Here is a 110,005-nt window from a genome sequence, read left to right on the forward strand (position 1 = left end):
CAGTCACGTTTTTATCCTTTCATTTCCACTAAGTTTAGGTTGCTAAAAAATAATATGCTTGTTGGTTATTGTGTAAGTACCATCTCAGACCATTGCCATGGCAACCAAATTCCAACTTATTTGGTAAAAAATAACCTGTTGAAAAAGGTAATGGTGGATGTACAGTAAAAACGAACTAATCTACATGCGAAAGGCTTGACCCATTAATTTAATTCTTAAAGCAAAATTCAAAGTATTCTGCATTAATTAATTAGAATGATAAAATGGATATTTCCTTGGCAACGCTTGATTTTGTTAATAAATATCAATGATGCAAATGGCCTATTATCATGGTAACAGCTCCATTTACACCAGAAAATAACAAATTTTAATAAAAATATGTCCGATTATTCTTTCATTTCCGCCAAAGTATACATGTAGGTTGCTAGACATTGATTTGCTTGTTGCTGTTGCTTTGATAGTGGTTAATCAAGAATGTGATAAATATCAATGTTGCAAATTGCCTGATGTCGTGGTAAACATCACTCCTCGCAAAGTTCCCCTCCTGCAGACTTTTCAACCTGAAGAAAGTAAACTGTGAGCAGTTTTCCATAGATCTGGATACATATCCTCAGAACCTCCCTGCACTCCCTACTCATTACGACACATTTTAGAGCTGTTGAAGAAATCATCAAGGAAGAATATTCCACAGAGATGCCATACAAGCTATACTCAGGGCCAGCAAAAACACCAGATTCGGATCCTTGGGAATGACTCTACAAAGTCCCAATCTACATGTAGGTCCCAAGTTACTGCCGGCCAAGTGGCCAGCCAGCTTCTAGTGAACAGCCAAGGTAACCCGCGAAGTTCCAACCTCAAAGTTTGGGAATAGCCTGCCAAGAGTCATCTGAATTCACAAGAACTTTCAGCATGAACGACTTGTGCAATGCTATCAAAGCAATGAAGATCAGCAAGGCAGCTGGATTGGATGATGTCCTCGATCTGTGAACAGATGAAACATCTTGGACTCGTTGCACGCCAACTGCGGCTTGACATGCTAAACTACTGTCTTGAGTGAAAGCACAATGCCAAACTTATGGAGGAAATCAAGGGTAGTTGCCTTACTCAAGCCAGGCAAAACACCAGCCAGCCCAAAGAGCTACAGGCCAATATCTCTGCTTTGTCATACAAGATCTTTGAAAGGCTCCTACTCCACCACATAGCTCCCTTGGTGGATGAGCTCCTCCTTCCAGAACAAGCAGGATTTAGGCCTGGAAAGTCTTGTACTAGTTAACTGATGAATCTGACACAGTACATTGAAGATTGCTTCGAGGAAGGGTTGATAAAAAGAGCAGCCTTTGTTGACCTCAATCATTGAATACTCACAAGGAAAGTCTTTGAGATGACAAAGGACCTTAGCCTGACACAGACGATTCAGAACATGCTCTCAAATCAACGGTTTTGTGAATCTCAGTGGTTCCAGTAGCAGATGGCTGACACACAAAAGGTCTCCCAAAAGGAAGCATCATCGTCCTACTCTTTATCATCTACACAAATGACCAACCAATCCACCAAATAATGAGAGCTACCTGTCCGCTGCTGACATTTGCATTGCTTCACACAAACAGTCCTTTGAAGAGATGAAAAAGCACTCAGCGATGCTCTGGTAGGCCTGACTCCTTTACTACGCTGCAAATCATCTCTGGGCAAATCCAGAGAAATCCCAACTCAGTGCTTTCCACCTAAAAAACAGAGATGCAGACCAGTAACTAAGGGTCAGATGGTATATAAAAAAAATGGTTGGAACACACCAGTAAGCCAATCTACCTTGACGTCACTGTAGACAGTTCCCTTACCTACAAAGAACATGTTGCCAAGACAAAGGCTAAAGTTGGAGCAAGGAACAGCATCCTGAAGAAGCTTTCCAACACAAAATGGGAACAGGTGCAAAACCATCCGTGCGACAGCTCCTGCTCTTTGCTACTTGACTGCTGAGTATGCAGTCCTCATCCGTTTTAGGTCATCACATGCTGCCACGATTGATACAGCCCTGAATGCTGCTTGCAGAGCATTTACTGGCTGCGACAAAAACAAGAGCAGATGATCTCTAGCTACAGTGTGGTATTGCCCATCCACACATCAGAAGAGAGGTATCAGCACAGGTGGAAAAAACAAGCAAGAAGATAACCATCTTCATCCACTCTTTAAAGTATGAACCTGCCAAAAACAGACTCAAATGAAGATGTAGCTTCCTTCACCTGACTGAATCCCTTGATGGCTCTGCTCATAATCAAGGGTCACCCTATTGTCCAACCACCTACAGTCTGTGGCCAACGCTCAATCTCTCCAATGGACCTAGCGAATCGCTTCCCAGGTTCAAGTGAGGAATGTGTAGTGTTAAGATTTTTTTCTGACCATTTGTGCTCTAATAAATTTTATAACGAAAAAAATAGCCAGTATGCCAATTTTTCTAAAGGTTTGTGAAATTTGGGAGAATTCAGCTAGAGACAATTTTGAGAAAATTTTGGGCAATTTGGCCTAGAAATCTGACAGAAATAATGATTTAGGGGTAAAGTTTTTAAGAACTTGACATGCGAGATCTATTTGCTGAATTGAATTACCCCCAACTTCTAACTCCAAGGTTGCTGCCAATTTAAGGGTCACAAATTATTTCATTTTGATAGAGAGTTTCAAAATATTTATTTGGGGTTTTAGAGTCAAGAAATCAAAATTGGGGCCCTGTTGTACAAAGAGTTGCGATTGATCCGATCAATCGCAACTATGGAAAGCCAGCAAAATCAGCATATGAAATGCATGTTTGTTTAAAAAGATTTCTAGATATGAATGTATATCTGTAAAGTCATTAATTTCTTAACAATTTTGTGTGATTTCCTTTGTTTACAAAGGACATTGTGCAAAATTTTCATAGAAGAAATTATGACACTGATGAATTTCCATAGAGTTACGATTGATCGTATCAATCGTAACTCTTTGTACAACAGGGCCCATTTACATATGACACACTGACCTTGCCTTTAAACAAATGGCGGTCGGTAGTAATTAAAAATGGGTGATGGTTTGAATATGGCGTTCCTCAGGTTTTTGTACTGGGACCTATACTTTTTTCTCTGTATTTATTACCCCTTGGGACACTTTGAGGCAGAATAATGCTAAATTTGATTTCTTTAGTTCCCAAATCTCCAACTAGTTTTCACAATGCTATTGTATTCCGAAATTAATGTATCAATGATAAGAAATAAAGTTAAGCCTACTCTTGAATGAACAAAAAGTCCTAGACATAGACACTATTTACCTGTCCATGTTCATTTGTTAATTGGTAATTCTGAACCTGCTGAATCTGTTAGAATTCTAGGTGTTGAACTTAATTCGTCATTAACGAGTAAGCAAGTAAATTCGCTTTGTAAAACCCAAAACTCCCATTTATGCAAACATGGAGCTACCATGATAAAATATAATGGTCGGAAAGATATTGACGGATGATGCTTGCCATCATGCTGTTCAATCACTGGTGTTCAGGCGCCTAGATATAGTCAAAACAGCACATTCAGAATTGAGCAGTCGGTACCATTACAACAGCCAGAAAGTATCATGTTTCCTTTGTTCAAAGAGCTTCACTTGCTACTGGTCAAAAACAGAATCATAGAAAAATTGCTTTGTTTACTTGTAGATTAATAACTTGACACCACAATATATTTCATGCTGGGTTTTTTCCATACCCTTTTCTATCCCAAACTTGGGTAAACAGTGCACAAGTTTCACTGGTCCCAGTATTCAAAATCAGTTTATGTCCTTCTGTACAATTATTTTTTGAATTTTATATTTAACACCCACTTTATATATTGTAAGCACTCGAAGAGTCGAATTATTCATTTTATAATAATAAATGAAATAATATAGCCTAGCATTTGTATCGTGCTCCTATATTACCCTGGCTAAGCTAGTCTACCGCATCCGGTGCTCACAACTTCCTTCAAGTATCCATTTACCTCACCTGGGTTGCAGTACAATATGGATAATTTTCTTGCTTTTAAAAGGAAAACACACACCCCGGCTGGCAATCGAACCCATGTCCCTCAGATTGAAAGAAAGAGGTCTAACCACTAGACCACGACGCCCCCACAATGTTAAGCTATATTGGAAAGTGCTTTGAGCATGTTTACATGAAGAACTTGCTATAAATGTTAAAATGTATGTATTTAATTTAAAGGACAAATCCACCCCAACACAGAATTTAGTTTAATAAAAAGAGAAAATCCAACAAACATAACACTGAAAATTTTATCAAAATCGGATGTAAAACATGAAACTTATATTTTATATTTTCGCTTAATTTCACAAAAAACAGATACTGGCATTTTAAGGTTGGTGTGCAAATGAGAAGACTGATGATGTCATCCACTCACTATGTCTTTTGCATTTTATTATGTGAAATATAAATTTTCCTACTTTCTCCTCATTTTCATGTCTAATACAAAGTTTTATTCCTACATGAACACATGTAATTAGCATTGTTTAATACTATATGGTTCAGTCAGGTTGGCCCTTATTGTCAAATCAGTATAAAATGAAATATTGTATAATTAAAACAATAAAAAACAAAAGAAATAGTGAGGGACATCATCGACTGTCTCATTTGCATATTACTGAGTTGTGCATATCACTGTTATGTGAAAAATAAGCAAAATTTAAAATGCCACAACTTTCTTCTTTTACATGAAATTTTCAGCGTTATGCTAGTATGATTTTTCTTTATTTATTCAAATCAACATTTATCGGGGTTGGACTTGACCTTTAATAGAAAGCTGTGAAAGATAATAATTATAACTCTAAAGTTTATTTGGCAAATTGACATAATCCTGGCCTTCTATTAGATACAACTGACCTTTTGAGAAATACAAGGTAAAATTTTTCCATGTTTTAATGTAGACTCAATGTGGGACTTTCATGAAAAACCCATTCATTTAATAATAGAATCTTGAGGGGTTTTTTTTAACCTCAAAAGACCCTTAACCTTCACCTTGTGACATGATATATAATTAACTTGAAAATTACTAAACCCAAGTAAGATTTCTGATGTTGATACCACAGTACAGTCAAATTTCATTGACCAGAACTTTAACCTGAAACTCCTGCACAATGATCAGTGATAGTTGAATACCTATATGCACTCTCAAAGTTTTGCCTTATCAGAAACTTGATGAGATTCAATGATGATAATACAACATGGCCAAATATTGGCGATCGTAAAAGACCTAAGACCTTGATCATATGACCTGAAACTTGAACTTTATGATTAATGATAATGATTATGTCGATTGGACTTTATTGTAAATTGAAAATGGCCCGAAGGAGTATTTTTACATTAACAAGCATATGGATGTTGAGCACCCTATCATTAAGGGAAATGAAAGGAAAATCAGTTTTTATCAACTTCGTAATTTTTTGAGAAAAATCAGCTGTTACCATGGCAATGGGGGGGGGGGGGGGGGTTGCAGCATTCATATTTATATTTATATTAAATGCAAGTTTTAACAAGGCAACAGTAATTATTTTCTTTCAAATGAACTCATGCAGACAACTTACCGTAAGTTTTGTTCAGTATTAAACGAATGGTTCAAAATTTACGCAGGTAGATTGTGATTTTTATGGTATTTTCCATTATTATCTCCCCCATGTTATTCGGTTGCCATGGCAATGGCTTAAGATGGTATTTATACATTTAGCAACAAGCATATATAGATATAGCATCTTGTAATTAGAGGAAATGAAAGAAAATTCAGATTCTGTAATATTTTCTATCAAATGGATACTTTTCTTAGAAAAATAAGCTGTTACCATGGCAACGGCCAATTTGCAATATTCCTATTTATCTTTAAATTCAAACATTGTCAAGGCAACATCAATTCCTATCATTCCAATAAACTCCTGCAGAATACTTACTGTAGTTTTTGTTCTAAATGATTGGGAAAAAACCCCAACGCATGTAGATTAGGTCGCTTTTATTGTATTTCTCGCCATTATCTTTTTTACCGTGTTATTCCTTTTTTTACCAAATAAGGTATTATTTGGTTGCCATGGCAATGTAATGAGAGTGTATTTATACATTTAGCAAAAATAACTCCTATGTTTAACACCGTAAACGCATGGAAAATGAAAAAAAAAACAGATTCTACAACTATAAATCAAATTTTTTTACTTTTCTGGAGGAAAAATGAGCCGTTACCATGGCAACAGGCAGTTGGAACTATTTTGATGATCCTAAATATTTCTGAATTTCATTTGTATTTAATTGGAACCTTGATTTCAATCTATTTGCTAATGTTTATCATGTTTATCTACCATTTACAGGGGTTTACATGCTATTTTTGGGAAATTAATTCGTTGCCATGGCAACGGTCAAAGACGGCATTTATAAATTTGGCAACAAGCAGATTCATGTTCAGCACCCTCAAAATAGGGGAAATAGCACAAAAAATCAGATTCTACAGAAAATTTTTGGTAACCTTTAATATTATGACGAGGAGCTGTGTACTAAATGTCATACAAAGCATGAAATATTTTTCTTCAACAATACTTTCTAAACGATTACGAATCAACATTTTGAATAAACAAAGTTATACCAAACTCGTGAAAACTGCAACTCCTTTGATCAACCACTTGTTGATCAAAGTTTCAACCAGGGCCTGTGTCTGAGGCGACTTTTCTCTGCCCTTCACCCCTCTGTCTGTCTTTCCATTGCATTCTTGTTTACGATTACACTGTTATGTTTTTTAGTATTAGGTGAATCATATTAAAGGGGAAGGTCACCCTGAAGAAAACTTTGTTGTAAAAATAGCAGAAAAAATAGTAAAAAATATTGGTGAATGTTTGAGGAAAATCCGTTAAAGAGTAGGAAAGTTATTAAATAGTTCAAAGTTTTGGATTTGTGACGTCATAAACTGTTCTGTTCATGATCGGGTGTGAAATGATTTGTCTATTGATATACAAAAGGTACAGTGAAAACGATTTTCAATTTACTGAGAAAATGACATTTTATTGATTTTTTACCATTCGCTATTATAGGAATGCTGCTCGCATATGACGTCACAAATCAAATAATTGAATTTCTAATAACTTTTTAATTAATATTTGACAATATGACAATATGACAATATGACAATATTTTGCTGAGTCGACAATTGGTCCGCTTGAGTACAGGGGTAGGTATATAGTTTGGAAGTGTATACCGGTGTAGTGGTTCTGACTCTCGCCTTGTAATCAGAGTGTCATGTGTTCGAATCCCACCATGGAGAGGTCATTTGGCAAGGTGTCTACCCACACTTCCCCCAATCTCCACCTTTTGTGTTAAATTGATTGTGCCTGTGGACTTCTTTTTCTCTGCCCTCCGCTCTCTCTCTCTCTCTCTCTCCCTCTCTCTCTCTCCGTCTTCCCTTGCATTCTATACGATTGTAAATTCAACACTGTTATAATGTTTTTGGTTTTTAGGTGAATCATATTAAATAACATCATGTTTATTATTATAAATTGCAAGTATGAAATGTGATTGTGATAACTTGGTGTCACACTCCAGTTCACACCTAAGGCCTCTATAGGTTTCACATCGTCAATACCCCCAATTGATCATTGTCTTGTTATTGTCCGTGTTAACACACCCTATCGTATTGTGAAGAGCATGAACTTGCGATGACGTTTTCAGCATTTGGACTATGAACTGTTCGCTCGTTAAGAGATACGGTATAAAATACGATTTTTCATTTCATATCTGTTTACAGACTCACAGCTGGACGTCGTCAGAGTGCTAATCCGAGTCCATTCAGCTAATCAAGTTGCATGTGAGTATATATATCTACTGGTATCTTAATTATTTTCCTATCGACTGTGGGAATTCATATTCACAAATATCATTTCACCATCGTGGAATATAGCGCTATTCCTGCAAAGGCATTTTCAAAATATGGACAGTCCATGACTTTGGGGTCGACACGATGTTTTTGCTTCCAATACCTGGTGCTGAGAATTATTTGCTTTATCAAAGTGAGTATACAGCATCTATTCTTTTTCATTTTCTTCTTTTGCTTCTCTTAATATCTTGATTTAACCACTCACCCCCCCCCCCCCCGATCTTCTTACTTGTAATCAATCGCAAAGGTTCCATGAAAAGATTTTGCTGAGGCGACAATTGCTCCCCCGCTTTAGGTTCCAAGGTAGGTAGATAGTGTGGAAGTGTAGCGATGTAGTGGTTCTGACTCTCGCCTTGTAATCAGAGTGTCATGTGTCGAATCCCATCGTGGCCCGGAGAGGTCATTTGGCAAGGTGTCTATCCACACTTCCCCAACCTCCACCCTTTGGTGTTAAATTGGTACCTGGTAGGATGCGAAAACATTATGGTGTATGCCTGCATTTGGGTTTTTAAAAAAAATCATAATGGAATACTCCCCAGGGAGTGGATAAATACATTATTGACGTGGGCAATCAAGGATTCAGTGACTAGGGCATGTAGGGTGTTAATGTATGGACCTGTAAATGCTCAGAAATGTTTTAAGTACTTTATAAAAGCATAATCTCTCATATATTGGGCTCATATCTCCTCCCCTCCCATTTTATGCCTGCGGCGGCTCCCCATTTCCACACCATACAGCATAAAAAGCTTATTCACTAAAGAACGTGTAAGTTCATTGTCCTCGAGTTGCTTTTGTTTTTTTTAAATGAATGTTTGTTAGAAACGATGATGAGATAAGACTTTGTTTCCCAGAAGGCCTGCATCATGAGATTTCGAGTAATGTCACTAGTTCACAACATGATAGGTAGTTGTCTTGCGAAGGGAATGTGTGCATAGCATGTGCGCGCGTAACGATTTTCCTCTTCCCGGGAAAGATCGAAGTTTATTCCCGAGTTTATTTATCCAGGGAGACTTTAAACCTGGAGGTCTAAACATTTCCTAGGTCCATGGTCGAAGGATTTACTCCCACATTTTGTGGAAACAGTGAAATGTTTTTATGGTTCGCCGCTGCAGAATCAAGATGATTGATACAGTCCTGATATACATGTAGGCCTATACAACACACTCTTTTCGTGATTTTACAAGCTGTAAATCATGAATTTGTATGGTTTCTTATATTTCAATGTCTATATTTCGACAAATTTTCTTTTTAATTGTAACCATGGTAACCGTTTCCTTCTCTTGCTCTCTCCTTTTCTTATTAATCTTATTTTTATCTATTTCTCTTTCGTCTTACTTTTTTCCCAATTTCATTGTTATGTGATTGTAATGATGATAGTTCTGATAGTGATGATTAAAGATTGACAAAATCACAAAAAGTATAGGGAGTAATGGTGGCAAATAATAGGCAATGGCATGTTGAAAATCATAATTGTTTCATTATCATGATAATTATCGTCAGTAATCAGAGGGCGCATGGAAAAACGTTTCCGTAAAAAGTTTAAACCTTCAAATCTGAACTTAAAGGGGAAGTTTAGCCTGACAAAAAGTTTATTGTAAATAAAGTAGAAAAAATAATTAAAAAATATTGCCGAAGGTTTGAGAAAAATTCATCAAATAATCAAAAAGTTATTAGAATTTCAATTATTTGATTTAAGACGTCATATGCGAGCAGTATTCCTACATAGCGAATGGTAAAAAAATAATGAAATTTCATTATCTCAGAAAATTGAAGATGGTTTTCACTGTACCTTTTGTATATCAATAGACAAATCATTTCACATCCGATCATACATAGAAAACAAAATTAAGTGATCAGGAACCATACAAAATTTGAAATTCATGCATTTTATATTACATAACACATTGGGCAGCAGCATCGTTTTATGACGTCACAAATCCAAAACTTTGAACTCTAATTAATTTCTTACTCTTTGACGGATTTTCCTCAAACCTTCACCAATATTTTTTTTACTATTTTTTCTGCTATTTTTATAATAAAGTTTTCTTCAGGGTGAACTTCCCTTTAAGACCCATCTTTTCTAGAAACTTTGTGAACAATGTGTGACATTCTTGGGAAACCGGCGACTTGGAATGTTTTACAGATAAATTGCGCTACAAATGCTGCTTATCGTCACCGTCATCCGTATTGTACGTAGACATGGTAGAGAAGGGAAGAACTGAAAAGAGTAAAATAGGTTAAGAAGAAATTGAGTCTCCTTTTCTTTCCCTTCATTTCTTGTCTTTATTCTATTTTCATATCCTTCTCCACTTCTCATTATCCCTGCCCACCATTTTCTCCCTTCTTCGTATTCTACAACTCAACCTCCCCCATCCCCATGCATCCTTCACAACAACCTATCATTGTATAAAGGTCAGTGGCCGGTAGCTGCCTTCGTAAATAATCGATTGTGGAAGCCGTTCATGTCAGGTTCTTCAATACTTCTTTGAAACGAGGGATGAATATCATAATTCATAGGCGAGGCTCGAGTGATTATCACATTATTTTGTTCGTCATGTTTTGTTATAGGGCTTGTTATTCATATTCTGTCCATGTTCTCTGTCTACCCCCGCCAAATTCAGAAGTACGAGCAACCTCTTTTCTTGATAAAGATAAAAGAGGGGATGTTGTTTAATGTCTGACATAAAATCGAATGCATGGGGCAGCATTTTAAACATAATAAACCTAATAATCAGTAGACTGGTGATCGATCACTGCAAAAACTCTGGTGCTGAGTTAACACCAGCCCGGAATCTGTGTCCACACCAGAGAAATATTGAAATAACACCAGTTTGGAATCAAACCGATGCTGTTTTAGTACTAATTGGTGTTGTATAAACACATTTATGGTGTTAGACCAAAACGGAACTGGTGTTGTTTAACACTTCTCTGGTGTGGAAGTAATACATTCCGGGCTGGTGTTAAATCAACCCCGGAGTTTGTGCAGTGTTTCTTCAGCATTATGGTCTTCCTTTTTAGTTTACACTAATTTAATGGGTTCATTATCTTGGTAGGTGTCGAAAACACTAGTGAGTTCTGCGGTTTATTATTGTTTTAAAGCTTCATGTTTTGAAAATGTAAAGACCGTACTCTGTTTTCTGTTCAGACTTTATAATGTTTGTTATACCAGGAAAGTGGGTATACTCTGTACTTAGGAAGAAAACATGGTTTCATTAAAGATACAATGTATAGGTTTATAACGTTTGGAAGTTTTAGAATCGACCCCTTTACAGGGGTCGCGGAACGGTTTTCAAAGTGGGGAGGGGGCTGAAGCCAATGGTATGGTCATTTTTACGTTACAGTACATGGTTTTGGAAAGTGGAAGGGGGCTGAAGCCCCTCGAGCCCACCCCACCCCCTGCTTCCGCGGGCCCTGCTTTATCTTCTTTGCAGGCCGTTGGTGTTGTCCTATCACGCATGCATTGCACATAAATGAACTTTATTTTCATTACTATCATAATCTTCCGTTTTGATTACGTCATAGACACCCCGTTCTGAATCATAAGACACCCACCATCGGAATCATTAATCGATATATCGATGTATACTTGCGCCAACGATTTTGTAGCCCTTTGAAAGAGATAACGATCTATCCAATACGATACGGTAGATTAATTCATATCATGCGTATATTGAAATACAAATACTCTGGTTTGTTGAATCGTGAATGAGCACAAATGGGTGACCCCATCCATTATCCCTCCCATTGTCTGCAATACTATAATAGGTCACGATGGTCTATCGTCACAGTGTCAGGTGACTGTCACAACAATAACGTTGTGTTACAGTATGACTCATATTACGTGCGCCATTTTGTGATCCAAATTGTTGAATAAACATGATAAAGGGGAAGGTGAAAATGAATACATTGTTTACAAATAACAATAAGTGGGCTATCTGCCTTCACGTAGGTCTCTGTCAATCGTAATCTTACAAACCACCTATTGTTGATGACCCAAATTATGGCAGTTGACCTAATTTGGTTTTATGGATGAGAAGGATGTCGTCTTCGTGGGGGTTTGTTTATATGTTGCTAAGACGCGCTATCTCCCGATATTTTGTCAAAATGTTACCCCTTCAATTCAAGCCTGCCTGAATGACCCGAAATCATTCAAAAAAGGAATAGTATTCGATTCAGTGCACCTCCCCCGGCTTTCTGATCCCCCTCCCGCGGGAGTGTCTTGTGTGTAAGGTGTATATGTACAAGATGTATACATCTGCTGTGTGTAGCACATGTCTCCCCCCCCCCCCCCCCGATGTGGTAACATTGTAATAATATCCTTTGGGTCACGAAACATCACATGATATCTATGGAAAACCAAGTGCTCTCGAAAACAGAGCACTTAATGCTTCAAACATTTACAATAATTGATACAAAATCGTAATTGAAATATCGAATATGATCGCATGGTCATGACGATGTTTTGATAGAAAAATCTAGTTTCACAGACTTAATTGCGCACTTATCGTCAATCAATATTAATGTTTTGGAAACGACGCGTTCTCCTCGGATTGCTGTCGGCCTAATTGGCATAATACCAACTTTCAAGTACCCTCATGGGAGTATTTATGTTAAAGATCCATTCTTATCCCATCATACATGATGCATTTGAATGGTGTGTGTGCTGGTAATATACATGTATATATTCAATTAATCGTTTATCACTAAAGAAGCTATTCCATTGTACACCGCGTCCCAGAATAAACGAAACCGAGATTGATCAATAATTTATCATAACTTATTCTTCATCAAATTTTATGATAAATTTATGACAATTTATGATAAATCATCGATCAATCTCAGTTTCGTATTTTCTGGGACGCACTGTATATAGTTCTCATAATATTTTGTAGAATGACACTGAACAAAAATATATCAATATATAATTTTGAACAGAGTTGAAAACATTATGCATAATTATTTTCAGTTTTGTCATGTAATATCATAATATACTAAACAATAACACAAAATAAATTAATCAAACTATAATGTATTTATCAATAATTATGATAATAGTACTGTGGAATATAATTTTGAACAGAGTTGAAAACATTATGCATAATTATTTTCAGTTTTGTCATGTAATATCATAATATACTAAACAATAACACAAAATAAATTAATCAAACTATAATGTATTTATCAATATTAATAATGATTATGATAATAATACAGTGGAATGAAAGATGTTTATATGAATGGAAATATGAATAGATTTTAGTTTGTTTACAATCGCGAAGCCTTTCTTTCTCCTATCAGGATGTTAAATTTTGGAATTGTCTATTAAAATAATTATTTTATTTTTTATTTATTTGTTGACATATTTTTTGTTGGATTTTACAAGAACACGGCGAGTGGATACGGGTTCTAATTCCTCATAATATCCTTACCACAGGGAAGTGTATTTGGTCCCCGTTCGTTTCGATTCACTCATTGGTTAATCACGGTTGCACAAAAATTCCATGGAATTCCCACTACCTAACCCAAAACTAGAAAGGTCTCTCTTCAAAATGCTTCGTGTTTCGTGTAAGACCGTGGACATGTCCATAGTAACACACGGTTAGATTCTTAAAAAGAAAAATTTTAGTTTACGACTGACATATGCACACTCCCTTGTTTTTCTTGTAATAATTTTACGTCGACAGTGCTAAAAAGGTTAGCTTATATATTAAGCTCTATCATTGATATCTAGGTTGATTTATTAGTTTGTTTTTATGTATTTTTCTCAACAGTCATTTTGGGTTGTTAACCTCGTGTTTAATTTATGACTAAGCCCGGTCCAATGGCCAAATCAGAATTTTCGTCCACTTTGATAAAATCTTGAAAACACTTAAATTCATATTCATTCCTTGATACTTTTGCTCATTTGACCTATAGCACAGTGGTAGAATAAATCGCCTTTTAAAACGTGTCTACGTTTTCCTAACACTGTTTGCTCGCTCTCATTTTTTGAATAAATAGTAATCTACCAATTCATGACCTTGCCATTCTCGTTTCTTCTCCCCCCTCCCCCCGCCTCCCCTCCCTATCTCTCGTGCGTTTGATGGCGTTCTTTCTAATGAAACACGTCACTGCAAGAAAAGAAAAATGAAGCCAGCTGATGTCTGAATTTGCATATTCACGCTTTCCTACACAGCTGTTAGTTTTTATGCGGCTTTAAAGATAAATGTCAGTAGTTGCAGTTAACACTGATTTCATGAGAAAGTCTGTAAAACCAGGCTTAATTGTCAGAATATCTTCGAGGATCTAGACCTGGTACAGTTACATAAACTGAACTTTGTGAAATCGGGAAATCTACGCTGGAAAACGTTCACACTGAAGATCACCAACACAGATAGGCACACGTGGGACAGTGTACTATTATTGCTGGAATAAAGACCCGACGGAAGTGACCGAATCCTCGATTATTTTGCTTATTTCTCAGCAATTACACAATTTCTTCCAGAATCCTTTGCCACATATTTTTTAGTCATACAAACAGACACTTGGGTGGTGATTATATTAGATTCTGTAAAGAGTCATTTTGAGATCGTTACCAAAACTGTAATTTATCTTTAAGTTCATGTACACTTACAATATTTTACCACTTCATTTCAATACAGGATTTTAAAGTTATAGTTCGTTAGGTACCAGTACTGAGCATATCTACGGTAATAACCTTGTTGTTTCTTTGGAAATTATATGCAGCTGTTTCATGTTACAGTTGCGGGACTCATTTATCTCGGTACGCTACTGAGGAAGAAAGCATATTTATTATTTGACTTGTCGGTCTATTTAGCCATCTGTGCAAACACAAAATATTTGATATTCATCAAGAGCCCATTAATTGTGCCAGCATTTTTTTTCATAGAAATCGAAAACATTAAAAAAGATGGTATGTATGCATTGATTTTCTTCTTAGCGTCATGTAGGCTATCTTCAAAAGTGGTGATGTTTACTGTATTTTTTTTTTTTAATTATGTGTTTTATTGGTATTCAAAATCCAATAATCACAATATTTACAGGTAATTGGAATGATTCAAAACAGTTCAAAAGCAGTAAAATCACAAAACAAAGATGAAATAAAAATAAATGGAAAAAAAAAAAAAAAAAATAAAAAGGGTGACATAAATCAAAATAAAACATTGGACGATACAGGTTACTCTAAAGGAAATACACATCGAGATAATTTACCTGTATTTGTTGTTTACTATGTTTATTGTGTCAATGTGGATCTTCCATCATCCCGTTCGTGGTTATAACCACTTGGTCTTTGGCGTTGGGTCTCCGTGCATTGGTCTTTGCCTTCCGTTTGAGTGGGGAAGTTGACGTCAACACTGCACTCTTCAGATTCAGAGTGTTCAAAACGTGTACCCTTGAATCGTTTTCCGTAGTTTTTCCCCGTAAATCCACTTTGAAACTGTTTTAATATATACATTAAAATGGGGATTGGGTTCTTTTATCAGCAAGTGCAGATATCAAGGTCAAGAAATATGCATGTATGAAATTGTCAAAAGCTGGCGGACTGCGTCCAAACAGTCACGTGGTGAGCTCGAAAGCTCACGTGGGACATTTGAAAATCAGCATTGGTTAAAATGACGTCATTCGTGTTGTTCCGTTTCCGTTTTGGCATTTTCCAAAGGATGATGTCGATAGTTTATTTCTTAAAAGGGCAGAACAAACTTATAGAAAGTGCTCCTGTGAAAGTTTTATTGTACTTGAAGTCGAAGATTTCGTTTACTGCCGCCGCCGTTACGGGTCTATTGATGTGACGTCATTCATCCCAGTGGCGTTGTATTGATCTGTTTGTTTAAATTTAGAAAATGCAAAATGCTCAAGGAGCTCCTCCGCACTGCAGGGTCTTACGTTTTCCTTCTTTCTATTTTGATATATAACGTGTGAACGTGGGTGTTTATTGAACTTGCTACGGTGACATAAAAACACCTATAATATACCATGTAAACAGTGCGTCTAGAAATTAAATAAATAAATAAACGAAAGCCTTTAGCATGTTTATACTTATGAGATGTCTATGAAATGAATAAATATCTATATTCTGTGCGACAATGTTTAAATATTCAGTGGACTTAACATTCATATGACTCACATGAACACACCACTGACGTCTATACAAGTGATAATCACAATGCTTCACCAATGTAAATACACTGTACATTAAAGATTAATTCCACTTTTGGTAACGATTTCAAAATGACTTGACAGAATTTAATATAATGACCACCCAAGTGTCTGTTTGTATGAATAAAAAGGATTCTGGAAGAAATTGTGTAATTGCTGAGAAATAAGCAAAATCAGCGCGGATTCGGTCACTTCCGTCGGGTCTTTATTCCAGCAATATTAATACACTGTCCCACGTGTGCCTATCTGTGTTGGTGATCTTCAGTGTGAACATTTTTCAGCGTAGATTTCAAGATTTCACAAAGTTCAGTTTATGTAACTGTACCAGATCTAGATCCTCGATGATATTCTGAAAATTAAGCCTTAACTTGTTATGTATGAACAAAATGTAAAACCCTTAGGCGCGGACCTCGGGATGGGGGGTGGCGGAATGTCCCCCCCCCCCTGAAAATTTCAAAATATAGGCCTATTTATTTCATTTGCCTGTTTTATTTATTTATTCATCAATATTTTTCGACAGGGTCATTTCATATGAAAATGGGTCTAACAGCCCCCCCCCCTGGCCTCCCCGAATTATCTTCGTCATTTTAATTTTTAATTTGCAACCATTAAAACAATTAGTTGGGTTTTATTTATACACGGAATAAAGATAACACGGCATCCGATATTACATAGAAAGGAATATACTTTGCGGATCTTTGAAATACTTTGTTTTTTGCTTCCATCTTGATGAGAAATTCTGCCCACACGCCATACTTCGACGTCAACCAATTTCCTGGGCTCATCTGTTCTCATACTGAAATTAATTGACATTATGGTGAAAATTATGGAATGCTGAGAATAAAAATAGCCCCGACCTTATCTCATGTTGAGGATGATATAGTTAAGCACTACTTATTCGCAAGGATTACTATATGGGAAATGCGGATGTAAATTGTGTTTCTCTGTCAAGACATGATTTCTTTCCCATATTTAGAGTTATAGACATCATCACTACCACGGGATTTATTTAATGCCTATTTATTCATTCCTTCTCGATGTGTCATATTTTTGTATGTAGTTAGTAATTATGTTGAGGCTCATGTTGGATCTACTATCCTGACTCTGCGGGGATGGTATGTAATCATCCCCCCCCCCACCCTCTCTCTCTCTCTCTCTCTCTCTTCTAGTCTTTCTGTTCTATTTGTTCATCGGTTTATTTATTGAAAAATGTAATTTACTATACATTTTCCATAATTTATCCAATAAATTTATATATGATAAGAAAGCCCAGGAAACACTTTGCTACACAACATTGTCTTTCAAAATGATCTGATAAAAAGTTATGGCACTCTAAGAGGGGATCACTGCTAAAATAATGCAACACACAGGGGGTTTATACAGGTGAACGCATGAAGAGTTAAACAAAAAGTTTGTGCTGCAACACCGCCACATTGCAAACTCCTGTTTATGAGTGAAACAAATATTAGAAACGGATATTCACGTTGTTCACATACATTTATCACCAATGTTCAGTGCCCTTCATCATAATAAAATTACCAGCTTATACATACATCGGGTTATAACGAAAAGGGGGTGCTACTGTAAACTCGCATTCATTGTATTTTTTTTCACGAAAATCAAAAATCTGGCCGCTTCCTTGGGCATGCGTGGCGTCATATCAGCATATTCTATTTGTACCGTTCTAATTTTGTTGTCCTTTTTTTCTTTTGTATGTGTTTGAATGTAGCTGGGCCTCTCTGGGAGAACAGTGTACGCCACTGATGAGGCTACCCTGAATAAATATGACCTTTTAATGACAATAATAATAATAATGTACCGAAAAAATTTTATCAATAAAACAATAAGTCATAGCACAACAGGTCACCCTTTCCCCCCTCTCTCTCTCTCTCTCCATCTCTACATGTTTGCTTGGTATAAACACCGCACTCTCTACCCCTTGATGTACTTAGAAGATTCATTTTCACTCCTCATTTCACCCTTGTCCATTTCGTACCATCCTCAATCCATCTCTTTGCAACTTCTCTTCTCCCTGACCAGCCAACCAACTCCATCGCCCCGATGATAACGGGACATGACGTTGGTCGTCCTTCTTTAAGTATCGGCAAATACTCATTTCCTGGACATTTTTCAAGTAGCATTGTGTGTCCCGGCGCCGCCAAATTTGTTCCCTGTCATCAATTCTATCACACTTTAACCATACATATCAGCTGGGTGGGCAAACGCCCCTGGAAGAGTGATTTCCCAAGGAGGGTGTCAAGATGGTCAGTGGAATAAGAAGATGGGTCAAGTGTCCTGGTAGCCATGATCATGATGATAGCAATGTAAATATTACAGGATGGAGAAGACATTAAATTACTTGGATTCGATTGGCAATGAATGGGCAAACAGTAGAATGTTGTTAAAAAGATACGCTCGTTTGTTGGTAAAATGTCATAATTATAATAAAAAGGATGTTTCGTGGGTGATGACTGTCATCACATGGCGCGAAATATTCCCTCTTTATCTGTTATATACCATGTAGTGGTTATCCCTGGCTTAACCAAGTATATCAATTTAATCATCTTTTTTTTTTTACAAACTTGCGACCCAATTTATACCCCTCCCCTCCCCCGCCTCTCCAAAGATAGTTTCTTCCATAAGGATTTCTCCTTTTTTGCATTTCACGACGCCATTCGGTCCACAAATGTCAACGGTTTCAGGATATGCTCATGACCGCTTTTTGAAGGAGATATTGGCTAACAAATTGAGTTGGTCAAGTTCAGAGCAAATATGAGCGAAGAGGAGAAGTGAATTGAAATGAATGGTGCTAAGTGGACAGTGCTAAGAAATAACAGAATCACTCCATATACCTTGCTCTCGATCATCGGGGGGGGGGGGTGCAAAACTATTGCTCTGAAAGCCATTTGCCACAAAACCATCGTCATGATCGGGGGCGATTTTTAATGTCAAATCACCAAAATTCTGATACATCTGTTAAATGAAAGTCTAATTAGCGCATTATCCAAACCTAAGACCTGTTTTGGTATGCTTGTATCAATGAACTTAGAATAAATCAAATATAATAGAAAAGGTAGTTATTTTAGGATATCAGTGCAAGCATGGACCTCCATACCCTTATGGAACAAACACAGTGTTACCACAGTGTGTACCACAGTGTGTAACACAGGGTGTACCACAGTGTGTACCACAGGGTGTAACACAGTGTGTACCACAGTGTGTAACACAGTGTGTACCACAGTGTGTTCACAGCGTGTACCACATGTGTTTAATATATTATTTTGGGACGTGTGGTAACACTGTGTTTACAACACTGTGTAACACAGTGTTGCCACACAGTCGCCACATAGTCCGAAACACATATTAAACACACTGTGTACCACACGTTTATAACCACATAGTCCTTTACACTGTGGCATTCACCACATAGTCCACCACACTATGACATACACCACATAGTCCACCACACTATGACATCAACCACATAGTCCACCACACTATGACATATACCACAGAGTCCACCACACTATGACATATACCACAGAGTCCACCACACTATGACATGCACCACATAGTCCACCACACTATGACATACACCACATAGTCCACCACACTATGACATATACCACATAGTCCACCACACTATGACATATACCACATAGTCCACCACACTATGACATATACCACAGAGTCCACCACACTATGACACATACCACAGAGTCCACCCCACTATGACATATACCACAGAGTCCACCACACTATGACATACACCACATACTCCCCCACACTATGACATACACCACATAGTCCCCCACACTATGGTGCTCATCTTACTGTGATGTCTACCACACAGTCCACCACACGGACATTGACTACACAATCCACCAAACTGTGGTATGCATGTGCCACTAGCTCATTTACCACATGCAGTCCACTACATACCCATGCAGCACATACCATGTAGACCACTGCAACACAGGCCAACTGGAACGAAGCACAGTGTCCCGCAATCTTGACCACAAAAGTATACCATCATTGCCAATTAGTGCTGATCTCAATAGGAGTGGAAGCTAATAATAGTGTCACCAATTCAAATCAAATTTTAGAATATATCTTTCATCATTTTGCATACCCAGTTGTAAAAAAAGAAAAAAAAAATCAACACTAAAAATTTCCATTCTCCCTGATCACAACATAATTGATTTGAGAATTTGTCTGTTGTCACTGGCTGTAGGTACTTGGGTGGTTGTATCATGGTAGACATTGTGCTTTGGTCCCAATCTGAAGAGTAGGGAGAGCAATCCACAAGACACGAGAAAATATAATTAGAAATAAAAAAATGAAAAAATTCATTTCGTTCAGTTTAATAAACAGTATAAAATAAAAGCAACATGAAAATAACTGGGTCATAAATACCAGCACAGTGAATACAAACATGAATTTTTCTCCTCGATTTTCACAAGTAAACATACGTTGTGGAATGAAATTGTTTGGGAAAACAAGCCTGGTATGAAATATTTCTTAAATGTAAACATATTAACGGGTACTCCAGGCTGACATAATACAATTTTAACAAATAAAGTAAAATGAGACAAACAAAATACTAAAAATTTCATAAAAATCTGACAAGGATGACAAAGTCATTACATTTTTAACTTTTGCATTACTAGGGCAAAACAGTGCTATGCATGTCTTCATGAATATGCAATGAGCAAGCTGATGATATCCCCACGTAATCTTTTGTATTTTATTTCAAAAAATTTATATTTAGTCAAATTTTGTCACCAAATATAATTACAAAAATTGGATTGACAACTGATTTAGTTTGTAAGAAAATCATTGTGCCAACTTATTTTGTTACAAGGGTGACATGTCATGTACACATGTAGGAAAATATGAAATGATCATGATTTTATTAAATAAAATAAGAAAAAGGAAGGTGGGGACATGACATCATTAGTCAACCTATTGCACATTCATGATGACTTGCATATGACTATTTTCACAAAATATTGCTAAGCTTGAAATTCTATAACTTCACTATTTGCTGTCAGATTTTTCAGCGTTTTTGCTCGGTGGATTTTACTATATTTATTTTGATATGTACCCCTTTAAGGTATCTAACATTTATGAGTCTATATTCTGACAAATTTATCTTTGAGGTTGTTCTTTCATTCAAATGCAAGTATCTTCATTCGAAACAAGATTTGCAAGGTTACAAGTGATGAAAACACCGAACTAAAATAACCTGTTTAACCTTAAAAGAAAAGGTTACTTGAAAAAAAAAAACAAGTGGAACGCCTCTGACAGTCTCGCCTGCGTCACGCAATTCAATATAGCAACAATGCTGACTTTGAATAAAAACAGTGATACTTGATAACCCTAATATTCAAGTTTACTTTCAAAGTTATGAAGACATTTCTAAAATTACTCCCAACATAGTCAAAGTTAAATGACATTTGACCTTAATCATTTGACTAAAAACTAGTGCAAGACTATCAATGATACTTGATTACCCTTATATCCAAGTTTCATGAACCAGATCCATAATCTTTCAAAGTTATGACATTTAAAAAAAATATCTCGAGCATGGTCACAGTTCATTGACCCTAAGTGACCTTTGACCTTAATCATGTGACCTAAAACTCATGCAAGATGATAAGTGAAACTTAAAGCTTGTGTATAGTTTTGGTAAATCCACCAAAATGCACCTATCACTATTCCAATTCATTGCTAGCTAATATGAATGGATATGCCCTATAACAGTTATGATGTGGAGGATATGAAATGAAAATGTGTTTTAACAGGATAAATTTTGCAATTTTACATGGAAATTTAACTAAATCGGGTCACCCGATCAAATTAAAATATCTGTGCGTTTATGTATTTCAATTAAATCCTATTCCAAATCATGGAATGGGCTTAAACTTTCAAGATATGTTCTTTGTCTGTAACTTTTGGATATCTCATCACTAAATTTATAAAATAAGCGCTTGAATGCCCATTTTTTAAATTTAAAACAAGCATCGCCGAGAGAGGGCGCTATATATCCAAGATTTGAATATTTGAAATTTCTCAGAGAAGTGCAGTTGGAAAAATATCTAACGGTCTCTACGCTTCAGTAAGACTGTCATATTAGATGATATTCGATTATCAATCACATTATTGACCCTTTACCAAAGCTATACACAGGCTTTAAATACTCATGTCCAATTTTCCTAAACTAGGTCTATAAAATTCCAAAGTTAAGATGACATCTCAAAAACTTTGGTTAAAGATTTCAATTTGATAACCAAACATGGTCAAATTTTATTGACCATAAATGATCATTGGCCTTGACAATGTGACCTGAAACTCATTGTCAGTGGTACTTGATTACCCTTATGTTCAAGTTCATGAAATAGGATCATGATGATGACAGTTAAAAAAATTAACAGTTCAGGTTTCAGTGCTGTGACCTTTGACTTTGATCATGTGACCTGACAGGCTGACACTAATGTAAGATTATCAGCAATTTAACTTTGTACAAGTTTCATAAAATAGGTCCTTATATTTTTAAAGTTATGACATAAAAAAAACTTAGACCCTAAATGAACTTGATCATTCAACCTGGACACTCATGCAAGATGATCAGTGATACTTCGTTACACTTATGTCCAAGTTTCATGAACTAGGTCCATATACTTCCTAACTCCTAAGTTATGACATTTCAAAAACTTAACCTTGGTTAAGATTTCAATGTTGACGACGACGCCGCCGTAGTCGGAAAAGCAACGCCTATACATGTAGTAAAGCAAATCCCTACCATCACAGAGAGTTGTGAAATTTCGAAACAGGAACAAGTAACCAACATTTATTTTTCAAAAATAAGAACACTTTGCATATATTTTGCCTTTTCACACCTATATACAAATATCAGAAAAATATGAACAAGAGCCAAAAAATGTCCACAAATCTCTTGCATGAAGTGCATATACTAGCGTCCATATAGCTGCATATAAGTATTCCTTTGTATTAGTTGGAACTTGGAAACAGTATCAAACGGAAGGCACATGGCAAGAAAATGATTTGTCATAGTATAAATATAAAAAATATATCAATCTGAGTTTGATGAATATCACAAGGTGATAAAGCAGGAGTTGGCATGTCATGATAAATTTTGAAAGCACACACTATATAAACCTGAGTTGGCTGTATTAGCAGACATGTCATAATACATGAAAGACATTTTCGTGTAATATATACCCATGATCAGAATAAAATGGGTTTTTTAATGACTCGTATGAGGCAATATTAAGGCTTATTTCCAAACAAAAAAAAGGTATCACACTTAAACCTGCTTTTCTGCACGTCTTCGAGATGCACGGACATCTTTCAGCTTCTGGCCCATGCGTGCACGTACTTGGTCCGTGGAAGTGCAGGGAAATTGTTGTCATGCTTGTTGTGTGTGCTGAATATAAGAAAATGAAAGGACACAAAAACTGGCTCAAAGTCTCAAACTTTTATCAAAGACTCTACATCATATATAAATATTAATTTAAGCCAAGTCAAGTTCCGTCTGTTTGTGACTGTTGGTTACTCAGCTGCAGTGGAGTATCTAAGAGTCACAAACACAACAAAAAAACCATGCATACCCATGAAACAGGATTATAATATTAGGGGCGGATAAGTTAAAGCAAGAAAATCAAGATTTCAGGCTCGGTAATCTTATTTCTATAGTCCTACTTGATTGAAAATATCTTATGAAATGACAAGGAAGTGACTAAAAGGAAATTAAGTTCTTAAACTGGTTGATTGTCTAAGCCTTTGACTCTGTGAATTTCTAATTTTTTTGGTCCGCCGCTCTGGAAGAAATTGTACCGGTGACAGGCAGCATCATTGTAAAATGTAAAATGACAAGACATTTGTGAAGATCAATCACTTACTTAAAACATTAAAATGTTTTCTATGGTTACGTAGATTCAAATCAAAGTCGGTGTCCTTTTCCTCCGTTTTCTGTTAGTTTGTTTTTGTTTCCACATCAAAAACTTATTTTCACCGTAGATTACCATTTGGAGAGACACTGTGCTATTCTAGTACATGTAGTTTCTCTTTCAGGGAGATTTACCCTAACCCTCCGCCTTGAAATTATTGACAAGCTTGGTAATATGAGAAATTACAGAGCATCTTCCTATTTACAGTAATTGTGATATTCTGAATTCATTTGTAGATTCACGCAGAGACAATCATTCTTGGCAAAATACACAAGAAAATGTAAAAGCTATCAAAGGGAAGTTCACCCTGATGAATAATTGTTGTAATAAGAAACAAAAAAAATTGAGAAATATATCAGTGAAGGTTTGATAAATATCATTAAAGAACAGAGATTTTTTAGAATATGATTTTATGACATCACAGACGATATGAATTGGCCAAAATGCAATTTTTTCAAAAATTAAAGTGATTTTTTTATTTTTGCGGTGGATATATCCTCAGACACATCATTTCATAGCCCCTTCTACTAGAATTTACCATAACGCAAATCTGTGTGTGAGACACAGTGTTATTTGTGAATGTTGATATGCCAGGGCTAGCAATGGAAATTCATCCATTTAGAGTGCCAATATCCTACAATGATATATCAAGAGAGTCAGAAAAAAACTTTAACATTTAAAAAAATCACCAATTTAATGAAAAAGCATGTCCGGAAAACATAACTCTCATCTCATATAGATGTATGTCCTGAAAGAGCATCTACTCCATCATAATTTCAGATACAATTTTTATGTGGTATATGTTTAACTTCGATAATTAAGAGGTATTCTTTGTTGTGATGTAAAATTCTATTTGCACCAAAAGCATGAATGCAATGCTCTGGAGAAGATACTCTTTCTGGACATATGAGAATTTTGTTTTCTGGTCATGATTTTTCATTTAATTGGCCACAGAATCTTGCCGTAAATAATAAACTTTTAAACTGACCTTTATGGTTCCGCTGGTCTTCAGTCTTTTTCTTCTTTAGAAGCTCTGCCATAGCAGATCTGTCAGCTTTCCCAACCTGCAACCAAAAATGGAAATAAAATATGAACAGATATGGAATATGTTTAGAATTTTTAAAATTAAAATTTAATGTAGCCCCCCCTCCCCCGCTCAACATTTTTCAAGACCATCCAGCTACGATTTTTTAAGTCTCGCATATCTTCTGAGTTCAAATTTGCGACACCTGGGTACGCGGTCATGTGCAAATCCAATGCAATTCTGTATCTAGACTAGGAATCCAGACAAAATTCATAAGTGTATCATTATTTTTAGTTTTTCTAATGAATTTTCTTTTATTGAAGTAGTACCACCAATACTTTCCAATTCCATCAATTTTTTTTCAAGTAGAAATTTAAGAGCAATTTTTTGAATCACCACTGGCAGCGATATCAAGTTATGTATAAGTCTTTTTTTTTTTTGCAAATCACAGAATAAAGTCTGGCCTGCTTCAGGTAAACACTTATCACTTTGGACTAAATTTCCTGGCTAGTATGCTTCAAAATTTCCTGATCCATGCACGTCTTAAAAATTTAAGTTGAATGTAAAGTTTCAACGTACCCTCTTTCTCACATCTTTTTTTGAGGTTGAAGCCTCATCCTCCATGTCCTCATCTGTGGCATCAGACTCATCCATAGCCTCATCTACTCTGGTTGCGGTGTTTAGGAACTCCTTCTCTTTCTTTAGTACATCAGCTTTTTTTTCTGTAAGGGACAGGCACATTAAGGACAGACATAAATAATCAGAGTAATTTCAAAGAGCCATTTATGAAATGCATTGTAAAAATGGGGTTTTAGCATTATTAGAATTATTACTACAGAGTATAGACAAGTTATCAAATCAGAATTCAGACACCAGTTTTTTTAGCTATAGACGTAAATAATTTATATCTGAATTCTGTACACACAAACTATTTTGAGTTGTAGACATATTTTTCAGTAGATCTAAATAAGATAATTATTATTTAAAAACTAGTAAGAATCTTTCACATCATTAAATTTGTCCCCAAATTTGTTAATTAGCCGATGTAATGCTAATCCAGTCTAGCCAGGCTTCTAGAGAGTAAAAATCATTTACTAACGTAACTTACTCTCATACGAAGCCAGGGCTTCTACACGTATTGTATACATGTGCATGTAGGCAGCCAAAACCTGAAACTTTTGCCCCCGAGATTTCTACTTTCTCTCTAAAAGATCTAGCCCTAAATCATGTACCTGGGATACAACTTCATTTCCGACATTCTATGCTATGGATTTTATTTTTAGACAAGAATTCATTAAAAAAATGAAAAATTGTCATGAAAAAAAAGAGACTTGCCCGATGTTTACACCACCATCTTGTTTTCTATTGTTCTTCACCCACGATACGGACGCTTGAGTCGCGTAACGTGGGTGAGAGTAGCCAGGCGGCTTCTAGAGAGTAAAAATCATTTACTAACGTAAGGTTACTCTCATACGAAGCCAGGTCTTCCTTCTCATAGACGCGTGCGTCGGGTAACGTTGGCGAAGAACAATAGGAAGTAAGATGGCGGCGTAAACATCGGGCAAGTCTCTTCCGTCTTTTCACAATATTTCTCTCATTTTTTTTGATGAATTCTTGTTCAAAAATAACGAGAGCGTAGAAATGTCGGAAATGAAGTTTTTTCAATGTACATGATTTAGGCCTAGATCTTTTCTATTAAGGAAAGCAGAAATCTTGGGGTGAAAGTTTCAGGTTTTGGCTTCCGTCGTGTGGGTCAATGAGAAGGAAGACCTGGCTTCGGATGAGAGTAACCTTACGTTAGTAACTGATTTCTACTCTCTAGAACTAGAAGCCTCCTGGCTAGGTGAGAGTAAGGCCGTGTTTATGCTTCCACTTTTCAGGCCAGAATCAGCGTTTCCAAACGTGATTAGTCCAAAACACGGTTGCGTCCATGCTTACTTTCATTTAAACGCCGTTTCAAAACGCCGATCGTAAACTCACAAAAAGGTGCGTTTGTAAACGTCGTTTGACCAGAATCAGGCTTTCTGGGGAAGTATAAACAGAACCACGATCATAGACGTGTTTAAATGACGTCATTTGGTACATGCTTCCGGTGAGATGAAAATCCGCGGGCAAATACAGTCGTATTGCTCCTTGTTATCTCTACGTAAAAACAACAATCGGAAAAAAAAACTTTTGAAAAAAGGCGCGCCCAATTTGACCTCGCTTTACGATGCGAAGCCAGCTGGAGATCATGATATGCTCTGAAAAGTTAAGCATAAACAGCACACCCAGAACCACGTTTACGATCGGCGTTTTGAATCGACGTTTGAAATCGCTGATTCTGTCCTCGCAATGGAAGCATAAACACACCATAAGATACGTTAGTATTAGTCTTGAGGACGCAATGATGATGATTTTTTTTTAGATATGTCATATACTTCTTCATCATTGACGTCTTGACACTCTCTCCATAGTGTCTTAAGCGAAGGACCAAAACAAAGATGGATTTCCCTAGAAAATCCATCTTTTTAAACCAAAATCACAAGAATTCTATTCATTCTTACATCTTCCTACGCCTAATGCGTAGGAAGGTTTTAAATATTATTATAAAAAATATAAAAAAATGAAGATTTCTTACCTAACTGATGCCGCGTAGACCCCCGTTCCACATGTAAACAATGGAATACAATAGCGTCGACCCTTGAAACGCTTATGTATGACGTACTTCCGGAAAGCAATCCCGTCTTAACAATTTAGAGATGAAAATTCTTATTTAACAAATCATTAACTAACCCAAAAAATTTATATTTTCATTATAAATAATTCATATTAATATATATAAATTATTTATGATCACGAAATAAATTTTAAGATTTGTTGAATAAGAATTTTCATCTCGAATTTCTATCTCTAAATTTTATATTTTTATATAATAATTAACACCTCCCTACACATTAGCGTAAGAAGGTGTAAGAATGAATAGAATTAATAGAATTCTTGTGATTTTGGTTTAAAAAGATGGATTTTCTAGGGAAATCCATCTTTGTTTTGGTCCTTCGCTTAAGACACTATTGAGAGAGTGTCAAGACGTCAATGATGAAGAAGTATATGACATATCTAAAAAAAATCATCATCATTGCTTCCTCAAGACTACGTTAGTATAGTATTAGTAAATGATTTTTTACTCTTTAGAAGCCTCCTGGCTAGTAGAAAAGATGGAAAGAGCTTACGGCCGTGTTTATGTCGCCATCTTGATTTCGTTGTCTTTCGCTTGGCGACAGCACGCAAATCGCGCGATTCGTTTTTTTATGAATTCTTCTTTAAAAATGAAATCAATATCGCAGAAATGTTACACCCGTAATCTACTTCACTTGGAAAATAAGTTGAACCCCATGCCAGGTAGGCCTACATGTTTTAGGGCTAGATTTAGAGGGAAAGTAGAAATCTCGGGGCGAAAGTTTCAGGTTTTGTACCAGTACGTGGGTGAATATAGCTCATGATCCCAGGCGTCAGTGGGAGTAACCCTACGACTACGTAGAGATTAATATGTAGGCCTAGAGCTAAATTCATAGTAACCCAGGCCAGGAAACTCCCGCCCGCGTAGCGGGCGGGAGTTCCCTGGCATGCCTGGGTTAAATTAAATCATGACTTTCAGTTTCAGACGCCTCCAGGCTAGTCGAGCACCACATAGCCTATACATTTGTAGATCTATAATTCTATATACATACGGTCTTCGGCAATTACCCCTGGACAAAGGGAGAGCATAAATAATTACATATTAGGTACAAATCAGGATATAATAATGTATATTTACCACTGGCCACTAACACCTTGGCCTTCCACATCCCAGCCAATGTTTCGGCCGTTTCTCTGCGGGGTTCCGGACTCCACCAGGCCCTCAAACTTCGGGTCCACCGAGTTGACCGACATCTTTTTGTTTCTTACAAAATCGCTAGAAGTAACAGTTCCTTGTTTCCACCCAGTGTACTAAGACGCACATGGTTGATATCCTTATCAATTCAAGAAGATTAAGACAAAGTGCAGTAAGATCAGATTCTAACGGGCGTAAATATTGGATGAAGCGATAAACTGTAACGGGCGTCGGTGAGCTTTAGCGAGTGAATTTGAAACGCACATGGGCCTGTTGCATGAAATGGTCTTTCGTAGAACCGTTCTACGTAAGAACGAGATATCGCTCAACTGTTTCACAAAGCCGATTTGGGCGATACGAAGAATGGTCCTTGGAAAGACACCTCCAGACATGTCCTACGTAGGCATTATCTTCTTTGCACACCGCCCGCCACCGTCGGCAATGAGAGAAAATGCGGTTACGGCAAGCCACACTGACATATCACCTTTAAACATATTTTTTAGGGGGTTGATGCGTTTTATCTGGGATGGCGCCAAGTTATTTTGTTACATGGGGGCTAGTTGTCATCACTTTTCAGGTCGACAAGACGACCAAAACGGAAGTCATTTTAACTTCTCTGAGGGTAATGTAAGCCCAAATATTTTCAAAATATGTTTTCTTTTATTCTCCCTATACGTCCATCCCCACCCCTTTTCGATTAAAAAAATAAATAAACTTGAACTATGAAATGGGCTGCACTCCCTCTCTGACTCCTTATGCTTTCTCAATATAGATTAATAAACAACATGAAAACAAATTTCTTAAAACGTAATTATGTAAGTAAAACTAAGATGTTAAACATGCTAAATCATTTGTTTTTATTCATTTTCATTATAATTATTATTTTTGATGAGCTTGATAAATCAATTCTTGAATGGATTTGGGATAACTTGAGATGTAACAAAACAAAGATTTGCAGAAATAGCTAATTGAATTTAAGATACAGATTATGCCCATAGCTTACGAATCCATCACAATCATATAAATGAAGATAAGTTCACAAAGAAAAGATTATGAAAAGTCCATACGAAGAGGCGCATTTCAAATCGCAGGGTAGGCCCCAAAAGAATCACGTTATATATATTTTGTATATTCTTAAACCTTATATTCTTATATAAATTTCCATTGATTCAGTGATCAACTTTAAATATGACCAACGTTTATGATCGTTGTAATTTTTAGCATTATTTCCGGTTAACGGTATTTTTTTCCATTGCGGATTACACAGCTTTTTCTAGGTTTTAATTATTATTGCATAGCACTGCTTTATTTACTTGGCCATGTTTGAAGCAATGTTCATATTTTCCTTGTCTTCGGATACTCATCATGCAACTGAGGTATGTTTATACCATACTCTAAACACTCACATTTGTATTTCTTGCGTTATATCTAACAAATAAAATAAATAAATTACATATTTCACACGCAGCCTCTCATATTTTCCTTTTTAGTCTCATACAATCAGACACTGTTGATTTTGTTTACACCATTCAAACCCTATTTTTACCTCAACAAATAACATATTAACGCATAATTTGCAAAATTGTCATCATATATAAGTATTCTATAAAATATAGAATACTGAACTACTAAAATCTAAATTACTAAGTTAAATCAATTTTTATATCGGGCAAGGGTCTCTTTCGTTGAAATATCAATGAAAGGTGTCTTTAAAAGGACACCGTGTTCTAAATAAGGGAAATAATGAAAATTTCGATTTTATTCAGTTATGTTGTGAATCTTTAATTTTTTTTCTCTTTTTACCTCATAAAGTAAGCTCCATACATCAATTCTACAATCAGTAATAAATAAAACATCATTTGATCTCTTTTTATTGAAATAAATGATTTTAAGAAAACTCGTCATTCCTAAATAAAAGGTTCAGGTGACGATGAAGACTAAATATTTTTCCGATACTATCGATATAAAACGATGTCGCGAACTTGGAAGACAAAATTGCCTTCGTGAAACGGAAAGCGCTGATTTGTCGCCAATCTTCCTATCTCGGAAGAATGGTCCTAGGACGTTCCTACGTATCGCTCATCTCGTCATGCAACAGGCCCCAGTATTACACTAGCGCGCTAGCATGCCTCGCCGAAAATAGATTTCCGAGGCCGAGATTTACCGAAGAGTTCCGGATATTTAGTATAGATCTATAACTCTATTAACGTTATAGCCTTTACTGATAGTTTATCCATTGCGATGATGATCTTAAAAGAAAATAAAAAAATCATCAAATATCAAAATTACCGGCAAAATTTCAGTGTAAATTAAAAACTAAATGGAGATTGTATTGGGAATAGTGCATCAAACAATTTTTCAAGTTTAGTACTCCTCCCTGCCCCCCCCCCGCCCTGCGCGAGCTTGAAGACCCTTGTTCTTGCTTGTTAAATTTTTCTCGGGTATGATTGAAGAACTTACTGTGGTAACACTGTGTTTGTTACCCAACTATGTGGGCAATTATGTGATTAACAATGTGATCTGAAGTCTAACACTGTGACCACATAGTTTAGTCAACTATGTGAACACACTGTGGTAACACTGTGTTTGTTACCCAACTATGTGAGCAAAATTTGTGATTAACTATGTGATCTGAGTCTCACACTGTGACCACATAGTTTACACATAGTCAACTATGTGAACACACTGTGGTAACATTGTGTTTGTTACCCAACTATGTGGGCAATTATGTGATTAACTATGTGATCTGAGTCTCACACTGTGACCACATAGTTTACACATAGTCAACTATGTGAACACACTGTGGCAACACTCACAGTGTTGCCCAACTATGTGGACAATTATGATTAACTATGTGATCTGAAGTCTAACACTGTGTCCACATAGTTTACACATAGTCAACTATGTGAACACACTGTGGTAACACTGTGTTTGTTACCCAACTATGTGGGCAATTATGTGATTAACTATGTGATCTGAAGTCTAGCACTGTGTCCACATAGTTTACACATAGTCAACTATGTGAACACACTGTGGTAACACTGTGTTTGTTACCCAACTATGTGGGCAATTATGTGATTAACTATGTGATCTGAAGTCTCACACTGTGACCACATAGTTTACACATAGTCAACTATGTGAACACACTGTGGTAACACTGTGTTTGTTACCCAACTATGTGGGCAATTATGTGATTAACTATGTGATCTGAAGTATCACACTGTGACAACACTGTGACAACACTGTGACCACATAGTTAACACATAGTTTACACATAGTCAACTATGTGAACACACTGTGGTAACACTGTGTTTGTTACCCAACTATGTGGGCAATTATGTGATTAACTATGTGATCTGAAGTCTCACACTGTGACAACACTGTGACCACATAGTTAACACATAGTTTACACATAGTCAACTATGTGAACACACTGTGGTAACACTGTGTTTGTTCCATAAGGGTGGTGCAAGTAATACGCTGCAAAAACTCCTGTGTTGATTTAACACCAACCCGAAAACATATATGTTTACACCAGAGAAGTATTGAAACAACACCAGTTTGGAATCAAACCGATGCTGTTTTAATACTAATTGGTGTTGTATAAACGCCTTTCTGGTGTTAGACCAAAGCCAAACTAGTGTTGTTTAACACTTCCCTTGTGTGGAAATATATAGATCCGGGCTGGTGTTAAATCATCACCGGAGTTTTTAGGATGAATAATAATGTTCATCATATCTGTGTGACTACTAGTCACTAAAAGTCGACTGTCCAAACCTAAACCTTGAAAGAAAAGCGCCCCTGCAACCATATCCCCAAAATAATGAAAACAACGGACGGACATTCCAATAAATAAATTAACTAAGCAAGTGAACGAATACATGGAGAAGTAAGTAAATTGATCAATGTTGATGTCGCTCATCGCAATATGGCGAATGAATGAATACATGTAAGTAAATGGATGAACATACGATTGAATAAATAAATTGTTAAATTGATAAGTAAATAAGTAAATCATGAATAAATGGAAATTGCAGTATGGTTTTTAGACGTATGCTTTCCGTGAATTTGACAATTTGGTTCAATCGTGCTTCGTATTTTTGTCATGTACATAGTATTTTCTCAAAATGAGACCATAAATTAATTCGACGATCGTATATTCCAATTTTCAGTAGCCATTTCATCCATGCGACCCATAACATAAAATTTGCGAGGCTTGCCGATTTTCGTCGATGTTTTTTTTTGGTATCCAGTGTCTCATGAGGAATATTCCTTTTTGTGAAAATTGCCAATAAAGCGATGGGAGTCCTGTCAGCTTGTCAGAGCCCTGCCGCCATTTCGACTATCAGGGCAAACATCATTATGATAAAGAGTGGGGTTTTTTTTTGTTTTTCTTTCTTGACAATTACTTTCAAGTTACCATGGTTACACGAACATGGTGAAAGGATCAGGCCAAGGTTAAACAGATATACACATTTACATGCCCTAAGTAAGGCGTGTTCCTATAACAGTGTCATTACCGGTGAACCGTTATTACTATCGTTAAGCCACAAATCCTATAAAACGCCATTAATTTGCAACCTTTCGTATTTCCCTCGAGTATCGGCCCGAGACTGCAGGTTGAATCAGACGTTGAGATGTCGTAAAGAGAGAATTAATTCACTCGCCTATTTCAGTCGGTAGGTCATACGAGTTTAGGAAGGAGTTTTAAGTCATTGAAAGTCAAAGGGAGTGGGCATAGCAATGCAGTGACGCGATTAATCATATCAGTACAGCAAATGCAATGCCATTGATTAAAGTAAAGTTAGGATAACAATCAGGAGTATACAACTACAAGTTTTACCTTTTTACATGTACATTGCAACACTGTGGTGAGACGAGTGCCGCATTGAGATTGTGAAAGAGTGCGAATATTGGGATAATTGTAGGTTTATGATATATTTTTTTTTAATTTATTTGTTTTCGATGCTGATATAGACTGATGCATGCCGGGAAAGAAAAAATAATGCCCTAGGGCAGCAGAATCACACAGCAAAAACTGTGGTGTTAACCGGTCTACATAGCGGACCACACCAGTTATTTTACACCGGTGTTAAATTGGTGGTGTTAGGTTTACACCTATAGGTGTTATTACAATACCTTTTGTTGTTATATTTACACTCTTTAGTGTTATGTTTAATCTCTAGGGTGTGATTTTAACACCTCAGGGTGTGGTCCTCTATTAACACCAACTGGTGTCAGTTTTAAAACTGCAGTTTTTACAGTGCAGTTTCTTCGCGTTAGTAATATGGTTGGATTACTTTTCGGTTGGATATAGCATGGACCTATTACTCTGAATTCGATTCAATCACGTGACCGGGACGACACGTCGTGAAGATGTCGGGTCGCCCCCATCTCGAGGATCATCACTTAATGATTTCCGACGGGAAAACAATTCTGGATATATCTCGGTGTGGTGAACATGATGAAAGTTGAAGCGTTAATGATCGATAGTAGTGTCGGCTAACGACCTTTATCGATATTTTTTTTAATCTCAAATAGCTTAAGATCAAGTACTTCAAATGGGATGGAAAGGAAAGTTTCATTCTATCTTGTCGTACGTAATTCGTCATTAATTATTATCCAAACAAATATATGTTTATTTAATTTGCCAGTCAGACAATTTTGGCCGGCGTCACGTGGGGGACGTAATATGTAATTGTTTCAAGAAGTGAAAGAAATGAGTAAAGGGAGAAGGAAAGAAGAAATAAGAGAATAAGAAGATACTTGTTGACGTTCAGGACGACGGGTATTACCATTAGTATTAAATTGTGGGGGGGAGATGTAATATCCAGGTGGGTGTTTCATAAAGATCTTCGTAAGTAAAGAACTACTGGTGATTCTTTCTTGTGGTAAATGGTATTCATCATTAATTGTTTAGGGCGTATAAAGGTTCAAAATTCATTCTTAAAGTCGCTCTTAACTTACGAACAGCTTTATGAAACACACCCACCATGTTGTATTCTACCCCCCCCCCACCCACACACACACACACCTGCATGCAACGAAATAAGGCTACCATTGTAAAAAGCCTCCGCAAATATCATGATAAAACTTTTGTTTTCACGGACATATAACCATAGCTCACAGTTAAAATAAGATTTTACAGTCAGTCCAGAGTATATTTGTTGCTTGTATTTTTACATCTATATTCCATGATGCCATTGCCATTTTGAAGGCAGTGGTCATATGCAAGATCCAAATGGGCTTTTTGTAGTTGGCGTTATACTTATTCTGATTTCCCTTTTCTATTATTCATTTCGTTATTATTGTCGATAGGAGTTGAGTGTGCATTCGTGTTTTGAGCTGGTCCAATTTAATACTCGAGTACCAGCATTTATTGCCTCTTCAGTACGTCATTCACAAGAGTAACTGTCAACGATTAAATTGTCCAGTAATGTCATACACTCTAAAAACACTGAGTAAAACTTTACCCAATATTTGTTAACATGCATGTTAACATGCATGTTTGCTGGGTATTTCTTCCCCCATATTGCGCTATTTCAACGCAACATTGCGTTAAATTGTTAAATTGACACCATATAGGCTATCTTTTTACCAAACCAAGAGGCATGTTCCCATGTTACCCAATATTTGGTAAACCTTTTTTTAGAGTGTAGCAACCCCCTCCCTCATTCCTCTTTTTTTAATTTCCCGCGCTTCTTTTTTTCGTATTCCTCATTATAATCTCTCTCTCCATTTCTGTCTATCATTATGTCAATCTTACTGTCTACACTGATTTAAATAACTGTAAAAATAGGAGAGACAAAACAAACCTTGTTATTTATTTTGTCTTGCATGGGTTGCCTTATTTAACTTCGTCTTTTAATTAATACTTCTGATACATACGCAGGACAAACATTTTCATTGTCTATCTATCTGTGACTCTCACCTTCATTCCCTCGTACTCACAAACATAGCTACTTTAACACCGTCACATGCTTATTCCAGTTTTGTTGACGGTTCATTAATTCCATATCATCACACCGCATGTGTGGGGAATGATAACATACGTCTGTATGATCTACATTTTACAAAATCAATATATTGTAAAACTTCATAAAAAATGTCACATCCATGGGAACCAAAAATTCCCATCCTTGTCTAATGATGGGCCTAAATCTCTTTCATGCTAATGGATTATTCATTGATTATTAATTTACTCTAGCTTCAAATAGAATTATTTTCTCTCCATTTCATTCACTCACCCCCCCCCCTCTCTCTTCTCTCTCTCTCTCTCTCTCTCTCCCTCTCTCTCCCACTGTCACCTTCTATATGCCTCTTATTCTTAATTTATCTTTTCGTCCATCCTTTTCTCTATAGACTTCCTTAGTGTTATTGCGACAAAATTGCACACTGTTCGCTCATTTTTTCTACCAATTTAATTTCCTGTATTCTTTACTTGATTTCTTGATCTCGCAAGATGGAAGGTTGATTTCAATTCCGATTTCCTCAGGGATTATTTACATTCTGCTTTATAATTTCAACAATTCCAACGTTTTCAAAGAATCCTGGTTGCCCGTTTCCTCCAATCTTATCCGATAGTCGGTGAACCACACCACCGAAGTGGATCGCATTCACCTTTAATCACACCAAGATCGTTAAACAGAATCGATACCAGTGAATTACCGAACCGTTACACAGGCGGGTCGATGTCGTAGTATCATGTTCTGTGCTATCGATCGCATGAATGATAGGATGTGACGAATATTCGATGCGGTCGATAGCTGATTTGATTAGTTGTACCACCCCCAGAGATATGATCATCTCCAGTAGATATGAAAACACTTGAATGTTCCTTCTTGGGTTGGCCACGACATCCTTTTCAGGAGTTTTTAATCGGAAAGTTTGCTATTATTCAATACTGTGTAGCGTTGTGGCCCAGTGGATAAGTCTTCTGACTTTGAAACAGAGGGTCGTGGGTTCGAATCCCAGCCGTGGCGTAATTTCCTTCGGCAAGTAATTCATCTCATTCTGCTGCACTCGACCCAGTTAAGGTGAATGGGTACCCAGGATGTTTAATTTCTTGAATGCAATCGCTGAAAGGCAGCTCGAGCTAAAGCCGGGGTAATGATAATAACAACGCGCCTCGGAATAGAATATTTCTAGATATATGTTGCTATCTAAATGCCTATTATTATTATTCTTGTTATTATTATTACTTCCAAATTTTATTTGGTTTTTCTCCTTTCCTTGATTTTCAACAACTGGCACCCCTGTGCTCAAATCACCGAAATTAAACTACTTTGACGGAGTTCTGCCATGCATAGGCTACTGTCGTGTATACATCCACAATTCTGTCAATACACATACTCGCTGCACACAGAAATGAATATGTAGGACTTACACTGGAAAGTTGGATGTGGCGTTTCAGCTCTATATTCCTTTTGAATATTTGAATATGAAGTCATACAAAAACAAATCCTTTATCGTTCGGTGGATAATTTTTTTCTAGGATATCCTTCCTGAACATGAAATAAATGAAAACTCAGGACGTTTCTTTCATCTTTTTCTCTGTAACTTGAATATCTGTTTTAAAGATAAATTACAGTTGTGGTATTGATTTCAAAATGAGTTCGTACCGAATCCAATGAAATGACCACCAAAGTGGCTGTATAAATAAAAAAAAATTGTGCCAAAGGATTCTGGGAGAAATTGTGTAATTGCTGAGAAATTATCAAATAAGCACGGGATTCGGGTCAAGCGTCGGGATGACATTCAAATCAATAATAATACACTGTCCTACGTGCGCTTATCTGTGTTGGTGATCTTCAGTGTGAACATTTTTCAGCGTAGATTTCAAGATTTCACAAAGTTCAGTTTGTGTAATTGTACCAGATCTAGATCCTCGATGATTTAGTGGCAATTAAGCCTGGTTTTACATGCTTTCTCGTAAAATCAGTGTGTACTGCAACTACTTTAATTTATCTTTAACTACAAAAAACACCCTTGATAGAAACTGTATCCTAATGTTCCCCTGGAGGTCGTGCAACGTGTATGTTCCCCATGGTGCACTGCATTAAACCCACCGAAGAGCAGGCGGTTTTATATTTGTTATTTTGTATCCATCTTTACCCTAGGTGAATTTTTGCCATCGATGATGCCTTTGTTCATGTTCTTACGTCAGATACAACCCCAGAGGTGCACCTTGTCTCGAATGACAACCCTCTAAGTATTTCTCAGCTTTGAAACTTCAGGTAATAATCTTGTCTTTTTTGTACTCGTGACGATAACGGGTTATTTCAAGAAATGGTTGATCAACTCTATTCTTTAAATTTACAACATGTTTTTCTTTTCATAATATAAATTTGCATATATACATATATATATTATATTGCTTTCGAACGTACGCATTTCGAATATGGTTGATGAAGAACTCTTTGAAGTAAGCAAGTTGCCTATTTGCATGGAGTAATGTTGTTGAATTATCCCTCGTGTTGCCAATTTAAGTGATCATTTGCCTGTAAAGACTAGTTATACTAGTCGGCATGTATTAATGGATCTGTTCTCCCCGCGGATGTGTATTTCAGGGATTGTGCATTTAAGTTCATTTGGAGAATTAGAGGCAACACTATTAGTTTAAATATCTCATTTGATACTAAGAGTTTTATTTTGCAAACAGGTATTGCCAAATCCCTCGCTGTTTTAGTGTTTAAATGCTACCAAGAATCGAAATCGAGAGTGTATTTTCTTTTAGGGTGTTGACTTCGGCGCATTCAACACATTTTTCAGGCTAATGTCTGCCTTGGAGTCAATTCCATACGGAAGTCAACTCGCTCAGTCGTATGACATGGTGTAAACTCTTTACCCTTGGAAATGTTTTCTTATTTTCTTTTTTGTGCGTGTTTTTTTCTGATGTGGTAATAATTTCCATTCTGAGCTGTCAACAGGGGTGTTCCTGTAAAAACACTTGAAACAAACCTCCTAAAATTGAAAGAACTTCATTATGTATATGGGGATCGAGTACGTTCAAGTCACGCAAGTGGTCTCATAATATTGCGTAACGAGACAAAATTGTATTCATTATACTTGCATAAGAAGGACGTCGATTCTTTATACCGAATTTCCTTCGTCCCATTTTTAATCAGTCATGAATTGTCTATCTACAGTGCGTCCCAGAAAAAACGAAACCGAGATTTAGCGATCATTTATCATTACTTAATCATAAATAAAATAGACAAATGACCTACCAATTTAAAGCTTAGAATCTCCTCTTTCATCTGATATTACTTACATTATTTCTCATTCACGCATGAGTGAGCAAATACAATTTGAAGAAAGGATATCAAAAACTCATTTGGCGAGGGGTATCTGGGTTTCAAAAAGAAAACCACATTTTTGAAAAGTTCAATATCTCCTCTTTAATTTGATACCTAAATTACAGAAAATGGTCAAGAAATAAGAAAGTTCTGGTCATTTGAAATAAGGCTTGAATTTCAATAATTTCATAAAATGAAGAGGTTCTCCAGGCTGGCTATCAAACTCACTCGACACTCCGTTTTGTTGACGATCAGCCATGCATTGAATCTTTTGTTCACCATGTGAAAGCTTCTGTGGGAAACCGGTGAAAACACGTTTATCTCATGAAATTATGGAAATGCAAGCCTTATTTCAAATGACCAGAACTTTTTTATTTCTTGACCATTTTCTGTAATTGAGGTACCAAATTAAAGAGCAGATATTTAACTTTTCAGAAATGTGGTTTTCTTTTTGAAACCCAGATACCCCTCGCCAGATGAGATTTTGGTATCCTTTCTTCACATTGTTTTTGCTCACTCATGCGTTAATAAGAAATAAGCTAAGTAATATCAGATGAAAGAGGAGATTCTAAGCTTTAAATTGGTAGGTCATTTGTCTATTTTATTTATGATTAAGTAATGATAAATGATCGCTAAATCTCGGTTTCGTTTATTCTGGGACGCACTGTATATTGAAAATATGGGTAATGATGATTCATTATTTGTTGCATATTTCATTTACAATTCTTTTCAATAGGAACTAAAATACCATGAATACGATGTAAGTGAAAGACTTGTTAATATTTAATGACATTGTCATTTTCGCATAAAACCGTCAAGAATTTAATCAAATGTACAGCAACAATTACTTATCTGCATGTACTCAATTATTCTCGCATATGAAGTACTTCGTCTTATCACGCCTTAAGTGGTTACTTTAGAAAATGAAAACTTTTGTACGATTCTTCATATTATTCACATAAAACTCTCGAGAAATGTAGTGTTAATGTGATGGAAGTAGTATTCTGTTTCCGAGCGAATATTGCCCAACTTCACTATGTCGTCATCGGAGCCTGGAGTCAAAAGGGGATTAGCTATATTGGCGTGTAGAGTTACCTCGAAAGGCTGTTTCCTGAAGTCGTGGTGAAACACACGACTGTCATCAGATGCATAATCAGCGTAGAATTTCATCTCGGCATCTTCCTTCCGCCATCCATAATAAAGATTGGCTTTCTTCTGGAGTTCATGTTGGCGAGTACTTTTGAAAGGTCAGTTCAGGGCAGCTAGAGACAATGGAGTGTCCATCACTTTGTGTTGGATATTATGTCAAGGGCGTTAAGTTCTGTCATATCTTAGATATTTTTTTGTGAAGTCAGATGGTAAAATATTACATTGAATTAGGTTTGTTTCTCTGGGCTCGCCAGACATTATAGTGTTGATGTCTCCATTCAACACTCAGCATGAAGGAGTGCTTTTTCTGGTAGGGTTCACTGACTGTTTAGCACCGCTGCAGGAGCAGGGGATTTGGGAGTAGAACTTCACGGGAGGTGTTCCCATGGTGACATTATCAAGGCAGTTTTACCAGGGGTTCGGAGCAGACTGTTTTGTTTTACCATGGATACCATTCTGATAACTCTCGAGCATTATTCTCTGAAGCTTCATCTGTACCTAGACTACAGAAAAGTTATGTACACCCTAAGCAGCACCCCGGGGATACTCCATGAAGGTGGCTTTTATACAAGGTCATCCGAAGAACCCCTGAGCAATATTCCAAGATGTTACTGACTCTGTACCCTAGGATTGTAACTCCTTAAACGAGCCGGTAACACCGTCATGATGATTTGATTATGAATTTCCATGGAATGACCATCCTGATAATTAACCACTAGCCAGTAACCTCGCCAGGGTAATTTTACTGTAAATGACCATCACCTTGAGAGCTCAAAGCCGAATTCCAACATGGTGCCCTCTAGTTTACAATTTTAACTCTTTGGAGCAGCTGACTATCCCCATGATCCCGTCTCGGTAACTTTCGGGAGAAATCCTTAAGAGTTATCTATGATGACTCCAAGGTGAATCTCAGTGTTTCATTGTTGCCAACGTGTGCATGGTGTGTGGTAGGTTGTATCATGTAAGACTTCTCTGTCGGAGTAGTAGGTCCATGGCTGTATCATCAGTGGCGGATCGTGACCCGGAGGAGACAAAGCATTGAAGGGGCACTGTATTGTTAGTGAACAATGCTGTGCCCCTCCAATGCTTTGTTTCCTCCGGGTCACGGCCCGCCACTGGGTGTCATTCAGAAGTGTTCGTGCAAGGGGCGGGATCGGGATTTGTTTCATACCTAGATTTTTCTTCCGATTCTTATCAATGTTGTCGATGTTTCACTTATGATCAATGCCATTTATATTCGGGCTGTGTACGCAATTGCCTACCGTTCCCAACGCGTGTGAAATTGAAGTTGATAATTGATAATTGATTTATACCTTTAAAGCCGTAGGTGCGTTATAAGGCGAACTCTTCCGCTTGCAGTATCCCAGTTCCGCTGAAGGATACGAAGACGTCGCTGGACGATTTATTACCATTGCCTGTCCTCTCACCCACATCTACTGTCGTTGAAGATTTAATGCGCTTTGATTTTAATATCGGTAGGTAGATTCACATGGCGAATTAAACGCTTAGTTATACAGTAGACAAAATGATGTCCACTGTCGTGATTCCTCTACCAACCATCTACTGGAAAAAAATCAGTATTAAAAAACACTACAATTCATTTAGCTTTTTCTTTAAGCATTCTTTTATAATGATAATAGTAATATAGGGTAATTATATTTATTTTTACACATAATTATCCACCGTGTTAGGTGCTCAAGGCGCTCCTATATTACCCGGCTAAGCTATAGGTGTTAATAGCGCACACAACTTTTTAAGGAATAACTTCCTACCGGTATCCATTTACCTCACCTGGGTTGAGTGCAGCACATTGTGGATCAGTTTCTTGCTGAAGGAAATTACGCCATGGCTGGGATTCGAACCCACGAGTCACGACCCTCTGTTTCAAAGTCCGAAGACTAATCCACTTTGCCACAACGCTCCACATCTTTTATCTGACCTATCTTTGAAATCAGCCAAACTAGAATACATGTAGATATTTTGTCATCAACTAAAAATAAATCAGTAATAAAACTAGAACTGCAATCGTTTCAGAACGATGTGCATGCATTGACGCCTCTGATTTAATAGAGGGCAAGAAACAAAAAGAGATAGAAAGAAAACTGTAGATGATATACATTCTCAAAATATTAGAGGGCGCTATTTCTTAAAGGAAAGGTCACTGATGCGTAAAACACAGTTAGATTATGTGAAATGATACAATTGGCAAACCCTGAAAATATGAGACAAAAATAAATTCAAAGGAAGTTACGGCAATTCAACTATTTTAAGACTTTGCAATAGAGGGCGCTATTTCTAAAGTTATGGTCACTAATTATGGATAACATGTCTACCAAATTAGAATGAATTTTGATGAGGAACGGTGGCAGGGGAGGACTAACAAATATTACATGTTAATCAAATTGGATATTAGCACATTTTGCTGTCCATAGGAAGTTACATTCTCGAGTAAAATTTTTTAGACCATATTGGCGGCCCATACGTGGTTGTTGAAAATGTGTGCATTGTGAGCAGTATACCATGTGTTCAGATTGACTTATCTTGAAATTTTCTGTTGTAACCTATGTCGTATTTGGTATCACTGGAAAGAGTATTCCAATGCGGTGACATTGATACCACTTTTATTTGTGTGGAAGCAATAGACCGGAAGTAAATGCCATATAAAGAAAGACATTAAAAATGAAGGTTTTGCACAATAATTTTAAGCTACCGTCAGCAATTTGTTAGTTTCTGTTACAAAACATTAACGAACTGTTTAAGTATATATCAATACTTATATCTGCCAAGTTAAAAAGAATAAGCTTCAATAATAAGGAAAAAAGAAGCAAGTTGAAGTTGTGCTGGCAGTAAAGTGCATTTTTGGGTATTTTGCTGATTTTCGGGAGCATTTTTGAGATATTTCGTCAGTTGTAAGGTATATATTTTTTTAAATGGCATGAAAGAGCATATCTTAAAGACCCTAAATCCAAGAAAGGGTACGGGTTTGGCCATGCATGACGCAATGAGGGGCATTCAAAGGTAAGCGTTTTTGAAACTTTAGAGGGCGCTATTTCAATGACGGAAGATCAATGATGCGTGAAAACTTAGTAGCATGTATGTTATGATACCGTGATCAATTTCTAAAAGAATGAGCGCAAAATGAATAAAAACACAAAAGTTACGGCCATTTTACGACTTTTAGACATTACATTTCAATAAATATGAAGTTTTTGAAGGAAGGCTATTTCGGATTTGAATTTAAGGCATGAAGATGGCATTTTGAAGGTCAAGTTATGCGTCGCAGATGATGGAGCAACTCTTGGACTATCTATAGCAATTTGTTAGAAGTCTGTAGCATGCAGGATAACTGAGATATGAAAGAATGAAGAATGGTATGCAAATGGACTTGAAATGGACAAAATGGCGCCTGGATGGTCATGCATGAGTGATTTTGGAAAATGGAAGACGAGAGGCACAACTAGGGATGCTGGACAACATGTCTACCAAATTTGGATGAATTTGGATGAGGGACGGAGTCAGGGTAGAGCTAACAAAACCATGTGTTAAACAAATGGGATTTTGGTGGAAGAAGAAGAAGAAGAAGAAGATTACGGAATAGGAATATGGAACAAGAACAATGCATTGTCGCCATTGGGCGTCAATGCAACTAGAACTGCAATCGTTTCAGAACGATGTGCATGCATTGACGCCTCTGATTTAATAGAGGGCAAGAAACAGAAGGAGATAGAGAGAAAACTCTAGATGATATACATTCTCAAAATATTAGAGGGCGCTATTTTTTTAAAGAATGGTCACCGATGCATAAAACACAGTTGGAGTATGTGAAATGATACAATTGGCAAACCCTGAAAACATGAGACCAAAATAAATTCAAACAAGGAAGTTATGGCAATTTAACTATTTCAAGACTTTGCACGAGAGGGCGCTATTTCTAAAGGTTATGGTCACTAATTATGGACAATATGTCTATCAAATCAAAATGAATTTGGATGAGAAACGGAGGCAGCCGAAGACTAACAAAAATTACATTTAATCAAATTGGATTTTGGCAGATTTTGCCTTCCATAGGAAGTTACATTCTCGAGTCAAACAGATTTCGTCCATTTTTAGACCATGTGGCCGCTGAACAAAGAGAGAGAGAGAGAGATAAAGACGTAGAGAGAGTAATAGAAATAAGCATACAAATTCACTGACAATTCATTAACGTAACCCAGTGTTAAGTACATATCAGAACGATGTGCATGCATGAACTGAGTTTATCAATGCAATAGACACTGTGTACAATTCTGTTGTTGATAATGTGTGCATAGTGAGCAGTATACCATGTGTTCAGATTGACTTATCTTGAAATTTTCTGTTGTAACCTATGTCGTATTTGGTATCACTGGAAAGAGTATTCCAATGCGGTGACATTGATACCACTTTTATTTGTGCGCAGGCAATAGACCGGAAGTAAATGCCATATAAAGAAAGACATTAAAAATGAAGGTTTTGCACAATAATTTTAAGCTGACGTCAGCAATTTGTTAGTTTCTGTTACAAAACATTAATGAACTGTTGAAGTATATATCAATACTCATATCTGCCAAGTTAGAAAGAATAAGCTTCAATAATAAGGAAATAAGAGCAAGTTGAAGTTGTGCTGGCAGTAAAGTGCATTTTTGGGTATTTTGCTGATTTTCGGGAGCATTTTTGAGATATTTCGTCAGTTGTAAGGTATATATTTTTTTAAATGGCATGAAAGGGCATATCTTAAAGACCCTAAATCCAAGAAAGGGTACGGGTTTGGCCATGCATGACGCAATGAGGGGCATTCAAAGGTAAGCGTTTTTGAAACTTTAGAGGGCGCTATTTCAATGACGGAAGATCAATGATGCGTGAAAACTGAGTAGCATGTATGTTATGATACCGTGATCAATATCTAAAAGAATGAGCGCAAAATGAATAAAAACACAAAAGTTACGGCCATTTTACGACTTTTAGACATTACATTTCAATAAATATGAAGTTTTTGAAGGAAGGCTATTTCGGATTTGAATTTAAGGCATGAAGATGGCATTTTGAAGGTCAAGTTATACGTCGCAGATGATGGAGCAACTCTTGGACTATCTATAGCAATTTGTTAGAAGTCTGTAGCATGCAGGATAACTGAGATATGAAAGAATGAAGAATGGTATGCAAATGGACTTGAAATGGACAAAATGGCGCCTGGATGGTCATGCATGAGTGATTTTGGAAAATGGAAGACGAGAGGCACAACTAGGGATGCTGGACAACATGTCTACCAAATTTGGATGAATTTGGATGAGGGACGGAGTCAGGGTAGAGCTAACAAAACCATGTGTTAAACAAATGGGATTTTGGTGGAAGAAGAAGAAGAAGAAGAAGATTACGGAATAGGAATATGGAACAAGAACAATGCATTGTCGCCATTGGGCGTCAAAACACTACAATTCATTTAGTCTTTCTTTTAACATTTTATTATCTTGATTTATAATACTTTCGACCTATCTTTGATATCAACCAAACTAGAATACATGTAGATAGATTGTGGTAATCTAATTAGAAAATGCAAAAAAAAAATCTGTATTGAAAAGCTCTCACTCCGGCACGTTCAGATCGCCCCTCCGTGTCTATGTTGACGCTATATGTTTTTTCATGTCAAACGAGTTTATGCCCCCTCCTTTTTGCCCTCCGCAATTTACGTTATATTTATTCGTATTTTACCATGTCAGAAGATAATTTGATAATCGTTTGTTTTTTGCAACTAACCGTCGTCCATTTGAGGAAGGGTTGCTATTTACTATTGTACATTATAAAGGACATGTTTCTCTCTCTCTCTGATGCATAGTTTCACAACTCCCAGTTAAAACTAAGACGGTGCCGGAAGAACAAGTCAAATTCTATTATGCGACGTTTCCGGTCAATGCTGCCGTGCTGTATATATGTCCGCTCCTAATCATGGAGGGCGAAATGCCGCCATAAATCTTCTTACCCAAAGTAAATTTAGTGGACACATTAGCCCAGTCACTCTGCGAATTATTGCCCCAGATTCAGTAAAATTATCTATCGAATTACCATTGCGAGTGAATGTCATAATTTGTCTGTCATTTCGACTGCTGGCAATGCGCTTTGGGGAGAATTCGCCACTAAGTGATAGGTAGTAGATGATATAATGCAGAATACACCGTTTCAGGTTTCATTGATTAGTAATTCTGATTCATGTTTTCCTTCTTTTCCAACTGAATGATCAATAAGTACTCAGTAGGGCTTCTGAGTGAAACAAATTGTGTGTCATGCAAGTATGAATATTCATCTAGTTTGTTCTAAGCAAATCTAGGACAGATGATACGAAACTCTTAGGTCAGGCTCCCGAGGGTTATCTTGTTTTATTTTCAGAATTTACTTGAACATCTACACAATATAGATTTTAGAATAAATTGAAGAACATAACAATATAGAAATATATGCCCACTGCACTTTTCTTCTCTGTGTACCTCTACTATTTAAAAAGATGTCCTCAATCTTCGTTAAATTCGCCATCAACATTCACCACTGTAACTTGTGATGAAGAACATATCTAAAAAAAAAATATCACGTACATGATGGGGGTAACATTCTGTGATCGTAATGGCTTTATTCATAAACTCGACACCTATGCGCGTGAGTTCCGCTGTGTGTCGGCGTCACTGCTTGGTGAATATGGGATATAGATTACAGAATGCAGCAAAACATTACGTTTAGTGTATTTAATGCATCAAGTTGCTATTCTCACCGTTTCATGTTAATACTGTCTCAGTTTTATCCTCTTGCTGCTCTCCGTAGATACAATGAAACAAGTGGTGGTGATGACCATGTTGTAGATATTCCCAGGCCGAGTAGCTTTAATAGGTGTTGCCAAACGGTTTATTCAAGAACCTACCTAAATGCGTAACAGGTAGAAGTGTGTCGTTTGGGAACTTTTCATGAACACCGACAAGTGTTACAAGCTAGTAAAATTCTCGCAACTGATTGGTGGCAAATGAAGTAATTGGCTTAAACCAATGACTGAATGCGTAATGAAACCTTCCCCGATCGAAGGAACCCCACGGGCCTATAGTAAGTTTATATCTACTATAGATCTCAAGGCTCGGGTGCCCGTGCTAGAAAAACAAATTGCGTTTAAAGGCAAGTCAAACTATCAAGCGCAAGTCTTTAATGCCTGTTGATTTTTTTTAAATCAAGTTGCGTTTTATTTTAAAGATTGCCTTTGATTGCAATCCTTTGTATAAAGGGCTACAGGTATGTTGCTGCCTCAACCCTCGGCATCATGATGGCGTCATTTTCTCATTAATGTTTTTGTTGGTGTGTTATTTGAATGTAGGTGACTGTTTGATTTTGATGACCTATTGAGTCAATTCAACGGTTAACGTGCAATGTTTGTCTTCCTTTGAAAAATGCTTTGCCGAGTTTTCTCAACCCTAACCCTATCTTTTGAATATCTTGAATGTGTTTGTTTGGGGATTTTGGTTTGTTTGATTTTGTTTTTATTTTGTTTTTTTATTACCTTTGACCATGGGGAATTATTGAACGCGTTTTTTTTTTAATCTTTGATAAATATTTTGCCACCAGTTTCGTTCATCACTTTGAGATCGCTTGCAATTCGGTTTCACCACATCATAAGTCTCTTATGTTAATACCATGATACTTCTTGGAACATTAAAGGTCCGTGCCCTCATTCTATTCTCATGTTATCTCAATTGCTATACTTAATACCATTCGCGTGTCACACGTTCCATAATGAAAGTCCGTTGGGGCAGAACTACAACTGTTTATGCTTTACAGATGACTTAAGTAGCTGTACTCAATGGCTGGCTCCATATCCTGAAGCAAGTGCTTTAATACATTTGTGACTGAAGAAAGGAGCTATTAGTGAATGACAGCCCTTACATTTATTGTTGCATGTTCAAGTGGTTTGTCTTTATCGGCAGGGATTGAAACGTTATACTGGCCTTATCAGTGACAGGAGTCATGAAACGCTAATACCCGCAGAGAGCTGCTTTTAAGGAATATGGGTCACCATTCATTAGTATACGATACGATCAACAATTTCAATAGCCAATTTCCACATCATATTTGTCATTTCTTAAGGGGAAAGAATGATCTTCTGGAAGAGAAGTCAAGGTCTCATGCTCTTCAAATTCTGATATTCCATTAGCAGTTAATCTTTCTTTTGTTACTAATATGACGCAATAATTGGAGATTAGCAATTTGCCACAAACATATTACTTCTATCTACCCCTTCTGAGTTTTAGTATAAAGTTATGACAGTGAAAAGACGCATGGGATTAAAATGAGCCTAACCATTTACTGTATCACTCCAGCAGTGGAAGCTTTACATTTGTTTTGCGATTATGTCGGGGGCACCGTTTGTTCCCACTTGTTTTGTATTCTTGAGTCAGCTCTTAACTCATCCATGTCTTGCCCAGACTGCTCCAATTTGATGTTATAAATACAACCTTATCTTCAGAAGAAAACATTGAGGATTATGATGGAGACTATTGCATACTTTATACATGGGTCTATATCTTAGTATGTTTCTTGCCTTCAATACCGGTGCTATCATATTAAAGAATCTGGATGCAATCACGAGAGGCGTTTCTCCCAGATCAATTATCTTTACAAAGACTGCTCAAATCCCTTTTCCCGTCATCGGGTTGCATTCGCAAGTGGCGCATCTCTGTGAACTAAGATCTCTACAAAGACTGCTATAATACCCATTCACCAAATGTGAGCTGATCAGACGAACTTTGATTTGCTTTGTATGTCTATTACCTTTTGTGTGTCAATTACATATCACCAACAAAACCGAATACGCGAAGAAGTGCCAGTTGTCTGCCGACAAAGAGAAATCGAACGCTTTCATTGCGTGAAAGTTTCAGACGATTTGTTGATATTTACTTTCCCATTGATCAAAGTTTAAACCTAATATGAAGAGCTTGCCGCCAAAAAGGTGACAAGTAACGTTTAGCCTCGATTTGTGCTACGTATCATTACGAAAATCAGAACTGCCTATATTATATACAGCTCATACCAACGAAATCAACTCCAAAGCGAGCGTCAGTGTGCCATCAAAATAACGTAGTAGCTTTGCCCAGTCTGGTGTTGGGTTCGGCTATGTGACTGTGTGATTAAAGAGGATAAGTTGTTACAACCCTTCTCTGAATTCCTCCCTTTGGGATTGATACGTTCAGATGGCGGGGATGATTCCGTGCACCTGGGAGATATAATCCTTACCGCGATCCTATGGGGCAGGAATACCAGCATTGCAAATATTCCAAATATTGTAATGACCACCATTTGCTCATGCTTGTGTTTCCGCTCCGTGCAGGCGATTGCAGACGATAAAACTTGTGACCCATTGCATTTCAACAATATTCTTCATTCTCAATCGAATGAAATAACTTCGCCCTAGATGTGAAAACGGTGTCACCTTTTAATAGAAGTATGCAACGCACAGACAATATATCTTACAAGAATCTAGAGCAAGTTTCTTACCATCCTCCCAATTTTTATGGGAGTTTTAAAGACATCTGGCTGTTGGTAATCTGGCTTCTTTCATTCTTTTCCTTGCACTCACATGAATTGGAATGAACAATACAAATGTCAGAGTTTGATGTCATAAATTAGTTTTGACTTTCCATTTTCCCCATATTTTTTTTTTGGTTATAATTGTGAAACTTGATTTTGTTCCCTTATTCCTTCAGTTTTTCTTTTGTCATTCAATCGATAGTTATTCGATGAGATATTGATTGTGAAAATACTGTTAGACTTAATGTGCATGATGTTGCAATCGGTAATTACTTAGTGTAATTCAGTACGGCAAATTTCTAGAAAGGCGACAGATAAGTTATATTTTGCATCGCAAATTGATTAAATTCCAAGGGGAAATTCTTTATTTTGCTTTGCATTCAATTGAACATCTTTCTTTGAACATGTTGAATGTCGGACATGTGTAGGCTGCATCTATAAATTAGTGGCCAGAATTGAGCAGTCTTCTTATTCATTTCATTTGCCCCCTGAGATATGTAATTACGATTGAGGTCCTCGAAGGAACGATTATGCCTTTTGCGGGTGACCTGTTAATGAGGATCAATGACTTACCGAAGGGCACTGATGGACCAATTTGGCGAGTTCGTAAATGCAATCTGCGCATAAAGTGGACAATTTGGGATCCAAGCTCGTGTCACCGAATGCCGAGGTAATGCGCGAGTTCGTAAATGCAATCTCAGCATGCGCAGATGAAAGTCAGTTGTACCACTGTCTAAAACACAGCGACGTGTAACTCTGAGAGCATTTTCCGACATAGCAACGCTCAATTAATGAAAACTGGATTCCAAATACCGTTAGAACCTCACTTTGTAGAAAAGACGAGTGCATGTAAATGGCTCGTCTGTCATTGCTTGAAACTTTTTATTGTTTTTATTTGTTTGGTCTCACATGTGCCTCGGAGGCGAAAAGCGAACTGAATGACTGTGACGCGCAGGTCTCTCCTCCCAATTATAACTGATTGGGGGAGTCCAGGTGGACAACTACACCGGAGTTTCCCCCTACCATGCCTACTCTTATACGAATAGTGCAGTGGGTTCCTAAGGTGCAAGGTTGGTGATTCTCATCTACACGGGGCCTCCATTTAACGTCCTATCCGAGGGACGGAGTGTTTTCCACTAAACATTGCCTTGCATATATGGAACGGCAGATAGACGTTTACACACAACGCACTGGCTTCAGTCATCCGCCTGAGATGGACTCGAACCCATGATCTTTGATTCGGCAGGCAGACGCTTTACCGACTGAGCCCTCTTCGCTCTCGAGCGTCACTTTCTGAAGGTTGATCTTAAAATTGCATTGCCATACAGAATAAGTCTATTGTTCATTCATGGTATATTATATGACCTGGGGCCCGTTGCAGAAAGAGTTGCAATCAATCGCAACTCTAAAAATCATGCGCAACTTGATTTTCAACCAATCGAAAGCGCGCATTTAGGACTTGCGATTAATTTTTTGACTTGCGTTTAAACGCAAGTCTCTCTGCAACGGACCCCAGATGAACCCTGGGTATGTTCACTTTTCAAAGGATGGTGGAGAGCGATTCCTGCAGCACCTCTGTAATGTGCGAAGATCTGGGGCCCCGTTTTACAAAGATTTACGATTGATCCGATCAACCACTACTATGGAAAGCCAGTTGGGGGTCATGTGGTCTAGTGGTTAGAGCATTGGACTCATAATCGCAAGGTTTTGAGTTCGAATCCCAACTCTGCAATTGTCTCCACTTTGATAAAAAAGGCCCAAGAGTGATATCTGTCGTCTTTTACGTCAGCCACTATGACTGATTAACCTAGACGTAAAATGTTTCCAAGGTAATTGGTTATATACCAGCTTGGCATTTTCCAGCAAAAAATGCTGTCCTGCCGAGTTCCTTCGGGAGTCACCATAAACAGAAACAGAACAGAAACAGTAAAGATAATATCCGAATGCATGTTTATTCAAAATGATACATATTCATCCATCTTCTCCATCAATCACTTTCTTGAAAATTCAGTGTGTTTCCTTTTGTTCAAAAAGAACATTGTGCAATTTTTGGTATAAAAAAAATATTACACAAAGACTGCTTCATCTTTTGAAATATTCTTGTATATTAGGAGGTCAGTCATTTATTTGGACCATGAGCTCACAACGAAATGTTTGTTAAATTGGTCGATCTACATGTTCCGGTATTACTTTAGTTGACATTTTCTAGAACACTGGACTACATCCTTCTTTTTTTTTTCAAGAGAACTGCTTTTGGCATGTTTGGGCTTGATAATTATGGGAGATTCATATCCAACGTTCTCACGAGCGTCCATATTGACATTATTGATGTCTTCTCTTTGTTGTAAAAAGCTGATCTCCGTGAAGCAAGTTTAATCTGGCACGTAGTTTCAGTGCATCCGGGATGTCGGATCGTGATATTCGATCGGATCCGTGCCTGGATGTCATGGTGTCCTCAAATCTCGCCTTTTTATTCCGTTTCTAGGTCAATTAAAACTCACACTAAACGTGCCTCGGGTAAGGGAAGGAGAATTACTGATGGCTCTTGCTCTGTGAGCCATAACATTAAACATGAATGTATTTACATTACGATCATCTAACGGCACAGACACACCTGTGAAACTGACCCCATAGCGACAGAAGCTACTACGTTAATTTACAATGGTATACCATCGGTCGGTCTGGAGTCGGGTTCACAGATGTGACTGTATGATATAAGGTCCATTCAAGGCGTCACCCTCTTGCATTCCTTTTATATTGTACTAAATTTCGTCTTGGCTAGAATCGCTGATTTTGGAGCGCACCAATCCTGCACGAAATCTGGTTAAGAGATGGAGGGCTTTTCATAGGTAAACTGCCGATTCGTCTATTGCCAATTCGTCCACTCATCGCATGGTCTAACTTCATTTAGTCTGATGCCACCCCAACCATCAACATTTCGTCTAACAGCCATTTGGTCCAGCAACCATTATGTCCAGCAACCATTAGGTCCGATAATTACTTCGTCTAATCGCCAGTTCAGCTATCACCATTTCGTCTCAGTTGGTCCGAAACCCATTGTTTTTCATTTATTTACCAAGTTATCACTTAAACCAATTAGATGAAATGGTTCGTGGCTGAAATGGCAATTAGACCATGTGGATAGTGGACGAACTCTTGGTAGACCGACCGATAGTAGACGAGTTGGTAATCAAACGAATTGGGTTTAGACATTTTGGAAATGAACCGTTTGGTAATCCTAGTATCTTTACAAAGAAGAAATGTTTCTTTTTGGACATCACTCACATGCTATCAGCCGTAGATATGAACTCATAGAATTAATCGTTAATTCATCGAATTAACCTCCCAATTATATCTAAATGCACCCGAAAATGTGAAGTTCATTTTAACTGATTTCACGATATCTTTAAGAAGTGGAAACACTGTCTGTGCCCCTGCAGCATGGTTGGTTAGGGCAGATTTTTCAACGTAGCAATTGTCATTGGAGCAGAATTTATGTCACAGAACCCAAATTTGAAACCAGCGCAAACAGGGTAAATATATCTCTCGGTAAGTATGACTGAAGTTTGAAGAATAATCATCGTCGCTCCCACGAGACATGGTAGAATATCAGATTATCTTTCTGATAATCCCTTGTTAAACGAGACTCTGTTTCATATTTGACTTTTGATAAACACAATGATGGATAGGAAAGGAAAGTCTCGTTTATCTATAGGGAGCCTCACATCGGTTATCATTTCTTCAGAAAGCAAAACATTCTGACCGAACGAATCTCTTGAAATGGCTCTCAACCCACGTCTTCAAATTTTCACGTCAATCTCTTTCTTTCTCCCCCCCCCCCCCCATCTCCCTCTTTCTCTAATCTCTCTGATTTATTATTATTAAAATGAATATGATGTAGGCTTACTAGGCTGATGAAATAAAATTATGGTTTGGTAGGAATTCGGATTATCAGTTCATAGAAATGAATAATGAATGAGCGAAATTCCTCCTTAATCAATCATGGCCTTGATTTCACCCCCTTCGAACTTATTCATGTTTCAATTCTATTTATGTTATCTATTTGATACACATGTGCATTTCAAGATCGTTTAATGGAATCCGAAGTAGCTCCATGAAAGAATGAATGCCAGTCAAAGGGTATTTATTGACTTTTGATGGACTTGGAAGACAGCAGTTTGAAAACAAGAGCGTAATGATAATGTGTTGAATGTGGGTATGAATATTATTGAGAGAGGAAGAATCGTTAAACACTTGTATATTCCAAATATAGCTAGGCCATCATAAAACTTTAGGCAATGCTTTATTAAATCACAGCTAGTGGTTTTACGAAAAAGGGGAAGATTGTCTCTCCTATGAAAATCGATCAGATATTCATTCCTTCCCACAAAACCACAATGATAGGGCTGTTCTCAAACAGGGGATGATGTTGGCTATTCCATATGCGCGGGTAAGTACAATATCGATGATCGGGATTGTTCGAAAGCAAATTTCCATATTTCGATGGTGCATACACTGTAAAAACTGCGGTGTTAAAACTGACACCAATTGGTGTTAATAGAGGACCTCATCCTGAGGTGTTAAAATTACACCCTAGAGATTAAACATAACACCAAAGAGTGTAAATGTAACATCAAAAGGTGTTGTAATATGACCTATAGGTGTAAAACTAACACCACCAATTTAACACCGGTGTAAATAACTGGTGTGGTCTTTTATGTACACCGGTTAACACCACAGTTTTTGCTTTGTAGTCCCTGCCTATTATATATACATGGGAAATTTCTACCGTATTGTGATTGTGTTTTTTTTTTCTTAATACACCCCCCCCCCCCATTCCCCTAATAGTGAATAATGAATATATTGTAATGTTTAGACAATATTTTTTGCGCGATCGCTCTCGAAATACATTTTTGCAACATCAATATCATTGGTAAAACCCCACAAACACATGCGCACACACCCTGACATATAAACACACTCCCACGCACACTTTTAAATACCTGATTTGTACATGACGTTCCTGTTTGTAGTACAATGCCCACTCACTCATTTGATCTCTCATCAGACAGGGCGGAAATTGAACTTTCTCCTGCGCGCCAAAGCCCTCAATATTTCCCGCCAAAATTAATGATACTGTCACTGCCTTGTAAACGGCATGCCAATCTCTATTACTCCTCCTTCAACCAATCGAGTCGGAAAGGCCTTTTATATTCAGACATCCGGAAAGCTACTTTTTTTGCCATACACGGCTGATTGTTTATCTGAAAAGCATTTCTGATGTATCTTCCCTTCTTTGTGAACATAATTGTCTTGCGGTTGGGATAAAAAGCGCGCGTTAATTTTAAAAAGCCGACATCGCGGACTTTGATAAATAAATGCCGTTTGCGCTAGACTGTCACATCTCACATGTCTCAACAAAACGCGCGTCTCGGCCCGTTTGCACTTTGAGAAATCGACGTCCCCTGACAGTAAACTATTCCCTATTTAATTGGCCGGTGTGGCGTTTAAGTGATAGCTTTGTTGATATTAAGGAAATTTCGTTGTAGGAAACTAAAATAAGTAGCCTTTTTTGTCATTAAATGTCATTTAGCTGCATTTCCGGCAATTCGAGGGTACTTCTTTGATTTCATTGGACAAACGCAGATGATTAACGAGTGCCATTAAAAATGCATGTAACATGTTTGAAAAAGATATAACGTTAATAGCGCCACCGAATCCCCCCCCCCCCCCCCCCCCTCCCCTCCCCACCACCAGCGCAGATAATATATCTCTGGAAGTATGATAAATTGAGAAGCTCCATATTGTTTGCTGGTAGTAAGATTTTATCTTAAGGCCTATAATCTTCATTCCTTAGTCTTGGGAATAATCTTCCCGACTCTGTTACACTAAGATTTTCGATCAATCGCTAAATGAATAAAGGAATTTCACTGGTTACTTATCGGTTTTTATAAAAATCGGTGCATGCAACCGTTATCCTGATTGGCCAGTGACAACTGTAATTGATGTTTTACTGTAGAATATGATCCTGTATGTTCATATCTACGGATGATAGCATATGGAGGACAAATTATTACGAATCTTATTCATTCCTCGTAAAAACTGTAAAAACTGTGGTGTTAAAACTGACACCAATTGGTGTTAATAGAGGACCACACACTGAGGTGTTAAAATAACACCCTAGAGATTGAACATAACACCAAAGAGTTTAAATGTAACAACCATAGGTGTTGTAATAACACCTATAGGTGTAAAACTAACACCGCCAATTTAACACCGGTGTAAAATAACTGATGCGGTCCTCTATGTACACCGGATAACACCACAGTTTTTGCTGTGCTGTTCGCTTCTCCCTTTCAATCGCTTTCCTTTTCGTCATTCGATGTTAACTAGTTTCATACCGTCTTATTTGTATTAATCGCTTTGATATTGTATTTCTCAGTCACTATATTTGCTCATTCTGTTTTATGTTCGTTTTTACATTGTCTTCTTTTTTTTCTTCGTTCTCATTTCGTATTGCTCTACATGCAGCTGCCCTTTATTCTCTTACTCTCATTTCAATAATCAACCTTTATTTGCCTGTATTCCTTTTGGGCGACGGAATTGTGTTTTTGCTGCGGTGTCGCCGAATCGCCAGCACAATCATGATCAATGTGATTACACTTCCAAGAAAACAGAAAACATAGGTTTCCCTCTTACATTAAATTTTAATTTTGCCATGGGGCCTTGCAATTATGTTGGATCACCAACCATTTTGCCAGCAGCTAAGGAGAATTGCATGAAATAAATATGCCATTATAACGACTTGGACATGATGTGAAAGACATATCCAAGCCATGAATAACTCATGTTTAGACGTGATTGTCGCGATGGGATTTTGATATCATCGAATGTCGAATATTTGCATTAAAGTTTTCTCGCAATTTAAACAGAGACCGGTATTAAGTTGCTGGAGAGAATATAGTCGTATGACATGTATGGGATATTTTTCATTGCCATTGTAATTCAAGGTGCAACTCTATTCAGTGTTTCGTCAATGTCTATGCATATTTGTTAGCCACATAAGCTTTTGTGAATAAATTATTCCCAAATTTTATTTTGGTGAACTGAGAAAGGAAGTTGGTGTAGCGTAAACCGCATATTGACGTGAAGGCATTAATTGAACATCATCGAAGGAGGTTCACCAATGCTATCTTGCTTTCTCCTTTTCTCCATTCAAAGTCTTTGAATGTACTTTTATATGTATTTGGCTGTAATGTGGGTTTTATTGGGGGATTAATCTGAATACTAAACTCCCATCTCTTACTCTCTATTCATGCAAAAGAGCTAATCTAGTCCCTATTCACATAGTAGGGACCCATCTCTCTCGAATGAACTGTACGTCCTTATAGAGTAAATTATAGCTTCTTCTTGAGTAAACTGTGTATCTTTTTAGAAACTTTCACTTCAGGAGAAGTAAATTCCACTCCAGAAAGATGCAAATCTCAATCGAAAATGAGTGAGTTCGTCTCACTCCGAGAAGAGTGTGATTTCAATGGACTAGGGACCAGATTAGTGTTAAATGAATTTTAGAGTTTGAAATACTCCTGAAAAAAAAAAAGAAATATCGTGAACATTGTCTGGAACATTGTGTGTGTCTAGTATAGGGAGTGAATTCATCAATCTGGAAATAGATTAGTGTCGCACTCGACATCGGCATGGTTGGTTTCTCCCAAAAGAAGCATCCACTTGTTTTTAAGAAATTTGTAAATTGTAAATCAGTTGTAAAACGAATTCTGGATCGCCTTTTATATCGGAAGTCTATAGCAAGCACTCTTGAGAGAGCTTGGTGATGTTTGTTGAAACCCTTTACCATGATGAAGATACATTTTTTTTCTGCAGCCTAAATGAATTCAATAGATTAAATTAGATTTCGATACATATTTGTAAGAAAACGGTGGCAGATATCAATCGCAACCAACTTAAATTATTTGTGAGTGTGCGTGTGCATCAGGGTTAGACACGTGTGTGTGGGTGTGTGTGTGTGGGCGTGTGTGTGTGTGTGTGGGTGTGTGTGTGGGGGAGTATAGAACTATGCCCGATTCTTCATCGTCACAATTGCAAACAAAAATGCTTTCAAAGTTCACCTACTTTATCAATCTCAGCGTCCTCTACCCTTATTTAATTTAGTGTAACCAACTTAATTCTGCACCGGGCAAGATATGTGTGGATGCGTGTGTGAGAGGGTGTGTATGTGTGTGAGGGTGAGCTTGCATCACCTTTGCCTACCCATGTGTGGAGGGGTCTATGCCTAATTCTCGTGGACGCTATTGCTATGTGAGGAGGACTTCTACTTCAACACCAAATTGCTTTCAAAGTTCACTTACTTTATCATTCTCCACGTTCTCTGCTCTCATTTAATTTAGGATAACCAACTTAATAAATGTTGGAATACATGTGTACATCATATTGTGTAAAAGAAAGAGTCCACGCGTCGGGAATGAGTGGGTGAATAGCATTAAGCTTGATTCCTCCATGGCCACTATTTGTGTTCGAGGAGGATGACTCCTTGCTTTGCTTTCAAAGTTCATTTACCTAATCAATATCGGCATTTTTTTACTTTGATTTAATACAGGGGTAAGCCGTTATGAAATTATTTTCAAATTTCGTTAGAAATGTTTTTCCCAAAGCATGAAAATAATAAACATCAAAAGATGCCGTTAGACGATAAATCCGACAAAGCATATTTTGTCTTTATCATATAAAGCTCCTTGATCATGTTGATGTGCAAGTTCTTTTACTTGATCACTTATTATACCTTTTAATGATTTGGTCGGAAAGTGGAAAATATCAAATTACATGAAATTTTCATCTTCTTTAAAAGTCAACTTTATTAAATAAATTAGTAGAAAGAGGTTTAAAAGTAAAAACATGATATCTCTACATTAACATGATTAAAGGCTCTAGGGTTAGTCGTACCTAAGTTAATTGATGCATGTCTTTGAACTTTGTAGAATTCTAACATAGCTGCCCTGCCATTTCGTTGTGTCGTCGAAAATCCCAACTTCCTTTCGTGTACTTTCACCATTCTAGATGGTCTGATCCTACTTCGTCTACTTCCAGATGGTCTTCTTACCAGTTACCGTTTGGTCCATCTACAATTTTATATCATTTCAAGCTACCCCACTTAGTCAAAATGATTAGGTGAACTGTTAATGAGTCAAACTTTAATTTCAAATATAGCTTGATTAAGACGGACTGGAAATTAGACTTTCTCGGCAATAGGCTAAATGACAATTAAGTATTAGATATAGGCAAGTGTAGTGTTAGACCAACGGCAATGATAACAAAGCTGTAGACGAAATGGGTTTAGCCTACTTGGAATTAAACTTTCTGAAATGTATGCCGATTCCTTGTAGACCGTAAATTCAGTATTGAAGTTGTTTTCGTTAGGCGTTCCACCCCTCAATCCTGCTTGGAAATAAGTAATCTGCAGCATCCACCCGTGATATTCCCCATTCCTAATTTTTGTTATAGAAATTCTCATGTCTGTGGCGTCAGCTTTCTTCTTTATGCGAGCTCATATACTGTAGTCATACACAACGCCGATATTTTGGCTTTGAAATAAGATACGAGATATGTCTTTATGATGTAAACACTCATGGCGAGACGGTAATCCAGGCTTTGGTGTTTATTTGTTGGCATTTTCGGTGTGGCATGGAAATTTGAATCACGTGACGTAGAATTGAGGTTCATGTTCACTACGTCATGGTCATATCAGAACGAGAGAAGTGAAAACATTCTGCACTGCCTGCCAATTGATGTTAATCGACATGTCAATCATTATTGTGTAATGACCTATGCAGACAAAACTCACCAATGTGTGCTTCTCTCTCTCTCTTGCATATAGCATATTTTCAATACCTAATGTGATATACCTCTATCAAAACATGAAAGTTTTGGAAAAGCGTGGGTGAGTTAGCACCTTAGTTGGTTCGTACTTATATTTGTGATAAATCTTGTTGTCACTTTTGTGATTAGCTTTTCAAAGGGCTTGCTCTTCAACATGTTCAAAGGGCTTGTTCTTCCGCCCCCGTAAGTACCAATATACGGGTATTTGGTATTCGGTTATGACATGTATGAACTGATATCGTGACAATCACGCACAGTCACAGCAACGAAAATGACTCCAGATCAACACTTGTGGCTCGACGGTAATCCAGAGTCCAGGGGGCGTTTCATGAAAGGACTTGTCGGACGTTTTATCCGACAAGTCCCATTTTATTCGACAGTTACCATAGGAACAGTGCCTCTCAGTCAATCAAAATCATGGACAGATGTCAGATCTGACAACTTGTCGGATGAAAATATTGATGAAACGCTCCCCAGACCAACACTCGTAGCTCGACGGTAATCCAGTCTTTGGTGTTAACTTATTGGCATTTTCGGTGTGACATGGAAATAAAAAAAAAACTGTACAAAATGTGTGATTTTATTTGGTAATACTTTTCTCGAGTAGCTATCAGTTTTGGGTGCTTCTTTAATGCACTCTTCAATTGAAATTTTTTAAACAGATTTAGGAGATGTAGAACTACATGTACGAATGGAAGTAGACCTAGGCGTATCGCATCGAAAGGCTGCTCTCTAAAAGAGCCGACCCTGTCCCTATTGACACTTCTTTCGAAATGAGACGAGGAACCCGTTGTTTTTGAGTGGGATTTACATCTTTTGAGAGTGCATTATAGCTCCTTCTGGAGTGAAAATGTCTAGAAATTTACACTGTTCACTCCAGAAGGAGCTCTAATGCACTCTCAAAAGATGTAAATCCCACTCCTTAAAAACTGGTCTCTCGTCTCACTCTGGGAGGAATGTGATTAGGGACCAGATTAGCTCTTTTGCATTTACAGCGTGACAAAACTGCTCAGTCAAATGTACTTCCTCAATGGATGTGAATCGGCAAACCAGAGAGCTCTTGACTAAACAAGCAGAACTAACGTCGTAACAGGGCATGAAATCCGAAAAAATAAGAAACAAAAGGACAAGTAAGATAAATAATAGCGATACCTTCTTGCTAACTTCATCGGGAAGCCGTGCGAGAATGAGGTAAAGAAGAAAAACGGCTGCTGACGTACTAGAAACCGTGCAAAGGATTGAATGATATTATGTTGTTCACTTTTCGTCGTTTCTGAACAGAAAAAATGAAATGGATGACAGAAAATGGATGATATTGCATGTATAATTGACAAAATATGTGAACTAAGTCAACTAACACACTCTTTTTCACAGATTGGAAAAAAAATCATGAGCAGCTGTCAATAGTCGCCAGTCGAGGGTTGGATTCGCTTTTACTCCTGATGATATGATTTCAAATCTCAAAGGATATAAATTCAAACCCAATTGGCTCTAAACTCAAATAATCCACGAGGTTCAATTGTGTAAATTTAATGTTCGTCTGGTTGCTTTTCATTTAAAATCTTTGACATCCATAAGACCTCTCTCTCTCTCACACCCTTATTTGATCCCACCACCGTTTGGGAGATTCCCAGCAATAAATCCAAGTCTGGAACGTTATGTACAACACATTATGCTCTTTCTCGTAATCAACGTGATAAAATTGCTAGATAATGAGAGTATTCACATTTGATATTCAGAGGATTATCACCCCCTCCCCAAACGAAAAAAGGAACAATGACACATGCATTGAACCAAGGCATGTCACAAATTTTAATTGTCAAGTTCTTTGACTATTAACTTAATAAAGTAACTTAACACTGTCGTCCGAATTTGCGTTATCATGAGGCGAATCGAAGATCTGATTGCGCAGTTCTGAAGTAGAAGGATTTGAATTTTTCATGGACCACAAAGTTATTAAAGATATCTGACAGATTTAGGACGCAGACAATTCACAAACACAGTTGCATGTATTAGTCTTTACAAGCCAAATCCCAACAGAATTCATCGAGTACCGTTCCGTTTCAAATGCTTTAAATGGGTAATGCTCCTGTCATCCAGATGGACTTGATGGAAGAAAATGTGAGGAAGGCTGCACACTTTGTGCGAATATTAAGGAATAACAGATTATTCACACTATTAGAATATTTCTACTTAATAAAACCAAGACAAATCCTGCAGCAGAGTCTCGAGAACTTACTGCACAGGCATTTGTGTAAAATTACAGAAAATTGGTATTTGGTGTAGATATCCTTGCAAATTCATTGTAATAAAACTGTTCATTCTTTTTTAAAATAGACCTGTTTGTAAAATAATAGTACCATGAAAGGAATCATTTGGTTATTTCTTTTTTTTAAATCTGTTATTCTGTAAAATTTTCTGTTGTTTTCTTACGTTATACTCTTCAAAGTTCTGTTCCGTGACTGTACATGGTAATATTTCACTCATTGGCGTTCATGCTTGCGATGTGAAAATGATTCCATAAAGTTTCAATTTATTTTACTTATATTTATTCACTATGTAATTACAAATATTAAAGTATGTAACCTCGTACTCTCAGCCATCACGAAATTGCAATATTGGAATTCGTATAACATTTCTTTGAAGGGCTTGCTCTTTTGCGAAGTTACCGCTTTTTCTAAGAATTTAGCACATCGAAAGAAGACAGTTATATCATTAACATGGAACTTATTAAGTATGACCATGGACCTATTACAAAAGGTCCATGGTATGACCATGGACCTACATGGTATGACTTGACCGGGATTCGAGGACATTGCCTCTGAGGAAGATGCGTTAAATGATGAAACAACATGTGTGATTGTGAATTCATAGTCTTAATAACCTGTTTCCTCTTTGTCGGGTAGCCGGCCTATATTAAAGTTTGGGATACAGGGAGTTATGTTGAGAGATCAAGCTCAATATCATCCACTCTACACGCAATATTACTTATCTTTGAGGCATGTATTATTGTGCATAAGCCTTGGCTTTAGCCTTCAATTCTGTCTTTCTTACAACACTTGTAGCTATCATACTAGTTTATACGAATAAAACTCAATCACAATGGGTTTGTTTTTTCTTGTTTTCTTTTTTAGATTACACAATAAGGAGTAAGCGCATTGTAAAAGGGTTATTCTGTTTGTTAATTGATTTTGTATTTGTGTAAGCTCAACGCGCATATAGTTATGGAGATGTTAAACATTTTGAAGGAACAACTTGATCTTCAAATTTGTATGCCAAACATGTCGTGTTGTACGTAGAGCATGCATGAACCATGTCGCGGAACAGACATGGCAGAGATGTTCCAATTAAACTGGAGCTCCGCTTCCTCGCAATGTCAAATTAATCAAGATTGTGCATTTCGATGTCGAGAAAACGTTAATAAACTTGGACAGTCCATGCGCTTGAATTTCTCGGCCTTTCCTTGAGAAGGAAAAGATTTTATCGGACGTCCACGGGACGTGCTGACCCATGTCTTATCGATAATGTACTCCTTGGAAATCTACTGCTAATGTCATAAGAGATGTATGCCCTTGCCTTGAGAGCCGTCTCAAGTATGTGTAATCAAATGACTTAAATTTTCAGTGGTTTTTAAGCACGAGGAGAATCATAATTGTGCATGAAGACCCCAGTGATCATGGTCATACCGCTTGATCGATTGACTTCATACTGTCACGTTAACCGAGTGAGCTTTGTCACATTGGTTATGGGATGTTGAGTATTGAAAGCTTGTGTTTCCTTTCGTCATTGTCATGATTGTGGTATCTTCATGATCTTGGTGTATGTTTCTTCAGCTGTTCGGGACGTCTTGTTGACGTGTGATCGGTATCGTTCGGTCTTGCATCGATTTTCGTCGGGCTTCGTCGGTTCTTAGAAGCTTCAGGAACTGTCCCCTGACTGGAGAAGTAGGTTCCTTTTAACAACCTTGTTCTGAAGTAGGTTACACGTCCATTCGTGTTATTCTTTACTCGATATACACCGGAAGTGATTCGAGTGCTACGCGACTGTAGTAGCCCAACTGACTCTTCTTCTTGCACATTTGTGTTCGATATATTGCTCATTGACACAGACTCCGATGTGACATTCTGAAGAAGAGAGCTATCTCCAACCATTGAGTACTATCTCAAGTCCATGCTCCGACCTTGTATTTACTTAGAAATAGGTCGCTTATCAAAGCACCGGGTGTTGCGTTTCAACGCTGTTTGAGGGCGTGCACTTGAGTTTTAAGTGCGTCTTAACGTGGGACCTTTGATATGCGCTAACATGAACCAGAGAGAGCCAGGAAGTTGTTTGACTGCCTGGATGCATTTAATCGAACTGTTATGCTCCTTCTCATTTCTTCCGCTCACCACATGACTTCTCCGTAATTAGAGTTTTTATCTGGATATATGTCCTTCCATTTCAACGTCAACCTTCCAAGGAATTTTGAGATTACTTCATAACAGAAGTAAAAGGTCTTCATGCGTGTCATGCTTTTGTCATCCAGTAAAATATCCCTTTTATAACGTTGACCGGCGCCCGTTCCGGGGGGGGGGGGGGTGTTACACCCACAAATGTAATAATCGCCCACAAATGTAATAACACTTTACCCACAAATGTAATAATTTTTGATCGCCCACAAATGTAATAACACTTTACCCACAAATGTAATAACGCCCACAAATGTAATAACACTTTACCCACAAATGTAATAATGCACTTTACCCACAAATGTAATAATGACTTTACCTACAAATGTAATAAATTTGAAGTGATTTTTGGCGAATTCGTTCTAAACTAATATCCTATAGTAATGCGTTCATATAGCACAAAAGTTCAAAGTCTTTTTTCCAGACCCGGTTAATGAAATATTACAGTAAAAGTCCAAGTCTTTTTCCAGACCCGGTTTTTCAAAATTATAATATACGTCCAAAGTCTTTTTACCAGACCCGGTTGTTTCAAAATTATAATATACGTCCAAAGTCTTTTTTCCAGACCCGGTTGATTCAAAAATTATAATGCAAGTCCAAAGTCTTTTTTTCAGACCCGGTCGTTTCAAAAGTTATGATATACGTCGGTGAGGGGTAAAGACAACACTCTAAGCCCAAGCATTTTAAGTGGGTTTAATTTTGGAGATTGGTCTCAGCTGTCATTTTTTTTCAATATTTCTTTATCTTTTAAATAACCGGGTCCAGACGAAAGACTAAGCATGATACTCGTGTTATTCCACAAGAATAAGAATATGAGTCTTTTGTTTTTAGGATTGTTTAAATCATTTTTAAATCACCGGGTCTGGAATAAAGACAACGCTCTAAACATGTGCTTTTCTACATGCATGGTCTTAATTTGGAGGATTGTTGGTTCTTAGATTCGTTGTTGGGGGTTGAGTTTTATTGATTTTTTTATTCCTGAAATAATTGTGTCTGGAGGAAAGTCGATCTTCGACAATCGGTCTTCATGTTGTTCCACAGTATAGATTATTGGGTATTCGTTTTTGAATATTTGTAAAAACTATTTTATTTTTCAAATAGTAACCAAGTCTGGAGAAAGGATGTCTGCTTTACCCACGCGTTATTACAATGTTTTGTAGGGGTAGTAGTATTATTTTAAAAAAGACATATTTTTACTGGGTGAAACTTTGGAAATTTGGTCTTAGATTCGAAGTTTTTCAGTTACTTTTTTTAATAGCCGGGTCTGGAGGAAAGAGTACGTTTTAAAACTCGTGTTATTCCACGAGAATAAGAATATAAGGTCTTATGTTAGAAGATTTTTTTTCGTAACTGTTTTAGGTCTGGAATAAAGACAACACTCTAAACCTCTTTTAAAACAGGTTCTTAGGTTGAAGGTTTGTTTGGTATTAGACTTTTTTTAATTCTTACTATTAGCGTTTTTTTTAAAGAAAAAAATGGTCGGGCTGAAAGACTACGCTATATCCAGCATCAATAAGATTATGGGGTCTTTATACTGTTTTTAAACTGTTATTCATAATGTTTAAATAACAGGTAACCGGGTCTGGAGAAAAGACTACGCTTGATTCTCAATTTACTCTTAGTGCATATATTCACAATATACACCGTATAAGTTGAAACAACAACAAAGACATTAATTCCACCAGTTTTAATTAACTGGGTCTGGAGAAAAGACTAAGCTCGATCCCTATTTTTTCCACAGGAATATCATTATTTTTTAAATAACTGGGTCAGGGAAAAGACTTTGGACTTATTAAAATTCTTGAAACAACCGGGTCTGGAAAAAAGACTTTGGACTTATATCACAATTTTTTAAACAACCGGGTCTGGAAAAAAAAGACTTTGGACTTTTATTATATTTTTTAAACAACCGGGTCTGGAAAAAAGACTTTGGATTTATATTATAATTTTTGAAACAACCGGGTCTGGAAGAAAGACTTTGGACTTGTACTTTGATGTTTTATTAACCCGGTCTGAAAAAAAAGACTTTGCACTTTTGTGCTATATGAACGCATTACTATAGGATTTTAGTTTAGAACGGATTCGCCAAAAATCCCTTCAAATTTATTACATTTGTGGGTAAAGTCATTATTACATTTGTGGGCGATCAAAAATTATTACATTTGTGGGTAAAGTGTTATTACATTTGTGGGTAAAGTGTTAATACATTTGTGGCGTTATTACATTTGTGGGTGCAACAGGGGGTTACATGGCTCTGAGAACTGCGCTATTTTCTTTGTAAAGTAAATAATCTGAATGCTTTTTTCATAGATATAACACAATATTAATATTTCTTGTAAAACTATCAAGAGCACAATGTAAGTTTGCCGTATTTCATCTTAGCAGCAATCAATGCACACTTTGAGAGGTCTGTAATAGTCATTTTGTCCAAGTGGTAAATGCTGAATGAACTTTAATGACTACAGTGCGTCCTATATGGAACTTTACCGTCCATCCTAGGCCAGTCTTCTGTAAAAGGTCAATATTATTGAGAGCGCTTATCTTTGTAAGTCTTGTGTGTGACAGATAGCTTATCGCTTGTAAAATAAGGGTTTGTTTAAAGTCAAAGGCAAAGCCCGATATATAGCTATGATAAATCCAAAGCATTGTGAGACAGTCCATGTACACTGCATACATGTTTCATTCTATATAAAAAACATCATTACCTCATATGTGATATTGTCTATCGTTGCCCAACTCGTCCAGTAGGTTTCAAAACTGGTAAATAACGCAACAATTATATCGTTTTCGAAATCCAGAGTACCAGCTATAAAACCATTTCACCAGACCATTTTCTAATTGGCGCTGCAGTAAGCAATGTTTCTTCATAAAATGCTTTGCCAACATCAAAACCACTTTTACAACTTATAAATTAAAATTTTCACAATTTCTTTACCATTTAACTCTCGCAATCTTCCCTCTGTCTCTTTAACTGTCAAGATCTCACTGTATGTTTGTTTATCACTTTTCTTTCTTTTTCATTTCCTTTAGTTTCATATTTTTATCGATATCTTTCTCAATGGAAATGAAAATCTGCATTCTATACTTCATCCATCTCAGACTACTGCACTTTCTTCTTTCCCTATGGAAATCTATGAACGCAGGGTGCGCTAGACATGAAACCGAACCTTTTTTTTTCGTTCAGAATATTGTCAGATTTGTAATTGGCTGTCATCTTCTTTTCTCTCATTTTACCCGTCCCCAGATTCATCCTTGGAGGCGAACCAAAGGGGGTTATCCAGTGAGAAGGGAGAGCGACGCCACCGGCGTGGTGCGGATAGTCATTCATCCAGAAGCAGCATTTATATCCAGATTGACGAAAGTGATTTTTAAAACGCCACGGAGCGTCACTGGAGACGGCCATTTGTGCGGGTTTATCATTCATGCTAGTCGCACGCTGAAATACTTTACAGTCGACTCGACGAGCGTGCATTGATTAGTGATTGAACATTTAGACTTTGTACGGAGGATTAATAGAGCGAGCATTGTGACCGGAGAAGGGAAAGAGGAAAAAAGATAGGGGCATCCGTGAGAGCAGCATTCGGAAACGGTGGAAGCATTTCCGAAGCGACGGTGTTCATTTACGGCGCTCATTTGCTAGAGGGTTATTGGTTGGTGAGGGCCGTTTGAGGGAGTCCGCCTGCATGGTGGAGGTTTGGTGGAAGCACTCGGAAGTTTTGCACGAGACTTTATAATTCGCCAGCCAACATTTATCAATCCAAGTCTACTAGCATTAGGTAGTTTAAGTTCACCAATAAAGGAGATATCTCGAATCAAAGCGATTATATGAGAAGTCACGCTTGCGCAATCTCATACTCACCGTATATCTTGATCCATCTTTTATGAATGATGACACTGACTTGGAAAGCAGCTGATTCAATTATGTATTCTCGTTAGGGAATTTCCCATATTCGGCTTCACGGACTTGTGTTAACTCTAGCTTTCAGATTGGAAATTTGGATTCATAGCCGACTCATTTTTTCTTGGAAAGTTCAACTATAAGTAATTTCGTTAAACCCAGCACTGGCAGTCGATTACCGCCCTTCTTGTAAAATATTTCGATAAACATTGAAACTGTTCTGAATTTTCCATATTTCCCGTTCATTTACGATGGTATCAGTTGCTCGAGTTTATGACCACATTGATTAAAGGCATTGGTCGTGACAGTGTGTAGTGAAGAACAAAACCCTTAAAGTGTTCTCTATTCATACTACGCTTCGAAACCGGTATCGGATGATCCCAACCTCCAACGGCCACCCGCTCCTCCCATTAACGCATTAACCCACCGTCGGCGAATACGAGATGTTTATGCGTCCACTTTCCTCTGGAGCCTCGATGATGATGACCTAATGCTGGAATAATGGATAGAAGGTTCGGCCTCACTACCCTTTCTGATTAAACATTAGGAGAAACTTGGATCGAGTGGCCCTTGGGTATCATCCAACATTGTAGGATAATGCGATCGTTGGTTCAGTAGATGAAGTGGGGTTGACGATTGCGGTTGTGTTTTCGGGATCTGCCGTCTCTTCTTCGGCGGGCGGCCTTCCCTGCTTCAAGGATTCATTTGCTTCTTCGTTTTCTGGCGCATGCAGACATGATTGGTTATATCGTTGAAAAGCTGTTGATGTTATCATCGGTGATGGATTGTGAATTGTGCCTTCGATGGTGTTAATGAATCTGCCCATCAGGGTACTTTCTCTGTGATTCACTTATCATCTTCCCAGCGTCGAGGAGGGGCGTGAAAGTACTAGTGATTCTTGTCTTACAGCAGGACTTGAAGAAGGCATCACTTATAGAGAGCGACGCTGTTGAATACTCAAGCACTCTCATCCGCTTTTCCATTCAAGTCCCACCAGATATTAAGCATTGAGGAGGAACATTGATTTTTTTTAATCTGAAAAGACGACGAAGGAAAATACTTGGAATTTTGGATTTATTTAGATTTCCAACTGTCATGTCTAGTGCAGGCCTGTCTAGTGAATATCATCTAATGGATTAACCCATTTCGAACGCCAGAAAAATTAAAAGGTAAGCATTGGCAACAGGCGCGGATCCAGGAGGGGGCCGAGCCGGCCCCGGCCCCCCCCCCCCCCCCCCCCCTATTTTTTGACTGCAGAAAAAAAGTGTACGCTTTAACTTCATAGAAACTATGAAAAAACAGAAAGAAAATTAAGAAAGAGGTATCATACCCATGATGTGTAATTTACAGCCTCGTAACGGCCGGCCCGACCCCAAAGCTAGAAACCCAAAAAAGTGAGGGGAAGAATTTGAAAATAGACTTTATATACAAATTTTCACTCGCGCTTCGCGCTCGCATTGCCTGTGTAATGAATCCCATTTAAGAGTATTAAATGGCACTTATATATCCAGTTCTGAAATCAATTTGCACACAATATTTTAGCTCGCACATCAAGCTTTCAATATTTTTTTTGATTTACACAAAAATATCAAAAATTTCAGCTCGCGCTGCGCGCTCGTATTGTTTGATTTGTGAGTTACCTATTCTCATTGGAAATTCTTACCAAAATTTGTCAAAATGCTCCTTTATCATGTCAGTATATAAGAAAATTAAGCTAACGCGCTTATAGACTGTCCAGTTTTCAGGTCGGAATATCAGAATATTGAGCTCGCGCTTCTCACTCTCATTATTTAATTGGTAATACTTGTATCCTCTTCATTAGTCACTAAAAAACAGTCCTAATTGAGTACCTTTTCACGTTACTATAATAGAATTTCGGCTCGCGGTTCGCGCTCACATTGTTTAGTTGGATACTTATCTCTTTTTTTCATGATTATACAATCTCCTCAGAATCTTCAGGTCTAACGTGTGTGCTTATTTTGGGAAATGATTGATGTATATGGAATTGAGATCTGTATTGTTTTTATTAGAAAGCATCGAAAAGTTGCGGAAAATAAACGATCTATCATGGAATCCCCTGAAGGTACGCACAGTGATGATACAACAAAAGCGGGAATCGCACTCGAAAAGTAATATCGAAGAATTTTCTAAGCTCTTGGTGTCAGTAGGGAATATCATCGGTCTGCCCCAACGGTATTTCTACCGATTTTATCAAAAATTGGTTTATCTTTATGGTGTTCATAAAACTCTTTTCAACTCCGGCCCTAATTCCTCGCATTCTGTGGAAATAAATGAAATGCCTGTCCCAGAGTTGAAGTTAATAACAGTTATGTTTTCCATGGAGGTAGAACGCTACATGTACCTCCATTATTTGTCCATAGGCTTAGCACTATTTACATTAAGACATTTAGGAAAATTACAGTACATTGGAGGTGACAACTCTAAAAGCACAGCTTGTAACGAGGACACCCTTTAATCATAAAGGTAAAAACAAGTTGAAGAAAATAGATAGTCTCTTGCATTTAGTTTGTCCCCGAAGATACCAATCTGCGTTATCAACTCGTAAGTTTGCCGCTTGATAAATTCAAAAACACTGCCCAGTAAAATCCAGATGATATTTCGTTCAAAAATGAACTCGTAAAAATATCGTTAATCAAGCTATCAATACCAGCTTCTCATATCGTATGGTGTACTATTCTACTCAAGGGAGAAATTTGATCTTCACGAAAAAGGGTATAATTATATAGAAAATGTTATTAGTTTCGGATGAATGCAAATAACCTCCAACAGTCTATTAAATCCATTCTTGCCAGCTTACGACACAGCAAATCGACCTCCTTGCTCGAAAGTTATCTTACTAATGATATAAATAATAGTCATGATTGTAATCAAATAAAAGAAACATGAATCGTATTCATGATAATGAGAATAATGGCGATGAAGAAAGAAAAGGAATCCAAATAAGCACTGGCGTAAATCCTTGCGTCACTCCTAATGTTCAGGGGGGGGGGGTGGAACAACAGATCATCCCCCTGAACAACAGGTGTTACGCAAGGATTTACGCCAGTGCCAATAAGCAATATTTATGATGATAGTCACAATGATAATAGTGATGATAATGATTTGTTGCTTCCAAAATACTGGAAGGATTTGCCTCTAAAACAGTCTTCAAACTTTCACTGTGATTAACAACTTTGGTTACGTGCCTCTCCTCAGATAGACCATGCTTCGTTATTCCTGTTAAAAAGAATCATAAACCATAATGTCAAAAAAAATGATAATATGCCCCAGCAAATACATCTGGAATACAAATTTTAACGAATACATTGATGTATGTTTTGATTCATCCAGGAAAGTCAAATATCGATGGAAAAAATAAATCTATTCATCTGGACTTACTTGTTGAAGCAGAGGAAGAAGCGTCCCGGATCGGACGTGAAACTGTCCTCTGCTTCAACAAGTAAGTCCAGATGAATAGATTTATTTTTGTCCATCGATAACGAATACATTGTTTCCCAGAACAAGAAATATGTTATGGACTTATGGTTATTCAATATGGAATGACTTCGGTACTTGTTGTGGAAGAGTGGAAGACATCACTGCGATGTTATCACGAAAATATTGATTTTAATTGAGTTAAGATAACGTGGTATGGGAAGGAATAAGGACTGTCCCTACCTACATGTAGGACAACGGTATCCAAAAGTTAAAGTAAAATTGAAAAATCCCGCTGCGCATCGGAACGGATCTGTAAAAACATGGACAAAAAAAAGGTAAAAGGGTATACCGCTCCACATTAGTCCTTATTATATACCACCGGGCGTAATATATTGAACTCGTGCTCACCATGCCGGGTCAGATTATTTTACATGTTTTCTGCTATCCTCTCTCGTTCCCTTTTTACATTGATGCCGACAGTGGCTGGTCGCGTCAGCGTGACATGAAATGCAGCACTGGATTTTATCTCGAGATCGCGCCGTTGAAGTTTGAATCGTCGAGAGTGGGTCCTTCAGATGACGTGACGTCATAAACGTGAGATAGTAACAATTATAGCCTCGTTATATAGTGTGATATTGACGGGTTGGGATACATTCCCATAGCGACCGTCAGACTTCCATATGAATGTCAATAAAGCATGTTTGATTGATTGATTGATTGATTTTATTCGTCAAGAATATCACAGGAGATTACAACGAAATTGAGGAATACCTTGACAGGATAGCCCATGAAAGCCTGAAGGCTTATTTCCAATGGGGTCCTATAGTTAGTATAAAACATTAACATATTGTAACAAAAAGCATAAACTAAAGTACTGGAATATGGTAACAATAAAAAAAAATACATACATGTCCATCAGTCAAATAATTTGCAAACATCTGAAGCACACAATAATCTTCCTAATAATGTGAAACAAGATTTGGTCTATATTGTTTTATCTTTTAATTCCTAATTGAGTGAATTTGTCGAACTTGGCAAATGTCTGTCTCGGTCAGTCTCGATGGCTGGGTGGATCAATATTACGCGTGTCTTCAATTCTTCTTAATGGTGAATGGTGAAATCTAGTGCACGGTGAAACGCGAGAGATCAGGCTATGTTACGGGGGTACTACGGGGTACTAGTCTTCTATATTTAACCTTAGAACCGGTATGGATTTTCCATGATTTGCCAGTGGGACCTGTTGATCGTGAACCATCTAGTGTAAGATGATCAGTACGGTACAATCTAAATATTGAACATGTTGAACTACTCAGTTTTGCGAGATTGACGAGACATACTGCGAGAATGGTTATAGTTTAACATTTCATGCAATTAGGTATTAAAAGCCTGTGTTTAGTTTGCAATTCTTCGGTAACAGTTTTTCGGTTGCCATGGAAATGTATATAAACCTGTCATTATCACAGTATCAAAGAAGGCTATATTGGTTATTATTCCCAGCTCATGATGCTCATGACGTCATGTTACTTGAAGGACACACTTGTGACGCTCCCATCTTCATCGCTGAGATCTCGATCGAGATGCCATGTGCTAATTTTCATTTAGCGCTGACACGATCTGCAAATTAATTCCGTCTAATTTGCACTATAATCAGATCTTTTGCATCCAGTGGGCTAATCTTATTAGTTTAGGTATACTGTAATCAATATTCCTAAATCTAGCAATAATCAATCTCACTTCGGCTGCAGCGAAATGGTCATTATACCTTCTCGTTAAAGCTAAATGAAAGTAGTTGCAGTAAAACTCCAATTTCGTGAGAAAGTCTGTAAAATCAAGGTTAGGTATGACTATATCATCGTGGATCTAGATCTGGTACAGTTACATAAACTGAACTTTGTAAAAATCAGAAAATCTAAGCTGAAATACGATCACACTGAAGATCGCCAACACAGATATGGACACGTGGGACAGTGTATTATTATTGCTGGAATAAAGACCCGACGGAAGTGACCGAATCCGCGCTTATTTTGCTTATTTCTCAGCAATTACACAATTTCTTCCAGAATCCTTTGGCACATATTTTTTATTCATACAAACAGACACTTGGGTGTCGTTATATTAGATTCTGTAAAAAGTCATTTTGAGATCGTTACCAAAACTGGAATTTATCTTTAATAGACCAATAATGATGTAGATTTTAGACCACGCGTGCATGAACCACTACAGCACAGGAGCAGTGGTGAGTCCTCTCAAATAGCAACGAGATTTCAATTCAGTTTAAATAAAGTGAGATACCGTAGTAATGGCTAATCTGACATTATCGGTGCTATATGAATAGCTTACAATTAAGCATTGATGAGGCTTAACATCAGCATGTAGAACAAAAATATTTGTAACCCGTTTCATTCGTCATATTTCTGTAGCTGTCCGTTATGATATTGTATTATAATTATGAAAAAGCAGTACGCACAATTATACCATGATATATCCACACACAAACTTGACAATCATACAAATTAATTAAATAATATAATGATTTTATACGAATATCAAATGGAGTCATGGGAGATCAACATTGGCCAAAGAGTTTTCGCGATTGACTCCTTTTTTACAAGTTGACAGACAATACAATAGCCAAAGATGTGACAAGATACCAAGAGACATTAAAAAAAAGGAATTAAAAAAATAAGAAAAAGGAGCAATAAACTAAGATTATGTGTATATACGAACTAAAACCTGTTTTATTAGTCGACAACATCATACAGATAATTGGGATTAATTGAAGGTGGAAACGGTGGCAAAATTATTTTGAATTTGGCTTTTCGACACTTCATTGTTTATGGTCGCATGTCATAAGGTGGTCCAATTTCGCGAACAGGGCCGTAAAAATGGTCAAAATGTTTATTTTTTGATATGTTATAGCTATTACCATTCTCTAAATAATGAAAAAGTTTTAAGTCTCGAATACCTTTATTTTTCCTTAAAATGATTAATTAACAGCTAATTATTACATAGACGTCAATGTAAATGTGAATTTTGAAATGTGTTTTTCTCAGACTGGACCTGCTGCACATAAAATGGTGTCAAAAGTTAATGCAACGTTGGATCAACCTAGTATTTTGCAGTTATAATCTTTAAACATCAATAATTAAATCTGTACCAAAATCGAATAGTTATCTATTATTTTATGCATATTAATTATACTAACGAATTAACAGTATTTAATTTCATATTTTTGCCCCCAAAATACCTGTCACTGTATTTATATGCTTGGCAAAATGACAACATCATGGGTAGAAATGTTTGTTGCAATGATACACAACATTTGTACTAAAAATTAAGATTACAAATTAGATAATTAACCAAATCTCTCCGGTTTACTAATTGATAAGGTTGCAGATCAGAGCTGACACACACATGTATTCCATTGCTGCATATTTTCAAAATTACCAAATTTTTATGACATTTAGTTGTTCCCTGCTTTAAAACGCCCAGAAATATGAGGATAACAGTCATATTACATATTATAGTAAGTTGTTAATTAGGTTTAATTAATATTTTATCATTTACCGCATCCACCGGCTCCGCCACCCCTGTTACTTCAAACTTAATGTGCTATAGTTTTTGTTCCTGACATGTTATTGATCTAATTCATAGTAATATATTTAGCCTATAGTTCTAGCTTCAAAATGAGATATTACTCAATAAATTTGGTCAAGATGCTGTGATGTAGCAACAATTTTTCCATGGCACTGTGTGGAAAATTGTTCATACGCCACCCTTTTTGCATACCCAACTTATGAAATGCGACCATATAGATAAAGCATATGATAATGATGGACCAACTGTAGGGCCAATTTATTCTAGATGATGAATACTTTGCATTATTCAGAGATGAAAATATTCAGAGAACCTTCACACGTACCCCATATCTCATATGCTCAGAAGAAAGGAGTGAGAAATGTCATGCCTTCGTTCGAGTGGATTACAGCTAATCTCAGACTGATTATGCTTTCCAACGAAAAGGAAATCACTCCAGACATATATTGGCCTTGTGTCGATTTGCTAATGGGCGAATCGATAATGGGTCGATCGTCGACAAACACCGGCACAACACCTTGTGGCGGTTAATTAACCACCCTGTTCCTCCCGTCATGGACTCAGCCCATGAAAGACCCGCTCCCGTCTTCATAACTCACCTTGATGTTTGTATATATTATTGTTTCGGTGACAGGCGCGCGTGCCCTTGCAAGTCTAGTGACAATCAACTTTGTATTTTCGTTATTGAAACGCCCATCAGACATATTTTAGGACATGATACGAAGTTTTAGGGTCATCCATTAATTCAAATAGAGTAAAGGAAAGGAGGAAAACGAGGTTTTATAAAGTGGCTTGAGGGATGTTACTGTCACACCGGCAATACCGACCCAGGGCCTCGTTAAACAAACGAATTGGCCTATCAAGATCAGCGTTGCATGCGCATTTTGCGAAGTGGACTTACTAGCAACCAATCAGAATTACTCTTTCAAATTAGCGATTAATTTGTTACGAGACCCAGAACAGCAAAACTTGTCCCGTTATGACGATGACGGGCCAGCGAGCAGTTTGCAGTTGGTTTCGTTAGTTTGACTGCACCAAAGCTAGCGTGATAAGGTGGTTCTTAACAATTCGACGCACGCCCCACGAAACGTCCTCTCTGCGCAGAAGCAGTGCGCTATCGCGACTCGCGATTTCACCACGAACCATCCTCTCTTTGTTACGATGCCCACTGTGACGTAAATAATTCACTTCAAGAAAATGTAAAGATACGGGATAAAACTTTGGAACCTGAACTATCGAACAAAGACACCGGTAAATAATTTGCTCTCCTTGTAGGTGCACTAATTGCTGGTTTTAAAAAACCTTCTTTTTTAATGCGTTCTTTGCAAAACTAACTTTCGCATCGAAGTGCGCAGAGAGGACGGTTCGTGGTGCGTGCGATGAATTTGTTACCCTTCTCCTCCTCCTCCCCTCGCCCCTCCATACGGCGAGGTGAAATGGAAGGATCTCGGTTAAACTCTTAGTCATACTGTTAGTCTGATTCCATTACTAGTACTGGATGTAAATAGATATGGGTATGCAATTTCGGAGGGCTGATTCTATTGATTAGTACTGTTAATACGTGGAAAGACTTTAAAAACAGTCATAACTTTCGTATTGCTTGTCCGATTTCTTTCAAACTTTTATCATTCTGTTTTATTCATTTTTCTCCTTTTCAACACAACATTTTATGACCAAGGCTGGATTCTTCTTTAAGAAATCAGCCTAAGTCTATATCTGATCATTATAGACATTGCTTATAGACCATTGAATAAAATACGAAATGTGTATAGAAAATTAGAAACGGGCAAAATGATAAAGGGGCTGTTTGTCAATTTAGACGAATTGGTTAGCAGAGACGAGATTATATCAGTACATTTAAGCAATCACTTCCCAGACGCTTTCTATAATGCTGATAATCTTTTGCCAAAAGACCTTCATACACTGTAAAAACTGTGGTGTTAACACTGACACCAATTGATGTTAATAGAGAACCACACCCTGAGGTGTTAAAATAACACCCTAGAGATTGAACATAACACCAAAGAGTGTAAATGTAACAACCATAGGTCTTGTAATAACACCTGTAGGTGTAAAACTATCACCACCAATTTAACGCCGGTGTAAAATAACTGGTGTGGTCCTCTATGTACACCGGTTAACACCACAGTTTTGGCTGTGTAACAAAGCAGCTTTTGTCGGAAATCGGTAAATCAAAACGGCAGTGTCGTAATGAACGACGTATTTGCATTTTTACTTCCGGTCCGAATCTGAAGACGATGTGCTGCCCCGGTCCACCAACTTTCGATAATGACCTCTAATCTGTCCATTGCGATTTGACAGGCATTTCAATAGATACTGAACGTTGTAGAAAGCTTGTGCGAAATGGATGCTAAAACACGCTACTTTTACTTTCTATTTTACGTTTTATGCATATTTCACATTTGAATTCATATTCTATGTGTATATGCTGCTATATTATGTGACCTTGTGTTTCAATGGTTGCAATTTTTATGCATGGTCCTAACGAAACAGCTTTTGCTGCCTAGGTCTTGCTGTGTTGAAATAAATAAAGAACGAAATATGTGACTAGACCAAATGAAAAGTAGACAGGGTGTGTATAGACCGAGCGGCAACTGACCTGAGAGAAGTACCAACAAGACTTGCAACATCAACACTGCATTTTTCGATTAGCAATAAAAATGCACGTTTTAATGTCGACATGAATTAGACATATTTTCAATATCTACAAGATCAATTAGCGGATCATGTTTGAAAAATTAATGATGCTCATAAGATGAATACATCGTCACTTCCGCACTAGGTATGCACTGAATTGCAAACCTTGCACTTAAGATGATTGATTCGAGGTGTGCTGCATCCAGGCAATTTTCGTTGATAAAAATAATGAGCCCTTAAATTCAGCACGTCACTACTTTAGTCATTGGTCTGCATGCAACTCATGTTTCAGGTAACCTTGAAATTAAGTGGATGGAATTGTGCTTTGCTCCTTTGCATTGATTTGGTTTCTTGACTTCTGTATCTCCACGTACATCTATACACTGCAGAAACTCCGGTGTTGATTTAACACCAGCCCGGAATGTATATAATGTCCACACCAGAGAAGTGTTGAAACAACACCAGTTTTGAATCAAACCAATGCTGTTTAAATACTAATTGGTGTTGTATAAACACCTATCTGATGTTAGACCAAAACCTACAGTAACTGGTGTTGTTTCACACTTCTGTGGTGTGGACATAATAGATTCCGAGCTGGTGTTAAATCAATCCCGTAGTTTTTTTCAGTGTACTTGCTTAATCAAGCTGATTTTAGTAGAATGTCAATTTACAGACAATAAGGATGCTATGAAGGTCAACAATTCATATCCAGGGCAGCCACTACAGCACTTATGTACTGTTTACCCAGCGGGTATAGCATAATTATGATGTGTCATTATTACCCTATTCCATTATGATACATCGAGCACCTGACAAGATTGTAGAAGATTCTTGTCCACAGTCTGTGGTTTGTTTGACCGGTAATCGAACCCGTGCCTTCCCATTCATATCCGTGACCCGGAGGAGACAAAGCATTGGAGGGGCACAGCATTGTTCACTTGCAATACAGTGCCCCTCCAATGCTTTGTCTCCTGCGGGTCACGGTCCGCCACTGATTCGGGCGTTCTATACCACTGAAACACTGCCACCGGTGACACGACATTTGCTCATGCGATAATTGCTCCGAGCTTAAGTTCCTCTAAGATGTAGGGTTAGGGTTGTAATATGGTTTTATGTTTAGGGTGGGGCACAGTGGTCAAGACAGGGTCGAAGTTGGTCATTCGATTGGTGTGTGGAATTTAAAGCGGAGCACTTGTCGCCAGAGCAAATGTCATGGAACCCTGCCACCATGCCTGATGGCTTCATGAAGAAGAAGAATCAGAGGCAGCGGAACATCAGGCTCGGACAAAGAAAATGGAGGAGCACCTTTTGTCTGCCAAACAGTAGGTGCCCCTCCACTTCCATTGTATGAGCCTGACGCTCTGCCACCTCTGGGCACGATCCTACCGTTCAATTGCTTCGGAGGTGTTGACTAATAACCCCATTCTCTTGTTCATTATTTCTATCTGCAGTTGACTGTGAAGTTAAACCTTCAGCACGACAAAAGGCATGATGGACGCCAACGAGATAGCTGTCAACAAACCCAATTCCAGCGAGCTCTATGTGACCCTTTGGCCGTCGACGGAACTACCAAACTCCACGGAATATGCCGAAGAAGTGACTAGCTACGTGGAATTCCATATCACCATCATTGCACTAGCCTTGTACGCCTTCGCGTTTCTTCTCATCATATTCTGCAACGCATTGAACTTGTACATCATGAGGAAGCCTTTGGATTGCTTCAGTGACAATACGCGGTTCTTCCTGAGTGCTCTGGCGGTGGTGGACCTGTTGTCGGGTTTAATCTGTTGCCCGACGGAAATGGTGTTGGCTATCTTTGGAAACTGGCCTCTGTCGCACGCGTCGTGTGACGTCATAGCCATTGTATACACCATGGTGTCATGTCAAGCACTCCTGTGTCTGTGTTTAGTTAGTGTAGATCGCTTCTTGACAATAGTGAAACCGCTTCGCTACCCGACTATCATGACACAGAAGAGGGCGCGCATCGTTCTTGCGTGCGTGTTATTGCTTGGCGCGCTTTTGTCCCTCACGATGCTCGAAGCAAGAAATCTTCCAAGTCCCATTGAAAACACCACATTGTGTGCGTTACTCTACTTAGACAGTACAGACCCGGTCCGTCCCCTCATTATAATCATCATAGTCTCTTTCATCATCCCCGCCTCCATTCTTCTCTTCGTAAACATTCGCCTTATGATAATCACCATCCAAAAGACTCGCGAACTTGCCAACATGTCCCCGACCGCTGTTCGTTACACCACCGACCGTCTCAAGGGCGTTCGGACGATTCTCGTACTAACTTCGGCTTTCTTCGTCACGTGGCTCCCCCTTATGTGTACAATGGTGGCAGCTGTAATATTCAACGCCCATATTCCACCGGCATGGGGAACCCTCGTGTCTTTCCCTGCATTATGTAATAGTTGGATTAATGCTTTCATATATTTATTCATGTGTACTTCGTATCGGCGCGCTGTCGTCAAAGAAGTTCGGAAATGTTTCAAGCGACGTCATGAAAAATGGGTGACCAACGGATCTGTTGCCGCGTCAGCTGCATTGCACTCGGAAGCAGCATTATAGTCTTGGACAACAGTCGTTTATTAGAGTATTTATCATTTTCAAGTGTGTGAAATTAGTTATATTTGGACTTACTTTAATGGAGTATGTATAAAGGACTTATCAAGATAACGCTCTATTGGATTTAGGGGCACGTTTCATAAAGTTGTTCGTAGGTTAAGATCGACTTTAAAAACGACTGGTGATCTTTTCTTGTGGTAAATGATATTCACTATTAAATGTTCATTGATGATTATGCAGCGCGTAAGAAAGGTTCACCAGTCGTTCTTAAAGTCACTCTTAAATTTCGAACAGCTTTATGAAACGGCCCCCAGGGGTCCGTGATAAAACTTAAATTTGACCCAATTTTAATGATTAGCTGGAGGGCTATCACATATTAAATAAAAAGAAAATCATTAGTTTCCGTTTCGACCAAACTCTGTCAATCTCCCTTATTTTTGTATTTGTTATTTTATCTATTAATCCAGTACATTTATTGACATCCCACCTTTATTTATGAACAATTCAAGTCAATATTATCATATCTTGCTGAGTGGCATACCAAAAGAGATAACGATTTTATCATAGTTCTACATGCAGGGTAAGATTTATATAGCTTATCAGGGATAAACGTAAAGACTTGTTTCAAAATATATACATTTGTCAGTTCTCAGTTGCCCTCTCACATAGAAGTCGAAAACCCGTGTAATGTCCAACAAAAGTCCTGTCCAATTCATATACATATTTTCACATTCATAGATTTTGTCGCACAAAACATTAGCATATATATTTTTCAGGCATTTCGGAATGATTCCAACAATTTTTGATGTACGGCTGCTGATTATGTGTGCTTTCCTCGTTGCGAAGAAGAGTCATATCTTTCATGTATGGAGAATCCATTTGTTTTATTTTTTTCAGTTTGTATTGTTTTGTTTATTCAACAACAAAAAAGTGGCAAATATAAAATGTACGGGTTAAATTAAATGTTCGTGGATGTGTTACTGAATCACCAAGTACTAACACCAGTCTATGTTAATTTCCCATGCTTATATGACCGATATATAGTATAATAGATGCAGGCTATGTTACAATGGAAAACACTCCGTTCCGTCGGATAGGACGTTAAATGGAGGCCCCGTGTAGAGGAGAGTCGCCACCTTTGCATGTTAAAAACCCACTGCACTATTCATGCTACTCGGATAAGTGTAGGGGGAAACCCCGGTGTAGTGGTCCACCTGCACCCCCCCCCCCCCCCATCCGTTATATCGGGAGGAGAGACCTGCGGGTCATAGTGATTCAGTTCACTTTTCGCCTCCCAGGCACAGGTGACGCCAAACAGATAATAATAATAGTAATTATCCATAATATCACCGGCAATGACCATCGATAGGCGTCTAGATGGGGTGAACAAACGAAAATACCCATGGACTCATTGGCTCGTATTGTCGGGTTTAACTTTAACCCAGGTTAAGGGTTGTGGTTAAGTATGGGAAGCCAAAAGTATCAAATTTTAATTAGGTTGTACATTTCTTATGTTTACTCTGCTCTTTCCTGATTCATCGATGGGGAAGACAATCACCGATTTACACTTCCTAGACAATTATGAATGATTTGAGAGCCAAAGTAGCTGAAATATGATATCTCTATTATGATTTATGTAACAATTTGCCATACTTAAAACCACAACTTTAAACCTGAGTTTAACTTAAACCCGACTTCAGAATATGGACTCATTGGCTCGTATTCTGAAGTAGGGTGTAACTTCAACCAAGGTTTAGAGTTGTGGTTTGAGTATGGATAGCCAATAGTTACATAAATCACTAGCAGTAAAGATATCATATTTCAGGTCAATTGGCTCTCAAATCATTCATAATTTTCTATGAAGTATAAATAGATGATTGTCTTTACCAGCGACGAATCAGGAAATAGCACGGTAAGCGTAAGAAACGTACAACTTAATAAAAAAATAGACACATTTGGCTTCCCATAATTTTAGCACAGAGTTAGACCATGGTCTAAGTTAAACCTGACTTCATGCAGAATACGGTCCATTAACTCTTTAGTTCGTAACAACTCCGATTGTGTGTATGATATGCTAATTGGCAGCTAATGGTTTTGTTTTCACAGACAGCCGTCTCAAGTCAGGTACATAAAGTGTGACTCGGTGTATTACATTATTACTTTGTAACATGATACAATGTAAGCACCTTGACTGTTGACTTGAGAGAAGGGATTGTGCCAAGCCTCTGGTACCTCTCAAGGCGACCGCACACCTTAAGATTGGTCTGCGACCCGATTTCAGAATAAAATGTAGTAAAATTCGATGTTAATATTGAGACTTGGAATATCATACTGTGTAATGTTCTAAATCATCACACGGATTCCTATGTTCAAATCTTTGACTATGCTATCATCCTTATTAGACATGTTAGAATAAAAGCGAATTTAATATCTAGTCGTAATGACGTCATATCAGTCGTGCGATTGGCTAGGATTTGATTTGATTTAATTTTATTTATTTCTGCATTCACGTCAATATCAGAATTACAAAATACATATATACAATGTTTACAAAGGTTATACATGATTATAACAAAATAATAATATTCGCATAGTATAAATATTGTAAATAAATATTTGGCCTTTACTCTAAAGTAAAGGCTTGCAATCTTTCAAAATGGTATTATTAGTATTCTTTCAATTAATTTCAACCTCAAATAAAATGAAATGTTCCATTCACATTTTCAGAAAATGAGCAAAATGCGATTCGGATCGCGAGTGGTCGTAAGGTGTGCGATGGCCTTTAAAGCCAGACGTAATTCAGCCACATTTGGTGAAGCTGATTCCAGACCGACCAAATCCAAATGTGGTTTCCAATTACGCACCATCGGTCGGTTTGGTGTCAGTATCGTTTGTGTGACTTAGGCTTAATAATGTTGTAACACAATCAAATTACCAGGGGCCCGTTTTCTTGAAACGTTCATTGCATGCAGTTATGCTGTAATAGAACTGGGAGTTATGTTGTGTCCGTGCTTGTTTTTCAGTGAGGCCATTCTGAAGAGTGTTTCATGGAAACGAACCCGTCCATTCTCTGAATCCCATTATGGAGTTATGACAGTTATAGAGTTATAAATATATCGTGACGTCATAGCCTCTGGTCCCTTCTATACACATAAAAATGGTACCCTGCCCTCCCTATTGAAGATTCGTCTTGAGCACATTATCTCATTACTTATAGCCTGCAAACCTTACCTACATGTAATTCGAGATAAAGTGGGCGTGGCTTTTAGTGTACATTTCAGACATATTTTAAGGTTGTGATTGGGTATATTGTATGTTACGCCGTATTTTGTATTACTCTACATTTTATCAAAATATTGGTTTGCTTTTTACCCAAATTTGGATGTATGCATGGTAAAAGCAGGTATGGTATTAATGGAAAGCAAGAGACCCATTGAATATATAAATTGACTCATCTTGAACTTCATTTTGGTGTATAATCCTCCTCATGGTAATCCCTTTTTCATGGGTCCGTTGCAGACCACGTGTATTCGTTACCAAAAATCTCCCATTTGGCAGCTGCATGTTATGAAGTATAACGAACCTAATAGTCTTTATTTTTTGTGTCGTTCTTTTGTACAATTAACATTTTAAACAAATATTGGGTAAAATGCTCTGTGAGGGAAATTATGTGTCCAACTTACATAGGGCATTTCTTTTGGGGCATTTTTTATTTATCCAGTGTGATGAAAATCAGTTTGCCCATTCTAAAGTAATTGCTGCTCAATAAGCCAGTTCGTAGTTCCTTTTTGCGCATGATCAGAAGAAGGTCATTTGTACTAAAGTGACATGGTGCTTTAAAATCTAATGAGATAAGCACCAACTTTGATGTCTTGATTATTCATATATTCTTTTGAATTGTCGTTTTCATTTACATCCACAAAAAATAACAATGCTTCCACGAACGACTGGTATTTCACAGTTTGTCAAGTACATTGTGCAACATGCTAAGATATGCATTCAAAGTAGGAATGCAACAAATACCTTCATTAAGTGTTCATCGGTGTGTTATTCTAGTCACCTGGTCTATTCAATTTCTTCATCCTGCTATGTAAGGCAAGCTTACGTAATATCTTGCTTTGAAATCTGCCTATCATGATGAAAGGTCATTTGACCAAAATTGCCCATGAAGTAACCATGAACTGGTCTTTTTCTAACCTTACTGGACAATATGCTTCCCGCATTGGGTAGAATACTGCCCAAAATTGGCTGGCTCCACATAATGAACCTCATGCGCAACAAAAACTGTGGTGTTAACCGGTGTACATAGAGGACCACACCAGTTATTTTACACCGGTGTTGAATTTGTGGTGTTAGTTTTACACCTATAGGTATTATTACAACACCTTTGGTTGTTACATATACACTCTTTGGTGTTATGTTCAATCTTTAGGGTGTAATTTTAACACCTCAGGGTGTGGTCCTCTATTAACACCAATTGGTGTCAGTTTTAACACCACAGTTTTTACAGTGTGGTGGTAAAACTTTTACCCAATATTTGTTTTACAGTGAATGTGTCATTATGACAAGCTTTTTTCTGAACATATCAGGAATGGTCTAATGTTAAGTTTTAACTGTGAATTGTGGAGAAAATATATATATATATATGTAAAGCCGTTGCATTAATTGAATCTTTTGGGGGCTTTCTTGGTGTATTTAATTAATGTTCAGCAGTCTGTCATCATGACCATATTGATTTCATTGTTAATCCTGCCAAAGTTTATCAATCAGCATTTTTTTTGTAGTCCAAAACTATGTATTTTCCCCATGTATTATGTTATTTCGTTTTTATATGAATTATGAATAAAGACCAAAAAATGAAATAAAACAAAATTGACTCCATAGCATCGATCGTGTATATCTTTTGTCAGTCTCGCGCACATTGTAATCGGAATACACCGTTACCAGAAACAACATTGTGTTTTTCTCCTCTGAAATAATAGAACAGCATAAACAGATAAAAGCATGTATATCTTATCTTCGTGTGTGTGTGTGTCCACGAGGGTCGCGGAAAGCAAAAACAAAGAGACGTATCTGTTATCTGAGTTAAACTATCTTCTGTAAATCAAAATGATGTAATATGAGATTTGTATTTGGGACTGCTACAAGGGATCCATGAAACTATGTTTACCCATTTAGCGGGTGCAAACATTCACAGAACAGTCTTCCAATATAATGTGAATACATGTGCCCTTACTGATCACGATAAACGTATAGACACAATGGCACTAGAATATCATTTCAAGAATTCCAATTATATACACAGAATCTTTCATTTTAATTTGGGACAAGCATATTTTTCCCCGTGTTTTAATTCTATATTTTTTTTACTATTCCAGAACGAAATAAAGAACATACTCAGCAAACACGCAGTGTAAAACCCGACTTACATTAACTAATTGTTTATAATTTACTGTTGTAAGCAAAACGTTAACAATTTAAAGGTCAAGTCCACCCCCCAAAAAATGTTGAATCAAGCAAACATAACGCATCGAAATCGGATGTGAAATAAGAAAGTTATGACTTTTTAAAGTTTCGCTTACTTTTAACAAAACAGTTAAATACACAACTCAGCGTTCGATGCAAATGAGAGAGTCGATGACGTCCATTACTCACTATTTCTTTTGTTTTTCATCGTTTGAATAATACAATATTTCAATTTTTACAGATTTGAAAATAAGGATCAACTTAACTTAAACATAAACTGTTTAAAATAATGGTAATTCCACATGTTCAGGGAGAAATAAAAGTTTGTTGCACTTGACAAGGAGGAGAAAATTAGAATATTTCATATGATAAAATACAAAAGAAATAGTGAGTGGGTGACGTCATCAGTCTGCAAATTTGCACACCGACCAGGATGTGCATAGAATTGTTTTGTGAATTTAAGCGAAACTTTAAAATGTCATAACTTTCTTATTTTACATCCGATTTTGATGAAATCTTCAGTCTTTTGCTTGTTGGATTTTTCTCCTTTTTTCAAATCAACTTTTTGTTGGGGTGGACTTGTCCTTTAAACAGCAATGTTCAACGTTAAATACCCATCCGTTAAAAAGTAGAACACTGGTATTATTTTTTTAATCTGTGTTTAAACATTTTTTTTTAAGTCTTAAAGAAGAACGGTAAGGTCATAAGGTAAACCAGGAGTATATAACATTCTCAATTTTGTTTTTGTAATTCACCATCCTTATACTGCATGTTTTTCTGAAGAAAGTATGGTGGAATAAACTCGGTTCAGGGATTCAAGACGTCAGGGAGATTGCTCTTATCTGCCTTTTCTATCTCAAAGTTGATCTTATGATCCAATGGAAGTTACTTACCCTCGTTTGCAAAAACTAACTGCCCGGTTGCCATGGAAATATATGAATATTTGAATTTAGCGACGTTCACCATGCTAATAAAAAATGCATCATTACCTATATGCTTGTATCCAATACAAATTAGGCGTTACAATGTTTTCAAATTAAAGGTTTCGTTTTCGACGGAATGTTATATATCATTTGGGACGACATGGTTCAGTGAAAAGTAGCATTGTTTATCGAAGAACGCTAATACGGTGATACTTTCCCCTGTTTTTATTTATTTATTGGTATGCAACTAACATATCTGATGGAAACCCCCATTCGTTTTAACAATTAGATTGGGGGTGCTTTCTCTTTGGACCCCAAAAAATCTCTCACGACCAAGTAAACATTGAAAGAAAGGAAAATGGTGAAATCTGATACCATTTTCTGAATATTATGTCAAAATCTATCAAAAAAGTATTTTGTATCTAAAACGTAAAAAAATTAACTTGGTTGATTTCATTGGTATACTTGACATGTTTTTTTTTTCATTCACAGGAAAAAAACGTTGTTTGTTTTTCCAATGCTCCTTACTATAGGGCTTACAGTATCCGATTAAATAGTTTTAAAAGTTAAAAAATTCTTGATCAACAGAGTTTATTTTAAGTATTTAATTCTCAATGAGCTGCAGGGTCTGTTAAAATCGGTAAACAGCTACAATGTAAGGTTCATAGCAATTTCACTGTGTAAATCAATGTTATTTGTATAGTCTATTGATTACTTGCCAATTGTTTTGTTTTATTTTCCCTGAAATAGAAAAGGTCAATGGAACAAAACTTACAGTAACAATACGTTTAAAAGTAGGGTGATATTCAGAGCCATGAATATTATCCATTTTGTTTCCAGGATTATGCCATACGAAGGAAAACCAATTTAAAGCCAAATTGTCTTGTAGGTAATCACCATCAAACGTGACATGAATACTGAATACTTTCAGCGGTAATTTAGATGGTAATTCTTATTCAACATTATCGTTTTGGAGGTAACATTATATCCAATCCGTTTCATTTCATTAGACGTTAGAAGGTATAATCTGCTTATTTGTATTATGTGTGTTCATAAAGGTATATCTTATTTGTTTTTGTTTTTTTTTTGTTTTTTTTTTTTATTCTTTTTTACTGAAGGATACGATTAGACATGCTAAAGCCATTTATAAAATATAATAATACTAATAATGGTATTTTATTCATCGAAGTCTCAAGCAAGCAGATAGAAAATGATTTACAGAGTACTGTATAATGATTAAAATACATAAGATTATTAAGAGAATTTCTGAGTAACGATGTTTATACAATATGTGGCTTCTATCAAATTCAAAATACATATCATTATAATATCAAAAATTATCAAAGGAAGACGCACTTGACAGAAGAAAATTAATAGGGAGTGGAAGAACGAGAGTGAGTGAGAGTCAGAAGAAAAGGCGAGTTCTGAGCAGAGAGTGTGAGAGAGCAGGGGATCAAATAAATAGAAGCAAAAGGGTAGTCAGGTTACACTTCGTAATTCCGAAGGTTCGTAATTTCGAAACACGTAAATTGCCTATACCTCGATGTTCGTTAATCCGAAAACGTAAAAGGGTTCGTTAATCCGAACTTTAAAGGTTAGATAATCCGAAAACGAAATAAGGATCGATGTTCCGAAGGTTCGTTAATCCGAAAACGAAATAAGGTTCGTTGTTCCGAAGGTTCGTTAGTCCGAAAACGAAATAAGGTTCGTTGTTCCGAAGGTTCGTTAATCCGAAAACGAAATAAGGTTCGTTAATCATTACATTTTCGAACTAACGAACCTTCGGAATTTATACGAACTTCATTTCGTTTTCGGATTAACGAACCTTCGGAATTACGAACCTTATTTCGTTTTCGGACTATAACGAACCTTCGGAACAACGAACCTTATTTCGTTTTCGGATTAACGAACCTTCGGAATATCCGAACCTTCGGAATAACGAAGCTTCGGAATTGCGAATGTATCTATAGTCATACATGTAGGTATCGAATGAATAAATCTACGTACATGATAATGAATTGTATAAATAGGTGAAAATTAATACATATAAAGCCACAGAAATCACGATTTGTATCATTTTCCGAAACATATCTATGTTCATTTATTAATATTCATTTTTTCTTGTTTGTTCATCCAGGCAGTACAGGGGCTATTTTATCATGTGTAAGATCTACTAAACCTTATCAAGTGAAGGTGAATTGGATTGGTAATTTAGATATAGAAAAAAGAATACATTGAACATTTGAAGATTACCATGATTTTATATCATATTGTTTCTTTCTCAACTTCTCCCTTCTTTCTTCTTCGTTTAAATGCAAACTCAAAAAGATCATTATAATTTGAATTCAAACTCACTTCATTTATACATGTATTATTTTTGTTAATGAATGAACCACGATAATGGATGCTTCGGGTGTGCTTTTGTTAGTGATGATGATGATGTTCCTCGATGGGTGTGTGTGTCTGTGTGTGAATGAGCATATTTCGCCCCCCCCCCCTTCATTTGATGTGTACATATATTAATTATTGTATTCTTTAGAGGCTTCTTATTTTCAAGTGTAAACTTTTTGTTAGTAAATTAAGAGGCTTTTATAGGAGGAGATTATAATTTGTTTAACAAATTTTCGGCATTACTCCTATTTGTTTAAGATCAGTATGCTCGATCTGTAATGAAAATCATAAGATCAGTATGCTCGATCTGTATGAAAATCATAAATCATAAGTCAGAAAAAATTGGAACCAGCGGGATTCGAACCTGCCATCTACTGCTTTCCGGGCAGCGACTCAACCACCAGGCTATTCTGGTTCACGGTTAAGCCACGATGAACTGGAATTCAAATACCCTCGATCCTCTTCTTTCTGACTCATTACTATTCAAATGCCGTCCGCCGTGGACAATAGATAGTAAATTAAGAGGCTTTTATAGGAGGAGATTATAATTTGTTTAACAAATTTTCGGCATTACTCCTATTTGTTTAAGATCAGTATGCTCGATCTGTAATGAAAATCATAAGATCAGTATGCTCGATCTGTATGAAAATCATAAATCATAAGTCAGAAAAAATTGGAACCAGCGGGATTCGAACCTGCCATCTACTGCTTTCCGGGCAGCGACTCAACCACCAGGCTATTCTGGTTCACGGTTAAGCCACGATGAACTGGAATTCAAATACCCTCGATCCTCTTCTTTCTGACTCATTACTATTCAAATGCCGTCCGCCGTGGACAATAGATAGTAAATTAAGAGGCTTTTATAGGAGGAGATTATAATTTGTTTAACAAATTTTCGGCATTACTCCTATTTGTTTAAGATCAGTATGCTCGATCTGTAATGAAAATCATAAGATCAGTATGCTCGATCTGTATGAAAATCATAAATCATAAGTCAGAAAAAAAAACTTTTTGTTGTCCTCCTTTTCTTGCAATGATATTTTTTAGAGGCTTCTTATTTTCAAGTGTAAACTTTTTGTTGTCCTCCTTTTCTTGCATTGATATTTCTTTTTACGAATGTACAATTTGATGATGTTTTTATTACTATCAAGAATAAATTGAATTTGAATTGAATTGAATTATAACTTCAAGACCATAATTATGGAGCACTTCCTCTTCCCCTGAAACACCTCTCCAGAAATCGGAGGCTATTTTTTTTCTTTCTTGGCGAAAATAAGAGCACTTGTCAATTGCTGAATTTCCGATTCGAACCCTTAAATCCTACCGATCTGAATGTTATGCCCCATTAGAGTGATTTTTAAATCAAACATTACTAGTATTTTTTCTCTCTGACAATGTCGAGCATTAATAAGAGTAACGATTTCTCACTTGTCATGCTTGTAATCGTGATGTCGACTACACAGCGTCATTAACGTCTGAATGGTGTCATTAGCTTTTCGTGATTGCCTTGTAAAATCGCAATGGGCTTTTATATCAACTAGTTCTAATGCAGTTGTAAAAAATACATAAACGTATAAAGAGAGTGATAGCATTCCTTACCTCTCCATTACCCCCCTCCTCTTCCTCATCTTTATTTTTCCCCCTCTTTTTCTTACTTCTCCTCCTCCTCCACCTCCTCCTCCTTCTTCTACTTCCTCTTCTTCTATTTATTCTTTCCTTCTTCTTCTTCCTCCTCCTCCTAGTTCGTCTCCTCCTCCTCCTTCTTCTTCTTCTTTTTTCTTCATATTCTTCTTCTTCCCCTCCTCCTCTTCCTTCGCCTTTTTTCTTCATATTCTTCTTCTTCTCCTCCTCTTGCTTCTTCTTTTTCTTTTTCTTCTTCTTCTGGTTCTCTCCATTCTCTTCCTTCGGCTGGTTTTCCTCATTGCCTTCTTCTCTTTCTGCTAATGCTCCTGTTCCTTTTCTTCTATTGACCCTACTACTCACGAAATTTAGTCATATCAGGGTGTCTTGTTTTGAATAAAAAGCAAAAAAAAGTTTCACTATATGGTCTGCAGAGGGCGATATAGCTGCAGTAAATTTGTTTCGTATCAAGTGGGATAACCTGACTATTCTTAGCGAGCTGAAAGCAAGAAGTGAAAACATTTACGGTAATGGCAAATGAATCAAATAGAAACTTCACAATTTAGTGCGATCAAAATGATTATGTAATTGAAATTTCGAAAATATAAAAAAACGGGGATAACAAAAATTGGAAGATAGTATATTTCTTATACGCAGTCTCAGAAAATTAATAATCAATTTTCTGACATTTTCTCAATATGATTATTTTGCTTGATTGTGAATACATGATTTGACGTTATTCATCCATGAACCCGTACACTATGTTCGTTGTTTGTATTGATATGCAATCTAAAATTTATTTATGTAGACCTGTCCATCTATACTTTGTTTGCCCTGGAGAATGCTTCGATCTCAAATTATCTACCATCACTATTTTTATCCTCCAATTGTCAAACGAACAGTATTCCCAACTCTACTCGCGACCCGAAAAAACAACATTTATTGAAACCAAGCATACCGTACTTGACCCTTTTCATTGCAGAAGATATTGATGATCCATTGCGCGCGTTCTGTTTTATGACTGAAATCGCTAACCGTGCCGAAGAGCTATCTTCTGGGACGAGGCTCGCAGAGGGGCAACTGTCACTGGCAAGGCTGTTATAAAATGGTTTTTAATTGCCTTCTTGACTTTTTAATGGAGGGCAAAACCTGATTGTGGACGATTTCCCCATGGTATATCGGCTGCCATTCTTGCCTTGCTGACTTCATAATGCACTCTAAAAGCAAACTACTTAGAATATTGATGATATTAGTTGTCACTATCATGTATGTCTTGATGTATTGTGAAACTAGAGAGAGGTCTTGTTGGGAAGTCACTAAAGGTAACTATCACATGGTTTTATGTAGTTGAGACCAGAAGTTTACAAACACCCAGGAAATTCAAAGAAAAGCTGACATTTGCCAAACATCATAAAGTATTTGTGCTATCATGACGAATTAAATACAAACAAATGAGTATGTCATGTCCCTTTCTCACATTGCTTTGTCATCAGAGGCTAAAAAAATATTTAGATGTCATTTTTTCCCCAATTTTCTTTCATATTTTAGACAAATTAAAAAGAAAAGCTTGACAAAAAAAAATCATATTTGTACTAGTTTCCTCTCAACACAACCATATCAGATTTCACTTCTTTTTTCTTTGGGGGGGGGGGTAGAGGTGATATATCATAGATTTGACTTTTATGTATTTCTATAACACAATTATGACAGAATACATTGGACACGAGTATTATTTTTTGTTCTTCAAAGAAAATTCCACCTGAAATATAATTTGATCCCAACGCCATCCCAATCATCTAAAAGGGCTTCATATGCTCTTTAATTTGATACCAAATTCGTCGTGGTAGTCTTCATATTTCTGAAGATATAGTAATTTTTACGCCATTTTTCCCAAGCGAAAAAAAATCACTGAATTCCATGGGTGTATGTAAACTTTTGACTCATTGCACACGGGTGAGTTACCAATTTGTGACCTATAGAGGAAATTTTAAGAAAATTGCATTTGGTCGACCTATCCAGATTTGATGAAAATGAGGTTATTGAAAGCGTGGTTCATATGTCTGAACACTCGACCATTTTCCTCTCTGAAAGGTTGGTTCCATTAGGGACAGATTTAATATTCAAAGGAAATTGGACAACAAAGGAATACGTATCACTTTGCCAAAAAGATATGTATCCCAAAATAAAGGGATGCGTATCCCAAACATTGGATACGTATCTAGAACGCAAGTATACTATTGTATACGTATCCGGGGGGGGCACTTACATTGACGAGTGGATACCACGCGCGACCAAAAAGAAACACGTAAAAAGGACCTTTTTCACGATAGGGCACGTTACGTACGTAACGTGATTAGGGTGTCAAAAGCACAAAAATAATGAAAAAAGGGTCTCTATTTCGCTAGGAAAATTACGTGTTTAGGGTCGAATTTGCGGGGATGATAAAACAAAATTAAAAACGTTTCACAAAGGTTGTCCTGTTTGCCCCAACACTTCGTTTAGAGTCCGATTTGCGCGAGGTGTGGAAGGTGGGGCCGTACTAAACCAAATACGGTAAAGCCGACGACCGAAGGACCCGTAACAGTAAAACATTCCTGTACTTGTTTAGGGGTTCATTTCAGGAATATTTGCCAAGAGTATCGTTTTGTTTCTTGTTAAGGGTGCATTTTCAGAATATGGAAATTACTTTTCGAGACCCCATGGTCGCGCATGGTATCCACTCGTGAATAGAGGCCCCCCCCCCCCCCCCCGGATAAGTATCGTTAACACGTCTGATACGTATCATACTATTTTGGATACCTATACCCGACTACAAGGATACGTATCTATTTTCTTTGGCTCGTTATTGGTCAACTGGGATACGTGTCTGGTGTGCTGGGGATACATATCTATTATGCGAATTATGACCATGATAGCCAACCATAGTATGATGACGTTATCCAACGGATGGCAATATTTTTCCCGTTTTACATCCTCTCTGCACAGCAAAATCTGTGGTGTTAGTTTTACACTTACATGTGTTATTACAACACCTGTGGTTGTTACATTTACACTCTTTGGTGTTATGTTCAATCTCTAGGGTGTTATTTTAACACCTCAGGGTGTTGTCCTCTATTAATACCAATTAGTGTCAGTTCTAACACCACAGTTTTTACAGGGTGTATCCGTAAGTGCAGTTGGTCCAAACTAGGATTACCTTATTATGATTGTGTATGTTGATGAGAAATATTAAAATTTACCAATTACATGCCTAGCTGACAGTAAGCAGTGAGGAATAATTGTTCCATTGAAAGGGCATTTTTCTTTTATGCAAATTAATAATTGTCAATATGTATGACACTCCTACAGCAAACTTTTAAGTTTAAAAAAGGAGAAGTAAAGACCTGGTTCCAATTAGTCGATTTGACAGTCTCATAGGCTCAATACACCAACCTAGAAATGTTCTTTCCGATGAAGTTTTTTTCTTGATTCGTGTTCGTATGGGGTCCTAGAACAAATTCAGCTTGGTTGCCCAAAGTTGCCGTTTGGGCAATTTTGCTAATTTGCATAAATCCAAAATGGCCGCCAGATGCAATCTTGAAAACCTAACTTTTGAACCCCTGTCCACAAAATGATGAGTAATGACTCGTTTTAGGGGTTTAGAGATGTGTAGAACCGATTTTTGTAATCATTTTTGCAATATAAGGTCATCTTCAGGTCAAATCCAAGATGGCCGCCATATGCCATCTTGAAAAATTGACTTTTGTTCCCATTGCCTCAGAATGACGAGTAATACCTCTATTTAGGGGTTTTGGGGTGTGCAGAATCCATTTCTGCTTTCTATTTTGCAATACAATGTCATCTTCAGGTCAAATCCAAGATGGCCGCCATATATGACGCCATCTTGAAATATCAATTGTTGAACCTTTTGCCCCAGAATCATGAATATTAACTCTATTCATTAGTCATTTGGTATGTTGATTCAATTCATGCAGTTATTTTGCACAAAGGATAATCTTCAGATCAAATCCAAGAAGAATACTCGTTTCTTGTATTAATTCTCAAGTTCAAGGTCAAGGTGAAGTTACATCTTAGATGTCAGATTTCAACATTAATTGCTCAAGTTAGAATGAATCATCTTTAGGTTTGGGCTATGATCCATTTCGAGTCTATTTTTATTTTTTAAGGTCCATCCATACCTTTGTACTGAAGAGGCTTTTAGGGTCTTATTTGAATTTGAAAGTGTTTTATCAATATTTTTTTCTAAATCAATGTGTCCAATGATTGGTAGGCATCAGTTTGCCATAAAAGACGATGGTGTAGCGCTAGGCCTTACATTTTCGAGAGTGACTATAGAGCTCCACTCTAGAGTGGCAGTCTCTAGAGCAAATTTTTACAGATGAAGGAGGATGGCGCTGAGACACGTTTATATAGAGATGCTGTCCTAGCCTTCCTCCTAGGCCTTTGGTCTGCCAATTTAGCATTCCGATTATTTTCTGACGTCTTGACCCCTGTACTAAGTAGCTCTCCATAGAATGGCGACTATCATCTACACCTTCATAAGTGTTAGTGTCTATGCCGGCAAGTTTTATGTCACGTTTGCAGGTGTCTTTGTAACAGAGGTGTGATCTACCGATGGGGTGAGACCATATTTCACACAGCTCACCTTACCTTGGCGAATCCAAGAAGGGATTTGCCAAGGTTTCATGCGGCAAATATGCCCCAACCACCTGAGGTGCCTTTGACTAAGCAGGAGCGAGAATAAGCTTTTGATGCCAGCACGTACGCTGAAGGGCCTCTGTATTTTTCACTTTGTCCTGCCATTTAACGTGCATGATACGTCCGAGGCAGCTGACATGGAAGGTGTTTAGCCACTTTTCTTGGTCGGCGTACGTTTTCCAGGACTTACTTCCGTGCAGGAGCTTGGCCATGACTGTGACAGATTTTACAATCCCGATGCTTATCTGCTTGTCCTGTGAAAGGGGGCAAGAGACATATAGTCGGTCCAAGGTAGGTGAGGAGTTCACCACAACCAGACGAGTGTGTGCTGTTGATATACATATCTGGAGGACAGTCGGTGCCTTGAGTCTACCGGATTTCTGACTGTCTCAAAGGCTGATGGATGATCCAAACTCCTTACATGCACATTACAGGCAGCTGTTATGTATGACTAGGTCTTGTATTCCCACTTTTTGAGAGGCAGGGGCGACATCGTTTCCGTAAAACATTTCACGAATGAGAAAAATCCTGACCTTGAAAGAGTCTTGGGGAGCCTACCTTCTGCAGGAGGCTAAAGAGTGCACTCCTGCTGACCAAGTCAATGGCTCTTGTCAGGAGGAAAAGTCCAATAATAATTATAAAGGAAGTTAATAAGTGAACTAATTTTTTTTTGAAAAAAAATTACGGAGAAATCACTTTTTAATTCAAATAATATTTTAAAGTCATTTCACCGTAAAAGTATGGTTGCACAGAAATAAAAAAGGATCAAAACTCCCGGACATAAGCCTCGGACAGTAATTTTTCAAGATGGCGGTTGGCGGCTATCTTGGATTTGATCTGAAGATTATCCTTTGTGCAAAATAACTGCATGAATTGAATCAACATACCAAATGACTCATGAATAGAGTTATTATTCATGATTCTGGGGCAAAGGGTTCAACAATTTATATTTCAAGATGATGGCGTCATATGGCGGCCATCTTGGATTTGACCTGAAGATGACATTATATTGCAAAATAGAAAGCAGAAATAGATTCTGCACAACCCAAATCCCTAAATAGAGGTATTACTCGTCATTCTGGGGCAAGGGGAACGGCCAATTTTTCAAGATGAAATATGGCAGCCATCTTGGAGTTGACCTGAAGATGACCTTATATTGCAAAAATGATTACAAAAATCGGTTCTACACATTTCTAAACCCCTAGAACGAGTCATTACTCATCATTTTGTGGACAGGGGTTCGAAAGTTAGGTTTTCAGGATGGCATCTGGCGGCCATTTTGGATTTATGCAAATTAGCAAAATTGCCCAAACGGCAACTTTGGGCAACCAAGCTGAATTTGTTCTAGGACCCCATAGGAACATGGATCAAGAAAAAAACTTCATCGGAAAGAACATTTCTAGGTTCGGAAAATGTCAAATCGACTAAATGATATGAATTGACGTCCTTTAATCACAATAACGTAGAGGGCGTTTGCACCCCATTGGGGGACGGAAGAGTACCTCTAATTGGGGGGAGGGGGGACGTAACTGACTGCCTGGTAAACGCCAAAGAGTTTTTAATGGATTATGATGGGGTCTTTTTTATTTCTTTCATCTGTTATTCTTTATTTCCTTTGTGTTTCAGTCTTTATTTTTTCTTTCATCTGGCTCTAAGGGTTTTTTTTTCTTCCATTCTTTTCTCTGCTTTCTTTCTTCCTTTCTTCTTTCTTTTTTTTGTATTCTTTATTCATTATTTCGTGAGTCCTCTCTATTTATTGCTTTTTTATTTCGTTATTTCTTTCCCTTACTTATTTCATTCTTTTATTCCCCTGCATGATCTTTCTTCTTTTTATTCATTTCCCTTCTCTCTCTCTCTCTCTCTCTTGACTTTTTTTTTATTTCGTTCTTTCTTTCTTTCTTCATTGCTTCCTTCCCCCCCCCCCCCTTTATACCTAAACCCTGTTGCTTGAAAACGGAATGATGTTATTTTCTGTGAAGTTGTTAATATTAATTTGCATCTCTTGTAGTCCCTTAGAAAAAATGACACCACAGTGTATTACACCCCCCCCCAAAAAAAAAATGTTTCTATTCATAAACATCATACTACATGTTCATCTATATTAGCAAACATGACACATAATAACAAAGCAGATATATAAAACCAAAATGCGGTGATATAGCGAAGACTTTATTGAAATCATCAAAATATACACAAAATTTGTGTTAAAAAAATACAAATCGCAGCAGTAAATCTCATAAATATATCAAACATGACGAACCTGAAAGTGACAAATGATCAAAACGATAAAATATTATTTTTCTAGTGCTTGTAATGGAATAGTAGGTTCGATATCCTTAAACATTTATGTGGATTAAAGGAAATTCAGGTCCTATAATTTCTTTAATTTCTACAAAAAACAACAACAAAATTTTAAAAGGAACCTATATGTGCAAAAGCAACGCGTTGGTCTATCTAGTGTGGCGAAACGGGAAGCCCTCTACCCTTGGCAACGTAGTTTGTGTACTCAAGGATACCAAAAAATGGATGTGGAATTAATATGATATACTCTATGAATAATATAACAATACCGTGTTGACTGGTATGATTGTATCTTGAAGGGGCAGGGTATTAAAGCGCAACTAGTTTGGAACTGGGCTGAAGTGGTTTGTTTTTGGTGAGATATTTGGCATGCCAAATTAAACAAAATAATTATAACAACTAACTTCATTTTGAAATTTGTTTTATTTTCCACATTGAAATAATGCAAATGATAAACGATAAAGATGAAAATAATTGGTAATAATATTATCATGTGAGGAGAAGTGAGAAATCTTTAAATGAAGTCAATGATGCGAGAAATCAAATATGACTAATCGCCACTCAAACCAACCGAAGAAGAAGAATATAGTATTTTATTTCTAATTTTTTTAATATATCTTGTTTTGTTATTTGTGAAACTGACAATTTGAGGTTGGCACGCGACTCGACATTCCGATGACATTTTATAATAATTACCGCGTTATGTGTAGAAAGCGAAATACAACACTTTCTTTGCTGCACGCTCACTATCACTGACTATTGGTTTTTTTTTCAAGCAATGCACAATATACCTTAATAATAATATAATATATGATTTGTATAGCGCACGTATCCACCTTGCTAGGTGCTCAAGGTGCTCTTATAATACCCAGCTAAGCTAGTCAATCGATTCCGGTGCGCACAGCTTTTTGAGGAATTACTTCCTGCCGTACCCATTTACCTCACCTGGGTCGAGTGCAGCACAGTTTGGATACATTTCTTGCTGAAGAAAAACACGCCATGGCTAGAATTCGAACTCACGACCCTCTGTTTGAAACGCGAGAGTCAGAACCACTACACAACGACCCGCCCACAATACCTTGTTTGATGACCATGGGAATCACAATATTTAATGATTTATAGTTTAATAATACAGGCACTATATTGAAAATGGTCAAAAACTAATTATTTGCCGTACATTTACATTATTTTGTGCTTGGTGTCAAAATTAGGAAGAAATATCACAAATTTTATATTACACAATTGACAATTATCACCAATTAACGAAGAGGGCGTCAATACAATGTGCACTATGTGTAGAACAATAATAATCTGTTTATTGACATGATATCAGTGAGAGTAATCATTGAAAAATAAAAATTGATTACTCTGATAATGTGTTGAAGCCATCTACGTCCATTAATTATTCTCAAAGAGATTAGGTTACACGGGCCTAATTACTAGTGGCAGGCCCTAGATATTCATTCGAGCCAATTAACCCATTGCTTTTTTTTTTTTTTGATATGGCTAATTGACAAGTGTATGCATATGACTGTCCATCTAACACTGATTCTATTTTTGGTAATTACTGAACTTCCTTTTCCCAAATTGGGAAGAAATATCACAAATTTTGGACTATATTTTGACTGACGGAAGGATTAGGGCTATTTTGCTATTTGAGGTGATGAATCTGCTCCCCCCGAAGGTGTCTTCAAACACGCCAATTTATTTTTAAAATGAGCCGGTCGAGGGACCCTTTTCTGGTCAGATATGGATATCCAGATATATATCCTATCCACTGGTAGTAAACATTCGACCCCCGAATTTCATCCTTATTTTTTATGAATTTTTTAAAGTGCCAATTTAACACATGAGTCTATGGGGAATGAATTAGGCCTGTGATACCATTATATTCAATTTAGGAATGTTGCATCAATATTATGTCACTTATAGTATTTTAGTAAACATAGCGTGTCGATTTTTTTTGTTCTTATCAATAGTAGAATAATAAATCATTCCATATTGTGCAGTCTCGGATTAAATTGGGGGCGCGTCATCATAATCACCCCTCCCATCTCTCCCTCTCTTCTCAACTCTCTCACATCTCTCGGTCTCCTTTCTCCTTGTTTGCCTATTCCTCCCAGTGGCGTACAAAATTAATGGTAACGGGTGGGGGGTTGGGAGCGCCCCCCCCAAAAAAAAAAAAAAGATGAGAAATGAATAAGTAAATAAATAAAGTGAATGAATAAATAAACTAATCTATACATAAATAAATAGATAGATAGATAAATAAATGAATAAAAAATAAATAAAAAATAAATGAGTTAATGAATTATATAAACAAATAGATTAAATACATAAAATAAAATCACGACAAAGGAAAAGAGGAAAAGCAAAGAAAAGGAAGGAGAGAAGGGCGAAATATGATCATATTACTTTTTGAATATTATGTCGAAATCTATGGCAAAATTTGATTTAAAAAAAAAAATTGAAAGAAATTTAATCGCCTGCCTCGTTCGCTCGCAACTTTTGTTTGTTTCATTTGCCCAATACGCCACATCTAGCGCCCCCCCCCTCGAAATTGTTGGCTCATTGCGCCACTGATTCCTCTCCCATCATGCCCATACCTCCCTTCATTCCCCTCACTCCCTGTATCATTTATTCATGATATAAGGGAGCACCTAACATGTGAAGTAAAATCGGTATTTGATTTAGTCATACGTGCTAGGAAATTGAAATCAACCATGATGCATTTGAATAAGGTAACATCCAATGCGCTTTACTGTGTGCCTACGTTCGATAACACAATCTTCTTGTGCATCTCGCCATCATGTAATGCTGCAGATATTTTCCGTTGGGAATGCTAACATTATATCTGTATTTCAATGGTAACCAACCCAACCTCGTGCCTCAAATAGAGAGAGATCAGATGAACGAGGAGGAATAATTTCCTCGCATAATTTTCACTTGCAAGCGCATGAACTCTGTCACAGTTATAGACATGATCTTTAAAATATACCATAGTTCTTCCATACTACTTTTAATTCTTTATTGTCGTAAATCTAATCTATTCTATGAGGTAATAAGATGTCTCCCCCGGAGGACACCCCCCCCCCCACCTCCCATGGCGGTGTCCTCCGGAAGGGATGTCCCTCAGAAAACTTATCCTGATACGATAAAGCAAAATTATATATCTTCTTACTCAAAGATGAAGGTCACTCAAAATGTTGACGAAAATTTCAATATTCCATGATTATTAAGATATAACTGCCCCCCCCCCGACGAGCTTGACTTTTTTTTTTTGCTTGTCAATGTTTTTGTGGTTAGAAATCCTGTATTTGTGGTTGAAGACCTTTTTTTTTGCTTGTCAGATTGTTTGGGGAAGACGAATTTGCCCTCCCCCTGCCCCCTGTGAAAAATCATAAATACGCCACTGACGCGAAGGGAGGGGCATCTCCAGAATGGCTTACTATGTTAGTAATTCCCCCATTAATATCTGCCAGGTCCTTCAACTTAGATTTAACAAAAAAAACACTTGCAATCAGTTCGTTCAATTTGCTTTTTCGCCTGATGAATGAGTAAACACTTTTGTACTTTGGGAGTTAGAAAATTCCTTCTTACAACCATGTACATATATACAGTACCAAATAGTGAGGAAATATCAGAGTGGGAATTAGTAACAAATTCCTAACGTACACTTTGGATAACGAGAGGATATTCGAAACACTGTCAAAAGAAAAAAAAACATAGTACTGTATATGCCATATAGGCTATGACAAGAAACAGACTTAGTACAGGCCAACGAAATCCTTTTGGTCAACTCTATGGTCAACAGATCGTTGATGACTTGATAACTGACCTTGATGACCATCTCATTGGCCTTCGATGTGTAAAGCTTCATTTTTTAAACTGTCCCATTTGTGCAATAATGTAAAAGTATGACCTCAGGAAAAGTGAACTTGTCCCTAAAAGTAAGCTATAGACCTACATATTTTAAAAAGGATATTGATCACTTTTTCAGGCCACAATCTCAATGAAATACAACCGCCTTTTGCTTTTGAAGGCCAGCATGTTTGGAGTGAGACTCACCATGTATGACCAAAAGGACTGGCACCGGGCATGAAGCTGGAGAGGTTTGAAACACACCTGTTCGGTGAGTCTCGTGCCATCCAGGGTATACCTGGTCAAGCAGATGGTATCCGAACCTACCCTGACCCTCGCTACCAAGACACTGTCCTGGCTATCCACTGCGGCTAGAAGATACTCTGTATCATCACTAGCCGTGATGGAGCTACCGACATGACCATCCCGGTCGAAGACGGTGACAGTGCTAGGTGTCATAATGCAGGTACAGGTGATCATGATGCCGGTGCTGGTGACGCAGATCTGAGAAGGCTTGATGCTTCCGGTGTGGACGACCCTCCTGGGTGTCCCCTTGCTTCCTTGGAAGATATTGATCTCGGATGATCTGTTCACTGCATAGATGTTGTCCTCTTGGTCGCTGCATATCATAGGGCAAAGCCCTGCCTTGTTGCAGACGTACTTAAGCCCTCGGATCTGTCTGCCTTTTCGGTCAAACGTAAGGCACACGTCCACGTCGCGAGAGACGACGGTCCTGCCATCAGCAAGCATAGCGATGTCGTAGACGTTTCCAGCATCGCTCTTGAGATGGGGAATCTGGTTTCCGCAGACTGAGAAGCAATCGGAACCCTTGGCGTTCCATCCATACCCGACAACCACGGCATCCTTGGACAGTGCCGACATACCAGCCAATCCCTTGGGTAACTCAATCTCTCTCACTATTTTCATTGAATCGTCAATGAGGGCGCTCGTTTGCAGTCCATCTGTATCGTTACTTCTCACTGGTGAAGCAGATCCGACCTCTACTGATGAATCCTCTCCAAGCTCAATGTGACCAAGTGCAAGAAGCGTATCGTCCGCTGGACAAAAACATGCACTTCCTGCTACCGTCTCGTCCTGGGCCTTCCCCATTTCCTTCACCATCTTCAGAAGCACACCTTCCTGCTCCTGAAGCTTCATTAGTTTCTTAACAAAGGCATCCCGAATTTCCTTCTCCAAGCCACTGAGGTGTTGGTTTGCATCATTTCCTTGCTCCTCAGCACTGCTCAAAGACCTTTCCAGCAGGAATCTCCTTGCCTTCCTGCGAATAAGAGTGTTTCGCCTCTCCTTCAGATTTCGTTCCAACTCTTCTTTCTTCTTGATGACGTGTTCTTTGTGGCTATGGATGTAACAGGAAAGGCAAATAAACTCCGCACAGTCCTCACAGAAGATATCCTTGTAGAGTGCGTTGTGCAAAGAACAATAGATCGGCCTGCGACGGCCATCTTCAACATTGATCTTGTCCACGAGTCCCTTAACGGAAAAGTTTGGGGTTAGTCCTGCCACCCGGTCTTGACCAAGTTCAGTCCTGTCCCTGCAAACCGGGCAGACTATGTAACTAAGCTCATGGCTCTGCTCGTCGTAAGCCTCCAGGCACTCTTTGCAGAAGGTGTGACCACAGGTGAGGATGGTTGCGTTCTCGAAGACATCAAGGCACAAAGGACACACCAAACCCTGTAACTTCTCACCTTCCACCTTGCTAGCCATCGTGGTGAACAGTCAGGATCTGTAAGATGAAGATAGAAAGAGCATGCTTTACCGATGTACAACCACCAAGGTTAACAGGTCATTCCTTGCTAGAAAGAAAAAAAAGAAAAGAAAGAAAGGAAGGAAGGAAGGAAGGAAGGAAGAAAGAAAGAAAGAAAGAAAGAAAGAAAGAGAAAGAAAGTGGCCCGTATTCTAAAGTCCGGTTTTACGGAGTTTATTTCCACTTCTGTGGCTGTAGGGGGAACCCAAACTTTATCCATTGTATTTGCATTGCATGTTTCTTTTCTTTCCTTGCGCTTCCCTAGTTTTTCGTTTAGAAGAGAACCGCTTGAGTAATTTTTCTCTGTATAACTTATTGATAACTTAAGTGGTAAACGAGCTGACGAAATTAAATATTCTTAGACATTGTCACAATTGGCTATCCATAGTTATGCCCCCACTTTACACCAGATTTGACCTTGCTCGGAATAGAACCAGATACCAATGTCACGTGATGTGTTCACATTGTGTTTAAAACAGCAAAATAAACTGAAGACCGTTCACAAATATTAAGTTATTTTGAATCGCATACTGTCCATCGAAATGAAGTGTGTTATGATGGCGTGACTGTAACATAACGAGCATGACGAGTGAGTCACATGTTTGCATAGCTGGCAACTCAATAGTTAAAACGCATAATTAGGCCCTTATCAACACGTAATCATTATTCGCCTTTGTGTTTCCTTGTGTATTTTTGTTTATTCTTTTGTTTGTTCTTGTTTTATTGTATACCTTTTTAAGAGCTTAAAAGTTGTGTGAATTCCAAAATATTCATATTCCGAAAAACGATCAAGGGAATAATTATATGTTAGTAACTCTATAACAAAAAGAATTATAAATAATTCAGATAAAACGAACGGTCTACTCAAGCTTATCGTATAGACCCTGATAGTTGAATAATCAAGTATCAAATATTATTAATGAAAGGAAATCAACGAAATGTGTAATACTAAATAGACACAGACGATGTATCATTGCATATTAATATAAAATGCGAAAATGCATCTATATACATTTTTTATTACGAAGACGGATTCATAAAAGAAAAACATATCTTTCATTTTTCTTTAACATTTTTTAAAGTAGGTCTATAGGCAAATATAGATACTAAATTAATACGATTCGGATACGTGGTGGTAAAACACGTGGTCATTCCTTAAAGCTAGACAACAGATATTCGCGTCTTGATGTGCATTAGTTTTTCTTTGCTAACAGAGTGATAGATGTGTGTAACAGTCTCCCAGAAGATGTAGTTACTGCTTGTTTAGTGATTGCATTTAAGAACAGACTGGATAAACACTGACAGAAAATTGCCTATGACTCTGAATGATTTTCGATTCTTAAGTGTTTCCATTGAATTTAATTTCACTGTCTACGATACCCCTGCCACTCCTCCATGCCAACATTAGTAGCACATCTAATTTTGTCTGAAGGAGAGCAGCAATAGACATTTCTACTTTGATCGATGAACAGGCTTAGTCCTACAACATCGTTGGAGTAAACTAAACTAACTAACGTATACATTAAACAGCCAATATGATATTTCCATCAAAATCAACTGAAAAATACACAATTTGATGACACAATTCGATGTCCGACGCATCACTGTAACATCCAATTTCTAGCAATCCCACACACAGGATACGTTAAGATACAGAGGCACCCACTAGTTTACCAAATCAAAAGATGCATCTCGAAAACCTTTCAGATAGAACGCATAAACAAGGTTATAGACGTGAAATATTAATGACATACCTGTATGCAAAATGCATGATATTAGAATAAATGTGAAATCCAAAATACTCACTCAAATAGATGCTCACAGGAAGGCTGCCTCACCCAAGGTGAGGCTTGTATCATCTGATGTGAGCATTTTAGTTCCGGGTTGTGGCAGTTCATTACCATGTTTACGTCTTTGCTTTGATATTTTCTCCAACCTATAACTGATCAAATCTACTGGTGTGATGACTCAAATTATATTACTTAGGAACGCATCAAAGGTTACACCCCCCCCCCCCGCCCGTATCCCAGATTCTTGCTGTTTGTCTGTGTCTCTTTCTCCCTCTCTCTTTAGCTTTCCTTCTCTTTTCCCTATCTCCTCTCTCTTTCCTCTTTCTCAAAATTTTGTTGGTCACTCTCTTACAACGCTCCATCCTTAATCCAGGGACCGTAGGCCCAATGGCGCCGGCGGGGGGGGGGGGGTGAAGGTAGCTTCAGCCCCTTTCTTTTCAATGAACATAAACACGTAATAGTTACCAACTTATTTTAAGTTTGTAGAATAGGTAGCCCCCCCCCCCCCCGTAAAAACTGCTCGGCGATCCCTGCAAACTATTCACCCTTCCCCTCTTTCTCTACATCCCACCCTCTTTCTCTCTCTCACACACACACACCTATTTTCCCTATCTTTTTTTTCTCAGTCTGTTGACTTCTATCATTTCCATTCCCTATCTTCTATTTTGTATCTGTCTTTTTTCTCATTCTCACGCATTCCCACCCCTCTCCCCCATCCACTTTCCCATCTCTCCCCATTACATTACACCCCCCCCCCCCTCTTTCATCCCTCTCATTATTTTCCCATGTCTGTACATATTGTTTTCTCTTTACGATTATTATTATGTTCTTCCCTTTTCGACCACTTATTATTTTCCCATGTCTGTGCATTCTTCTCTTTATGATTATTGTTATTATGCTCTTTCCCATTCCGACCACCATTGCTTTCATATCCTTATCCTGACCCCTCCCCTCTGTATCATTTTGTTTCCTCACCCTCTTTCCATCTCACCCCCCCTTCCTCTCCCTTACCCTCTCTCTCTATCACTCCCTACAAGCCCGCTAGCCCCCCCCCCTCTCTCTCTCTCTCTCTTGTACTCTCGATCTCTTCTCATCCATCTTCCTTTCTTCTCATACAATCCCATCAACAATCTCTCGTGTTTAATTTGGTCTAGGGCTGCTCCGCTGAAAATCCCTACATCATCACATCGTACAAGAATATTATGAGCATGTAGTTATGAATAATGTAACAGGGAAAGATAATCCTCGCGTATATCGCTAAAGGGTGTTGAAGCCTTTCCGTACATGGCCATAATGGCGTAGCGACTAACATGGGGGTCTATGGAGTAAGGAGTGCCCCTAACATGCCTAATGAAATGCTTTAAACATGTTAAATGCTTGAACATACGTGAAAAACTGATGCTCTTTTTCGTTCTTTTATTGGTTTTATCGTTATCAGGCCTTATACAAATAGATTGGTAGGTAGGTAGGTAGGTAGATAGATAGATAGATAGATAGATAGATAGATAGATAGATAGATAGATAGATAGATAGATATAGATAGATGTATAAATAGATAGATAAATAGATTGAATGAATGAATGCAAAATTGATATATTATAAACAAGTTAATATAGATAATATTATTTGAAAATAGAATAACAAAATAATAAAGAAATAAACCAACAAATAGATAAATAAAACATTAAGGAATAAATAAATAAGTAGATAAATGAATTAATAAATAAATAAATAGATCAATAAATAAATAAATGAATAAATAAATACTGAAATAAATGAATGAATAAATATTCAATCAATCAATCATTAAAGGCAATGTAAATGACATATCATCGCAGTGGCCGTGGAACGGTTTTTAAAGTAGGGGGTGGGGCTGAGCCATAAGTTTGAAACTGAACATGCAAAAAGTCACAATCAGATGCAATCTTTACGTTTTTTGTAAAAGGTTTCAAAAAAGGGAAGGGGGCTCATGCCCCAGCTCCTTGTTCTGCGGCCCTTGCACTGTTCGGTTTGAGTCGGTTTCGAGTCCACTTTTAAATAAAATATCCTCGCTATACTACCTTGGTAAAGGTTATGATATTGATCCTGGACGTGAATGACTCATCAATCCTTGAAAGCATCAACTTGCTTTATTACCTTGCATCTTGAAATCTGCGGCTAATGGGTAATCAGTATTCTCTTAAATATACAGGACTGTGGTCTTGGTCGGATGAGGATTATTAAGAATTGAAATATTTAATTTCGCATATAGAGATCGTACAAAGATAACTTTATTTATACCCTCCACAATACTGCTGAACGAAGAGCAAGTAAGAAGCAATATTACTAAAAAAAAAAAAATGAATTCATGATGATAAAACGATTGGTTTTATATTTCTTGTTTTCCGATGCTGGCAAGATGTATTAAAAGCAAAATGAAACCAATTTATTAACATATTATAATAGAAGTCACGATCATATAAGCTTTTTGCTGTGATTCTTATTTTATATTAGTAAAGTATGGCCTACGTCTTGATTAGTAACGGGTCCACTGTCGGCTCATTACACGGTATTGGCCCGATCCGTAACCATAGCAATTTTCATCATGTTCGACCAGCCCAACACGGCCTTAGTAAATGGAACAGCAAGGTTTACGCTTCTTGAACATAATGGAATTGATAAAAATAGCAATAAATTGAAACGCAATTACCAAGGCCAGTTTTCTATTACCAATAATTGGTCGTATACGTGGAATGGGGGCACTTTCAAAAACAATATTATATCTAATGACATGAATGATGTTAATGGGTGGATAGCCTATTACGTGACACGCAAGGCAACAATGTTCTTCCCTTATCGTCAATGCTATCCATTAGCGAGGATAAAATGTACCTGGTCAGGCTGCTCTAATTGTTGAAGAACCTTTTTTCATGTTCATCCCGCTCTACTAAATACAGTCAAACAGGAAAATCAGCCAGACCGATAAACGAGGCCGTAACCATGACACATCATTGGTCGGTTTGGAGTCGCTCTCGTTGGCGTGAATGCGTCGATCCTAGGGGGCAGGGGGGGGGGCGATCGCCCCAACAATGAAAATATTGGGGGGGGACAAACATTTCATTTTGCCCCCCCCCCAATAATTCCGGATATGGCAAAAAAAAAACAAGATTGTAGTGTTCAGCAAGCGAGACTGAGATACACAACTCGTTCTTTATTTAAAATCATGCTCAAAATGCCCGCTTTTCTGATTGGAATATAACATTTTTCAGCTCGCGCTTCGCGCTCGCATCATTTCTGTAGCAAAAACCAATACTTTTCATGATCAAATAGGTGAATGCAAATGTCCCGTTTTCACTTTAAGGCCTCAAAAGAACTCCTGCTTCGATTTACAATAATCCTTTCTTGGATATATATCTTGTTCTTTATAAAAAAACGTCCATTAAACTGTCATTTTTTTTCAGATCGAAAATTCAAAATTTTCAGCTCGCGCTTCGCGCTCGCATCTATTCTTCTTTTAGATACCAATCTTAATCATTGGTACAAAAAATGCTTAGAATATCAAGCTTTCAGGTCAGAATATAAAGAATGTTTAGCTCACTCTCGGCATGCACTCGTACTATCTGTGTGGTGAGATATGTATCCTCCTCATGAGTTACTACAAACAGTTCTAAACAGGCACGCTTTTCCTGTCAGTATACTAAAAAAAATCAGCTCGCGCTTCGCGCTCGCATTAATTTGTTGGTGAGATACGTGTCTGTGTCTCATGAGTCATATTTATATATATATATATATATATATATAAATATATATATGTGTGTGAGGGTGTGTGTGTAAGTGTGGGTGTCTTGTACGATCCAGCGCCTTTGGAACGTTAATGATTTTGCCCCCCCATCTGAAAAATGGATCGACGCCCCTGATTAGGGATGCCCCTGTCTTTCGGACGTTGGGCAGTAGCGTACGCAGGATTTCTTTTTTTTTTGGGGGGGGTCAATTTTAAATCCCGAAATGAAATGTTAAAATATGGTCTTCACCACCAATTTTAGGTCGTTTCCTACCCCCATAAAACGATAAGCAAAAAAAGGGGGTCTTGATCACAAATTAAATGTGGTTTCATACCTGCAATATTGCCAAGCAAAAAAAAAAGAAAGTCTCTAAAAAAATCACGAGGGGGGGGTGTTGGGTATCAAAATAATTAAGGGGGGATATCACCCCGAGTATAACCATCCCCTTTACATATAGGTCTAAATTGCTCTATGGGAATCGGTTTGTGTTTCTAGCGATTAAATGACAATAACTAAATTGAATTGAATTGAATTGAATTGAATGGACATTATCGTTTTTTTTTTTTTTTTTTTTTATCTATAATAGGCCCTATGTCTTTAAATCACCTTGATTGAAAGTTTCCAGCAGTAATGGATTTAGAATCTGCAATTAGCCGTATTGATGCTTTGGGAGATATTGTGTCGCATCCAAATGTTGTTTGATTGATCAATATTGATTAAAATGAGATTTGTTTTGTTTGTTTATTGTTTGTTAATTTTGACAACTTTTTATTGACCGGGCACATATTCACCGACCAAAACTGGTTTTAGACCTATTTACAATTTTAACCAACCTATGCTTTAAAATCATATTTCATCCTCAATTTACCTTTATTTGATTTATACACATTAAATTACTTTTCATTATAAATCAAGGTAGCTTTTCATCAACATTTTTGTCCGACAAGTTGTCAGATCTGGATAGAGGCACTGTTACCACATTGATTGTAATATACGAGGGTCT

General features: G+C 37.4%; 1 protein-coding gene and 2 long non-coding RNA genes across 3 annotated transcripts; 1 reads left to right on the forward strand and 2 right to left on the reverse strand.

The window, feature by feature from the left end:
* Positions 1-23,406: 23,406 nt before the first annotated feature.
* LOC121420864 lies at positions 23,407-25,061 on the reverse strand. Its single transcript, XR_005970858.1, has 2 exons — positions 25,020-25,061; positions 23,407-23,508 (listed from the first exon to the last, which is right to left on the reverse strand). It is a non-coding gene; the product is annotated as an uncharacterized LOC121420864 (long non-coding RNA).
* A 672-nt stretch (positions 25,062-25,733) lies between these two features.
* LOC121420853 lies at positions 25,734-31,115 on the reverse strand. The gene is made up of 3 exons (XR_005970856.1): positions 31,020-31,115; positions 28,852-29,178; positions 25,734-25,777 (listed from the first exon to the last, which is right to left on the reverse strand). It is a non-coding gene; the product is annotated as an uncharacterized LOC121420853 (long non-coding RNA).
* Positions 31,116-38,036: 6,921 nt separating this feature from the next.
* Positions 38,037-80,611, forward strand: LOC121420449 (5-hydroxytryptamine receptor 6-like). The gene is made up of 3 exons (XM_041615091.1): positions 38,037-38,144; positions 67,509-69,331; positions 79,307-80,611. Exon 3 carries the CDS (start codon positions 79,344-79,346, stop codon positions 80,427-80,429), a length of 1,086 nt encoding a protein of 361 aa, XP_041471025.1. The 5' UTR covers positions 38,037-38,144; positions 67,509-69,331; positions 79,307-79,343; the 3' UTR covers positions 80,430-80,611.
* The last annotated feature ends 29,394 nt before the right edge of the window (positions 80,612-110,005 follow it).

Source organism: Lytechinus variegatus, chromosome 8 (assembly GCF_018143015.1).
Source record: "Lytechinus variegatus isolate NC3 chromosome 8, Lvar_3.0, whole genome shotgun sequence".
In the NCBI taxonomy this organism is placed as follows: Eukaryota; Metazoa; Echinodermata; class Echinoidea; order Temnopleuroida; family Toxopneustidae; genus Lytechinus; species Lytechinus variegatus.

What these genes read in the sequence shown, in the direction of transcription:
- LOC121420449 (XM_041615091.1), top strand. Translation starts at nt 79,344, where the DNA reads ATGATGGACGCCAACGAGATAGCTGTCAACAAACCCAATTCCAGCGAG.